Raw genomic sequence first — 141,750 nt, forward strand, 5'->3', positions numbered from 1 at the left:
TTCCCTAACAACGGGAGCCCGTATGTCCACATTACTACCTCAGTGCTTCAATTTATATAAGTCAGCTCACGTCCATTAACAGAGAAGGTGAGTGTGTGTGTGTTCAGCCTAGCGCAACCTCTTGTCCCCTGGGAGCACCAAACATCTAGCCCCCGTCTGGTCTCCAGCTGATGATGCCGCCGCCGACCGCCGCCGCCTCTGAGGCATCCACCTAGTTCAATCTTGATGCGACACTGGCGGTAACTCATCAGGCATGCAAAGGGTAAAATTTCACTTGGTTACCGTGGCAACAACAACACATAGTTTTTGTTGGCATTTCATAAAGACCCTGCTTGGACTGAAAAAGATTTAAGTCACATCGTGTGTGTTCATCATCATCCTCATCATCGTTGGTATTATTTCTATTATTCATGCTATTAAAATTAGTTGAGGAAACTGGATTTGCTATTTGAGTGACATCTTAACTCATTGAACAGGTTTCTCATCACTCTCTGTAACGGTATCTGGTCCAAAGGGAATTACATTATGATAACAGATGTAATGTTGGTCTCCATGCTGATGAAATTGAAAGTTCATAAGCAGCCATGCACAGAATAAACTGCTTATATTACATTATAGGTTGCAAAAATAGGATCACCAAAGTGTTAAAATGCAACATTGTCCAGGGATGCATGATGCCAGGTGGGCTGAGATAACTAATGAAGGCAGCTGAGCGTATCATGGTGTCAAAAATTGTCTTTGCATCCTTAAACCGATTTGCACTTCTATCTTTTTAATTACCATTTTCATCACATGGACTTAAAGTAAATCTACTCTATTTTGTACAGTATGTCTTTATCATGTGCAGTGCAGCATGACTCTTACTGTGTTTTCCATGCTTTTTAAATTGCCTTGCCAAGACAATTTGCCAATTTCCCCCTGTGGAACTGAAGTCAACCGAACTGACATTTTTGGAAGTAACTGCACTTTCTCTGCTGTAGGAAATTCTAAAAATGTTCCATACCACGTGTGTGAATGGGGAATTTGGATACAGCCCTAATATAACCTTGTTTTAAGCAGTCAGAAGTTTATTTTTAATGAGTTGTGGGAAACTGCTGTACCAGGAGACAAATAAAAAAGCTTCACGTTGAATCAACCCATTCAACAAAAAGGCTGAGGTTGCAGCTCAGTGTGTCATTTACCTTCCACAGAGACACACAGAGACTGGAAAATTGGGTAACAGCAGCTGGGACTTTGGTGGTGTGGATAAATATTCATGCTCAAAATCCCAAGAGATTCATTTGATACACCTGATAAAATCAATAATTTAGAAAGGAAAGGACCCAGTGTAACAGATAATAATGGAATAGGTCACCTTTTTAATACATTTCACCCCTGAATGCCTGTAGTCCAGCGTGAAAGCCAACATATCTCCCCATCACTTGGTAGAGGAGCAGGTTTGGCAGTTGCAGAGCTCTACAAGTGTGCTGTGACCTTTGTTAACCTCAACAGCTGCTCAGTTTGTAAGTGCTGGATACCAAAAATGTTGGGGGTACCCGGTTCACCCACGAAAAGGATTTTAAGGATCCTGGCTGTGACAAGCGGGACCAACGCTCACAGAGAGACATGAAGGCTTGAAGTCCAGTTGAGTCAGTGGTTAGTGAAGGCAAACGGGACAAATCCGGACTGACTCCGCATCAAAGTGAAGAGTAATGGACTCTGAATCAACACAGACATGTATTAAGCCTGGGAAGACTGGTGCACAGACAGACAGACTTCCCAGTCTGTCTCGACCGCACAGAGTCAGGGGAAATCTTTGTACCAGTACAAAGTTGGATTTTGCAGAACTAAACAGACAAATTCCATACTTCTCTCTCAGTTTTCTACAGATATGGGAGATTACATTTTTGCATCAGTGATTGGATTCCACAAGGCTACAAAAACAGCATTAGGTACCCGTAAACCACATCAACACAACACTGAGCGAGACAGAAAGCCAAGAAATGAGTTGTTGTATCAAATAATTCATCAATCAGAGCAGATACTGCTAAAGTAACTGTACACGGTGAGTAACGACCCCTTAGCAGCAAAGACAAATTCACTGACACCTTCACCGACTTCACTCAGTGTGCTGGCGAGCAGAGCAGTGATGCGTTCTTTGTCGCATGATGGAGGTGACAGTGCACTGGGGCCCCTTGTACAGTTTGGTAAATCGCCTCTCACCGTAAGGAAATAATAGCATTATATTCCGTAGACAAATTGCTTCAGACCTTTTGTTTCAGAAAATGACCAAGTTTAACATGATCCACAAAGTTTTCTATGTTCGATGCTCTAAAATGTCAATAATTGCAGTGCATTGCAAGTGTGAGTGTCTGTTTTGGTTCTTGGTTTAGGTTCAATCTAAACCGAGCATCATGATAAAAATATGGGTCAAATAAAATGACAGCCTGCACAGGGTTCAAACAAGCACAATGTTTGAATAATGGAGACACAACGTAAATGTTGCATACCTTCAATGACACACAGGTTGTAGTTTGATTAACAGAAATTAATGTTTATGTCAATTTTGATAATAGGGATTGTTTACTGTGCCGTCTTACTTGCATGGCCTGCAGATGACCTGAGACTATGTTACTATGGTAACACTACGACACATTGCCGGTGATTTTTTCCATCAGATTAGGAACAATTGACTTTTCCAGCATTTTTCCAGAATGTCCATCTCGGTATACTGTATCATTAACAATGTCATCCACACCGACTTTGAAGAAATATAATGTAAAAATCCATTATCAATATTTCAGTAACAATCGCACATCGTGTCAGAGACGTTGAGTTTAGATGCTGACATTGACTGATGGCTGCACAGATGTCCCATGCACACACCTGTCCCAACTCTGCTGTCACCTGTATTCATCAGACTCAGCTCTGTGCTCTCTGGGCACAGACAGCACACAGGTGGATGCAATAAATAAAGCCGACATTCACTCACCCGTTTCTGGTCCTCCAGGCAGTGCAGCACAGGTTTCCTCCTCTGCTGCTGTTGTGGACTCAATTCTGCTCCTGCCTCCATCTTCTTCCCATAAGTGAAGATAGTCCTCGCCCTTCAGCAGCCAAAAATCCAACCAAACAGACCTTATAGGGAAGGAAGGGAAATACCTCCTCAAAGTATTTCAGTCCCCTTGCTTTCCACTTGTGCTTGCGTGAATATCTTTCCAAAACATGAAACTGTGTCCATCAGCTTTGCCTCACAGAAAAGGCGACACCCAGGCTGTGGGTGGATCCGACCTCAGCTAATCGCCTTGTTTTGGTCATATCGTAACTGCCTGGGTTTTCCTTGCATTTCCTGGTCCCGAGAGGCTGTCCTGATCTGAGAAAGGCATTGGAGCAGAAGAGGGGAACCTGAGATCACAACAGTGTCTCTCTCTCTCTCTCCCCCAAAGCCATCAGCGCCGTGGTGGAGATTGGATCTTATCCGAGGATAGGACTGTCATGATCATCCTCTCGCTGTCAAACTGTCAGCCACTGGGGGAAAATGTGAGGAGATTCCCAATTTCCAAGCAGCGGGCTATGAACAGCCAACGTCAGCTTTCTGGGTGGAATCCACCAATATGAAAAACTGTAAATATAAGATAAAGTGTCACTCAAAGGTCAAGCAAGGTTTCCTGATAGTGAACAAGTGCTTACTTTAAGAAACTATGTGAAGAATTTGGCAGTTTGTTAGCTTTCTAAAGGGCTGGAGTGAGAGCCAGATTCCATTATTTAAGGAAGTAAAGTGATGTTAGTGAAAGTAGATATTACTAAAATACTTTCTGCAGTAAACCCAGGAATGTAATCGAGACTTCCGTCAGAATGAGATGTAAGCATTTCATCATTTACACTAAAAGGACACTATTAAAGAGCACGACCTAAGTTTGTGTTTTTGACAAACTTGGCAGTGGTCTAAGCGGGGATGTGAACCAAACTGCGTGGCTTTACTTTGGCTCCCGCAGGCTCACTGCAGGAGAAGCTGCGGCGCTGCGCTCAGCCCCGAGACCGCAACTCTGAGTATTTCCCAAAGAATAAAGATGAAACATAAAGCGTGGAAACAGCAATAGAGCTTAGATAGCAGTGTTGGCGTTATGGAATGATGCTCACCCAGGTCTCCTCGTTTCTTCCTCCCGGTAAATCTGTGCCTGCCGCGTGCGGAGTCGCTGTCCGTTCATCTGATGGTGCGGAGTAGCCAGTTTGCTGCTGCCTTCAGGGACTGTGGGAAACATCGCTAACATTGGTTAGAGGCGGTATGTAATGTGATGTAATGTAATCAAATCCAAATACTACCTGAAAAGACTGGAATCGTCCAATTATATTTCAGGAGGGAAATTCAGGTTGAAGATCAAAAACATACCAATTTTATAATGTTGTTTTAGGTGTTAAATCAAAGTTTCGGGTGGTGGAAAAACTAAACCAATTAATTAGGTGAAATGGGCAATGCTCCATTGCAAGAAAAAAAAACAATGATGAATGAATGAACAAAGTTTGGCTTCAAAAGAAAGCTCAGTAAATGCACGCCCTTATCAAGTACTTACTTGTGAGAATGGAATGAAAATCCTACAATCTATTCGGTGGGAAAGTCGTCTCCAATAGCCATCATCTCCATTTAAATGGATTTTAATGCCTCTAAATGCGAAGTTGATAATCTACACAAAAGTCGATAATCTACACACAGAATTTCAAGCAACACGATAATTGTCTGAATTACGAAGATTACTTGAAAGCAACACGCAGGGTCCCGCTCGCTCCCTCTAGCATCCCAAAACATTACGTCAATAGCTGCCGCTGTGTCTTCCACTACATCCTTGCTGGCGCGCGCCGGTTTCCATGGTAACCCACTGACAGCAGGCTTCTACTGCCACCAAGCGGTAGAAGCCAGTTTAAATCCAATCTGTTTAAATGCAAGATGTGGAATTGTTATGTTGTTCTCTTGTACCTCTGTTCATTTGGAATTCCCTTGACCTATTTGTACTTTTGTACACTTCTGCCTTCTACACATCGTGTTAAATTTGCCATCGATAAGTTGTACAGCATCAACGGCACAAATAATACTGGACCAGTATAGTACAGTTGAGACGTAAAAAAAAAGAGAATAACAGAAAAATGTGCGCAATACATCTGACCTAAATGTTAACTAAGTTCAGTCTACTTTTTCTTAATTAAGAAACATTAATATAAGTATAATTATACTATTATTTTATTTTAAATGTATTATTAGATTTATTGAGTGTTCCTATCTGCCCTCTTATGCGACCTGGCGCATAAAACAAAGCAATGTTCTGGCTCGTGCCCTAGGGTGCTAATGAGGTCTCAGTGATGTGTGGGCGTGTACATATTTAAAGGAAGCCCCGCCCCTGCTTTACTGTGGGGGAGGGGCGGGAGTAGCGCTCATGCCAGGCTGGCGGAAGCGCGCACGACCACTCTGGCGGTTCGACAGGATTAAACTTTTACCGACTAAACTAAACTCGATCAACAGGCTGAACGTCAGCAGAGGGATCAGCAGAGAACCAGACGCGCATCTGTAACGATCCATTTTGTTAACACAGTTTCTCTTTTGACTGGATCCTCGTGTTATTGAATTTAAGCGTCCCGTCTACGGAAAGAGCTGATAGCCTCAATAACCACACATTACCGCGAAGATGGGACGTCTCGCCTGATCGAAGTCTGTTTTATCTTTGAATCCGGGTAAGTCTGATCTTACGGGTGTCTATTATTCAGGGCTTAAGGTTCGTTACATCACACACATTACACTTAAGAGCGAGGAAAAACAGAAGTCTGATTGCTGTACCGCCGCGTTAACACACACGTCTACATCCTTGCTGTAATCTTTCTCCCTAACATTTTAATTCAGCGAGTTAACCTCCTGTTATTCTTTTCAAACGGAAATCGCCTTCGCAAATAAGCAGGATTGTCCGGTTTTACTCCTCTGCTAGCTTTGGAACATTCAGAATGGCGCGCTCGCAGCAGAGGACATGAAAACAGACGGCATCGCGATGTCGCAAATGTTAAACTGCCGAAACAAGTCACTTTGGATGTATATAAGTATTGTTCATGTTCTGCTTTATTCGGTTTTGTCATGTTTGCACCTTAGCACTTCTGTTTCTGTACACACGTTCCGCGCCAAGGATTTCAAAAACTGTTTACCTGCGCGGGACTGCATTTCCACTTCCGCTCCCTCATACTGCGCTCTCATTGGCCGTTTCTTACAAAAGAAGGCGGGGTCCCCCCCCCCTAGAGCTCAGCGATTGGATAGAGCGTAAGTCGGCTAACTGCCGCCAAGACCAGCGGTGCTGGAATTAAACTTTACATAGGAATGTTCGCTATTTGATTCAAAGGAGGGAAGACGAGGAGTTGATTACGCCAGCCGTATTAAAATTAGTTGTCACACTTTTTGTAAAAATATATTTCACCCTTTGCAAATAATAACGACACAAGAAAGTTGTTTTTGTTATTAAGCTTAAGTTGGTCTGAAAGTATTTGATTAGTTGCTTGTTTTAGTTTAACATATTAAGTGATTTCTTTTAGTTGCTTATTTTGTCAGACAAACTGCACAGATCCAAATGTATTTAATTTATAGCGATATAAGAAAGGAGCACTAAATCCTCACATTGAGGGAACAAATGTTTGACCTTTTTAATTGTAGAAGTAGATAAACGATTGTTAATTTTTCATCAGTTATTAGGTAGCAGTTAGTTTGTTTCAGCCATGCTTACCAACATCTACTGTATCTCGCCAGTGTGTTTTCAGTCGTTTCATGGTGTCTCCTAGCAACATCTTTCATTGCATTGAGCCTGTTCCATTGCTATAGATTTCTTAGTTCAACCTTATTCTTTCTCCTCTATGTTAACTAGATGATGCTGCTTCATTAAAGCTCAGAGGGAAGTACGTGGCCGGAGCGCAGAGCAGCTAACCATGGGGCCCCTCACCACTCCTAAAAAAGGGAGGGAAGGAGCGTGTGTTGATCCCTGGACGCCAACCTCCAACCTTAAAATACTCATCAGCGCTGCTAGTCCTGATATCAGGAACAGAGAGAAGGAGTTGTGCATGGACACCGGAGAGCGCAAAGGCCCCGACGGGGGAGAAGAGACGGAGAAGCTGGTCAGCAGGAAGAAGAAGAGTCTGGGTTTGCTGTGTCACAAGTTCCTGGCTCGCTACCCAGATTACCCCGACGCCCTCGACTACCACATCTGCCTAGACGACGTGGCCACGGAGCTCAGTAAGTCCTGAATAGAAAGACCCAACAGGTGCCGGAAGAAACAGACAAAGGCTTTAAGCTAATTTTTGTCATATTTTGAGTTTGTTTACTACGATCAAATGGCAGCAATAATAGTTTGGTGATGAAGTTTTCCATCCCCTTTGCGCAGATGTGGAACGCCGGCGCATTTACGACATCATGAACGTGCTGGAGAGTTTGCACATGGTGAGCCGCTCAGCCAAGAACCGCTACGCCTGGCACGGCCGCGCCAACCTGGAGCAGACGCTGGCCATCCTGAAGCAGGTGGGCGAGACGCAGCGGTACAGCCAGCAGATGCAGCAGATGAGGCAGCGGCTTGTGGACAAGGATTTTGATTTCGACGGTGGGGAGGAGAAGGAGAACGAGGACGAGGCGGTGGATTTTGACAGCGGCGAGCAGGGGCAGAAGGAGCTCTTCTTCGTGGAGCTGCCAGGAGTCGAGTTCAAAGCAGGTAGGAGACGAGCAGCGGAGTTTGGTTGTCGGGGGCGATTTGGATGAGGGGATGATGATCAATAAGAGCTCGTTTCACAATGGCGAGTTACTTTTTCCTTTCTTTTGGATTTTGTGGCATCACTGACTTCCTGTTTGTTTCTCTGCAGCCTCTGTGAACAGTCGAAAGGACAAATCTCTGAGGGTGATGAGTCAGAAGTTCGTCATGCTCTTCCTCGTGTCCAGACCTCGTGTGGTGAGTCTGGACATCGCCGCCAAGATCCTGATCGGGGAGGATCAGGTGGCGGATCAAGACAAGAACAAGTTCAAGAGTGAGTTTGCCAGCTGAACCTTACATTTTTACGTTTGTTTATACTGCAGGTTGATAATCTCACTGTTTGCTCACTTTTGCAGCCAAAGTGCGTCGGCTTTACGATATCGCAAACGTGCTGCGAAGCCTGAAGCTGATTGAGAAAGTACACGTGACCGAAGAGCGCGGCAGGAAACCGGCATTTGAATGGGTCGGACCGGAAGACCTCCCCCCTGTTAAAGGTAACAGCCTGGAATTAAGAATTATAGGTTTGATCTGATTTTAGAATTTTTCCCGTTTTCTTTAACCAAACGATGAACTCCATTCCAGACTTGGAGGAACCCCCTTTGTCCGTCTGTCCACCCGAGGCAAAGAAACGAGCTCTGGAATCTCGCACCTCCATAGAGAACTGTGCCAAAAAGCTCTTCACCTCCCCCGGAGCCAAACGTAGCTTCACCAGACACCCGTCGCTCATCAAGCTGGCCAAGAGCATCCAGGACGACCGCCGCAAGATCAACTCCGCCCCCAGCTCCCCCGTCAAGAGCCTCGGTGAGTCACACGGCAGAATCTGGGCGAGATTTCAGATTATTCAGCGGTTCCTGATGAGTCCGAGTTGCTGAATATGTTAACGTTTGTTCATTTCCTGTCTCCTTTCGCTCCTCAGGTGATTCATCGAACGTATATATTCCAAGCAAAATGGCTCAACTAGCTGCAATCTGTAAGATCCAACTGGACCAGGAATCAGCGTAAGTCTCGCTTCAGTCAGGCGTCACCGACTCGTTTGTCCAGTTTGACCTCTGTGATCTAAATCCAGAACAGTGGGTGTGATGATACAAAACACCCCTTATTGTGACAGTTGAAGTCTGAAGCAAAACAAATTTACCAAAACATTTTCAGTCATTCAGGAGAAATTGCTTCTAATTAGATTTTCTGGACTGTGTTGTTTGTGTTCTAGGCCTGGAGGTCCGCGTCCCAAGCCTGCGGTCTCTGATGCTGTGAAGCCAGAGCAGAAAGCCTGCAGATCAGTTGAGCCCCCCGACACACACACACTAACTCCCACCAAGGCACCCAGAGTCAACACTACTGCCTCCCTCACCCCCATCACCAGTGGCTCCCTGCCCTCCCAGGCAGCCACAGGCGCCCCCATGTCCTACATGCCCGCGCAGTGTTCGCCCCTCATCCCGGTGCTGTTGCCCCAGCAACGGGGGCCCGGGTCCTACGCCGTGTACCTGCAGTCGTCCTCGCACAGACCGCACCCTCCGGCCAGGCCGCAGCCCACCAGCCTGGCCGTGCGATCAATGACCTTCGAGGACAAGACAGGGCCGAGTCCTGCCGCCTCGGCGGCCCCCAAGCACCCGCCGGCCCCCAGGGCATCAGACAGCAGCCCCTCTGTGCTCAAACGGCTGCGATCGGATCCCACGCCAGAGAGCAGCCCCTCCAAAGCCAAGAGGGCCGGGCCGAGATGCAAGGTACGTGTGTACACTTAAGCCCATTTAAGTTAAGATAAGTGGACTGTTGGATCTTTTGGTAGAGGCTCATTCATTCATTCTGTCTCGCATTGAGGCACTTTGGACTTCTAATTCCACCACTCGGGTGCTGTAACCCTGCAGGGTGCAGTGTTTGAAGTGAACAGCTGGCATTCCGGCTGCATGAGTGACCCGGTGTGTTTAAGCTGCAGATCAGTCCTCTGCGTTGCTGGGAATCCTGACGATGCATTATTTTGTTGTTGTTCTTTGTCCCGACAATTGGTGATGACCCGGTAAGTTGGCACAGCCTCATCCAGCTCTGACATGAGATGATCTGCTGGACCGGAATCCTCCATTGGTTCGATCGCCAGTTTTCATTAATGTAGCAGCACAGAACCGTATTGCAAATCTCTGCAGTTGTGTCACCGGCTATTAGTTTCTTAGTTCATGAAATGTTACTCATGTCTGTCCCCCTCTTCTCTCTCTGGCCTCCTGTAGGACTCCTCTCCAAAGCTGTACGAGATCCTGCAGGCACGCTTGAAGTCCCACCGCGGGGGTCCCCCCTCCGGCCGGCCCCCCTCCGGCCGACCCTCCCCTCGCGTGCTCCACCTAGACCCGGGGTTCATTAACGGCCCGGCCGGCGGCGCTGCTGGGGCGACCGTTCAGCCACTGGAGCTGAGCGTGGAGACCTACCTGGACAAGGAGGACAAGACGGCGAGCTCCGACAGCGAGGCGGGACTAACGCCGGTCAGAGCCGTCCCTCTCACGCCAGGACAGCTCCACACAGAGGTAAACACGTAAACACGCCTCTTCATTTACCAGCATGCATCTTGTTGAACCAGATTCTGGATCTTTCCGGTCTTAAATGAGCGAGCAGTAAGGTTGACGCTTGTTCCTTTGCCCACCCAGACGTTAGTACCTACAGGATACCTGATCCCCATCTCCCAGGAGGCCCTCATCGGGTACATGGACCTTCAAGCTTCAAACGGAGAAATCAACAAAGCCTCGACTCCCACTTACAACATTTATCACACACCGACTGCAGGTACACACGTGGGACTTGGTTTATCGCAAGGAACTTTCTGTGTGTGTATGAGTTTGAGATTAAGCCGACTGATTGGTCTGTCACAGGCTCCAGACCTCCCACCGCACAGGAGGTCACACCCACCGGCTTTCGTCTCCAGAGACCCGCCGCTGCCTCGCCGCACTCCGCCCAGGTCCAGCGCGTCCACAGCCCCAGCCCGGCCATCCTCAATTTCACCATGCAGAACCTGGGCCTGATCTCGAGCTCTGGCCCGGGCGGCGCCACCTCGCTGACCCCTGAGCGCTCTGACGGCACGCTGGCTCTGCAGCAGAGGGGCGGCATGGTGTTCATCAGGCCTGTGTCGCCGCTGCCGGTCCAGCAGTCACTTCCTGCTCATCCAGTGACTGTCCTCAGTGTGCAACAGGTAAATAAACACAATGTAGCTTTCACATTTTAGTAATCTCTGTTAGTTTGATAGTAATTGCCTGAATATTTTTAATTAAGATTAAATTAAATTCAGAACAAAATGTAAACTTTTTTTCCTTATTTTATTTATTCTTTTTGTGTGCTGATGTCTTTTTTTCACTAATTGTGTGTGTGTGTGTGTGTGTGTGTGTGTGTGTGTGTGTGTGCGTGTGTGTGCAGCCTCTGATGGCCACCCCCAATAGGACAGGATTTCCCCAGCACACCTTCTTCCACACACCCGTCCCACTCTCCCCTCTCGCTACCGTGGTAACCACCAGCAGACACCCAGCCACCAAAACAGTGTACATCCCACAGAGGAAGCTGGATGTGAGCAAAGAGGACTCGTAAAGACCTTCCCGGGGGGGGGGGGGGTCTGGGTCAGTGGGTGGGTCTGGTTCTGGGAGTACTCATTACCTCGTCACATTTCACCTCTTTATCTTGGGTCGGATCCAACAATAGCTGCCATGGAGAAGGACACGGAACGTTTCCCCGCTGTCTCTCCGCCGGCGACTCTCACCGACATTATGAGCTCATCACTGTGCTGCTGTCACCATCTAGAGCTCGACAAGGACAGGATTGTAGGAGTTGAAGCCGATTTTGATACTTGAGTGGAGGAAAAATGACAATATATTAGCCTTTATCGATTTTTTATTTTTTTGTTGTTTCTTCACATAAAAGTCAACCAATTAAAAACGCAATGTAAATGTGCAGTGGGTTTTAAAGCAGCTCACAGCAAACAAGGGATGAAGATGAGTCCAGGTTCAAAATAAAAGCATTAAATAAAATCTGAGTATATTTGCCAACATTCACTCAAACAAACAGCAGACTTGTGATCAGTGTTATTAACTTTATAAACACACACGTCGGTTTGCGTTATAGAGGTCCTCACCAGCTGGAGAGAGTTTATATTTCTTTAGGTTTTGATTCATTTCTCTATTTCTCTGATGTGAAGGCCAAAATAGTTTTTCTGCTAAATTTGCCAAATTGAGCAAATGTCGCATTTGTACTCAAAAAAAAATACTTGAAAGTGTTGTAGATGGGTCGTGTCTGTAAATGGAAAGATTCCAGCTTTTGCACATACTGTATGTACATGTTAACAGTTACCCCCTTTAAAAAAAATAGTTAAGATGAATATTTGTGATGACTAATCAGACATTTTTAAGGATTTAATTTATAAAAAAAATGAGTCTACTTTCTGCTGTCCTAAGTGGGAAAAATGGTAAATAAAATTGTAATAAATTTTTCTATCAACGCCTCTGTAGTTTGTGTGTTTCCACATTCAGTTTTCTTTCATTTTCATCTGGTTTGTAGTAGAAAATATGAATTGAATTCTATGATAGAAATGAATTAAACAACATGGAGATCTTCTAAGTGATGAATGCTGTCAGTTTGTGTCATTTACAGTACATCCATTATCCTGCACACACTCACACTCATCCTCCTCACAGCAGCTGTCTGTGTGTGTGTTTGGGGGGCTTGGCTCAGTCAGGAGTTATTTTCGTGGGATCGTTTCAGCGAAGCGTCAGCGCTGATTGTGGCGATGGAGGCAGAGCAGCTATTTAAGCCTAAGCAGAGCCTTCATCACCATCATCACCATCACCACCCAGTCCTGACTCAAACATACACTCACTCGCAGAGGGGCAGCGTCCAGGTAAAAACTCATCTTTGTCTTTGTTAGAAGTAACTAAATGTATTTACTATTACTGACTATTTCAATAAACTGGACGCATCCTGTTTCTCTCCTGTCTTTCCTTATTTCCTATTTACACCCATTCTTCTTTCCTTAGTTCCCTTCCTCACTTCCATTTCTTCATTTTTGTTTTTCCAGTACTTCTTTCCTTCTCCTATTACTCTAACCCTTCTTTATATCATCATCAACATTTTCATGCCTGAAATAGAACAAAACTTCACTGAGTTCTTTTAATGCTTCAGTTGGGTTTCAGTCTTTTTCTCTTCCTGTGCTGTTTCGGCTTTTACTTTATCTTCTATTATGTGATACAGTATGGCTGCAGGTGATAATAGTTGGTAACTTGTTCCTCTTTATGAGTGCTATTACATCTTTATCCTTAATTGTTACATCCATATTAGCCGTAAAGATTGATTTGAAAATGGAATCAGTATTTTGTGATGAAGGCTATTGTCTGTCTTTCTGTCTATCTGTCTGTCTGTCTGTCTGTCTGTCTTTTTGTCTCTGTCCCTTTGTCTTCCCATCTGATGTGTCCTTTAAGTCTCTATTCCTGGAACATCACATTCCAATCCTGTGAGGTGATGAGCCTTCTTTGATATGAAGCAGGAATGTCAGACTGAAGCCAGGCAGCGCCGCCACACCAGCTTCATCACCAAACTAACAAATAAGCTTTCAGGCAGTGATGCTTCCCCCTCCCCCCCCCCCCCCCTCCCTCTCTCTCTCTCTCTCTCCCTCTCTTTCTCTCTCTGTCCTCAACTCAACACACACACTCCATTCATATTAGTCACAACGTCAATAGAATGAGTTTTAAGCACCGATGCTGCGTTTGAGTGCTTTTTGGAAAACGACCAAAGCATGAAACTATAAACATGGAGGTGCAGAAGATCGTTACACTGCTTTTCTTCTTTTATGTCAGTAAATCGTCTGTTCTGTTCTCTGGGAACAACAGAAACGCTAAAGAGACTGTGAAATGCTAACGAGACAGTAGCTAAAACAGCCCATAGTCGCAGTGTGCACGGCAGTGATGCAGTACATAGGGAGGTTAATTCATCTGTGTGGCTGAAGTTAAGGACCAATCAAACCTGAAGCTTTGCCTGCAGGTTTGCAGCTGCAGGTCGGGACCTGTGGTTTGGTCTTGTTGGAGGCATTTCTACAGGCTTCATCAACACACACTCTCCTGTGCTGAGCACCACACTGTAGACATGAGAGTAAATAGCCACAAACAGAATATTGAGCCTTTTAAATCTCTCTCTTCTCAGAATGCCAAACTGGGGAGGAGGTACAAAGTGTGGAGCCTGTGAGCAGACGGTTTACCATGCGGAGGAGATTCAATGTAACGGGAGGAGCTTCCACAAGACCTGCTTCATCTGCAGTGAGTGTGTGTGTGTGTGTGTGTGTGTGTGTGTGTGTGTGTAGGAGAATTAACTCAACTGAAGTAAGTTTCCTTCCTGCCTTCCTTCCTTCTAATCTTTGCTGTCAAACAAATAAGTCGCCACTCTGCTCCTGACCGTCAGCTGTGATTGGCCAGTTGCTCCACTGGGAGCTCTGTGATTGGTTCCTCCTTCATCAGCTCACAAACACTTTTAACTCCCACAAATAGAACCTCTGAACATCTGACTTGTCTAATTCTTCTGCTGACGGACAGAAAAACGAAGCTGCAGGGTTGTTTGGATTCTGACCCCCTGATGCCCCTGAAACATTTCTGATTGGTTGATGGTCAAACATTAAATGGATGTGGGGGGGGAGGAGGGGGCGTGTAACAGTATACAAACATTCCTTCCTTTCTCAATCACCTTCGTTCTCGTGGTTTTCCACTCCACATGCTTTGTTGGTCTACACTTGTTTGAAGTCTTTGTCTTCCTCCCGTCAGTGACGTGCAGAAAAGGTCTGGACAGCACCACAGTGGCTGCACACGAGTCCGAGATCTACTGCAAGTCATGTTACGGCAAGAAATATGGACCGAAAGGCTACGGGTACGGACAGGGCGCCGGGGCCCTGAGCTCAGACCCCGTGGGACACACGGTGCCTCACGAGTACGTGTCCACACCCCGGCAAGGCTAAGCTGCTTATCACTCATCACATTAGCTCTAATCCCTTTACTGTCTCTTCATCTGTTCAGATCCAAACCTCGAGCAGCTTCTACCAGCTCCAATCCCAGTAAGTTTGGCAGCACGGATCGCTGCCCGCGCTGTTCTAAAGCCGTTTACGCAGCGGAGAAGGTGATGGGAGCCGGGAAGGTAAGAGCACCGTCTGTCACATTCAGCTGTGACCCGCCTGATGGTGGCGCTGTAATAACCATTACGTTTAAACAGAGAGTCATAGAACCTCAACTCCCTTTTCTGATCCACGACTATTTATGCAAAATTTGATTGTGACATTTTTTGATATTTCCTTAACACATTTTTTCCCTTCTCGCCCTTCGGTTTCACTTCATTTTTCCCAGTTGTGACATGTTCAATATCTTTTCTAAGGCGGGAAAAGTTAGCTTTGTTTTTTGGTAATTGTTCCCCGAGTGGCCAACCAAACTTTGGGAATGTAATTTTGTGTAATTTGTGTTCACTGTAATGAACATGGTTTGTTCGAATCACAGCTTTTTTTTTTGTGTGTGTGTGTGTGTAGCCCTGGCATAAAACCTGTTTCCGTTGTGCCTTTTGTGGTAAAAGCCTGGATTCCAAAACAGTGACAGACAAGGATGGAGAACTGTACTGTAAAGGTAACACACACACACACACATATAAGAGATACTGTGTGTGTGTAAGTTTGCAAAAATAAACAATATTTTTTACTTTCTAATATTATATTGAAGACATTTTCTCTCCTTTCCAGTTTGTTACGCCAAAAACTTTGGCCCTAAAGGATTTGGCCTGGGGAACGCTGCCATGTTAGATTGAGAATGAATGGCTGTGAAGGACACACACACTTGTTCAACTGCCCCTGCATGTCTGAATTATGAAGATAAATGGAAACATATGGAAGACAAATTTAAAATGTAAGAAAGTGTACGAAAACAAATGAGAATGATGTAACATATTTCATACAAACATTTTCTATACTAATTTTTACTGTCACTTTTCACCGAATTTGGCTTTTATTTGTTGCCTGTAAAAAAACTAAAATCTCCTGTGACAAATCATTCAAAATCTCTCAATCGCTCAGTTTTTAGTGTTGACTGGGTTTAAACAGTGTATATGTGCCTGAATGTGTTGCTATAAACCAACAATTTTAATTATAGTAATTTTAGTTTACTTTTTCCCGTAGTGGTGGAATTTCTGTTATATGAAAAATTAAAACATGAAGATGTCTGACAAGTATGCGTTTAATGGAGTTTGCCAGCCTGCAGGATGAGGGGAAGTTACAATCCAGGGATGAAGGACAAGCAGCCAAGCAGAATACAATGATTACAAAATGAATGGATTCAAACCTGCTGCAGAGATCAGCACACTGTCCAGGAGAACCGCTGTTTGTTTGTCGAGGAACTCACAGGAAAGCATGTAACGTTTCTTAGTTTTCTTTATAAACCCTAAACAGGATTTTCAGCCACATCCATCTGTCTCTCTTTGTTCCCCTTCTTTGGATCCTGCCCACCACCATGCAGAGGATTTCATTTATCTCATCACCATCCTTAGTTCAAAATGCAAAACTCCTGGTCGAGCTGTCAAGAGAGAAAATGCCCCCAAGTGTGTTTAAAATGCCAGCAGCGTCAAAACTTTCCCGTGGAGAACAAACAGATTTCCTACTCTGCTAATATACAATTTGTAAATTTTGAAATCTAATTTTCATATAATCCCTTTAACACCACAAATTACATCTGGACAATAAACTCAATTTAGCAAATTTATTTAAGTATGGCAAATTTCAAAAAACACATCTTGAATGCCATAAACCTACAATAACCAACCAATCATCTCACAGTCCAGAGTCCGAGCGATCCAAATGTAATGAACAGGAAAAGCAGACCATACAACACTAAGTGTTGTATTCAAAATCTCAGTCATCAATCAATCGTCACATTGATTGGTCGTTACGTTCGTCGATGAGCTTAAAACAAAAGCGTATTTGGTGTGTGTGTGTCGTTTGCCGTTTGGTTCCATCCATGGAGCCGTAGAAAAAGACAGGCACCAACAATTTGCTTATCAAAATATTACTGTATAGTGGTTCATTCATTATCAAAGGCATGCAGTATCCTTAAACAAAACTCCTGAAAGATTAAAAAAAAAAAAAGGCTCGACATGTTAAAAAAAAAAAAAACAGCTGGAAACTTCACTCTAAGTTTGAAGTTCAACCACACTGATTCCCTCCTCACTTCCTGTGGTCCAGGATAAGGCAGCAGCAGTCTGTACAAAGAGATTCTGGTTACAGCGACGCTATGTTTCCCCTTTTCTACACCGGTCTCTCTCTTCTCGAGGAGTCAAAGATTACAAAAATAAATAAATACAATCTGTGCTTTTTGGTCCAGAACCACAGTAAAAAACCTGACCCATGACCCCCCAGAGCGCGACAGGGCGGGGCCACGGGGGGGGTCACACCATGTCAGTGTGTCCGAACACGTGCTGGTCACGGCCGGGCGGGAACTGCTGCGTCCAGTCGATGATGGCCGGTTTGAAGAAGCAGCAGCACCGCAGCTGGAAGAAGGAGAGCAGATTCCTCACCACGCCCAAGCTGAGAGAGGAAGACAAAGAAGAAGTTCCAGGAGAAGCAAAAACGCATAAACCTGAGAAAACTAACTTAGGTAGACAAATGGGACATAAATTGACCTGATGGTGGACCGTAACATACATTTTGTTCAAGTTCATAGAGAGGCAGAACCATGATGTAAGGGATTTTCAACAGGTGTGTAACTCACTTGTATGGATTCTGTCTGAGAGACATGGACTGCCCCAGCTTCATCTGGTGGTTTGTCAGGCTGCTTCTCTCTGCGGTGGTCAGGCCCAGAAATGCAATCTGCTCACACAAAGACAAAGAGAAAACAACGACAACTTAGCAATTTCTGACTGCCTCCTTGCCACAGGAAGGATCAGTGTGTGTGAGGCTGTCGCTGCAGACAGTGTAGCGTCAGATCAGGGACAGAGCATGGAGCACCAGCGGCTCACCTGGTAGAGCTGCAGCACCAGAATTAAGACAGACCAGGATGTGTGATAGAGGGCCAGGAAGAAGATGCAGAGCACCCAGGGAGAGCAGCTGACCAGAGCAGACAGAGCGCCCCATAGGCCCTGCTCCGCATAGTGCAGCGCACAGTGATCCAGCCAGTCTGAAAATTACAACACACACAACAGCTTAAATGTGGCTCCAGTAAAAACAACACACTGTGAGGTTGTGTGTTCTAACGCCGTGATGCTCACATTGGATGCAACCGTAGAACATCCAAGCTCCCATCGTGGAGAGAGAGAGCAGGAAGAGCACGAAGAAGTGATGGTTCCTTGCACCTGAGAGAGGAAAAGAAGGGACAATTGAAAATTTACACCCAAAATAATAAGTACTTTGTTTTCCTCATTGCTTTAGGCCAGGAAACAAGTTAAGAGCGACAAAGTTATGAAGATGGATACTGAAGTGAGTGGTTTTGAGATATTGATTGGTCAAAGCTGCACACGGACGCATGCTTGCTGCTGGAGCTTCATACCGATGCAGCTGTTGGTCCAGATGGAGTGGTGGTCCTGCTTGGCCACGCAGGCGTCGCAGGTGAAGCAGTGGTTGGCTCTCATGGGTTTCTTTATCTGTTCACACCACAAAAACAAACAGGAAAGCGTTTCAGCTGTGAACGCGTCGCCACTGTGTCGGGTGTAAGGCGAAAACGATGCCGTGTGCAGGGCTTCACCATGCAGGAAGTGCAGAAAATCCGGGGGTCCAGACAGCCTGCCTCTGCCAACACCAGCACGTTCTGACAACGCAAACAAAACACACACACAAACAGGTCTGGGTCAGCTCTTTGTAAAACGATCCCAAAGCGAGCTCACATCATTCCGTCTATGAATCATGGCGTTCCTACCATTTTCTTCTCTTCCTCTGTTGCCTTGACGAAGCCTGGGTCAGTCCGGCAGGTGCGGAGGTAGTAGTAGAGCAGCGCGGTGGCGTTGATGGTGAACAGAACCTGAACTGTGGCGCTGGGACCATGTGGCAGGGGTCAACAGTTAAGGAGCTCTTTGTTTGTCAACTTAATCAAAACTAGCAGACGTGTAACTGAGCAGAATTCAGCTGTGAAGTGATTTGGTCACTGAGCAAACTAAGCAGCCGCATCTCTGCTGTTTATGTTGTCCATGGAGGAGATTTAAGATGAAGAAAACACTCAAAACTCAGGAATATGTTTACACATACTTATGTGGCGAATCGATTAAGATTTCATTCTCAAAATGGTAATGGTAAGGTGGAGAGTTCTATTTCCAGGTGGGACAATTACCTCCCAGAAGTCTCTAATATGCAGCTGATTCCATACGTACGGCTACTGTGTGTGTGAATGACCGCTGTGGTTTTGTGCAAAACCGCCGGGAAATAATCAGAGAGAAATCATCATCAGCCACAAAACCGATCCTGAAATGCATCAGGAACACTGTAGAATGTTTGACATCTGGCTGTAGAAGTAAAAGATATCTGGCAGGAACCAGAGGCACCAGGTGACCAGCATCCAGAAGATGGAGGCCATGAGACTTGCAGCGGGCAGGAGAGACTGAAAGGGCACACTTGGGAAACTCCTGTTCAGGCAAAAAACAGAGAGGCGTCAAGTAACTGGAGTCGGTGACTTTAAGTAACTATGGGTGGTTGGTGCAGCCTGTAGGCGCGTTCTCACCTGGAGACCAGATTGAACCCGCCTATCGTGCAGGCCAGCAGGATCCCTTTGAGCAACCACGACTCAGAGTTCATGTCCACGGTGCCGCAGATGCAGCCGAACACAGCTGTGCAGAGCAAAAATTGCAAAAACATCTGGAAGTGAATGTAAACAGAAATCGATCAGAAAAAGGGTTCAGTTCCTGACGCAGTGCTCAGTTTGTTTTATTCTGAATATAGAGTGTGTGTGTGTGTGTGTGTGTGTGTGTACCCTGTATCTGTTGACTATCCTCAGGCAGCGGGAGCTGGAGCGGATCCTCTCCTGCTTGACATGGTTGAGCATGTGGAGCAGCAGCGGGCTGTTGACTTGGTGAGCCAGGTCGATGGGAGTGTGACCCTGCGGACGGAGTGTCAAGACACACTTCAGACCAAATGCACTGTGCTCTATTCCATCTAAACACACACACGCGTATCTGTCTGAGGACGCCGATGCCAGGTTTACACTCATACTGCTCTCATCTGCAGGCCGATCATCACTGGTTTTTCACTCTGACTGTATTTCTGTTATAAAGTGTTACACATCAAAGAAAAGTTTATCACAATGAATCCTGAAGAATGTAAATCTAAAACTCAACATGTCAGAATCAGAGTGACAGACACTTCAGTATAATAAGTGGGACATATCATACAGATCACCATGGTTATCTCATTTACAGTTTGCAGTGTTGTAATTAGCATAAATACACACACTCTGTAATATGATTACATGCACGTTAAAATTTCAATTATACTCCAATTAAAGCAATAAACACATTTTTTCCAAACGTCTACGCCATAATGCAAATCCAATCAACACAAATCAAAGTATGCTCACTCACACCTACATTTTTACAATCCACTTAGTCATGCATGTAATTGATTCATTGCGACTCAGTTGGAGTGAAGCCACCGCTGCCTCCTCCTCCTCCTGCAACTCGCCTTGTACCGTGATTACGCAACGCATCACACACACTCTGAGAGCGCTGAGATCCTATTCATTCCGTCTGTGGATACGTCCCTGCTCTGCTCTGATTGGCCGGCCGTGTGCGACCTGAAGTGACCTCTCACTCAGCCTAGACTTCACAGATGTCTAACCAGGTGTGCAGGCAAATGAAATTCAAATGTGCTACGTGACCACATCCACATATTAGAGAAGTAAAGAACAAAAGAAATGCAAAGGTTTGTTTGGGACTGCTGTGACCTAGTGACTATATATTAGGATGATTAGAAACGCGTAACTTTGTAGCAATGAGTGTTTAAATGACCAGCAGAGACGTTTCCATCTTGTGCTTTCCAGGTTGAGCTGCTGTAAAGGAAATGGAGGGTGTTCTCACGTTGATGTTTTCTGCGTCCACGCTGGCTCCAGCCTCCAGCAGGATGTGGGCGGCGTCTACGTTTCCTGCCAGCACGGCGCAGTGCAGCGGCGTGTTCCTGTTCAGCTTGTCCACGGCACTCACAGAGGCGTTGTTCTTGATTAAGAAGTTTGTGGGCTCGGGTCTGAGAAGGGGGAACACAACAACACAGGTCACTTTCTAACAGCACAAAGTGGATTATTCTTATTATCAGATGTCAGATGAAAAACTTCTCATTTCACAAGACGGTGTTTGGAATGAGCTTTGAGCCCAACATGCTGTAGTAAACATAGTAGAGGCCTTTGGAAACTGACATAGAGGAAACGTTTGATCTAATTCCAATGCCACCAGTATTAAATGGTTTAAGGTTTCCTTTAAATTTGCACTCGCAGAGCTGCAGGGTTAAAGAATCTGAGAAGGAGTCAAAATGTTTACCCGATAATCTTCTGAGCTGCCAACATCAGTGGTGTCTGTCCGTTGCAGTCCGGCCCATCCACCTCCTGGAAGCAAGGAGGCAAATGAGAGGGTTGTCAGTGCGGGAGAGAAAAGCTGTGCGAGTAACCACGGAAACAAAATGGGGAGTGACTGGTGGGAGTGTTTGAGGGGCAGACCTGTCCTTTGGCCATGAGATACGCTGCTATGGCCATGTGCTGGAAGAGGATGGAGAGATGGAGAGCGCGGTAACCTTCTCCGTCTGCTATGGACGGATCGGCTCCGTACCGCAGCAGCTGGATCACCATGGGGAGGTGACCCTGCCTGTGAACGGAGGAAACACTCAGTCATCCATTAAAAAAAAAAACTACTTCTCTGCCTGCCGCTAATGACGTGTTGGAGGTTCACATTCACCTGATGGCCCAGTGAAGAGGAGAGGAGTTCAGGTCTCCTCCCAGCTGGTCCACTAGTGACCCCTTAGAAATGTAATACCTGCCACAGACAGCAGGGGAGACAACGCAGCGATTAAACTGAAGTAGTCAGGTTTCAGCAGCTCAGATCGTCTCACCGTGTACAGTTTGGAGCTTGTTTCAGTTAGAAATGTTCACTCAGTGTTCATGTTTTGCATCCACATGACATCACATTTACATACAAAGAAATACTGCCACACTCCTTTACACCAAGCTCCTATTTTATAAGACAATCTGTAGTGTAGTCAACAACTTATTTTCTATTTCGACAGCCAAAACTAATGCTCAGGTTTTTATCAACAGACAATAACTAACATATCAGCGAAAAACACCTCCTCTGTTTCCCTCTCCAGATGTTCTCCTTCACCTCTCTGACCTCTACTTCTCCCATATCTGTAAACTACAACCCCCTCACTTTCTCACACACTCCGACCTTGTGACACCCCTCCTCCCTCCCTCTCTTTGTATTCTAAGCAGCTTCAAACACTGTATCAGTGTAGAAGAGTTATAAATCTCATGCTGATTGTTCTGCTCCAAAATCAAGTGTTCTTTTATAAACAAACGGAACAATCGCTTGCTCAGATCCCTCCTTTAGATATCCACTTTCCAGCCTGGGTTCTGTTTTGAAACTCAGGAACTGTGGTCTGTTTAATCATTTATTACCATAAAAGTTCATGTTCAAAAGCAACAAATCTCTTTTGTAAGGGCCCTCTAGTTGGTCCAACCAGAGGCCCAGAGGTTGATAGATGTGATAGATGCCTTGTGTCTCTGCTCTCGCTGACATGTTGCTCGTACTTGTGTCAGACTTGATCACATGACATCTGCAGGTCTCTTACTTGACCAGGTCTAAGCGGTTGTTGATGGCCGCCCAGTGCAGCAGCGTGACATTCTCTTTGTCTGGCTGCCGGACGTCGTATCCCGCCTCCACCAGCTCCTTACAGCGATCCAGGATCCCAAACCTGACGGGATCACACAGACAAACACAATACATGAACAACAACACTGAGAGGTAGCAAACACAAACTGTCGCGGTTTCCACAGAACATGAACTTTTTAAAGGTTTTTCAGAGAAGCTTTCCATTGTATTTCCATATGTACCAGCTCCCAATGAGCACTTGAGCGCCGTGTGAACACAAATCTGCCTCCCAACGCAGCAGTGCCACATTGACACAATAGGAAATCCTCTTTAGAAAAACGCAGCGTCATTAAAATCTGTGATATGGGATAAAGACCAAATGAGGCAAAATAAAAACAGTAGGTTCACTTCCTCTCAGTTTCAAATTGTACGAAATGTCCCCCTGACAGATGGCACATCGTGTACAGTACAAGTGGCTCTAGTTGACATTGTGCCTGGAATGCGTGTGGCATGATGGACAGAGAGGAGCGGCTGTGGCGATCAGATTAGAATCTGGCCGACCTGCTTTGTTTCCGTCTTGTGAGAAGCATAACCTTTGCTCCGCTGCACCTAAACTCTCCCATGTCACCTCTGCCGTACTCGTGAAAGATAAGCGATGCTGACTGGCTCAGGTATGGATGTGAGTCTCTACACTCACTTGTTTGTGTGATGCAATACAAACGAGCCATCGACCTCACAAGGGTATGGAACAATAGTGCGGTAACATGTGGAGTTACTGTGTCATTACATTGAGTCAAACCGATTCAGCAACGCAACTTGAAGCAGGCGGGGTTTCTTCCCACACGTACTGTACGAAAGAAGGTATTCCTGAATTACTCTGGAGCAGATAAGCAGTGTAAATATTTATAATGACCTCCAGAGATAAGAACAATTAAGAAAGCCTTGTGTGACTAACGCTCATCACACATGGTAGCTTTATGCCAAGCTCGGTGCAGAGCCGTGACACCTCTGGACACACAGCATCATAATAACAGAGAGTTACTGTTCTGTTGCATCTCTTACTGTGTTGCCTTGACGATGTCCCAGCTGTTGCTGTCGTCCATCAGTGAGCGTTTCTTGGGCTGGCTGTCCATCATCTGATCTGTGCTTTTTCCAAACTGTCCGTGAAAAGGGGGCATGAAACCGTGTTCCATCCCGCCAAATGCCGCTGCTCTCGGCCCGTGACTGTGGGAATGACCTGCATGTCCATGGTGACAGCCGTCATCCATGTGACTGTGACTCTGCAACACATGGAGATAACAGTACAATGATGAGCTAATTATCTTGTCTGAGACTGGATCTAACCATTAAAACATTTGCATTATTGCCATGGAGACAGAGGCCAAACGTGATATATGAGGATGACGAAAAACAGGATTCAAGACTGAAAGATGAAGAGATTTGATCACAGGCTCATAACAGGAAGTGCTGTTAGGAGATAAGAGAGATCAGATCTGATATACACACACAGAAGTACAACAAGGAATTAAAACTACACTGAGTGTGAAAGATACAAATGCATATAAACATGTATGTGGGGTGTAATTATATAGAGAACATTTCCCTCAGAATGCACAATAGTGCTGTAGAGAGGGAGAGTAGACCTGGCTCAATGGATGCAAAGGATCTAAATGCAAACAAGTATGAGCCTGATGAGTGAGCTGGTGAGGAGCAGCATGACGGGATGCTGACAGTGAGGCTCGCTCCTCTTCATCGTGAGGCTCGCTCCTCTCCATCTTGATCGGGCAGATGGCTGACGACATATGGCAACGCGCTTCCTGGCTGCTTTGAGTACAAACACATGTGGATGCACACACACACACAGCTAACGATGACCTGCTATGAGACACAGCCCGGAGCTCAGACGCGGGAGCTGATGAAGTCTCATATTGTCATGCATCTGTTTTACGCAAAGTGCCTGTCAGTTTGAACGCGTAAACGAAAGCTAAGTGTAGCTCAAGGCTACGGAAGGAAACTTAACGACACGCTGTCTGTCAGCGCCATCAAGCAGGAGAAGCAGAGGGTTTCGGTGTAACTAAGCAGCTGGAGGGTTACGGCTGATCGCGCATTAGGCAGATGCGCTTAACTGTGGCGACTAACTAGCTGCTAGTAGGCTAACGACACAGACCTGCGCTAATGGGCGGTTCAGGTGATTCCTGACTCATCAGGACAGGTTAGGCTGCAACTCACCCGCGTGCTAACGCTAACAGCCCGCGAAGGAAACACAGCGGGGCATAGTGCTTCCGCTGAGTGCGTTACCAGGTGACACAGCGACACAAACAGACACAAACATAGACACACAACACGTCTACCCTGACTTACGTGTCCGTCTTCGGGCCAGCTCATACTGGAGTGCAGCGACGGAGCCAAGTTCCGGCTGCTATCCGCCCACAAGCTAGCGGGAAAGAAACTTCCTGTATGGACTTTACAAAATAAAGTACATCGTTCAAGTGAGGCGACAAAGTTTTAAAACTAAGAGTTCTTGTTTGCTTTTCCTGGTATCGGTTTCCTGTTTAGCTTTGCTCTAAAACAGCACAATGTTCCATATTATTGAGTGTCCATGTCATCTGGTGACTTTATCCTCAAGTATCAGTGGCTGACAGCTGCTGGTAACAGGACACTGATGGGCAAATTTGACAGAAATTGTAATACAGTTTGTTTACGTACTTACTAACTTAATCATCTGAATCCTGGCTGGGATATAAGGCTGTATTGAATTATATTGTACGGAATTCTGGCATCGTGAAAATTTGCCCAAGCCCCTTCACTCTGCAGATTTTTTATCTTGGAAATGGTCTTCTTGCATTGCCTCACTGGAGTCATCCTGTCCACTACAGTATTTCTGTGTCAAACGAAAGAGAAACAACTTAATTAATTAAATTAATAAATTAATTAATTTACTTTATTTTCCGGAGTTCTACCACCAAATTCTTGCGAAAAGCAACACATCGGGGAATTTCCAATGTTGACAAAGTCAGCATTTTATTTTGAAGGCAAATCCACAGGACAGGGGACTTTGTTTTTACTTTCCTTCTTCCTGGTTACCCAACACTGACGGGATTAAGCGCAATTACTCCTCTGCTGCATTATTCAATATGGAAACAAGAGCCTCAAAGGGTAAACGGTGAAAATCAAGGTTGAAGGTTTTAAGGAATTTCATTGGGAAATTTTTGACATCAAAGACACAAAAAAACTGCAGCGTCTCTTTACAATATAATTACAATTTTCCTGTAATATCACCCTTAATGTTTAATGAAAACATTGAAGAATAGGATAGGCCCCGTTTGACGTTTTAAATCACATAATCGATCTGACGCGACTCAGATCCTGTACTTCCACATAAGAAGCAGTAGATGGCGCCACTACACAATCCAAGATCAGGAGGCACTGCAGGTCAATTTATACTGTCTTGTGGGAGATAGTGGAGTTTAGTGCACATTCAGGCGCGAATATACGCTGAATGATTTTGTTTACTATTACTCAACATTTTGGAGCAATTTAAAGAACCATACGTCTGTTTTTGCAAGGTTTAGCAAGTAATGATCAATCGTTTATAATAACATGTCAAGATAAACTGCATTACCACTTTTTTTAATTGACAATTTTGACAGTCTTTCCAGTATGTTGTCTCATTTTGTTATGGTACTGTTTGTTAATTACTTCATTTCTCTTGTCCTTGTTTTTCTTTCTTTAAAATCATTGAGATAATGTAACTTTTAATTAAAGTAGTCCCACACTGTTGACTGAATACATCGTCAGTGTCAGTTTGAGAGTTCGGTTTTTGAGGGAGTTTGTGTTTCAAATATATATATTACAGATATAATATTAAAAGCTGGGTACAAAATTGTTTATGATCTGTGAGACTGTTAATTATTTTTAGATATCCCCGTGTATGTGTGTGTGTGTGTGTGTGTGTGTGTGTGTGTAAGCCATCCACTAAGCAGAGGTAATTGAGCTGTCAAAAAGGAAATCATAACAGCAGAGAGGACTAAAGGTAAACAGTGTGATAGTTTGCATGAGAAGAAGCTAAATGAAAAGTTTTCAGTATTTTCAGTTTAGTATCACTGTAAACAATCAGCAACATGTGCTGTGTACAAACCTCTCCTGTGGTCTGCCTCAGAGTTATTCTTAGACTTTCTCTCTTCAAACCACAGACATTCGGGTCGTTAAAAGCAGACAAAGTGTTTGAGGAAGCAGGACTTTCCAATGAAAACATGTAATAGGATGTGTGTTTGGCGGCTGATAGGGGCAGATGGGAGTTGTATGACTGCACTCTGCTCTTTGTGGATATTTAATAATGCTTAGGATGTATGAAAACCTGGTAACTAAAATTTCAAAGCTGCTCTGTTTGAGGACGCTGACATATGAACATTTTGACACCATTTCACCACACTAATGGATTGTGTTTACATTTTTATGTAAACTGGTAAAAAAAAAGTGATTTACATAATGTCAGGATTTTTAGACACACACACACACACACACATATCAGACCACACCACACACACCAGAGCTCACGGACCCAGACAGAGACACTGACCTCCTCTCTTACAGTGCAGCAATGATTTGAAGATGGTGAAGTTACGGCAAAGTGCTGAGTTGATGGACTTGTTGTGTAATTGCTACGACTGTAGATCTGAAAAAGGTCAGTGCCCGGCCGACTGAGCTGATTTGATCACCTCTACTTTTGCAGGAAACACTTTTTTTCTCCTTTGGTGATGATGTCATATCAGCTGCGGAGGTTCTTCTTCTTGGTAAGCCTAGAAAGGAACTATTACAAAACTGAGATCAAATCCCCAAAGCGTGGTTTGCAGAATTCCATTGACTTGGAAGAAGATAATGATGGGGAAAAAACTCTCTATGCTAGGCTCAGAACTTATCAATCATCAATTTGTATGTACATTAACATCTCAGCATATGCCGAGCTTTACACTCGCTGTTAATACAACTCTGACTATAATGAGAATGAATGAGGCACTGAGCAACCTGTCGTTTTCACACACAGCCTAAGCTTTGCACAGGCTCTCCTGAGATGTTTGCAGATATGAAAGTGAGAAGGCCCCAGCTGATGAAAGTTAATTATGGTAATAAATTGTGTTTGGCCTGTGGGACGGAACGTTGCACCTCTGCCTGCTGAGGCTGTTTTACTCTCTGCTGTCTGCTCCATAAACCAAAGAGCAAGAAGAGTCTCAGTATGAGTCAGTTATTGTGTTTCACTATGGGGAGGACAAATGATGATGGGATCTTTATTCATTCAAATTGTGTATTTTTTTTTACTCAAATAACGTGATGACACAATCTGGTTTGGTTTTCTTGTCATTAATTGGCCAAAATTTTCCATTAACCTTCAGAAATGATGGTTTTGCTGAATTGTTTTGTTTAATTTGTTCAGTTCAGTACAACACTAAGAAACAGATCAAGCATATGAGAGAAATCCTTTGTTTGTACCTTGCAATGCCAGTAAGATCAACTAAACAAACAGCACAATGAGACTGATCTGACCTGGAATTCAGAGGAGAGTATCACTTTAAAATGGAAGTTATCTGTTTTCTCAAGTCCCAGCCAAACACTGAAGTCTTGTGCGCTGGGTGCAGAAACAAAGAAGGAGAACGCACACATATAGCAGAAGCTACAGGAGGAGGAGGTGTATTTCTCCCCTTCCTCCCCTTGCTGCCACTCCCTCCGTCGGGAGTTCAACAGCAGGGTCATGGTCTGCATTTGAACCGGATGACCGGCAGTATCCAGGGTCAAAGTTTGGCCCTGAGCACCGCCGGCACCCACAGCAAAGGGTCGCCCCTAAAGCCCCCGCTTGACCTCTTTAACACCCTGCATGTTGATGGAGGCTGAAGGGTTGTAAAGGTTTTGAAATGACTCTGTTTCACACACACGGGAAGTAAATCAGCGTGAATGTGGGCAGTTATGTGGACGGGATGATTGAGTGGATAATTGAGGTTAGGAAGCAAGAAAACTCAGAGATGACGGTCAGAGTGACGGTCAGAGTTCAGGGTAGACAACAAGGTTTATTTTGTTCCTTTGCTAAGCGGAACCTCTGCGGTCGTGGAGTTCAGGGTCTGAGTGAAGCAGCTATGGATTATGTGTGACCGAGCTGAGATTATAATGTGTTTAACAGGAGAGAAGAGCAGAGAGTGACATTAAACATTGCACCTTGTGATCTCAGGAGACTACGCAGAGAAGCTCTCTTACCAATAAACCACACGTGGGTAAAATGAACCAATTGCTTGCTGCCTGGTCCAGATATCAGACGGTGAAGTGGATTCAAGCTCGTCTCGTGGTCTCCATTAACACAATTATATTGCTTAAGTGCTCCACCATTATTGGTTCTGTGGGAGATATTGCAATCAGCTGCACCAGATTTCAAACAATACCAGAGATTTTGGCAGCCAAAGATTGATTGAACTGCTCTCAATAAGCCGAGTCTCCATATCCACCTGGAGTCTTTCCCAGGCCTGAATCAGACTCAGTCCTGGAACATTGTGAGCACAGTTCTCTGAAGGTTCTCTGCTTGAATTTCCCACAAGATTTTCCCAGGACAGCTCTTCTTCCTTATCGGTAAAGACACTGTTCCCAGAATGTTCCGCAGGCTTTAAAGGTTTTGTAAATAGACCCAAACAGGGACGCTGAGTGAAGATCTCTCCTAGGTACTGTGACTACACACATCACTCGGAAACCTCCCGGGAACGTCGGCTCAGCGAATAAAAATGCCGTGTCTCGTCTGCTCCTCTTTACAAACGCCTAAACCATTATCACTTCAGTATGGATTTATGAGGAGAAATCAATGGGTGATAATGGTTTTTATGGATTCTTCCACATCGATGTACTTCATTAAAAGAAAGGCAGCAGCCCTTAATCTCTAGATGTTGTACCTTTTACATTCAGGAGCACTAAATATCTCCATAATTTTATGCATTCTTTCCGTCAAACTTTCTTTCTCAGTTTCTCATCTTTCCGTCCTTCCTTCATTCTCAGATGTGAAAGCGAGGAAATCACCCAAAGGGACCACAAGTGCTTTTCCCCTGAGCTCAAAGACAAACTCAGACTCCACCACTGCCTTTGATACTTACGCACACGATAATGCAAATACTCCAGTGAAACGTTGAACTCCTGACTTTTACTTGTAATACAATACTTCCCCCTGACATGGCACAAAATGATGTGAATGCTACTGAACGCTCCACTGGTGTGCGGCGGGATGTTTTGGGCCCCCTCGTGGATTGTCTGAGTGTATGTAGCTGTGCCAGGACCGGACAGACAGCTGGGGGGACGGGGGTGGACGGGGGGGGACAGGGGGGATGTTGGCAAGAAACAGGAATCAAAACAAAAAAAGGGCAGCGGGGGCCATAATCCCACCCGGTGCCCCCTGTCTGCCCCATGTCGGGAGTCTGTGGTGAGGGGCAGATTGAGTGCACTCATGCAAAAGGTTACTTGGGGGAGGGAGGGGTGGTGGCGGTGTGGGGTGGCGGGTCAGGCTGCCTCTGTGGGCCCTCATTGGCTCAGAGCAGCAGGGGGCAAGGTGTTGACTCAGCAGAGCTCGGCCCGTCCGTCACGTCATTGGTGCTCCAGAATTACGTAACTGCGAACGGGCACTCAGACTTATCAGACATCAACACAGCGGTCAGTGCGGGAGGAAGAGGAGGAAGAGGAGGGGGAGGAAGAGGAGGAGGAGGCTGCAGTCCAAACGATGGAGCCGTTAAAGAGTAACAAACATCTGTTCTCAAGTCACCTTCACTCATCCCTCATTTTGTCATCTGTTGTTGATCTACATGGACGCACTGAAACGTCACGCTTTAGGTTCCAAGGTGGCACATTGCAGTCGAGCTCCCCCCCCCCCCCCCACACACACACCCACACACACACACTTTGAGCAGGGTTTGTTGGCTGTTCGGATTCCCAATCAGAACTTCCGTCTTTGATCCACATCCCCCTATGAGCAACACTCACGTTCCAACCCCTCCAGCTCCGCCTGCTTCCAGAGAGGAAGGTGCAGAATTAACGAGGATGGTAAAAATTACATAAAATTACATTTGACCCCAATTAGGAAGATGTCAGCTCACACGGGACTAATATCACCACTCCACCTCCATGTTTTACAATATGGGGAATCTTACACATGACAGAATCAAGTATCCCAAATCACGCGTGTAACATTAGAGCTTTGGAGTGTTTGGAGCTCGTGTGCCAATCAGACCCAAATTTTGCTTTTATCAACCTTGAGAATGATCATAAATCATGTCCAGTTTTAAGAATTACATTTAGATCACAGATTGTCCTTCTAAATTAACTCTCAAACTAAATATGTCAATAATGGATTGAAACAGAATAAGCAGGCACTTGTAGTCTCTCATGTACTTTATTATTTAGTACATTGAACATATTTGCACACATATATACATACTTTACACTGCCGTGATAAGCATAAACATCAACTTGAAATATCAGCTTCATGCTATCAGTCGGCTCAAAGTAAGCATATGATAACACTGCTGCTGCTGCTGCTGCTGCTGTGTGTGTGTGTGTGTGTGTGTGTGTGTGTGTGTCTAGCTGGATACCTGCCACTGCTACACGAGCCTACACAGCAAAGTGATGATTCCCATCAACACGTGAAGCTTCCAGGGCTGAACTTCACTCAAACCCCCTCTTTCATCACAACAGATTGCACATAGAAGTAAATGATCGGCAGCTAAGACGAGATGAACTCCTGGTTGTTTTTCAGCGATTTAACGACGCATTTAGCACGAATGTTTGGCAGCTGTGCTCTTTGGATGATTTAAAAGTTGTGTTTGATCTGCTCACGTGAACTCTGAACTGGCCATCTGGCTCGCAGTCAGAGTAAGCAGCACGGCGCGTTGAGTTGTTGTGATTTCTCTCATCAACAATGGTTAAGCCATTTAAAAGTAGATGTTTTTGTCTTTGTGGGTTTCTCCCACCTACACACACACTCACGCATGCAATCTCTCCTCTGGCAACTTCAGGAGAAAGAAGAAAGTAATTCTTCTTACCGGAACGCCATCTGTGCATCCATCCACCACCCTTAGACCTGCCTCTTCATCCTCTCCATGCCACATCAAACACCTGCTTAGCCAGGTGTGTTCAGATGGATGTGATTGGTCGGTTGGCATCACGTGACACGGAAACGCTGATCGCTTTCGTTGCTTTCATGTTAATATGGCCGCAGAGTTGCAGGTTTAGACAACATCACTCACAGCACTCAGATGCTGATCTTCTCTTTTCTTACCACCTATGTTTACATCGTTGAGTGAAATAGGAACATAAATATATGTATTATGGAAATGGAGCAAGAGGCGTCTGGTGTCTTCACTTACATGTCTTATGTGTTTGTGGCCCTGTTGAATAAGGGCCAAATATCACCAAAATTGCAGTAACATGACCTTGTTCTGATGTAATTCCCCCCAAAATCTTTACATTTTGTTGTTTCACTTTAAAGTCCAGAGAAGCATTTTATAACTGTGCCTTTACACAGCAGAAACTCTGTGGAATCAGCAAAAAAATGGGCAGATAGAACTCCTGAGCTCGACAAGCTGCCTGCTGGCTTCTTCTCTGTGCTGTGTGAGAGTGTGTGTGTGCGTTACTGTGCGGCGTGTCAGTATCTCACGGGCGCTACGCTGCATCCACATGTCGTTTTTCTCCTGCGCAGACTCTTCCTGTCGGCCTCTCCGCCTCGGGCTCGGGTGACCTTGTGTCGGGAGGTGAGCGGGCGTGGAGTCAGGGGAGCTGTAGATTCTCACTCCGGCCGAGACTCTGTGACTCGGGGTCGTAACTCTGGGAGAACAGACCGGGGGTGGGAGGAGGGGGAGGGGGGAGGGGGGAGAGGGGAGCGGCGGGAGTGGAAGTCGGACATTGAACGCGTCCTTGATTCAAGAGCTCATCTCTGCACGCCGGTCGTCCTGCCCGGCCTGCGTGCGGCGGCGCTTTATGGCGGATCGAACCTGCTCAAGTTTAATGTGTTTGAGGCTGTCGCGGCTCTGATAAAGGGCGCAATACATAACACAGGAGTAATAGAGGAGGACAAGACAATCAATAGCCAGAGAGGACGCTTGACCCAAGCTTTAAAATGACAAATCTGCAGCCTGGCATCACCGGGAGCGTCTCTCTGCTGCAGGACGACGTCGAAACCAGAAAACAACCTGACTGGACGCCACGCGCACGTGTGTGTGTGTGTGTGTGTGTGTGTGTGTGTGTGTGTGAAAGCTCTGTTTCAGTTTCCGTCTCAAAAAGGCCAAAGGGACAGTGAGCGTCTTGTAAGTAAAGGCTGGAGCTTCACCTGTGAAAAGAGGCTTTTATGGGAGCAGCCTCCTGTTTCCTGGCAGATAAAGCACATCTGCTTTACCAAGAGACAACACACACACACACACACAGCGTCACCTTTTCTTTACCTTTCTCTCCCTGCCGCCTCTCTTCTACATTCATATCTATTTCTGTAATTCCCTCTTGCTTCAACATTCCCTTTCATCCCACCTCCAGCATTTCTTTTTCCCCTCTCTTCCTCCCTTCGTTTCCTCTCTCTCTCTCTCTCTCTCTCTCTCCTCAGCCTCATCTCTCGTCTTCTCCTAATCTGCCCGAGCACCAGCTGCTCCGCACTCTGCTCCTGCTTTAATATTGTGTGTGTTTCTGTCCCGAAGTGGCCTGTCATGAAGATTACCCTCTGCTCTGTCAGGATGCAGCCTCTGGGATTACACTGCTTCCCCATGATTTGTGTGTGTGAGAGTGTGTGTGAGTGTGTGTGTGTGTGTGTGTGTGTGTGTGTGTGTGTGTGTGTGTGTGTTTGTGTTTGTTTGCTTGAGGACTTCCAGATAAACGTGTCATCACGGGGAGCTTCCTCCTGTTATTAGGTTGCTTTCAGTTGTGTTTCTGAGTTGTTAAGATGCCTCAGACAGCCTTTAGACGGTGAACCTCAGATGTTCACAACTCTCACGTTCCTACGTTTCCTTTGATTCTGGCAGATTCACATTACAGGCATGACGACGCTCACAGACATAGAAATATTCCCCTCCACCCCAATTCTTCAGCTGGTAAATTTAACTACAATGCTGCATCTCTGACAAAACTGGAATCTAAACTCAGGTAATACTGCCGAATAGGAGAATAGAATTGAAGAATAGGGCGAGCGAGTGATGGTGTATGCAGATGACAGCACGTCAGTCGTAGACATGTCTGCAAAGTGGCACGATTCAAAGATCTGGGAGCGGCGTTGAAAGATTTGGTTGTTTTACGACCAAATAACAACAAAGCTCACAAATGGAGACTGAAGTTACAGAGATGCAGAAAAAGAAAATGACCATGAAATCGTGGAGCACAGTGCGCTGGAGTCGGAGTGCGCAAAAACGTATTGCATCTTTCAATTACTTGCAACTCTGGAGGCCCAGCAGCGTCCGTCCTCACGAGGGGACACAGAAGGACACGCAGGACACATCAGATCAAATAAAAGCACCATCAGAGTCACACATCGATCTGACAAAACAAGGCCGAGGCAGAGTCATTGATTCGTAAATCCAGTATTAACCACTTCGCTCTGCACGGCACACGACAACGCTGCCGCGGAGTCACGAGGAGCCAGTTCACATCAGACGGAGCCGATCACAGGACGGAGGGATGGAGGCGAACGGCGGAGACGCAGCTATTGGTGTGTGACGCTGCCACAAGGGGGATGGAGGGAGGAGGGAGTGAGAGAGGCAGAGGTGTGAGGGTGTGACGGGGGGGAAGTTGGAGAAGCTCATTCATCAAGTCATTACAGGAGGTGGATCCTGTGGTATTTCAGCCTGTCCATCACAGGAGGATGAGGAGAGATTCCCAGAGGAGGCCCAGAGCCTTTGGCCATCCTCCCCCCTCCTCCGATTCTATCTTTCTCTTCCTCCAACCCCCCAACCCCCCGCCGTCCCCCCCTTCCACCTCGCTCCTCTGACAGCTCACCTTCTGACTGCTATTACTCCACCCTCTTTCTCTCCTCCATCACACTGTCCTCCACTTTATCTGCCCCCTCTATTACATCTTCCATCTCCCTCTCCAAATCTGCTGCTCTCTCCTTTTCCGTCTCCCTCACACACACACACACACACACACACACACACACACACACACGCACACACACACACATTTTCAGCGCTTCCCTCACGCTCCTCCTCCTTGACGGCCCTTGACTCTCAGACGTCCCTCGCATGCCAAAAATTACTATTGACATTTCAATTCAGCTGGGTTTTCTCCCCGGCCGCTCGGTGCTGATGCCTTATAGAAGGAGGACATTTACATGTCAATGGGCCATACAAAGAGAGGCAGAGTGCGCTGCTCTGTCCTTAAGACAGAGCAGCAACACTGAGCCAGGAGGCTTTGTGCTCTCCAGGTCGGAATAAGCAAATGGATCATTAATAAAAGAAGGAGTTAAATTAGCTTCCAGTGCTTCACTTGATTTTGTCGTGTGTGTGTGTCTTTATAAAGTTAAATGTCTCTAAGGTCAGATCAGTCACATGTTTTACAACATTAAGCAAAAATTCCAGGATGAAACCGGCGGGACAAACATCCTCAATCTCGAAAAGGGATGAAAACAGCTTAAGTTGTAAGAAGATTGTTCAAATCATTTTCTCTTGTGAACTGAAAAATGCTAAGAAACTCTTTTTTTACACACTGGGGGGATAAAAGGTGGCGCTGAATAGGAAGCACTTTCTTTTCATATTGAACACGTCTTTGTGGATTTGGGATCTGCTTCTACTCAAGGATACTTCCATTTTTTTCCTATATGTTCACATTCGTATGGGAGGAGTTTTCCCGATTTGGACAGTAAACAGAAAGTAAAACCCTCAAAGCTTCGATTTCTTCCATTAAACATTTCTTACCTTGAATTGTTAAATGTACTTTGATTTGTTCTCCCCCTCTTCTTCACTTCCTTTGAGTAGCATTACACCTTAAGTGTTGCAGAACCTTGAAAGTTTTTTATGCACTGGGTGTCATCCAAGTTTTTACAGCAAATCAAATGAATGAATGTTGTCCTCCATAAAATATGTTTAAGGCATTTCAAAGATAATGCAATGTTCTGTTTCAACTACTTAGTATCTGTGTCCACCATACAAAAATAATAATGATAATTTACACCCGAATAATTCATCACAAGAACTGTATAGCACTGAATTTGTAGTTCAATTGTAATTGAAGGTAAAGATTCATCCAAATGAATTCCTCACAAAAATGTAGAGAATAAATTGGATTAATAGAAGTCCTGAGTGTACACGCTTGAATCTAGCTCCAACCCAAAAAAACATTTCAGAGTTTGTGAATGGCGCTCACACGGGCGCTGTGATGGCTCTGCTGCTGTGTTTCGTTACCCGCAGCGGTCCTTTCCAAGGTCGCAAAGGTCAGGCTTAAAAGCTCTCATTGGCAGGGAAAAAAGCTGGAATGATGAAAGAAGGGCAACGGGGAGAAGATACAGATTGATGGCCTCCACTAAGCAGACAGAGAGAGGAGTCGTGTCCTGGGGGAGGAAGAGACAAATGTTGAAAGAGTTGTTTGTTGCTGTGATGGAAACGGATTGTGGACCTGACAGAACATTCGCTCTGCTTTCCACTTTCTCCTTCTGCCCCTGCAAACCGGTAAATAACTTTAATGTCTTCTTCCTCTGCGTATCGATTCAAATTATGCGCAAACACACAAATATGCGCGCACACACAGCATCTCTTCTCCATAAATTTGACATGTGTTTTTATTAAAGTAAGCAGCTGCTCGATAGTGCTAAAGAGTAATGGGGATTGACTCTGGCATAATTACACAAACCCCTGCATGAATTTGGTCCTAATGGAAGCGGAACACTTAACCCAGGCTGAACGCAGAGGGACGGATCAATGCTGAGGGGCGTTGTTATTTATTTATCCCCCCCACCCCCCACTTGAACAGCAGCCAGCTCGCTCCAAAATATCCCATTTACATATGCAATGCCTCTGCTGTTAGATAATCACAGCCAGGCAGGAGCCGCGGCGCCCTGGGAGCGGTCAGGTGGCGATACCTTACGGGCTTTACCAAATGAAGATGCATGTATGAAAAAACCTCTTGTGAGGGAAATGGACTCTGAGAGTCCCCCCCCCCCCCCCCCCCCCCCCCCACACACACACACACACACACATACAAATTCATATTCACCACTCAATTCATGCAATTTCCATGCTAAAAGCACTATGAAACCAATTGATCTTCATCCCCGTGAAGCCACCTTCTCATGTGCAAGCAGCCGGGTGTGATCCAGGCCCTTCACACAGCGTATCACAGGTACTGTTCATTGGTTACGTGTACCAGTGTGCCACCTAATTACATCATAATAAACATGGGTCTCAAGGTACACGAGTGGCACACGGGCAGAGTTCGATTGTCGTCGTTGAAAACCGTACACAAACATAAGAAATGCATAGCAGAGGAGGATTGCTTCACCAGGCTCGATCAATACTCAATATCACACAAACAAGCAAACAAACAAACACACAAGCAAACTTATGAGTTAGGAGTCACACTAAGTCATAGTGTGGGGGGGGGGGGCTCAGCAGGTGGAGCTCAGCGTCTGAGGAGACTTCCTGACGTTTCCTGAGCTTCTCGCACGTCTTCCACAAGAGAGCTCATCCTAGCTAATCGCAGTGAAAGTTAAGGAGCAGAGCCGCCGTCAGCCTGTAATGATACAGCTGCTGCTTCTGCTGACAGTCATAAGAGGTTTGACTGCAAATGAAGCAAAGATGAAGATGGATGGAACACATGGCTCCCGCACTGAAAGTGAACTATGCAGTATTTCATTATGCAGTCGTTTGGAGCAATAAATCAACAATCACCTGACGTCTCTTTTGTTACAATATTGGATAGAATTGAGATAAATAGCAAAAAGATGCAAAAAGCACCATTAGCAAACTCCTACAGAGCTCTAAGTGTCTTTCAGCTCATTGTTTCTGTTTTTCAGTCCATAGTCATGCAGTGTCAAAGTCACCTGTACTACTCTCTGGTTAAATATCAATGAAACGATCAATAGATCACCTTGTACTTGGTTTGGGATTCGATTAGTTCGTGTTCACGAATGTTCCTGAACAGATCACCTCCTCAAAACGCTCTGGATGTATTAAATCAATCATAGCAACACGAGATTCAAAAACAGCCTGAGGTTGTGGAAGAAAATCATTCAGGACACCTAAAGTTTATGTGAAGACCAGGCTCCAGCTCTTCCTCCTCCTCTTCCTCACGAGTAAGAGCAGTAATTACTAACCACCTCCTGTCCATTTTTATTTTTAACATCCTGATCTGCTTTGTTTCTGCAGGTTAGTCCGCTCGGGCTAATTAGAGAGAGTTGCATAGCAACAGGAACAATGATGAACGTTCCATGAACCCTTTGAGCTTTTTGCTCTGCGCGGCTGCAGAAGCTCAAAGAAACTCAGAGCCTGATGTCTATCACAACATCTGTATGTTATCTATCATCACCACATACTGCACATACTTTAATAGTTATGAGGTACATATAGTATTTTTTCTTCCTCACTACATTTCAGAGATACTGCAGATACTGTTTACTTCACAAATTCACATTTTACAACAAGATGCACAGATACATTTCCTCTTTCGTGTTTCTTCCTTCTCTTCCTCCTTTGGTCTTTCCTTCCTTTGATAATTTTACTGGTAATTAGTGTTACACTTTCAATCCTTCAAAAGTAATACTATGTAAAGGGAATATTCTCCATGTGAAGGTTAGCTGTAGTAATCGTACAGCTCTGTGCTGCTCTTCCTCTCACCTCAGTCCTTCTCAAAATCCCCTGAAATTACTTCGGACCCAATCATAGAACAAAGGACATGTGACCTCCTCCTCCTCAGGTGAAACTTCTCACATCACATACACCTCAGTAGATTTTTAAGATTGTCACGCCAGCTTGTATTCATTTGAATTAAAGTCAAAGGTTCTGAAAAAGTTTCGGCCCTCCAGGTCAGTGGACTTCAAGCTGCAGTATTTCAGCTTCACTGGACTTTTTGTTCATTTTTGAAGACAGCAGACAGCTTTGCTTCAGCAGGAAGGGAACAGGTGTGAGTAGGAAGATGCAGTTGAGTCCAAAGAGTCCAGAGTCAAAGTAGTTTTTAAGCTTTAAAAAAAGAACGTCTCTGCTTTAGTTTCATGTTTTCAGACCTGTTAAAGAAGAAAGGAAAGTATTGATGAAAGAAGAAAGGATGAAGGAAGGAAGGAATTGGGGAAACAAATTACAAAAGAAAAGGAGCAAAGAGAATTAAGGATGAAAAGAAGGAAGCATTGAAATGGGTAAGGCAGAAAAGAATGAGGTGGTGAAGGGAGTGAGGAAGGACAGCAAAAAAAAAGAAGCAATGTAAGGAATGAAGGGGTCTTGAAGAACAGAGGGAAGGAAGAAAGGAAGGAATGGAATGGAAAGGGAGAATGGAAATAAGAAGTGAAAAGAGCAGAGATGCAACATTAGAGCTCCTGAATGAGTTTTTCTGAATGATTTCTGAGTGAATGGAAGCGTCGCTCTGGATTGAAGCAGAAGAAATTCTACAATGAGTCTTTATTTATCCTTCCGATGGTTTTCAAGGTTAATTTTTGGAATTTATTTATTTTCAAAGGCCAAAATCAGCTTTTACTGACAGTTTTTAAGTGGCAAATCAAAGACAAATGGGATGAAAAGCAAAACTATAAAGGCTCCAGAGGGTAAAATCATACATTGTGTGTGTGCGTGTGTGTGTGTGTGTGAGGCAGGTTTGCTTGTCTTCCTCCTCTTTCAGCGCTGAGCCGCAGAGAGACGAAGAAGAGGAGGAGGAGGAGGATTCTTCGTCCATGTGTCTGACTCAGTAATTACACTGAAGGTCATTCAATTAAAGGAGGCCGCGCTCCTACACGGCTTGTCACAAAAACACAGAAACGCGGTTAATGGGTTAACCGGTAATGATCTGGACCCTGGACTCTGGCGCTGCAGGTGAGAAGAAACCTCCACGTGAGTATTCTCATCAACGCTGCAGAGATGCAGCGCGCTAAAACAACACAAACAATTAAAAGATTTTTAAGTGCTCCGCAAATCTCAACCAGCTCACCGGTTTACCAGATATTCTACATATTATTGAAGACATCGAAAACAAAGACCTTAATAGATAAATGTTTGAAATGAAATTATAGAATCGTGGAAATTGTCACAAAGTCATTAATCTACTACATTTCAGATTATTTCAGTGAGGCATGCAAGTAGTCTACATTGTTCATCTTAACAGCTGGATATTGCCAAATTGCAGACAATCCTGCAACACACACACACACACACACACATAGAAAGGCTGAAGCATATCGTCGTGTTCAATGAATGATCAAATGTGGAGGGATTTTCATGTTTTGTACAATGAATTGTTCAATTTTCTCTTCTTTTGATATTTTGTCAGATTTTGTTCTCTGTTTTTTTTCTGATGTTTGTGGAGTTCTTTGATCTCACCCGAATCAGGCAAGAGATTCATTATTATATATTTATTTCCAGAAAAAAGTGGTTTGTCAGCAGTTTGTCTTGATTGAATGTGACACGGAGGTTATCATGCTCATCTAAGCAGCGATCTGTTACACAAACACATCCTTTGTCATCTAATGGCAGAGCGGCCTCAGGGCAAAGCATCATGTTTTGTGTGGTAGCTGATGTTAACTCTGAAGGCAAACGCCACTGACACCCTGTGCCAACTATAACAGAGAGTGTGTGTGTGTGTGTGTGTGTGTGTGTGTGTGTGTGAATGTGTGTGTGTAAGAGAGAGAGAGAGAAATAGAGAAAGAACTTGCTTGTGCTTCTTGTTGAGTTGGAATCCAGTCTGTTTCCAAATCTGGATGTGTGGACACGTGCAGTTACTTAATCGCTAAAAGCAGTGATTCGATTAAAAGTATAGCATCAGCATTATAAATATAGTGATAATCATGTGAGGGTCGCATCATTACTGTGGCGGTGGCATGCCTGTGGCTGTGACTAATGCCTGGCTCGCACTATAAGCTTCTTCAATTCTTATCAGAACGAATACTGTTACTCTGTTAGAGTAACGGTGAGACTCAGCATATGTACACGATGATCGAGAACAAACATTTGAAACTTTGGCCACAATCAGGCTGGAAATCTCCCAAATCTCTTGTGATGATCTGTCTCACAACTGCCACCTAATGGTAGTAGAGTGTAACAACAGCAGTTTGGCAAACAAACAAGGCTGATGTATTAGCCAAAGCGAGCAGCAGCAGCCAGATCAGGGTACATCCTGGGAATCTGTCTCCTTGCCAAAGCTCCATCGTCTGCTTGCGCGCCCTCCTGACCTGCCCGGCAATGCGGTTGTGTGTTTGGCAGCCGTATGCCCCCCTGCCCACCCCTAACCCCCCCTCCCCCCATATGGCGGGTAGCTTCTTCTGCTGAGGGGCTCCTTCACTGCTGTTCATACACACAGAGTAATAAAAGCTCAATTGAATTAATCAGCTTGAAGACATTAATCAGACATTAATGAAGTATTGACCTCTGCACTGTGCGGCTGTTCACGCTGTCTGTCTGCCTGTTTATCCACCTGCTGAGCAGCTTCTCACACGGTTCATGCTGACGGTTGAGAATTGGCTTCTTCTACTCAAATCAAATTCCACAAAACAGAAAAATAGAACGTTTTTAGGGAATTATAACATGTATTTCTGCAGAAATGGCAGTAAAATGAGAGCACCTATGCTGGATTTAAATCATTTTCACACATGTACAAGTTGTTTGTTGTCACTGCTTCATATCTTCATATGGAGATTCAGAGGAAATTCTACTGCGGCCATTTGGTTGTCAATGGAGCGACGTTCTTGATTAGTGAACAAAAGGACAATGCCGCCAAATAACTGTAATTATAGTAATTTTCCAAACTGCACAAAACTAATCCATGAGGCGTCCACATGAAGAGACAGAGGAGAGGAGGAATCAGCAAAAAGGTTAAATTATATACCATTAGACAAATGTACCTTTTGTCTCTGGTAATACTGGATATAGAGAATGTTGGTGCTAATCACCTCCTGTCAATCAGCTGATCCGCTCGTGATAATCATGTATTGTAATCAGAGGTCAAGGGTCAATTTGCTTATCAGACATTCTCCTAAAACTCCTCATGCAGAGAGGAACATCAGAATTGCTGCATTTATATAGGAAGTAATTAAGTTGAAAAATAATTAGGTAAGATTCATCGTCAGCCGACGAGCTGATTAAAGGGAATATGATCTGAACCAAAGCCTGGCTGAGCTGCGTCTCCAATGTAACGTCAGCTTTGATTTTGTAGAAGCTTTTCAGAAGTTTAGCGTCTACGTTTCCCAAGGGTGGAAGTACTAACTAACTACTACAAATACTAACTTCAGCATTATCCTTGAAATTTTCCAATTCAGCTGCAATTAGAGATATTAAAGCGTTAAAATCCTCTGCTGGTGAATCCTCAGGTGTCAAGAAAATACGCTTTGGAGACGCAAATTCATGAAAAATTGGCATCCTGGAGTCCACAAATTGAGAGATGTTGGATGAAAAATGTCCAAAAATTACAACTGTCAGATAATTATTATGACAATTCAATTTAATGAAATGAAAGTACAATATATCCCTCCAGTTCTTGGGTAAATGTAGTGAGTTTACTTGTCATGATTGGACAGGCCTCAGCCTTACGTAAATTCAAACTGAGTGACGCACACGGCAGCACACGGTGGATATGAACGTTTGGACACATTGATTAAGAGAATGAGTTCACAGCGACTCCACTGTGTCTGTTTGGGTTAGCCAGCTCCAGATTACAATAATACCAGTGGAGGAGCAATTAAGTCCGTATAAACACTGCATGCAGAGTCCTGGCACCAGGCTAAGCCCCCTCCACCCCCACCCAGCAGACACCCACACACACTCTGCATCAGCCTTCACCGTGTCTTGCCCCGTATCCATCAGCAGCGGGCGAAGGCTAACCTGACAAACATCCAATATGACCAGCAGCTGCCTGAGCAAGGATAATTAATACGGCCATTTGGCAGAGCTATAAACATCCCCGACACGGAGACGAGAGGTGGAGAGACCTTCACTCATACACACACACAGAGAGAGAGAGAGAGAGAGAGAGAGAGAGAGAGAGAGAGAGAGAGAGAGAGAGAGAGAGAGAGTTAGAGTTATCTCAGAGGAAAGCTTTCATAATCTAGGTAACGTAATTTATGTAACCCTGTGGCAGACACAAATTTAGACTGTTTACACTTCATGCGTCTTCAGTAGCAGGATTAGATCTAGAGGCGACATACAAATGCGCTTGTGTTTCTACAAGCCACATATGACGGCCAAAACATGAGGCCTTAACTCCAGACGCCTGTATCCAACATGGAAGAAGAAGAAGAAGAAGAAGAAGAAGAAGAAGGAAGAACTGACCTGAAAGGGAAGGAAACCAACAAATAAAGTTGATACATTTTAGAGTTAGTGATATATACTGTTTACATTAGGGTTATGTCTGGTTTAAGATTATGTAACCTGAACCAACGAATATATAGCCACATGCGCAAAAGAGAGGCAGAAGCACATCATTTCACTGCCTATTATCCAACAGTAAATCCACCATAGAGGCTAATACTAGCGTACTGGCTCTTTGATTGGAATCCACATGAAGGGAAAAAATTGCAAAACGCATTCACAAACAAACTTTATGAATTATTTTGTGTCGTGGTTTAGTGGTTTATAAGGGAATGTTGCTAAGTATCAATTAATGATAAGTTACTTTCTATCTCTGAAAACTAATTTCAAAACATGACAGAGCTCCATAGGTAGTGTAATTTCACCCTTAGATCAGTACCGAGTGTTCCACGTGAGTTGTATCATCACTAAAAGCTTTAATCCGCAGACGATATGCTGAATGATTACAGTATAAATGTGAAACCACAAATATTTGGCTTGTTTGCTCATTTTGAAGCACATCCTCCTCCTCCCTTCAAAAGCAGCAGCTTCAAAAGGCTCAGAAGGTGCCGAGCAGCTTGTTTGCCAGCGTTTCCCTCCACAGATGAGGAACAAAAACAAGCAGAAACAACATGGGCCTTCACACTGAGCAGCATTAAACATCCCATATGCATTCACGCCCACACTGGGAGCCTGAACGTACACAGCGGAGCCTCCTGCTCAGCTGTGGCCTGTGCTAATATGATTAGACTGGATTATGGAAATGTGCAGGGGGATCTGGTGGGTGTGGGACGATGCTTCTCTGCGCTCGTTTCGGGGAAGAGTTAATTGGCTGGGCCACTTTGATGTGGTGATCGGAGATGGGGGGGTTTGTTGGTGGGAAAAGCTGGTGAAGACTCCAAAATAAAGCTCATTCTTGTTTTTGGCCTCTGAGGAATAGGAGAGAGCCACGAAGGATTGCAACCTGATGAAGCCAAAGAGAAATGGTGAAGAGCTGCAGCTGAAACATTCAAATGTAACAGAAAGAAGACAAACACAAGTGACATGTTTTCATTCCAAAGCTACTGGATAAGTGAAGTGTTTTCAATCTGTGCAACGCAGTCCATTTAATGTTTGATTTAAAAATGTGTCTTCATAGTTAAAGAGCAGGATATGTTAATATTGCTTTCCATTGCATTGATTTTGCCATTGGCAGATGACAAACCTCTCTCAGCATTTAAAGGCCATAGAATGCTACAGCCGGGGAGGGCAATTCTTTATGATTTATTATGTTAACTATATAATGTAATATTTTCTTATGATCCTGCACTTTGTCGATAGCATCTGAATAAGAAAAGCAGCAGGATTATTGGCTATTTTTGACAACACGCCCTTAAAATGTCACAACTTGGCAAAACCGGCATCATAGAAATGTTTCCCTCTGGCAAGTCTGATTCCTTTAGACCGTTCATGTGTGAGTCATTTTGACAGCACGCGTGTGTCATGCATAACTATTATTAGTTCCCATCTGTGATAACAAACAACACAGAGCTCCATAAGTAAAAATCTTGCAATTTTATTTGCATATAAAGGCAGCTAAATATATCACAATGAACTGAAAGAGAGAACTAACATTTCCATGAAGGAGGGATACAATCAGAAAAAGCGAGAGAGGAACAGAGCACGGAAAAGAGCATTTACAGCAGGCAAAATCTGAGACAACTATTGGCAACATTTTTTTTGTGCTAGCAAGATTGCATTTACACACAGTGCAAAATTAGAAAAAAAAGCAATAAAACACAAAATACTATAAATTTTCTTACACTTGAAAGGACAACGTAACCATGTTTAGGCAGGCGTGTTGTCGAAACAACCGGCACCTGTTGGATTGTGACTCTGACACGTTTCTTCCTCTCTCATCCATTATAACATCTGCCTCACAGGGAGAGTCCATACCAAAACGTTAAAGAAACGTCTGAAGAACGTTTTGATGGGAACGGCAAAGCAACATGTCAATCATACAGGTGCTGAAAGAAAAAATGCACCAGATTTTTTTTCTTCACACACAACTTTTAGTACAGATGTTTTACAACATGAATATATAATATATATATTTTACATACATTTTTCCAAATTTGACCAGAAATTCTAGTTGGGTTTTTTAACAGAATTAATTTATCAGGCTGAAGTTGGATTTCCTGTCCCTGCGTTGGTTCGGTGTTGTTCTGCTGGGAGTGATGGGTAATAAATAAGGACTTTCCTCTGAGCTCGCAGAGATTGGGGCTCTAGCTGAAAACGTTAAAGCTAGTTTAAGGCAGCGTCCCTGTCAGCCAATAAGAAAAGAGGAACTGACCATAAAAACATAACAAAAAACAATCCTAAACACAAAAATATCAGATGATACAAAATAAAACAATGCGTCCATTGTCCGGCAAACACAAACCAATTAAAGAAATTGTACAAATTCACAAAGCATCATTTTATCTTACAGATCTGACCAATATTTATCAAGAGCAAGATTGTTTAACCACAAAATCCCTCTGAAAGGAGAATACCGACGACTTTAACGTTCTCATTCATTCATTTTGCATCTCATGCTGCAAATAAAGACTATTCTGTCAATTTAAAACAAAATCCTTACACACAATGAAGGCAAGTGCGATCGCCGACCAAATTAGTTTCTATGATCTGGATGCATAAACGTCGACCGAGCCCAACAAGGAAAGGAACAAGAGTTGAGATGAACGTACAGGCTTGTTAACGTCGAATCGTATTTTCTTCATATACTGCATTACAGTAAGTCGGTAAGTGTATGTTGGTTAAAGATGAATCAGGAAGTGACTCAGCTCAGTGTACCTACAAAGCACAGCAATGACGTCGCTGTGTAAAATGTTATTGTTGTAGCTAAGACTTGGATTTTCCCTACACTGCTATGTTGGGTGACAGACAGACAGCAAACAAGAAGACACACAGACACATGAATGTAGGTACGTTTGGTGTTTTGTCTTCCTGCGATCATGAACATGACAGAACAAACTATACTAAGCTTATGTCGACCTCAAAATTTAAGATGAACTGTTAGCTTATTGAAGAAAAAGACCCTTTGGAGATGTTTTCTTGTCATTGGGACTATGATTATGATTTAATTAAACAATCTTTAGAAGGGAGCTTCTTAATCTCATGATTTCACCTCCAACAAAGGATGAAAAAAAAGCTGAACGATCATGTAATCACATTAGAAGCTTCTCAAAAGTCAAACGTTACATTTGTCATAATTACGACATAAAAACCTCGTAATTATTCATTTTAAAGACGCCAAGTGATGTGGTATCACAGGGGTGTCACAATTAAAGGGCAAGATATTAGTAGAATATGTGATCTAGCTAATGGGATGTGACACTGTGCTTCTCTGCAGAGTGAAATGAGGATCAAAACAAGCTGTGCTGTCTATGAGGTAAACAACCAAAACCAAAGAAACTAAATAACAGAGCACCGGTATTCTCCTTTAACCCACCCAGGCCCCCCTCCCAGACAAACTCCACCCCCAGCCCCTCCCCCACCCGCACATCTCCAACATCATCAGCTTGGAGAAGACCGAAAAAGTTTGCAAAGAAACACTTAGAATTTTTTTTCTTGACATATTTATACAAAAAAAAGTAGTTTATCCTGCCCATGACCTCGCCCCACACTCCCCCTGCCCCTGTCCTGGGTTCTCAGGAGGTGGAGGGGTTTGGCAGGTCGAACACGATGGGGGGGTTGGTCGGCTGGAAGCTGACGGTGCAGGTCGACGCGTTGATGAACGTCGTGAAACCGTCCGTCATGATTCCGTAGCCTGAGGAGGGGAAAAGAACAGAAAATTAGATCATGAGACAGCAGGCTGACAGTTTACAGCATGACGACTAGATGTGAAACCCAACAATAAACCAATCAGATGGTCGTGATTCCACTGTGAGGCCCAGACAGTCCTGACCTCTGACCTCTGAGCCAGGATGCTGTACCTTCATGTATGCCTCCAAAAGCATGGAGTTTGGGTCGCACCCTCTTCTGCACCGTGTTGAGCAGCTCCACGCAGCCGACCCGCTGTAGCTCCTTAGGAACCCAGTCTCTGAAGCCTACACACAGACACAGACACACACACTCAGTAGGGCTTCGTAGTAGATTGATCAAAGTTGGCTGGTTGGTTGGGTTTAGGGCCAGGACCTTTGGAATTCAAATCGGTCATGGGTGAAGGTCACACGGGAGGGTTAGAGTTGATGCATGTGGAACACACTGAGGCAGGAATACAGTACATTTGAAGTTGTCTAAAAATGTATTGAAGGTTTATTTCTGCAGGACACCGAGCTGATTAGAGTAAAAAGAAGGAACAGACGCACAGACCCCATACACCTTACGTGCGGCCCTGCTCACCCTTAAACTAATTGTGATTACGGCCCCTTTTACAGCCTTGTAGGTTCCATTGTTTCCGCTTTTGTCTCATCCACTTTTAGAGAACCAGCCATCTTCCAGCGTTGGTCAACTGCCCCCCCCCCCCCCCCAACACCACCACACCACACCCACACCCAAGCCCTCTCTGCCGTCCCCCGGTCTCTCAGCAATCGTTTGCAGCGTCTGTCACCCTGGTGCAAAATTGAGTTTCCATGCAATCAGACGGACCTCAGCAACAGCAGAAGCACCTCCGCAGGCGAGGGGAAAAGGAAATCACTCAATAAAGCCAGATGGAGAACATAAAATATACAGATAAAAGCAGGAGGGAAACAACTGAGGCACAAACAACTATAAGAGAAACTAAATCAGCTTGTATCAAAGAAAGAGAAACACCCACAACATTCTGTGGTTTATGTTTAATAAAGCTGAACCCAACACAAACACTGAATCATGTCCTTAACGCCAGCGTAGATTAGGCTGGCATGCATACACAGATACACACACACACACACGTCTATCCTGGTGTGCTCATACAGATGTTAAATAATGAGACACAACCTTATTAGGTACGCTGATGAGGGAGCTGCGATTGGTTAATTCGACTCACCGAGCGGAGGTCCGTGGGTCATCAGGATGTCGATGCCTTCAGGGACCTGGTTCCATTTATCCAGCAGAGACTGACCCCGAGGGAGGTTAAATCCCCAACCGTTAAACCAGGGAGTCCTACACACACACAGAGAGAGAGAGAGAGGAGGAGAGAGAGAGCTTAGGTATGCATAGGTAGGATCCAGTAGGACAGACAAATGTAGCCTACAGTGTTGGGAGGTGGAAACAGTGTGTTATATTTCTTAATAACAGCTTTTATACCATTCATATTTGTAAGTATTTATGTCATCAGCGTGCATCAATCAAAACTGTAAGTGGTCGTCTGTAATCTTCTTGCATGGTTGTATATTTTTCAACTTTCACTCATGTATTCCTTAAATGTGATCAACTCTAGTTTCACAACCTTAAAGTGCTGTTAATTAGTCAGAACATTCCTTTGACATATCCCTGTTGAAGAGAATGGGATTGCGCCCCCCCCCGCACACACACACACCTCCTGTAGGGCCCATTATTTATTGTCCTCAAATGTCTTTTTGCCGGCAGTGTTGGTGGTACACACAGCACACACACACACACACACAGCACATCCGTATTACAGATTATTCATTCCTTCTCACATGGGCACTTCCATATGATAATGTGATACACAAGTTCCCATTAATGTGAAACAGATGGAGGAAGTATTTGATTTGCATTAATAGAAAACAGCAGAAACGGCAAATTAACATGAAAAAGGGGAGAGGATCTGAAAACAGGGCGGCTTCTTACTAATATATGCTTATGCCCTTGACTTTTCACTTTTGTACAGGCAGAGAAATTAATACAAAACTTGGAAGGTATAAATGTTGAAGTTAAATTTGACCTTCACTGAAATTCATACATGGACCTGATTAATAACGTAGCCGCCATATTGCGCAACCGATCCCTGATTAGACAACGCCCCCCGTCCTGTAGTCAGCTACAGAGTGAGTGACAGCTGCAGGGTTGCCCCCGGCAGCCTGGATAGGAGGCTACACAGCTCCGGGGTGACAGGTAGCATCTCAGCCTTCCCTGGCAGACACAAAGAAAAGCCTCGATCCGGCTGAGTGGGAATGAAGGATGGATGGATGGATGAGAACAGATGCAGAAATAAAGGGACCCGGCACTGAGGTTAGATATCGGAGCGGGGGCAGGGAAGCCGAGGAAAGAAAAATGGAGTATAGGCTGGTTGATAAATTGTGCCTTCATTTATCACAATAGCGGTAATGGCAGAGGGAGGCTGACACCGGGGGAAAGAAGATAGATTGTCATCACGTAACACCTCGGAATATAAGCTGACCTACGACGGCACAAACCCACAACACAAGTTTTCATTTTGATCTTAAGGCGTACAGCTAATTTAAAAAATGACGCTGGCTCAGTTAATCCGGTGAGTCCCAGGTTAGTTTGGGGACAGACAAGTCAAGTTAGCAGCAGCAGCAGCAGCTTGGAGTCACTTAGCTGCCGTGCTGTGTCTGCTATTTGACCAGGGGGAAATCAGTCCCTCCACAAACATCAATAGGCTTTGTTACAGTGAGGGATGGACGGCCTGCCGCTAATCAATACTGCTTCACGGGAGGAGCGAGCAGGGCTAACCAGAGCCGCAGCGGACTCCAAATGTGTGAAGCCAGAGACCAGAGATCCTGCTGGTTCATTTTAAATTGCAACTATCCTCTTTAATCAGGCAGCCTGAGCTCTGGTCTGGTGCAGCATCAGTATGTGTTTGTGTGGCAGCTCGCTCTTTGATTTGCTCGCTGAGTCGTTCCCTCGCTCTATCGCTCTGTGGAGAGCTGAGAAATGGGGTTAAAAATGAAATGTGAGGAGCGAGCAGGCGAGTGAAGGCCACAGACTGAACTGATTAATTAGAACTAATCACATAAATCACAGCTAATGGAGGTCTAATGGATTACTGGGAAGACTCGCCACTTCCCTGGTGGAAATAGTGCGGCTGTGGCGTGGAGAAATGGAGAAAGTGCCGCATCTGAGGCAGAACAGGTCTGGGTGATCTACAACAGGAATGAACTAGCAGGCTTGTATTACTGCCTGATACAAGCTTAAAGTTCAGATCTTTCACATTTGTGTTTCAATTTGATGTTAATACCAAAAGTGTTTGTCTCTGAGGGGACTGCCAGTTCCTTGTGTTCACTTTTACTTAGAAATCTCGCCTCATCGTGCACAGAACACATCAACCTCCTTCCAATCTCCTTTACTGCAGCACAGCTATGCACATGGAGTGAAAATGAGTAATTTTTTGAAGCATCTCCTCAAGAAAACCTCGCTCTGTTTTGATTTGCCAGAGGGGGAAAACCTGGATGCTCGATCAGAAAACATGGATAACTTTTAGTAGTTTTATAATTTTTTAGACAGATCCATCTGTATTGATGTATATGTTGGGAGATATGCAACAAGATCTGCAGTTCACAAATGTCTTCCAGGCTGCTGCAGTGTTACAGGTACATACTGTATTTGACCTGTAATTGCCTAAATACCTAACATACGGACTGTGGTTCAGCCAGACACAGCATCCATCCACAGAGCCAGAAGCATCGGAGAAGCAAATCAATCATATATGAATCAATATAAACGACACCTGCTGGTCGAAGGTTTAAAATCTCCTCTCTGTAAAACAAACTAAGCACGCACATTATTCACCCTCATGAATGAATGCATGTCCTCAACACTACGGCTACTAGGCTGCTGTGTGTGTGTGCCAGTGGCTGAACTACAGCAACACACACATATACCTGGGATAATAAAGTATTCTCCTCTAAACCAAACTGAATATATTGTTGCTGTCATTGTGTTTTTACTTATAAATATTTGAAATTATACTTTGCATTTTGTGCTTCAGCATGTCGGCTAAACATTTATTACTGAAGTCATATTCCAGCAAATTATGCTGCCCAGATCAAGCTGTTATCATGATTATATGTAATAAATACTTTCAAATAACAGAGATTATTGCAAATAAATCACTATTGGCAGCTGAAAACATTTCTTTATTTCAATTTAGTAGGCTGATAAAGTTTGTTTCATCTTAATAAAGTTATCGTCCCAATAATTCCAATATTCCTGGGGTTTTGGTTGTCCATACACACACACACACACACACACACACACACAAAAGAAGCATGCAGGATATTTGTCTGCCTGTGGTTTTGACGAATAGCAACGCAGCCTAAGCTTTGAAAAATGAGCGTGCACGTTCATTTTTATGTGCTCTGAAAATATATCTTGGCGTTCTCGCAGCAAAATAAATAAATAGCCGGCACGCAGATTTCTCTCCGCGTTTCCCATGTTTTTCCCGCATAAACACATTCATCTGGGGAGATGAAACATAATCCCCCTCTCCGACGTGAGCTGTGGATCCGGAGCCAACCCAAAGGTCCTGACTGAATGCAGAGCGTGCCGCTGCACCTCATCGCCACAATGGCCCCATTGTCGGCTGTCTGCGTATGAAATATACCTTCCATGCAAGTGCATTTGTTAACCTCAGCAAAGATTAATGACATCCCGGTCACATAAAGGAGAGATTGTTTCCTGCACGGCTGTGACACAGGTTTTATTATACAGTGCGAGTGTGTGTGTGTGTGTGTCTGTTCACCGGTATGAGTAGGATGCCAGTGTTGGACTGAATGTACGCTGCGCCAATGCCTCAGTCTGTTCTCAGAGTATATGTAGACCTGTGCGTGTGTGTGTGTGTGTGTGTGTGTCATCAGGCTGTGTACATTTGGAGCCCAATCTTAACTTGACACTCGCCATCTGGAGCGTGTCGCCATGGCAACAAAAGAAAAGCATCTGTAGGTGGGCACAGTGGGAAATAAAGAAGACAAAATAAAATAAAGCTGTCACAGAAACAGAAGCAAGAAAAGGGAAAAAAGGTAAGGATCAGAAAAGGGAAGGGAAGAAAAGAAAGAAAGAAAGAAAGGAGAGGTCGGTGCTGAGAAGACAATGCGGGAGGATGATGATGATGATGATGTGGGACTCGTGAAAAGAGCCCGAAAAACCAAGCAAGACAAAACAAAAAGCACCTCAAGAACTGAAGTGGGTAACTATGGTAACAGGTGCACTTAATGATCCGTGAATCAGAAGGTGGGAACAGGATCAAATCTAGGCGCCGCCTGTGGAGGTGAAGCAGACGGAAGCCATTTAGCCTCACGCGGGAACGTCAATATTCAATTAGGCCGGTGGACATCATTAGGACGGCGTGCTGTCTCTGTGGGCGTGACACCGCTCTTAACCCTGCCCCAACCCCCACCCTCCCCTGAGCAGCTCGCTCTGGGTCCCTGGACGAGCTGTAATACTTCCCCCTAAACCCCCTCACCCACACACACCCACACACACACACACACACTCCCACACCATTGCTCTAATAACACCTTTGAATGTAACTCCTCCCACATTTTATTGCTTTTCACCATATACACTTACAACCATGTCACAGAAACTCAAATTATTTAAATGCTTTTAAATTGGTGTTAAATCAATTGGATTCATCACCATTGGGAACATGAAAGTAAATGTGAGTGTGTTTTCAAAAACAAATCTGGACATTTTGTGTTCCAATCCAATGTGACCACTGTTGGGTTGTGAGTGAAACTAGTGTGGGAGGGAACGCAGTGATGCTGTGCAGGAGAGGAAACACTGGAGGAAACTTCTGAGCTCCTTCTGATGGTTTGGGTCAGAACAGGTGTGTGGAGGAGACAAGTTCGGTTTCATGGCTAAGAGGAGAAGGGAGGAAAGGTTCAGCTTCACCCTTGGTCAGCTTGTTTGCCCTGAACCTGATTGAACACACACACACACACACACACACACACACACACACACACACACACACACACACACACACACACACACACACACACCTTCATTTACCCTGTGTGCCGCAGACTATTTACCAAACACTGTGTGCACCGAAGTATCTAAGCCTCCTGTTGTTGCTTCTCGTTCTACAGACAGCTGAGAACCCTCCTGTCCTGTTCCACGGCAACCGCACACACTAATGTTGACCTCATAACAAACAATGTCAAGAAGAGGTCAAACACACACACTAGCACTGTAACGCTTGTGAGGACCCGGCGATAATCCCATTCACCATCCATGTCGTGAAAGTCGACCTTGAACTTCCTGCAAAATTATATTTCATTACAAATACAGCTTAAAATCTCTCTCTCTCTCTCTCACACACTCACACACACACACTCACACACACACACACAGGCAAAAAATGTCCCTGCAGGATGAGACAGTAGTGTGCATGTCGAGATACGATCAAAGGTAAAACATGATGGACCTTAACAGCTGTAGAACAGATACACGCAGGGACATCAGTTCAGAGTTCGACAGACAGGAAGAGAGGAAGAACAAGCTGATGAGTGGAGAGATAAGAGGGGCAACAAAGTGCCTTTATTTATATATTGTACTTGATGTGCGGCTGTGCTCTCTCTGTCTATTTTTTATTCTGTGTGTTGGTGTGCTTCTTCCATTTATCTGATGACTAGTTTCGCGATAGAATCAGAGTCACCTTAAAACATCCCCATCTTTCCTTCCCTCAGGTCCTTCCTCCTTTGCTCCCTTCCCTACAATGCTCATAATTCTTTGAGAATTCTGGACATTTATTTTCCAAATGATCTTATTAGAAGCCACATACCTAGACAGTGACTAAACACTCTTTATACATTTGATATGTGAACATATGTTAGTGCTTATACTTGTTGCAAACAATTTACAGTTGAGGCTTTACTTCTTCATCTTCAATAAAGGATTTGAGCATTTCTTCCAACACTGGAGGAGTGTGGACAGAGAAAGAGAGTCGAGAGTGTGTGTGTGCTGGTCCAGCGATCCATCCTATGTGACCTCTGTGTCAGAGCGGCCCCGGGGTCAGCAGGGGAGGGGCCTAATTGATCAACCTGTCAGAACCAATGAGGAGGGCCATGTTAATGGGACTTTTATAAGCCCCACGGGACACACCACCTGACACACTGCACAGCAGATTGTATGAGTATGTGCAAAGCCGAGTGCATGGCCTGTGTGTGTGAGTGTGCGTGTGCGTGTGCGTGTGTCGAATCCCAGAGCCCAGGTAGCCTTATTAAAAGGAGCCAAGTGGAGACTCTGGCTGGGTTTTGACGAATGGCCTCTCACCACCAAGGCCACCTTCGCAAACTTTGGCGACAAGGTAGAAGGCGAAGTCACAAGGGTGAAGGTGTGTGCACCTGTGTGTGTGTGTGTGTGTGCGTGTGTGCGTGTGTGAGAGAGAGAGAAGGTGTGTTTGCTCTGCTTTGCCCGAGCACTAATAACCTGTGCCTAGTGACTGATGGAGTGTGGAATGGATTAATCTAGAAGGAGTCATGTTGCCAAATGCAGAGGCGCGAAGGGTTAGCCACTAGACTTACGCCGCTTAGGAAAGGCTATAACCATTGGGACACAGGCTGGGTGCACACAAACATAGACACGCGCACACACACACACACACACACTCACTGACACCAACTCTCCCCAGGGTGTCTACACACCGAGATGCAGCCAGCTGCAGTTTGACCCACAGGCTGCAAATTTACAACAACCACTGCATCAGCCAGCAGCAGAGGCTTCACAGCAAACACAGCTGCTATAAACATCCAAGTAGCTTTCCAGAGCTTTACTACAAGTGTGTGTGAAGACACACACACAAAGAGGAGAGAGAGAAAGAGAACATTAAGGCAAATGTCACTTATACACCTGCATGCAACTGAAATTGGCAGAGATCAAAATATTTTTATTACAAAAAACAGACCGAGATTATGCGATGGAGAATTGATTGACGGTGGATTTATGTAGGCGTAATCAGCATGTGGCACCTCTGAGTGCATTCCCTAAAGGGAGGACCTGCCTCAGACCGCCATTACGCAATGCATCCTATTGATTCTGTCCATGTTTACGACTTAATCATAGTAAGGACAAATACTTATGAGTATTGAGTGAACGTAAACTTGTGAGAGAGAGAGAGAGAGAGGGAGAGAGAGGGACAGATCAGATGGCATTAAAATGTAAATGATGCATGTATATCTTAAAAGATATACAAGCCAACATCCAATTTTAAGACCCTGTTTACTTTAAATGATGGCATGTAAACCAATGGGAGGAGGAGGAAGTAGAAGCAAAAACATACCTACTGTTTGTTTGGCTCTTTAAATAACTCAAGATTTTGACTGGACTTCCACAAAACAGGAAGAAATAGTGAACAGTAGAGGAAGATGTTTGCCAAATTTTACAAAAACTCAATAAACTAATGTAATAATAAACATTTTTTTGAACTTGTGTTTTAGTGATGTGTGTGTTCAGTTATCATTGAAGCTGCATTTGTGGAGCTGTGACTGATGTGAGATCAGACGATGGTAACGCAACAAGGTCATTGAAATCATTACGCTGTTCAGAGTGTATCTTTGTCCTCACTACATCATTACCTTCCCCCTAAATGCCTTGTTCTCTGTCTGTGACACACACACATAGTGATGGAGAATGGCAACAAGCGTTCATACACAGAGCCTCAGCAAAAGCACAAACAATATGTTGCACTCTGTCCTCCCACATTAACACCTAACATGTACGACTGCCACACAGCATCACTGTAGATGTACTAAGTACTGTGCACTGTAAAGCTGTGGATTACCGCTGCCAGGTAGAATTCATACATTTCTGGATCTGGATGAAGGGGACCAACTCTTATTTGTAACCATCCTCAATACTCAACAGTGTGTCCAGATGGATGCATGGATTACTTGAGTCATCATTGTGTTTGTCACATGTTCATGAAGATCTGCTGTGTCTCTGGCCTGTCTGCCCGTCTTTGTAGACGGCGGGTGGGGTTTGGGAGGAGACGGGAGGTGTTATGGGAACATGAATGTGAGTACATGTGAACATGGAATCTCAGCACTTTGAAATATGGATCAGTCAGGAAGTCGAGCATGTCTGGAGAAACTGGAGAGCGGCCTAATAAAGAGAGGGGGGATCTGGGCTGTGTAAGGCCTATTCAGAGAGCCTGCATGGGGTTGGGGGCAGGGGCCAAGACCCATTCAACCTGCACAGAGGAGCAGGACGAGGGTCCCATTACCTAGGCCTTCCCTCCCCCCGACCTCTGTGAACTTGATCCTGGAGAACAATGAAGGCCAGGGGCTGGAAGGGGTGGGAGAGAAGTAAAGAGAGGCAGGGGGAGGATAATATCTCTGGGAAATATGTGAGAATAATTGACAGGCGAGGTTTAATTTCTTAACTCCGTTTCAAGGACCAAGACTGCAGCCTTTTCTCTACCCAATGTCCAACAGGACAGGACAGCACCGTGTTACACAGGTGTGGCTCTCAGGGTGTTTCAAAGCACACAAACGGCTCGTATGAAAGCTTTAGTTGTGAGCTCTTCCTGTCTTTCTTCCTTTGAACAAAGATTACTGCCTCAGCTCGGAAAGTTCATTGAAAAAGAAATAATGAAAAAAAATGGTTTAAACTACTCAAACTTTAATTTTCAACGAGAGAAGATAAAGGATGAAAGGAAATCAAAGGACCATTGTGTTGTGGCCTCTGCCTACCACTGTGCCAATTCAGGCCTGGCGATGAAGGTCAGCTGCTCCACACACACAAACAGACTTTCAACAGGAAAAAAGAGAAGTAATTTGATTGATAGAAACTGGCACAGGCAGGTTTGAAAGAACTGATGTCAGATGGTATGGGTATTAGGAGTTAAAGTGCAACGAGGAAAACAAAAGAGTCATTTTTCGTGAGTCTATTAAAATCGCCTGTACCCACTGTTTGAAATCAGTGCTGAAAGTACAAGAATTGGTGAGAAAATGATGATACAAGCTACATTCTGTTGACTCCCACAGACGAGATTCCAATATGCTAAGAATTAGGGGTGTAAATCTTTGACCCCAAGGCAGTTTGACTTGATTTTGATTGATTTCCACCACAATTCAAATTTGACGATTAGACAATTAAGGATTGATCTTCATGGAGCTGTTTTGCTGCAAGTCAAACATGTCTCCCGATACGGTATAAGGTCATGACCTTTCTGATTTCTAACATGACCTCAAATACTTCAGGGGCTGATCAGTAAAGCTTACTGCTGTTGAAGGTCATAACACCTTCATTATAGATCATTGGCTTTTCCGTTGTTGGAAGAAATATTCACATTCCTCTCCAGGATAATGAGAAAGAAGCAGGTGGGTGGTTGTAGTTGCTTGTGAACACTCTCCACCTTACTCAGACATGACAAGCACAGTGGGTCAAAGATCGAAGAGGGGAAGACTTCTGAGGATGTAAGAGGTGACAGGAAGGGACAGAAAGGGTCAAATGGGTGGCGACACATGGCACTCTGTCCACAGCTATTGTCCTTACATTACAACAGGTGGATGTTAGTAAGGGCACAAAGAAACAGCAGCAAGAATAGTCACAGGAAATCACATAAACTGGCATTGTTACTCTAATGGGTTTGTGTACAAAGACCCGGAACAGGAACAAAACAAGGCCTGCTAAGACAAACAAGGACTGTGCACAATGGAGCTCGGCAGTTCTGCAAATGCACCCATAAATATGAACTACTATTCTCAAATCCTCTCCCTGCAAGGACTCAATCAATGAGCCAAAGGAAAGAGTAACCTTGAAACAGAAGAGAAGTCTTTTGTGAATCTATCCAAACTGACCAATAGAACATCTTAGAAAAATTAACATATATATCAATTACAGCTCTTATAACGTAAAACTAGACTTTTAACTGTACTGTGTACGTTTTACTCCTACTGGCTGCTTCTTGTTGATCTGACTTGCGACTGCGATACACCAGTGCTGACAGCCAGGTGTTCCTGTAACGGTGGGAATGGGGAAAGCGCTGCAGCATTTAGGTGTGTTTCTGTTTGTGTAGATAAGCAGAGTCCCTTGTCCTTGCCACCTATGCTGTGCAGGGGTCAGCGGGAAGGAAGCGCCGTGCTGCAGGACAACGTGAATGCTATCAGAGCCCAGCAGAAGCCAGTAGGTCAGCCGGCCTTCTGTTTATGGAACTGTCGTTAGAGCCCTGATTGATGCCTCATCACAGACAATCCGCCACGCCGAGCGGGGAAAGGAACAATTAAGATTAGAACAAACTTCCACACTGACTTAATGTCAACACACGCCGAAGAGAAAATGTGTTTTCTTTTCGAGACAACACAGTTTGCTGTAGTTTACAATAAACGAGGTCATGTGGCAGGTACGGGAGCTCCTGATGTGCTTCTGGTAATTGGAAGTAAAGAGAAAAAAATTGGAAATAAAATGCAAACAAACTGGTAATTATGCACGAGACTTCCTCACTGCGTGCACAAAGAGCTGAATGTATTCATCCACCTTCTACACAAGACCTTCCCCTCCAAATCAAACTAAACACAGTTATGAAACAATATAATAAATGTGTCCTCTAATATATTTGACAGCAAAACTAAAAGCAGCTGTGTTATTGAGCGTCCAGCCCAATTTTTCCTCACATTTCTCCCCTAAACACATTGAATCATTTATGCTTCTCGCCTCTACATATTCACAGAAAATCTCACACACACACACACACACACCTTAAAACTCATTTTTCTCTCTCAAGGTCTGGGCAGCACTTAGCGTCACGTCCAGACTTGATGTCACTGACAGGTCCTTATTCATTTGAGTGTTTGTTTCATCTGCACCAGCACAAGACGCTCCAGAGTGCTCCAGAGAGAACACACACCGAAGGCCACGGCTGTTGGGGACAGAAGCTTTTCCTCAGCTTTTCAAATATTTATCTGTTCATAGCATGAGGCACAGCATGGGATGGAAAACTAGACGGAGCCCTGCTTGGCCCGAGACTCGTCTAATATACTGTACACACACACGAACGCACACGCGCACACACAAACAGCAAACAAAAATCTGGGCAATTAAATATCCTGTTTACTTCCACCAAGGTGTTTCTGTTTTCGGTTTAGGTGCGTTTGACTGTTCCCAGGATATCTAAAAATCGTGTTGATGGATTTCAATGGAGCTTGGTGGACAGTTTGGACATCATCAAGAGAAGAACCAATTAAATTTGAGCAGCAGGCGGCCTGATGGTGGCGCCGTAAATACCACTTTATTGTTTTCGGCCTTAAGTCATTAAATCCAAATTGTTTTCTGTTGAATTCCTTGGATCTGATCATTCCCCGACTCCCTGCCTGGCTGCTGAGCCATCTCGGGATTTCTTCCAGGGGAATTGGGATTGCATTATTTAGCCTTGAGCTCCCTCCTTATGCCATGCATCCCTCCTCATGTCACACACATCTGACTGGCTCAGCTCTCCCCTGTGCTCCCCGCTGTGCTCGATCATTTGATTAAGCCTGCACCTCCTTCTCTCAGACCCAGAGCTCTGCTTCCATCCTCCATACCTGCCTGGTGCACTGCTCAAATTCCCGGGGAAACGGCATTTTAAAGCAATGCTCTGACAAAAAGGTCACCAAGTTCAGGTTGTTTCCTTCTGAATTATGGTGACCGATGTCGTTTGGTTATGTTTGGTACATGCAAATGGAAAGACTTTCCGGAAAAGCACGTAGGTGAAATTACCCGTGTGTGAAGAAAACCTCCCTTCACGTTACACACCTACTGCAGTAATTGATAGCATGTCACTAAATGTAAAGGATGAACTCATTCACGCCATTCATTCACACTCCCTAACCTGCTAAATTGAAAGCAGCATGAAGTCTATCTATTACTGCGAGCTCACCTGCCCCGTCGCTAAGCTTATTCATTACCAAGGTGACCAACCTGCAACGCCATTAGCCGCGCTGCTATTCATATCCTGTTTGTTAGTGCATGTGTGTGTGTGTGTCCCCTTAACAGGCGCTGTGCTATTAATTCTCCAGGTACAAAGGGGGGACGTGACCCCGTTTCTGAAGGCAGCGGTGAGCCGGGGCGCGGCCATCGCACAGGCCCGGTGTGTTTAACGGGGCTCATAGGGGAAACAGACTTACAATGTGTTTACACAGTGGCATCTCTGAGCCGATATTAATAATAGAGCCACTTAACATTCACAGGCACTGGTCTTAGCCGCGCTGTTTGTTTCACAGGTCATTAAATTTATGCTGCAGCCTAATGTTCATTACAGCAGCAAGCTGGCCAGGGGTCTGTAACGCTCGCTCACTGTCTTTAATCCCCCCGCCGTCTTCCTCGCAACCCTTTTCTTTTCATCACACACACACACGCCTGACAACACCCTCGTCCCATTTTAATCAAAAGGAATGCAGCAATGTTACCGAGTCTTGTAGTCTTCTGTTAACAACCTGGAACTGAAACATTTAAGCCGTCTGATATTCAGGAAAGCAATTGGAAAAACGTATTCATCCTGAAACATTTATCAAGATGAACTACCAAACATTTACTGGTGATAGGATCTAAAATATGACAATATGCTGCTTTGGTCCATTTCAACACATTCATAACCTGAAGACGTCACTTTGGACTGACAAGATGTGACATTTCTTCAGATTACCATAGTTGGAATAATAATAAAAATCTAGATTACTGATTTTCCTTCCTTTTGTGTTTGTAATTGAAAGGAAACGGCAGACTTAAGACCAATTTGTATAATCAGTACACAGATTTAACTCCTTTGTGTATCTACAGTATATGGTCCAGAATGTACACTGAGAAGTATGCGGCCCTGCTCAGCACCCATCTTAACCTGAAACAAGAGGCCTAAACATGAAGCCTTGAAAACATGGATGGGGTCAAAGGAAACACAACGTCATACTCTAAACAAACACAATACACTCCAATAAACGTTATTGCTGGCCATGAAGTATAGAAGAAAATGACTTGCAGCAACACACACACACACACACACACACACATACACGGTTTCATTTCCAGACTGGCCAAAGTTTCAGTGTTATTTTAGCCCCCAGCTCCCACATATTACATGTAAAACACCCTTCAGAGTTGCAGGTTTTCGCCTGTAAAAGCTGTAGCTGCTCTACAACACCCAAAACGCTCCATGAGGTCAGTTTTGCCATTTTCACCTACGTAAGCAAAGCCGATCCCTGCTTAGGCTTAACGGCAGCTAATTCCACCGCCACTCCGAACAAGACGGCCTGGGCATCAGGAAGCCTCCCTCGGGAAAAAGGTGGAAAATGGATGGAAGGTATACGGAATATAAATGTATGAAATTGTGCCGTATACATGATCTCGTCGAAGTAAAGTGACACTTGCATTTTTGGCACTATTGTTCAATTCTTCCTTCTTTACGCTCACTCGGTGCTACTGCATAAAACACCGGCCAAATGACACAAACTCACTGCAATCAGGCAAAATCAGCAACCCTGAGAGAGGGGGGCAAACTAAATGGGCATTTTTAACACGTGTGAACACACTAAATCAACACTGTGTGGGCTCACACACGCTAGCAGGCTGGACCCACAGTCGCCACTTGCCAATCCCTTCATTATTCTTTGACACGACGACTGTTTATACTCTCCAGGAAAAACGCATTCACACAGTCCTGCAGGAGAAAAAGCAAACATGTTCAGAAGAAAGCAAACACTCCGTTTGACCTAATTAATCCACTTGGAATTGTAGCACACTTTGGCTACACTGCAGCAGGACACAGTGGAGAAAACACACGCCAATTAGACCACAGAGGAAAACAATGATGATTCCTTTCAGAAAAACGTTTAGCAGCTCAGATTTTGTCCGTTCATGCCAACAGTCTTTTATATCTCCCCAGCTGAATATGGAGTTAACTCCCCAAACTATTTTCTTATCAAAGATGGAAGAGAAATCAAAACCCAAGCTCGCATTAGAAGCAAAACAAAGTAAAAACATTTTATTTATTTAGAGTATTTTTCATATAACCTGTAAATTGGCGATTCCCAATCCTGATTAATCTAATCTGGTATGGGAGGAGCAGGGAGACGTGGGGTATATGAGGACGAAAGAGTGACGCGTTCTCTCTCTGCAGCCGCATTTCACTGCATCAAACAATGGGAAAGTTTCTTTATACAGGAGGCACAGAGAACAATTTCCATACCACAGTGCAGCATCCAAAACACACCAGAGCATAATGCAGCATTTCTCCTGGTTGCAAATATGCTGCGTTCAAGTGCTCATCAGACAGTGGTAAGTACAGTACCAATGGTAAAGTGCACATGACTTAGGTAGATTGTGGCGCCCCTCAGAAGAAACAACCAAAACACAGAACTATAATCCTGGAGTTGCGAAAGATTTGAATACTGCTTTTGTTCTTTTATCCAAAAAAAAAGAAACAGAAATGTTTCAGGTGTCTTTTGGGAAAATAAGAACATAAATGCATTGAGTTGCCTTTTCCCTCTCAGATTTATTCACATTTTATGGGCCTAGATGCCATTTTCTACCAACCCAGAAATGTGAAAAGTCTCAATATGGACCAGAAAATTACTATCCCCATCTTCCTGTCCATCCACCAGGTATATAATAGTTTTCCTTTTTTTAATATCAAGCTTCAGTTCTTAACTTATAATTATAATAAGTCATTTTCTTACAGCCTTCATTCAGATTTGATAGACATATTCAATAATTGAATTTGATGAGATTCCACGAAATCTTTGCAATTCATTTTTATTGGGATTCCCTCAAGTGCCTCCCTGGGTCGCCACTTTGGCAAGTAATTGATCTTTGTGTCTGTCAATATGTGCATCTGTCTTCTTGTCTGGTCCAGTCTGAGCCTTTGTGCCTGCTGTGGAGGATCAGAGTCTCCGCACGCCATCCAGTTGTGTGGCTGTAATTAAAGCCGACGCTGCCGCCATAACCCTCTGGCCCCTGGGGGTCAGAGGTCACCACGCAACCACTGACGCGAGCAGGTAGCCAGCCAGTGTGAAGCGAGCTAAAGGGCAGGCAACCGCTACTATGATCTGCCTCCCCTCCTCCACCTTCTTTAACCTGTCCTTCTCCTCCCCCATAAGTCTCTGCTTGTCTCATTCTCCCCCTCCCTTGCCTTCCCTTTCCATCTCCTCCCACTCCTCTCCTCTCCCAGGCCTGTTTCTTCTCAAGAAAAAGCATCGCCATGTGATTTATCCACTCAATGACATGGGAGAAGAATAATACAGACTGGAGAGAAAAGGAGGAAAGAGCATGGAAGGAAAAGGAAATGTTTTTAAAAAGAGGCAAGGGTACATCTATAGGAAGCTCGCACTTCAGAGCCTTTCAAGCTCATGAAAGAGCAAAGGAGCTAGGACATCAGCCAAGGGTGAAATGTCTCGGAGGGAAAGAAAAAAGGCAGTTTGAGCGAGAACACCTCGTCCCTCATATACTCGTCTAAATCACCTTATCTGATAAGCAGAACAAAAACGAGCTGTTAACCTTTGCATGTCCGTCCTTTTGTAGCAAAGTGGAACCGGACCTTGCCAGGGTTTTTCTCTGAGATGCAGTGCAGAAGGAAAGCTTTTTTGAGGAGGCCGGTGTTGATTGATATTTTGTGAATTCAGCTTTTTACTATCCCAAGTACAAGCCACATGCAGATCCATCACTGCCTGGTTCAAGATGCCTCTAAGATACCGCAAACCTTTGTGAAGTCAATTAGGTGGAGTCGCCAGTGCAACGACGAGAATAACACCCCCACCCCCACTGGATCTTGTGTTTGAAACACAGCCAAGTGTGTTTGCTAGAATTCACAACCAAGCTGCAGGCACGGTGAGGAAACCCAGGATCGTCTCAGAGGACTTCTGACACATGCAAGTGACACCGAATCCCCACACTCCTTTCTCAGTTTTGTATGAATGCAACCAGAGTTATCAATTCAGGCTACATAACCAGAAAAGTCCTTTGAGACTCTCACAATTAAACTCTACGTCTCTGCATTGACCTGCACCACCAAGGACTCTCATCTGTAGTGGATAACTGTCAATTTTATCCAAATGACAAATACTACAGGTAAACCTTATCATCCGCATTGCATCTTTGTGATAGCTGATGTCTCAACCTAACACTAGCCGGGCTACACAATACCATACTGTATATTGTTCCAATTTCCTCTATGAACAAAAAAAAACAACCAAGCATCCATTTCGTTTCTTAGCAACACCGTTAAACAGTTGCGTTTTGAGGAGAGAAATTTGACACAACGTTTGAGTAATGAAAGGTAAACAAAGCAGCAGGGCAGACAAAAGCGACGTTAAGCCTTGGTACAAAGATTTTGCCGTCACGAACACCAGAGGAGAGAAAACAGAGACGCTGCCGAATATGAACACCAGCCGGGGCTTCATTTTGTTTTTGTTCCACTTTCCAAGCACAGGGAACTACTGGCTCTCAGATGTCAACATCCACCTCATCCTACCCACAACTCTTTGCGCTTTGAGGTCGTTTCCTGGAGTTGATTGCAATTTCATCCGAGATCCAAACAAACGCCTCTGCAATTCTTTTTCTTTTTGTAGTTTATTGATAGGGCTAGATGGAAATACATACGAACAAAGTGAATACACAAATATCGGCTGTGATGCAAATTCCTCTATGTTGGATGCGACCCACCGATGTAGAAGAATATGGATAGAACTGCGCAAATGTTGGTATTCAAAAAGTTAGCAGAGAATAAAAGGCTTTTGTTAGAGGCATAATGGAGAGAACCTTGAGAATGTCAAAGACCTAAACAAATCATGGAAGAAGAGACAAGGACTTGAGAGCTGACGGAAAATAAGAATTCATGGCGAGACATGCTTCACGCTGTCACAGGGTTAAGAGCAGAATCTCACTACCACAGATGGATGTCTGCTTCACACACCCCTGAAGAACATCAAGGGCTTCCAGTTAAAGACGGGAAACATATTAGGTGAGGAGAAGCAGAAGATTCATATAGCTGCCACAGTTCTGAGGACAGAGAAACAAATTGCTGACCAGAACAATGGGGGAAATCATCCAAACGTCATTTTCAGATTTTAGGTCGAAGAAAGACAGAAAGAGAGAGATCGACATTCAACGCTATCCGTTTCTCCGTGACTTAATCTTAGGGATACACTTTGCAATACCTAGGACAAGGTTGACTGAGCTCTGACACTTTTTTGCATACACACAGGATCTACCATGCAAACTAAGAACGATTATCTTCTAGCTGGAGGCCAAGTATGTGCTCCAACCACCCCGTGTTGACCATCACGAAAACAAATGCGGATCCGACCTCAGGGAACTGCTAACGCTCTATTCAAAAGAGCTGAAACACACACGCACACAATTTGCCTATTTCCATTATGTTGCTATGAAGATAAGAAGGAATGAAAATAAGAAATGCGATGAAAGTAAGAGAAGTGCTATATAAATAAATCTATCTATCTATATATATATTTATTTCACACACTTATAATTTTTAGACAAACTAAAACCAAAAACTGAACCAAACTAAGCGACAAATGTTGCCCTCTTTGGGTCAAGGCATAGTATTATATTTATACAGCACAACTGAGAAACAAAGGCAATTCAAACTGTTTCACAAAGGCATGAACACTTTTCAAAGTGAGTCCACTTAGAATAGAGAAATAAATAGAGAGACGCCACAAAGATTGGTCTATATTTAATTTAGTTGACACAATGTTGTAGAAGATTAAATGACTCATTGAAACATAAAAGACTGTTTGTCACAATTCCCGCTGTTTGTGAAGCAGTTTGACCCGTTTCACCTGCTGGCACTTTGGACCAAAGCCTGCATCAAGGAAAACCTGGACTGAAGAGAGACCGTGCGGTCATACTGGCGGTATTCACTACCTGCTTTAGGAATACGGAGCTACAGTTTGCTGCTGGAAACAGAAGAAATAACTTGTTAAGTGGGATGGGTATTTTTTTGTGAATTCCGTTTGTGGCCTGGGATCTGGTTGTGGATTTTGGCTGTGTCAGCCCTTTTTTCCAGGCCTTCCTGTGTTTGATGGAGCTTCTGGCTGCAGCGTGCCAGACCTCTGCCTGCCTGGCTGGGTGACTGATGCACATGGGGCCACCGAGGGGAGCTTTATTAAACGGTGGCAAGGACCCATCACTCTCTCTGTGACATATTGGGGGCTCACCTGGGGATGGGAAGTGGGGTGCACCCAAGGGTCAGGGAGACATGAAGCGTCCAGTCCAGCAGGGTAAGCAGGAGTCCCACATGACAAATATAAAATAAATAATAATAATATAATGGATATAATGGGCGCCGATGCAGCTGCAGGCAGTAATGCAATGGAGCCTGGGTTGTATGTGTGTGTTGGGGGATTGTAAGGAGTGCGTATATGTCGGGCATCCAGGGCCAGAGAGAGAGAGAGAGAAAGTGTGTGTGTGTGGAATGTGTTTCAGAGTGTGTCAGTGGATTGAATGAGAGGGTTAAGTGATGGATTTGTCATCATGCCCTCGCACTCTGCAGCATGACAGCTCAGTGTTCTCTGCTAAATCACACTCACACACACACACACACACACACACACACACACACACACACACACACCTATATAAAGATGGAGGTAAAATGTACATGGTCACTTTTAGAAAACTGAAATGTAATTAATAGACCAAAGCAAAATTCTTCTGCAGTTCATGGAAAATCAGAGACAGACTTAAGGGGCTCTGAGCCCATTTTGAATCAAGATGTTTTCAGAATCTGAGCTGAGATTTGTTTACAACCTCAAAGAAAATGTATAATAATGCAGCATGAAAGCAGCTCTAATTTGCTTCACACTGATGGTAACATTTCATTGCACTGGAAACAATGCCTGGAAAATCTATTGATTGCAATATTCATTGAGTATTTTTTGTCTGTTTTGTTAATCTTTTTATCAAAACAATCAAAATATGTCAAATTATGAAGGTTTGATTTTATTTTAGTGAAACACTATTTTAGAAGCAAACCACATTTTCATTTATAATAAACTGTTCTCACTGTTCTGCCTTCAGAGCTTCTTAAATGAGGGCCTGTCTATGTAAATGTTTATGTATGAATGTATACAAGTGTGAGTTTGGCCTCAATTTATGTTCAGGTTTCAACGCACGCAGGTGTGATTTGAGCTCAAGCTGTGCCGAGAGACAAGAGTTAATCCATGTCTCCATGTTTAACATCAACTCTAAAAGTCACTTTTGCATTCAATCTTATCACAGTTTAAGATGGAAGGGAAATCTGTTGGACAGGAATCTTGGCATCTTTATGATCGGCGCTACTTCCAGCTGAGTGAATAAATGAAGATGCTTCTAGAAATTGAAAAGATACTAAAACCAACGACCATGAAATGTTTTAAAGTCTTGGATGTCCTGTGTTCTTTTTAACATTGATATGGTAATATTTCATGCTGTCAGAATAGAAGTATCATCTGAAATACCTCACTCACCACTTAATAGTCCTACAGACGCCACGGTTTACATGGGAGAGTGAGTGAGTATGAACACTTTAGATGTCATGGAGGACACATTAAGCAGGCGCCCTCTGAGTCACTTCTTCATCTGAAACATTTCATTGCTATTCAAATATTAATTTCTTTATAAATTAAAAATGTTCCTGCTCAGAAACTTTTGCTGTTTCCATTAATAATCCAAAACTAATGGAACTTCTGGAATTAGAAAATTAATGGAAATGGTTACAATTTGGACATAAAAACTGGGTGGAACATAGAGTAATAACCTGAAATACAAAACCCAGAAACTCTCTTACTCACAGCCGGGCTTTGACCTTAATGTGACATTTCAAAAGTTCCACCAAATGATCTCAACTCTCTGCAGAATTAAACAAGGGCAGCGCGACCGTGAAGCACTTGACTTTCTGGTGACGGACATTTGTCAGGGCCCATTGCTTCATCATAGGTATCGCCGCCATGTGCTCACACTCTGGCAAAGAGTAAGTATGTGGGTATGTGGGTGTGTGTGTGTGTTGGGCAGGCAGCCAACACAAACTGACAGAGGCTGGCGCCGGCCAAAGAGGTGACTTAGGGGTGATTAAGCTAAAAGCAGAGGACGAAAACGTCAAATCCCAGACACAAACAAATTGAATATTTATGCAAATAAAGATGTATGCATCCACTCTCATGTGTTACACACACATACAAACGAATGCAATTTAAGACCAATTTTAGGACTGATAAGAAGCAAAGGTTTCAATTGACAGGAGATAAGTAGGAGATGGTGACTGCATTTCTTTCAAATTTGAGGCAGGGGGACAAAGAGACCAAAAGAGGCAGAGAGGGAGAAAGATAGAGAGAGCACGACAGGAAGGAGGGAGAGAGAGAGAGAAAGGAGGAAACAAACCTCACACTGCTTATAAATATCACCCAAGCTAAACATCCTGATGTTGAAACAGCACTGTGTAACACACACTCACACACACACACACACGCACACACACACACACACACACGCGCGCACACACTCACACCCACACCCACAGCCAGACTGACCTTTACAGTGAAAAATGAATATATGAATAAAAGTAAAATCTGCAAATGACAAATCTGCATTTAGGCCCTCTGGGTTTCCCCTGAGGTGAGGTACAGAGAGTCAAATGAGGGCAGGAGGATTTAATCTCTTGCCTGTGGGTCGGACACACTGACGGACACACACACACACACACACACACACACACACACACACACATGCACGCAGGCACACACACAACAGTGAAAAAAGGGTGATAACGGAGAAAAAGCTTTGTGTGCCAAACAAATGAAACCTTGTCTGCCAAAAATTGGTGGTCTTGGTTTTCTTCCAAGAAAACTCATTTTATTGCAGGTGAAAAACATATTTTTACTGGGGTCCAACAAGTGTTTATTAGCACTCAGGTGTATTAGTCATTTCCTTAACTGCAGGCCAAGTAGGAGATTTAAGAAAACCTCAGCCTCTAGAGCAGACTTAAGGTGTGAGAAAAGGGGAATAGGGCAAAGGTCAAAAACAGAGGAGATAAGAAAAGGTAAAATACTTGATGAATTGTCACAACAGAAGACAGGAGAAGAAAGGAACAGAAGAGTTGAGGAAAAAGAGGAGACAAGAAGGAAAAGGGGATGACTAACCTAGGATAAAGGAAAGGTGAAGGAATAGATAAGGAATATGAGGATGAGATAAGGGAAAAAAGACAAATAGATACAAGCTGAAAAAAAGAGAAGAAAATCCTGAGATGGGAAAGAAGATGAGTAAAGAAAGCCGGGAGAAAAGGATGAGAGGGGTGATAAAGGTGGCAGGAGTGGAGAGAAAACAGGAAGAGATGAGGAGAGCAAAGACAAAAGTCAGCGATGGAGGAGACTGGGGATGAAGAGGAGTGCAGTGCGGGATCAGGGAGGAGGAAGCAGAGGGAGTAGCAACTGTTTGACCTTCGACCAGGGGAGTTAAGTTGTGGTCAAGTCCTGAATCACAAATCAGGTGTAGATCCTGCAGAGAGAGGAGGAGGTGGACGAGGAGGAAGAGGAGGTGTGTGTGTGTGTGTGGGGTTATCCTCCCTACCTCCCTCCTCTTATCAGAATTGAGAAAACCAGCAGGATTCCACAAATATCTGCTGTGGCTCCATCACAGCTTCAAAAATCTCTCCTTCTAAGTCTCTTCAACGGACATAAGCACGACAGTGCTCAGTTTAAAATCACAGTGAGAAAACAGGAGAAAGGCAGCAGATGTTTAATATGTGGTTATACTATATTACTGTTAACTAAAGATGAAGATGGAATCTTCTGTTTACTTCAAAAAAACTTAAACTACAATATAGATTAACTTGTTCACTCTCATCTGTCAGCTTATTTGATCATTAGATACAATATTTATTTTTGTTGTTGAAGTTGAAGCAAAAGATGTTACAATTGTCCTCTTGTCCTTTCTTTTATATTTTTGAAGGAGATGTTCCCCTCAATACAAAAGTTAGAATTAAGCCTGAAATGTTGACCTGATATGCAAGACCTTCAGTCTCTCTTTAAAAGGTTTGACTGACTGCTGGGGTCTGTGCATCTTCAACATAAGTGTGTGTGTGTGTGTGTGTGTGTGTGTGTGTGTGTGTGTGTGTGTGTGTGTGAGTGTGTGAGTGTGTGAGGGGGTTGAGGTATTCGCTCTGCTAAGCATCTGTCATTAAACCAGCGTATGTGTGTGTGTGTGTTGTGTCTTTTGCGGTTCGCCGCTTTCACTCTGCCGCCTCTTTTCCAAGCAGGAACGACCAGGGTTGAGTTTAACTTTATATTTTTCTCCTTGGCTAAAGCGATCCCGTAATTCACAACGCCACTTCAAAACTAATGACAGAATACGTCTCACACACACATGATGTATTTCATATCACCGCTGCCCTTTGACCTCATCTTTTATAGATCTCATCTCTTTTTCCTCAAGTGTCTGAAATTTTTAATGTGCACACCGATCCACTTCTACCCTCCAAAAACAAAAAGCTTACTTGTATTTCCCACATTTACATCAGGATTTCAGCCCGTCTTCCGGCTTGGTGTGTGAAGTAACTTTTTATGCGGCCGTATCGCCCCAGGTAGAACGCGTGCTTGCGGGTTTCAGCGGCACTCTGTCAGCCGGCAGTTACACGGTACATTTCCGCTCTATCGCAGCCTGCAGCAGCAGCAGACGCCGTGGGTTCGGCCACCCAGGCGGCGAGCGGGCGAGGTGTTGATGAAGTGAAGGGTCACTGCAGGGCTAAGTGAGACCTCACACTGGACAAACAGGCCAGACCTCGGGCCACGCCGGCATATGGGTGTGGATGGGCTGAGTGGGGACCAAGCTGTCCACTGCACCTCTCACGAGACCTCCAGCTGTCACAACAGACACTTAACAGGCCTCACACTAAACACACACCAGGGAGGAGGGGGGCAGCATCCTTCCTTCTGAAGCCTGAGGTCATTTTTATATTTTACATTTACTCTAGATAATGAGAGGAACCTATAACTACGCAGTAACCATTCATGTACAGAGAATGAACTGCAATTACAAGCAAAAAGAGTTCAATTTACTCCTAATAGCAATGCTCTAAATGTTTTGCATTCTCCTAAGGCTGAACTCCGGTTGATTGATAAGTTCTGAGGCTGAGAGAAGTGAGCTTGGGGTATAATATGTTTGTAGATGTAATAACATTCTTGGGGTTTTTGCACATCTGCTGCATTCTAAGTTCTAGAGGTAAGAAAGGATCTTTGTCGACTAGTGAGGGCAATGTGCTGTGTACTTGCTGACTTCTCCTTATGATAGTTGCTTGGAGGTAGTTCACTCTATTCACCTGATTTGGCCCCTTAGACTTGCATGTGAGAGAGATGCTGAATTCACATCAAGTGTGTGCATGTTTATTGGATGATAAAATGTCATCTGTAGCTCATTTTAAGCTTTTTAAGGCATGTTTGCCTGCCTGTGGTTGGGTTTGAAATGTGTTTACTATGCAAATAAGGTGTTTTGATTTCAGCTATAAACTGTTTGTTAACATCTGGAATTTAAGGTCTGCTGCCATGCCCCTTTAAAAATGTATGAGAACTCAATGATCAAATCTAAAATCAAGACAGTATTTATTTTTTGTGATTTTATGAATGTAAGATGTTTTGCAGAAACTGGATTTTCACTAGAATATAAAAATAACACTGAATAATTCAGACATTACTTAATGTTATTAAGAAGCTGTGATTTCAGAGAATCAAACCAAGAATAGATAAGGGAAGGAATTGAGGTAAAACAGTGTCATGTCTTTTGTGTGCTGCTGTGATGTCTGAAGAATGCTGGGGTCTGGCCCCTCTTCCTCCTCACTCCTGTCCTCTGCCACTTCCGAAACACAGCTGCTAACCTGCTAATTATAGCTGCTAAAGGATGAAGGTGTGACCTCAAAGCTATTTTAAGTTAAGACTTGTGAGAGTCACAGCACATAGAGAGCAGAGGGAGTCGCAGCGGGACAGAGGAACTCCCAGCCTCCATTCACACATCTGTGCACAAACCACACACACACAGCTGCAGAACAGGCAACGGGTCAAAGGCAGGACTGTTCAGATACTGCATTACCCGTGGTGCTCGTGTGATTATTGCAGTAAATGGAGGTCGGCTCTGATCCTCATCCCATCTGAATCTGCCATGTCTGTAATGTCTTTATTACAAATTGCAACACTACCGCCCTCCTACAGGTCATCTGATCACCATCTCAATAACACCGTCAAAATTGCTGCAGACTAAAAAGTTCAGCTCTTTTTGGGTGAATCCAAATGTTTGGATTTCATTCCAAAATAGCACAGAAATCCAGCCAAATGATTGCTCTCATGTTCAAAAGGGTAACATGAGGAATTTCATCAGCTTATAATACCAACTTAAACACTATTAAAAACAGCATTAACCTTTTATCATCACGCTTGAAATGCACAGGTTCTGTCTGTTCTGTCAGGAAGCGGGGTTGCCAATCAACACGTCTCACTTTTAGAACACGTAAGTCTGAATGCATTCCTGGCTCACAAACATCTACTTTCCCCTGTGCTTTCCACACCTGAGAGCCTATTGACACAGTGTCCCGATACCGCGCGTATCACTTAACCCCCATGTCAAAACACAGGTGTAACGTAAGCCCAGGGAGCAGGCGAAGGTCCCGGGCCATAAAGGAATGTGCATGCTGGGAATTGCACCCTGCTTGTTAGGGAGAGAGTAGAGAGTTAGGGCAGGGAGCGGAGCTGGAAACACGCCAGACACACACAAAAGGAAAGGAACCACCTCCGCATCAGAGAAGGTGAGGTGAGATTGAAGCCGAACGCTCACGGCAGGCGTTTCAAGCACATGGGTAGAGACATAGGGACAAAATGCTCTTACCATGGCGTTCCATATATCCGGAATCCCTTTATGGTCACGTCTGAGTCCTGCAGGTACACACAGTTTGTGAGGAGGGACTGCACATTGTCAAAGTCCTCCGGTTTGAGTTTGGAGACCGAGGGGAAACGGTAGTAATCCTGCTTCACCAGCTCGGCCATAAAGTCCTTATCGAAGGTCAGCTCGTGGTTTCCAGCGATCACCACTTTGAACTCATATGGAAGGCCACCTGAAGGAGAACAGAGAAGAATCCGGTGAGAGGGGGATCTAGTCCTGGTCTATAAACACCATCGTAATACCATATTATACACAGAATGATATACATGTTTGCCTTTCTTGCAGGGTAGTCGTGATGTCATTGTGTGCGATACCCTACGTTGAATTTAATCAAAACACTGCACTGTTGCTTCCTCTCCTCTCTAAATAATTAACTTGGGACTAGAAATGTACAGGTAACATGGTGCAGTCCACCTATTCAGTCCAGTTTCTTAAGAAAGATCATATTTCTCACATTTTTATCCCGTCGGCAGTTCTCTGTATACTGTATGAATCCCGGTGCAGAGCCAGGCTTGAAAGAGAAAACTAAGTGGTGGGGGGAAAAATAGCTTCCATTCACACAGTGAGAAAGGTTACAAACACGGCTGATGACTCTGCTTGACCTCAGCAGGCCAACGTCCATCTCTGCAGACGCTTTGGCAGCTCAGAAAGCATGAACCTGACCTACATAGAAAAGAACATCTATTACGGGTCTCATGGCCTCATCTTTCTACTTCGGCTTTGCCCTTTTCGCTCTCCTCTGTGGAAGGTGATTTGTCCCGGTTCCCCTTCACCGTCAAATAACTGACTAACTTCTTTATTCCGGCAGATTGAGCACTCGGTGAAGGAGCCTGGACTTCATCATCCTTCCATTCTTGTCCAATTCGCTCGGATTTCTGCGTTTTCTCTCCTGGTGTGTGTTTTTCTTTTTTCTTTCGTTACACTCTTCTCCTCTCTTCCTTCCTTTTTTTGGGCTGTGTAAGATTAACTAAGGCAGGGGTGTCAAAGTAAAATACACAGAGGGCCATAAAACTACATTTGCTACAAGTCGAGGGCCGGACTGGTTCAATGTTTATTAAAACATATTGAAATGATTGCACATAGCCTATTGAACCAAGACCTCACACAGTGTATATTATTGAATCATTTAATGAATCAAGCAATATTTTCTTATGGCTCTGTCAGTAATTTCAACAGAAACATTTTTCAACAGGCAAACAGCAACCAAGTAAATTTCCTTCAAAAACAAAATATGTTCCTTAACAAGATAACAAGATAACAAGATAAATGCAGAAATGAAATTGCATGCATTATGAACCCAAAATGCATTATTGTACTGCTCTATGATCCTCACCAATCACTGCTTTCAAATAGTAAAATGAGAAAATAGTAACAAATGTAAACATTTAACTGAATTAAAAACTGAAAATACGTTAACGCTCTGTGATGCTCACTTGTCTGAGGCTGAGCCTGAAACTTGGTGGTGTTTCATCTTTTGTACAATTTCATCAATGTTTGGGGTCAGGCTCTGAGTTGAGGAAATCCTCAGGATTGAATGAAGGTGTTCATCAGTAAGCTGGCTCCTATGTGATGTTTTGTTAAGCTTCATCAAAGAGAACAGTTGTTCACACAGGTATGTGCTGCCAAACATAGAGAGCGTCTGAGCCGCTTGGATGCGCAGCTGGGGCATTGTGTCGGGGATGAAACATGCAAACTCAGCAGCGCCCACTCTCTCATATTTTTCCTTCAGTGCGTCATCACACTGGAGCTCAATCAACTCCATTTGTAGGTTTGGTGGTGCGCTTTCCATGTCAACTGCAAAAGGATTGCTGAGCAGTTCAAACCTGCTTTTTTGGGCTTCAAAGTCAGCAAATCGGCGTCGATAGTCGGCGGCAAGTACGCTGAGTTTATCAGCAAACTGTGCACTCGGGAAAACAGCGGTTGAGAGCTTCTCTTTCATGGTCTGGCAGCTCGGAAAGTGGCTCAAGTTTTCTCTCCGCATCTGCGTCTCCCACAGACTCTTGAGTTTAAACGCTTGAGTTTAAACGCCCTCACTGTACTGAACATGTCAGAGATGATGCGCCCCCGTCCCTGCAGCTGCAGGTTCATTACATTAAGATGGCTCGTGATGTCGCACAGAAACGCTTTCGCTCGCGGTGCATTGTGGGGAATGTAGTGTTACGCTGGTGCGTGCAAAACACCAGCGGGCAGCCGCGGGCCGGTTCTAATAGTAATTAAATATCATCCCGGGGGCCATAGATAATTCATTTGCGGGCCGGATCTGGCCCGCGGGCCTTGAGTTTGACATTACATTACATTACATTACATTACGGTCATTTAGCAGACGCTTTTATCCAAAGCGACTTACAATAAGTGTGTTCAACAAAGGTAGATAAAAGAACTTCAGGTCACAAGAAATCGTAAGCGCATTTCCTTCCTAAACCAACAGCTAAGAGCATACCTAGAGCTAGAGTAGAAGTGCAATAAGTTAGGTACTATGATGAATGAGAAAAAACAAAAGGACAGATTAGAAGTGAAAGATTAGAAAACAAGAGCATCAGAAGAGCTAGGACAGAGTAGGTGATGTCCTAAGAGGGAGGATCCGGGTAGTGTTTCTATCTAGTTTGACATATGTGAACTAAGGCATTGTACCACAGAGACCGACAGGAAGGAGTTCGAGTCACAGGAGTTTTAAGGGAGTAGATTTGGTTTCTCAAATAGGGGGGGGGGTTCTACTTTCAGAAGAAACAGCCAATTCCTACCCTCCACTTCTGACCGCGTCTATGCTCTCAAACCAACTGACAGGTCTCTTAAGATGAAGACTGGCATTAGCCGACAACTCTGTCTATTTTGGTTTGTTTAAAATGAGTAACATCTGTCCACGCAACACTCCTCAGGAAGCTTGGAGCTGCAAAGGCTCGATGACAAACTGACTTACAAGTGGATCTTTATCCACTCTGGACCGTGATGGCTGACAGCAAGATATGAGTGATTTGCTTAAAATCCAGCTTTGCGACAGGGGAGGAAGACTAGGATTTAGTGGAACGTTCGCTCTTGGGCTTGCTGACCCTTACTTTCCTCCTTCTAGCGCTCCTTTTGTCCCTCAGCTGTATATAACCGTGGCCAGTGATAACAGAAGGTTGCGACGCATGCCAAGCAGCCAAATTTAATACACTGTTCAATAAAGCATACGAAAAAATGTCCAATAAAAACAGATTTGCTGCAATGGAAAGTGAAAGGAGAGATGCGAGTCAATTTAAGTTCTCAAAAGTGAAGAAAAGAAGAAAAAAACTAATAGAAACTGAATACACACGGAAAAAAAGGACCGGCAAATAAATTATAAAAAATGCATTTACCCAGTGTGTGTGTGTGTATGTGTGTGTACGCACTAATGCTGAAAATGAAAGAATCATGGATCCCCTGGTCTATGGGTTTCATTCCGGCTGCTCTAAATTAGCTCTTGTCGCGTTTCAAGATCATAAATTCCACTCTAACCTTATATGAGAGCACCGTCTCTCAGTCCCCCAGCACTCTAACTGGATCACACACACACACACACACACACACACACACACACACACACACACACACACACACACACACACACACACACACACACACACACACACACACACACACACACACACACACACACACACACACACACACACACACACACACACACAGCAAATCATCTTCACCCAATACCACCAGACTGGGGAAAGGTGTGGGAAAACATAATTACCATCAAACAACTCCATCTCCATTACTCTACTGGGAGTTTCTACTGCTTTTTATTGCCACTGTGATACATCTCTTTGTGGAGTGATACACCGAGATATATTTTTTATTCTTCGTCCACAAAGAGTGTAAGGGCGCTAATCAAAGAACTCAATATACACTCAGTACAAAACAACTCAAACAGAATAGTAATAAAAAGCCTAAATTAAAGAATATCTAAGGAGATTAAATCTACTGTTTCCATCAATCATCTCAAACATGACAGACCCACATTAACACGTTTTCCAATTAGTGCTGAAGCTGTGGGCAAACTTTATTCTTACAAAACAAGCCTTCACTTAACAATTCATAGATATTCACACTGATGAATGGTCCATCTGAAAATAACTTTCAGGTCCAACCTGAAATCTTAACGATGATGAACAATGCTCCCTCGTGACAAAAACTACTACAACTACAAACTACACCTAGTGGGTAAAAGTAATCCATCATTTTGGGGCAAGCAGCCAACTTTGGTTTTTGCAAACGTGGAACTAAAATTTCAAAAGCAATAGATAACTGAATAATTACCTCTTAGCTTGGGAAAAGCATGATTCAAGGCGCCTTTTAAGGTCCGTTTATGGTTTCAGAGAAATATGTGCATGGACTACTACAGAGCTGTAATTATTCACATGAAACTTTAAAAAAAAGGGCCTATTAAAAGCCTTAAGATGTTAGCATTACCTCAAAGCATTGTACATTGTTCTAAATCAGGATGGCAATGAAGTTAATGAGCAAAACCCTGGATCTGTTCTTAAAAAGCAATTCTCACTGTAGCACAAATACCATCATTGCCTGTTTCTACAATAAACATCTGTGCACACGGGGATATTCTCATGCACATACAAACACACTGCGGAGGCCAGAGGGAGCAGCTTAAAGCAGAGGGATCAGAGCCAGGGTGGCAGCTTTGGAGAGGCTGGGTCAGGGAATGCTCATTTCTCAACATTGATCTTCTCCAACAGGCCAAATGCCAGTCGATGGTTCAAACCTCTGAAAGGAGCGGGGGGACGAAGGGAGGGAGGGAGGAGCTGCAAACAGACACTGCTCTGTTTATAGAGGTTTTACGTCTTCATGACCGCCACCCCCCAGCCAGACCGCTTGTCATGTAGACAACACACATTCATTTCGGTATTTGATTGACGAAATAACAAACTCCTTCTCAAACAAATGGAAAGATTTTCAAAAGGGAAAACACCTGCAGTTCACAACACTAAGGTTTGACTGTTCCTGGGTGACTTGGGTGTGTAAGGGTAAAGGCTAATGTTTGCTAAATACAGCACTGGGCTACTGATGACACTGAGTCAGACATTAAAAGGCACACATTATGCTCCTTAGACACGCTCACAAAGTAGAAGGCTAGTGAATGACTCTTAGGCCACCATCTGCCATGTTACTTTGCCAGCTCAGTCCTGACCCAGTTGGACAAACTGGACACTACTTAAAGAAGCCTGTGTATCAATGAGGATTTCTGCACATTTAGAGAATTACACAGATTTAAATGCAGCCCCCTGAATAAAAGACTGATAATCACTCTCTGTAGTATTATATTACTAATACTGTCAGCAGGAGATGCCTTCTTATCAGGAATATTGGGCTAATGTTGTTGATGTTCCATTATGTCCTAAAATGAACATTTACATATAAATTTGGTTTACATGTAAAAACACAGATGAAATAAACTCTCTAAACTCTAATTTGTGAAGCTCAACACTAAGTTATAACTTAATATTACGTTTTTTAAATATCACTCAACCGTCACCGCCGACTGTCATCACAACTTACTAGTTCAACCAGATATCCAACACAAATGCATCATATTGAAAATGTCATAAAAAATATGATTTCTGAATGAATTTATTTATCATTTGTTCATTCCGCTTCTCAACCTCCCCCGTGTCTGATTCCTCTTTCTATCTGCGTCTCTCTGCCTACACCTGCCACAACAAAAGCAGACCTTGTAGACACAAAAGCTTTTTTACATTAACTTGCCCTTCCTGTGATGAACCCTCTTCTGCTGCTTAAGCACAGACCTGCACAGCAAAAGTCACAACACAAACTGAACTTCTGCCCTGGAAACACCAAAAGAAGATGCAAAATACAAACTGCAAGCAACAAATATTTTCAGTGATTCTTGACATTTTCATAATTATCATGCCACAGAAATCATGGCCTTATCAAGTGTTTTTGAAACACCTGTATGAGAACACCATTGGGCCATCATACAATACGATATAAAAGTCTACTAAAGCGTAACAGTGTAAACTCTTGTACTCTTGTGCAACAGCATTGTAAAAACACCAGATTTCTTGAAAGATCCTCAGTTGACATTTCAAATCAGATTTTGTCAAATTGACAACTAGATGAAAAAATAAATGAATTCAATGTGACTTTGTTGATATGATCTTTAATAAAAGGCCAAAATTAAATTTCATGAATTAATCAACCCATAAATCAAACAACTCTAACCTCTGTGTACGCCCTCACTCTCTTTTTTTATTATTATTATTATCTCTTTATTTTACAAGTTTTATTTTGATGCAAACGCCTTTGGGACTGTCAGACATCTGAATCAAGTCTGACTGCTTTTATTTTACCCTTTGAATTTGATGTTGAGGACCAGGCGCTGCACCCACCTCCCCTCCCCCAACACACCTTGTGTCACACACACACAGAGCCTTCAAAAGGATAACAGCTACAGAGCTGATAACTGCGGCAAGCCATTTTCCACTTTGCTCAACACTGACTAAACCATTATGGCTGCATATCGCTGTTTTCATAAAGCACAGATGGATCACACACACACACGCGTGTGTCTGTGCGTTTCAGGGGAATTAGGGGCAAATAAAGCACTGCTCTGGTACAAAACTCCTCCCAACCCCCAAAGTTTGTCCACTGTCATTTAGCAGCACAAAGGGCAGTAGTGAGAGAGAGAGAGTAGATGGTGTCAGGGTTGATCCACATGCTTTCGTGAACCCAAGTGTACGATCGGCAGCATGTATAACTGCTACTTTCCACTTTAATATTCACTTTTGATGTGTCAAATTTCTCAAAGAACCCACTACCCCTGAATATTAATTAATATTAAATATAAATATTAAAACTATTGCTGAAAAGAACATGGACAGATAATACTGTAAAACATGTATTTTGAGACACATCAAGACAATACTTAAGTGCCAGTTTGACATGATACTGAAGCAAAAGCACATCCTTTTCCTTCAGATATTACGTATAAGCAATTCAGCTCAATTATTTATGTTTGTTTGACATTAAGGTGATAGCTGTCAGTCTGTGGGCTTAAGGTTCAGACTCTGCGCTTTTGCTTTTGATACGTTGATCATATGTATGTATTGTATACTTCAGAGCCACTTTAAATCTGCCAACTCTTGTGTGGAGGGTCTAGTGACTAAACACTTGCTTGGATTGAAACCTGGCAAGCATGCACGCACCCACAACAGAAGGGGCAGGGGGAGGGGTCAAAGGTTAACTTAGCCAGGCTGTTAGGTCACAGGGGTTAAACTGGACACTTTAGCACAACAGTTGTGGGGTCGAGAGGGGAGTGGGGAATCGCTGTGTGGTCAAGTTACTGGTTTTACGTGCAACATGCCTCATGCCTTCATCCTCCCCCCTCATGTAAGTCTGCGTGTGTCTGAGCTTGGTGTGTGAGAAGGATGCGTGCGTTCCGGGGCTTGTGAATGAGTGTGTGCTTTAAGCAGATTAGTACCTAGCCAGTCGTTGAACTTCTTAACCTCTGAGGGCAGGCCAAGCTCTGTGAAGTCCCCCATGTGCAACAGCACATCACCGTAGGGCATCTGGATCCCGTCTGTACGCGAGTGTGTGTCGGACACACACACAAACCTGGTGTGTCCCGTCGGCTTGGGAGTGTCATAGGGAATTGGGTCCACCCTGAAAAACAAAGAAGGGAAGAATTAAATAAGTAAAAGATGGGCACGGTCCCCAATATTCAAAACATATAAAAATAAAACGATGCACAGTTCACTTCTCAGAGGGGAGGCTGTAACATGTTTGGTCAAATACGGTCTCAGTAAATGGGCTTAAGGTAAAAGAAAAACCAACAACTTTGAACAAAGGTGAACTGTCAAATTAAAGTAAGCTTTAAATGAAACAGAGGCTATTTGGGAATCCAGGAGTTACAAGTGCAGGTCAGTTCTTGAACAATATCCTAATTTATGTAAAACCTTGCAAAGACGGAGCCGAGCGCCTATTCCACTGTCTGGAGAATTTCATCATCCTTTCCCAATCCCCATCATTGGCTTCAGGCTAATTTACCAACTCCATATTATAGAAAAGTGTTTCTAAAAATTTAATTCAGGCTGAAAAACAGACTTCTGACCCTGGCCTAGTTCTTTTGAGTTTCAAGCAAAGCCACTAAATTTAGACGATTTTCTGAGCGGTGACCTTTCTATTTTTTTAGTGCAGAGACGGCGTTGCTTTAAATGTACCAATACTGTTGTTTGGAAGGCCACCCCCTCTAAGAAGTGCAGCAATTGAAATTCAAATCAGTTAGTGTTCTCTTTGTGTCCGTTTTTGATCATTTATATAAATGCACTCGATATTGAAACCTATATTGGGAAGATTTATGCTAATTTCATACCAGATAGCTGAAAACTGCAAACTTAAAAACACCATTTATTGTACAAATTACATGCTCAACATAACAAAGCGAGCAGGAAAACAAAATGCATTTCAAAGGAAAGGAGACATTACAACAGTGCAAAATGAGGAGCTGAGGCTGGAAAACAACAAGCGCTATCTTGATGTGGGCACAGAAGGCGGCCAGGGGCTGTTTTGTGGCATCGGGTTAGCTAAAGAGATGGTGAATTAAGGCATGCCATGTCATTTTTATCCATTATGTACAGGAAAAACACTTAGAGCCAAGTCTGACTGGGAAAGCCATTTATTTGGTCTTTTGTTCGGCATAAGGATGTCTGTTCAAGAGGAAGAAAAAGCTGTATTTTCTCCCCTGACTGAAAGGAAGGAGAAACAAAACCTTGTTTGTAATTGAAGTCCAAGATGTGCAATCTGCCATAAGACCATTATTTCATTAGAAGGGATGTCACTCTGCAGACAACATCAGACACACAATCAACACGCCAATCTGCGACCTGACACACACACACACACACACACACACACACACACACACACACACACACACACACACACACACACACACACACACACACACACACACACACACACACACACACACACACACACACACACACACACACACACACACACACACACACACACACTTAACATGCACGCAAACATGGCATGAAAACATAAACACAGAACCAGATGGAATAAAAAGATTTCACACCAGCGAAGACGTCATTAACCAAGATGGAGAAAATAGGCATCTCAGCACAAAGGAAAACCTCTTTGGGGGAATGGGGGAACAACAATCACACTGAAATGGAAAACAGGAAAATTGCCTCCAAAATGAGCCTTCAAAATGCAACGTTGAGCAGGATGTTACATACGGGTCAGCTCTGACAAAACACACAAATTTGTTTGCTTTTGGAGTGATTTTGTGCGGAGGTGTTATGTTATGGCACGGCTCCGATTGTAACCACAGTCTAGTCACCATCAAGAGTGCATAAACGAAGGCTGAAGCCTGGAGTAACTCAGCGACTGCCATTGAAATTGGCCCAAATCAACACATGCTTACTCTGAGTAACAGATCTGGATTGTGATAGTATATTCTGATTTTATGTGATCAGTTTATTAAGACATGTAAACATCTTATTCAGAGTATCTACGCATGCATAGATACTCTGACTCGCCTCATCCTACGATTACGTCATTTGTATGCAGCTTAATCGTAAACGTACTCACTGTCTATATTATAGTCTGTAGCCTGGAGCTGCTGTCTGTGCTCTGTAGCCACCATCTGTAGCTGGAATTCTGTGGCACATTTATGCACATCTGTCACCAGCCTTGTAGCTTGCACAATGTAGCTACAACTACTGCCTGTGTCTCCAGTCTACCGCCAGTGGCCGACATCTGCGATCGCGTTCTTTAGCAGCCATTTTTAAACTGAACTTAAATACTGGTGTCCGTACGCAGTAGCTATCTGCTTTGGTGTCCCTGGCCAGTATCTGTCCATACAATCTATATCCTGAAACCACTATAGAGTGTGGCCATTGTCCGTCAGCTACAGACATTATCCAACCGCCATCGCTGATCGGTAGCCTATATACACAATGTGTAACCTTCGTTTATAGACACTGTATGCATTCTGTAGCCATCATCTTAAGCCTGAAGTGACCATCTGTAGTTCATAGGCACCATGTGAACGCTATACCTGTAGTTATTAGTGTTTCGTCTTTACAGCTTGTAGCCTGTAATTAGGAGTAGGAGGAATTATGATGCCTTTTGTTGGTAGTCTGCCATTTTCACTCTGTAACTAGAAGACCTATAAAACTCGTCAGCAACCTCTAGTTTGCAGTCTGTGGTTTGGAGCCCGGCAGCCAGTGGTCAGTGGTCAATTTTCAGTAGTCCTGTCCCAGTTTGCAGCTTGTCCACAGCCTCAACTGGGAGAATCCAGAGTCACTGTGACACACGGCAGGTTAACCCAGACGAGAGGAAGCAGTAAGGTTGTGTAGGAACTGGCCTCGCTCCATATTAAATACACAGGACAAAATGAAATACGTATCACAGAGATAATGTTATTGAGTAGTTGCAGTAAATAAGTCTAACACACACACACACACACACAAGCTCATTCTTTGGAGGTTGGTTGCTGATTAGATTTGGTGCTTTGTGGTGCCTGGACGTCATGCAGGTTTAGTTGATTCGACAGCCCTCGTCATGAAAGAAGGACGGAATACAGAACCACATGGGATGAGAAAACACACAAGCTTGTACATATACTGAACACACACACACACAAGCAGCCATATGAAAATAAGGCCAGGAGGAAAACAACCTCCATCTCCTTCTTTTCCCTTTGAGATTCAATCCACCCTGAGAACGTAAGTAAATACCAGCAGCCCCTATCAATTAGAGCAGGTCCAGGCCAAGAAACCTTCATGATAGTGCTGCACTGGACACACACACACACACACACACACACACACACACACACACACACACACACACACACACACACACACACACACACACACACACACACACACACACACACACACACACACACACACACACACACACACACACACACACACACACACACACAGGGCCTCTGTCTTTCCTCTTAACATATGACTGTATAACTATCTAGTGGTTCATTAGTAATGTATAGAGGAGTTCAGAAGTTCAGCAGTACAGTGGAGGCCTCTAATCTATTGTAAACGGAGACTGTGAAAAGGAAAAAGTCAGTCTGTGTGCTCCCGCGGCAGATATATATAAGAAGAAAAAATTCTCCAGTGACAGAGTTGAACTGTGTTAGCATGAAGGTTCGTGTTAACATGTCTGGGCTCCAGCGTGACATCAGAGGGAAGAGAGCAGAGGGAACAGAATGGGGGGAGAAGCAAAAATGCTAATGCACTGGAGGAGGGCAGGAGCACACTCTCAAATCCGCCGTGACATTGAAGCTGACACAAAACCCAGGTCTGAGAAACTACCGCTCTCTGAAAAATGTCTGTGATCCCTCAGCAGAAACCAGAAGACGTCGAGTTTTATCCTCACCTCTATTCCTTCCAAAATTTTGGAATAAATAACACTCCTGGTTTTATGTTAAATATCAGCATCACCACAACTGCTACTTGCATTTTCACATTCATTTTGTAGCGCAGGACCGTGTATGTCTGAAGGAAGGACCAGCTAAAAAGTTCACTCTTGCACTCTCCTGCCTTTTTCTCTTCTTTAATTTGAGGATTCAGTAAATAACACATATTGACCTGCTGTCAGGAACTAGTTTTGCCTGTTTTTCTCCAAAGATGGTTTATGAGGTTTCTCTGCTGTTACTCCATTTGAAATCGATGCAACGCTGCACATTCCAATTTGATTCATTACACAAGGACTGAATTTAAACTATAAATGTGTTTTCTTTGAGTGATGCCTTCCAACCACAGGACTGTTATCTGGAACAGTCTGGTATAAAATCATCATAAATATGGGTGTTAATGGTTCCAGTGCACAAATTACACATTTTAAATTCTAATGCTAAAATTACTTGGAGGCTTTTACACAAATGTATATGTTTAAATAATACAGCACAGAGCAAATTATCTTTGTTGTTACTTACTAAGTGATTTAGTCCTAATATGGCCGAAATCTTAATTTGTAGCAAGAATGTTTGAGAAATAAATGAATATTATTCTTATTCTACAAAATCCACCCATTGATTTGTTAAGTGTTTGAGAAACTCACTGCTTTTTACAATTGAAATATATACAAAAGAACGCAGTGTGGGTAGATGAGGGATGCAAAATGTTAAGATGAAAGAAAAGGAGGTACATTTATACAATGGAAAGCCAGATTGAGCGCTGAGCAGTTCTTGGTCCCATGTGCCACATAGAGACAGAAACACAAGTAAAGCGCTGGGAGAGAAGAAGTGAGAGTGGGAGTGGGGCTCTGTGATGTTGGTGGTAGCATATTTCATCTGACAGGGGAGCACACTCGGCTCCTTGGCCTTTTGGAAAAACACACAAGCAAATGGGGTCAAAGTTCAGCCCGAGCTTGCTCCTTCAAATGTGACACTAAACTCGCGGCAGATAAGAAGGTCGCCGTTTCTGTCACTCCCTAACTCCTCGTGCTCTTTAAGGATGCCACATTATCGCCGTGATGGATTGCATCGCTTCTCCGAGTTTTAGGGAGGGAAAAAAAACAGAGCGCTCTGCCTTCCAGAGCGGAACAAGGCTGCACAGCGAGAAATGACTTAACTCTGTTTATCACACGACGCGATACCTTTCTGACCTCAGCTATGAAACGCAAACTTAAGTTATCTAGTTTGTAAAGGAAAGGAAGAAAGACAAAACCGTCATTAGGTCGTTGAAGCGCTAAATCTTACAGCAACAACGTGAAAGGACACACTAGTGTGTCGGAGTAACAAATACAGGTTTAATGAAAGAGAACATTACCAGCAGGTGTGCTTCTTATTTTGCACTTTTATCAGGGGTGAATAGTAACTGCATAAATGCATGTCCCCAATTGGCACTTTGAGTATTGTGGAAACCTTTCAACCTACTTTTCCATACTTCAGAGAGAAATATATTGCACCTTTTATTCCATTACCTACATTAAGGTTTTTTCACTTTGGTGTTTTAGTTTTGGTTATGGTTCCGCCCCCCTTCCTTATGCCCTTCCAGGGTTAATGGGGTCAACAAACTCAGAGCTGCCCACTTGTCTCACTCAGAAGCACATGTCAATCAGAGTCTGGGCAGGCGCACCCCCATTTTGTACCTGCCGTCACCTGCTGCTGAAGGATTAGCCTGCAGCTCCTTGTCCTCGCCCCTTCATTGTTAATGTAGTCGTACCGCAGAGGTTCAGTGCTAATGATTTCTCGTCAATAATCCCACAGGCAGGGAGGCATCCACTTAAAAACTCCAGGGTCAAAGGGCAAATGCGGAAACGGGCTGCTAATCAACTAAAGCCGACCTATGCATACGTGATAAAGAGGATCGAGACTCAGATGTTGGTTCAAAGGAACGACTATGCAAGAATCAATCTGCCTCCAGAAATAATGATACAGAACGGGAAGGATGAAGTCATGAATTTAGTTCACATTGTTAACATCTGATTTTGCGATATCAATTCTAAATTATTTGTACTCATTATAAATAATAAACAAAAAGGTACAGCATGATGGAAAATCTCATAGGGTAAATATAGACATAAAAAAACTGTAAGCATTTGTTGCAAGACGGCAAGACAAATAAGAGTTGAAAAGCTTTCCACGTGATGATGATGAAGACGATGGCCTTCATTACTGTTGCAACATATTCAAAGATCTGGAAGGCTTCAGTTTGCCCTTTGGAACAGCATGCGGATCGCAAAAATAAACAACAAGGAAATAAACAACGCGCTTTTCATTAAGTACGTGACATACAAGGACATGTCGAATTTGTAAAAAGGTTCAAGTTAATTCAATGTCAACTGGCTGGTTGGAGTTGGCAGTTGTATAAGAAAAAAAGCAACCACCGTTAAATATCAGAGAAGCAGATAAGAATCAGCACACTGACTTTTTGTCCCTCATCACCTCCTGGATGAGCCTCCAAACAGAAATTATCTGTGTGCTGAAGGTGCAGACAAAATGTGATGTTTGTGTGTGCGTGTGTGTGTGTGTCCAAAGAGCTAAAAGGGTGGCAAATTAAAAAGATAATTACTGCTGAACCGGAGACAAACACTTATTGAGCTCACACCATCTTTATCGCTCTTTCAGGAAAAACATCAAAACACCACACTCCCCATTTCCTCTCTATACAACCTCTGCATCAGACACACACACGCACGCACGCGCGCGCACACACACACACACACACACACACACACACACACACACACACACACACACACACACACACACACACACACACACACACACACACACACACACACACACACACACACACACACACACACACACACACACACACACACACACACACCTCACTCATCCAGGGTGTAATACCGTTTCACTGAGAGGAGTGGCCTCTCTTATCTCCCGCTTTTCAGCTGTCTGCGCTAATTCAATAAACTTCAGAAGAACAAAATGAACACAGGAATAACGGCCGGAGAGAGAGCGAGAGAGTGAAGAGAGGTGGGAGGAGAGAGGGGAAAGGTAGAAGATGAGACCGAGCAAACAAGAAGCCCCAGCAGAAAAATGGGCAAAAACAGAGAGAATGTAGAAGCGCAATGATTAAAAATTCGCAAGGGAAGAGTAAAATACAAACACTCTGTAAAAACATCCAAATGAGAATTGATTTTAAAGAAGACCCCCCCCCCCACTTCCCAATCCGCATTTACTCCATTTGTTCAGCCAGGGTGCGTCCTCCTCATGCCTCCCCATTACTCCTGCTATAATGGGTAAGTGCGAGACACAAAGCCTGCATGGAATATCAGCGCAGAAGGAACCTTCCGGCGCTGCATTGAGAAATAAATTGCTTCGGCTAATGCCCCTTTCATTACGGCACAGTCCTTAATTGTGCTGCTGAAAGGCTGCCTGACTGCAGGGCTGATGGGATGGGAGGCGGAGAGAGAGGAGACGCAGTGGCCCTGAGGACAAACACCGACCAGCAAATGGCTACGAGGACAAACTGGTGAAGGAGCCGCTTCCTTTAATGCAACACAGCAACAAAACCACTTCACGTTGGCAGAGCAAAAGTCTTTTAAAGTTTAAGATGCACCGTGATATTACAATAACTATACTCCCAGACTTCTAATCTCACAACACAATATTGCTATTGATAATATATTGATTCCTCGTCGTGTTCTGGGTCCAGTTACAATACATTTTGCTTGCAAGCTGCATCAAATGCCTCTGGAGTAATCTAGCCATCATTTTGATTCATCATTAAGTATAAAGCGCCAAGAAAAGCGAACAGTGATAAGTTCCATTGTTCCAAGTTCAAACTTCTTACTCATCCTAGAACACAAAAGGTAGACAATTTATAATATGAAAGAGAAAATATGAAATAAGAAATCAAATCCTCACAGCTGCTAAAGGGCTTATTATGGGAGTTTCTTATAGGTAAATTACAAAAACAATTGATCCATAATTCAAATTGTTGTGATTAACTTTCCCTCCATAGACTAATTCATTAATCCCTGTGTAAATAAGGTAATATTTTCCTTTCTCTTTATTATCTGACACTCCTGTTCCAAGCATGCTGAGCACATTTGCTGGGATTAGCAAAGAAAAACATGACCGACCTCACTGAATAATGAGCATCAAATGAAAACAGCACAAGTGGCAATTTGTCTTTTTGAGAAGAAGCAGGCTTGGGCCAGTTTGAATGTTTTTCATATTGGAGGGGGAAGTGACATCATCAGGCTATCATCCCCTATGATGCCAGGCTCAGGGGCACAGAGGCCAATGTCTCAAAGACATCAAAAGGGCTTCAATCTCAAAAACAACAGACCTGTCTAATGTCAACTGTCACTTAACCCCCACCACCACCGCCGCCACCATCCCGCAGGGCTTCAGCAGCAACTCAGGGAACTTAATCAAGGGTTCTCCTGTTACAAAAGCCCCTCCACTCCGGATGGCTGGCAGCAGCGGGCTGCCAGCAACAAAAGGCCACAGAATGGGATTGGCTCTTTGTTCCCACGAGGGATGAAGCCTGACTGAGGCTCGTCTACAAACTCTTTGGGAGGGAAATCAGGCAAGGACTAGAGAGGCAAGAGGGCAAGGTAAGCAGAGGGCCGCACAATTAATTGCAATTCTTTGGGTGCCATGGATTAATTTATAATCATGGCTTTACAATTTTGAGATTTTTATATTTTAGTTGAAAGACCTTCAAATCACAGCCATGGAAACATCAAACTGGAAGATGAATTTGTCTCGGATCCCCTTCCCTGTCATGGGTCTCTGGTCCCTCAGTGATTGTCACTATTAACTCTGTCTAGTGTTGTTTACAAAGGTACTGTAGGTCGAGCAAATCTGAAAGGCCTCCACCTCCTGGCAACACATAGGGTCGTCTTGTTTGCCCGTTCTTAGCCACTGGAAATTCACACTTCTGCCGACAAGCGTTTTTGATTTCTTTTGAACTGTACGGTGATAACAGGTAAAGTCAAGGCACATCCCAAGGGATCCTAATTTTCAGACATAATATACTGTATATTAGATTGCCTATCAGACTCATGGTAAGTCAGCGATGACCTTCTGCTTCGGAATGGAATGCTTAGAATAAATGGCTTTTACATTCTGCAGATAAATATACTTCATGGTGGAGTGTAGCGAATACTTTTTTCCTCGATTACAAATGCTCACATTTTGCACAATTGTGACTTGAATGTTCTCAAAATAATTCCCAGCTTCTCCTAAATTATACTAAATGTTGACCACCAGTTTGAGCTCTATTTTATCATTTACATACTGATTCATTAAACAAAAAGAAGAAAGCTGATGCGGTTGGTTATGTTCTTCAGTAGACTACATAAAGTAGTTATAGATGATAAACAATGAAAATAATAATTATTTCTATCTTAATTTCATATATTATTTTCCCATTCCACTGTAAGCCGAACTCACCGGCCAATCAGTATTCGCAGAACATGGACATAAAAGCAGAGAAACTAAGGGAATTGTGGTAAACCCCATCAACTAGCAAACAGAAAGAGATCAGCCTGCGGTTGGAGAGAAAAACCTTACTAGTGTTTGTTTCTAAACACTGGTTTCTAAACACTGTGCAGCTGTACCACAAAGTAATAAAATGCCCCGACAACAGAGTGAAAGCTTTCTGTCTGATATTACCATTAGTCATTGAAAAACAGACTCAGTGCTCAAATGCTTTAAGTAAAAATTTCAACTGATAGTCAAATATACAATATATATATATATATACATATATATATATATATATACACAAGTATGTCAAGTTAAGAGTTCAAGAGTAGTTTCACAGGAACTTCCAAAATCAAAATACTGATGTCAAGTACCAGGACCAAAGTGTACTGGTACAGAGTAAATGTAATGAGTTAGCTCCCCATACATTAGGGAAATATAAAAGAGGATCAAGCACTAGAGGACAAGCATCCAAGCTTTGTTGTCTCGTCCCAAAGGATTGTTTAAGTCGTGACGAGACACATGAAGCAAACACAGATACAGCAATGGGACCGTTTGGTTTTCCCCTATTTATGTTTCCACAGATGACTTCTGTGTGACGATGGAAGAAGTGCACAACGGGCACCGGCCGAAAATGACGCTTCTGAAGTATTTACTGATTAATAAATAAGACAACATAGAGTTTCGAGGTGTCAGGATTTTCTATAGTTAAACTGGCAATTCTCTGACTATTTTAATTTTCCCAGTGACCCCCCTCAGTTTCTTTTGCAGAATTCACAGAAAAAGAGTCCACTTTGTATTGAAAATTATGTCACATGAGCATTCAAACTACTAACACAGGATGGATGTGTCTCATTTCATTCCCATCTCAGCACCTTGGCTGAGAATCCACCACCATGTGACTCTACAGGCTGAGGACTTCATGTTCCCTCATTAAACAGTTTCTCTTATAAAAAGACTGCAAAATACAGATTTCCATTACAAAACCTTTTAAATACAGAGTATAATCATTTCTAGTTATTTGTCAAAGTGTGGGAACGCGCAAAAACACATGCTTTTTAACAAACTGCAACCATTTTACAATATCATTACACAACGGTGAGGAAGGAAATGTTACACATAAAAATCCTTAAGGAGTTCATTTATACAACCAGGGCAGCAGCATTAAAATGAATGTGTGAAGGCTGCCGGTTTCCCACCAGCTTGTGTCAGAGTGTATGTGTAGCGATGCAGGCTGTGTTGGCCCCGCGTCATTAAATGATTCATACTTACGAGCTCCTCAATTATTCAGAGGGCAGGAATAATTAACAAGGCATCTGGAGGAGAAGGAGTTTGTTAAAGGTGGAAAGAAAGAAAAGATGATGCAATCCCTTTTCTTGCATTTTTCTTTTTTGGCGGGGGTCGGAAAAAAGTCCCAATTGCTGGTGTTAAAATTAATGCAGCGTGCCCGCCGTGTGTAGTGTGAATGATGTTTCATCGAGTCAATAACCACACCAAAAGGAAACAAAATGGAGAACATTTTAACGCCATGCGATCTGGAATGCTTTCAGTACGCAGCGTGTCCTCTGTGTTTACAAATGATGCTTCTGTATGAAGACGTACAGAGCTGTTGAAATAATAATAATAATAATAATAATAATAATACACACGTCACTCTGCTGGCATGAGCAGTGTGTTTCATATGATGCTGTTTAGAACGGGCTTCCCTTTCAACTTCAACGGCAGCATTTTCCTTAAATTTAAATAGTGCTGGCAACCTCCAAACCAACTAACCAAAGCATCATGCACGCTGACCTGCACACCCTGAACAATAAACTGGATCATGATCATGTCAAACCGAAGGGAAATACTGAACAGCAACACCTTCCAGCTGGGCAGGCACAGACACACAGAGTGGCATGTCCAGTAGGACTAAAAAGCTCTGGTGGAGTATGTGGTGGTGCAGTGCCGTCCACTGTATCTGCCGAGGAAAGGAAGCAATTACTGTACAGCCATGTATTTACTCCGAGCCAAACCAGCGCCGTAGGTTTGTTTACTTTATGCATCAGCTAGACAAATTAATACCTCCATAAAGATCTCAGCTCCGCCGTTTAGAAGGAGCAGCATGTTCTCCATTCAGCGGGGTAGGAGGATCTATTACACTCGTAAAATGCAGCATATCCAAGTATGTTTCTAAAATTCCAAATTATCACTTTAACAGAAACAATCTACACCAACAATCTACCCTGGGGCACTTGATTAACTTCCTGTCATTTTGCATTTGAGGTATTTACTTCCCTTTTAAAACCTCTTTATTATTACGTTGGTTTAATTTGAATTTAAAGAGGGAGCTCATCAGAAAGAAATTCAATTCAATCAGACTTTTCATCTTTCATCCTTAATCTGAGATCTGTGGATTCGGCTAAATTAAATGTTAAAAGAAACTTAAACCCTACAGGCTAAACCAGGGGTGTCAAACCCAGGCCCGCAGTGTAATTAGATTTGGCCCGCGAGATCATATCAAATGTCTATTAGAGCTGGCCCGCCGGTATATTCGGCAAAAACTCTACATACTCAGCGACGAGTTTACCTGCCGATTTGCCGACTTTGAAGCCCAGAAATGTAGGTTTTTATCCCCCTCCCAATCAGACCGATTAGCTGTCCTGTTTTGTGTTCAATCGCACTCATTTGAGTTTCAACTCCTTGACATGCCCTCTGTTTGCATGTCTGTCTGTCTGTCTGTCTGTCTGCCTGCCTTCCCCAATTCTGGCTCAGATCCCACTCAAATTGGATTTGTTGCGATCCCTTCCCAACTCGAAGCATATGTTCCGAGTTGCTTAGCATTTCATTTCACGAAACGAAGACGAGGAAGGGGGCCGAGACACGAGGAAAAAAAACACAAAGTATAGGAAAAAAAAACAAATACAAACAGGGCTGAACTGAGTCTGTCTCTCACTCACTCACTCACACACACGCACACAGCAGGAGGAGAAGAGAGAGAGGGAGGGAGGGAGGGAGGAAGGCAGAGAATGAGAGACAGAAAGAAGAGGGAGCGTGAAAGAGAGGGGGAGAGATAGAGTCCCGGGCTCCAAAGAAAGCCATCATTGACTTCAGGGTCGCGTTCCAAAGCATTCGCTTGTAATTGCCACCAAGTGTGTGTGTGTGCGTGTGTGCGTGTTTGTGCGCGTGCGTGCCTGTGTGTGTTTTACAGGCTTGTTTTCATATGTGGTTCAGAGAGCGATACCTTGCACACGGCACAAAAGGCGCTGCTGTGCTTCATCACGGAAATCTAAATATTCTGTCTAGCAGGGTCCATCAGCGCGCAGCAGCAGGGGAAAGAAACATTTACAGGGATTGGATTTCAAAAGGCGGGCAACCCCCCCACTTCAGCATTTTTTTTCTCCACAGGTTTTTAGAGAAAGCATCAACCTAATGTGGGTCCAAAAGCTGTGGATGCAGTCGGAGAGGAACCTTGTGCAAGTCGGATCATTATCTCTCAAATCTAAACAAGCTGTACTTTCCCAGAACAGAGCGCGTATTCTATAAGCACTTTAACGTGGTGGGGGGATGGGTAGGCGTGCAAGTGTGTGTGTGTGCGTGTGTGCGTGGGTGTGTGTGATACTGGGGTTCCCTGTCTGAGTTTAAGAATGACAGAGTAAAACACTGCAGGCTCTGTGGAGGCCAGGAAACAGCCTAATGTATTTATCCAAACACATCTCTACCAGAGGCCCCACTGCTTCAACACATCCTCGTCCACAAGGGGCTTTGCCTCCAAACGTGAAGACAGAAAAACAGCAGTGTTGCATGCGCGTACAAATAAGAATACTCTGTAATTAGCGAGAGAACGACATCATTTATCGTGAAAAATGTAAAATCAATTGTCGGCATTTCTTTTCACAGTATTTGTCAATGCAGAAGAAGCCAGAGAGTCATTTTCGCTCCTGTTGTCTGACTTTGTCCTTTAGGATAAACACACAATAATGGCGACAGTCATCCACAATCTGTTCCTGTTTGTGGTCATCTGCCACAGCCTCCAGATGACAGATGATGATTCACTTAAAGGAAGCCGTTTCACATCGGCGGCGTTTGTTCTTTTTCCACTTTCCGCTTTGCTCGACATGAGGCTCCTTTGGCTTCATCATCGTTCCCACATGGGGACACTGCAGGGAACTGAGGCTTGAAGATTCTGTATATTGCAATATTTGAAAACGTCTTCAAACACGACTGTCAAGTTCTAGTACATGTGCAAGTATTCAGTGTGATATTCAACCATTAATGGTGACTGACAACACAACTTCTGGATGACCTCGTCTACTTCTCCGCATTTGAGGGACTGCCGAGCGAGGCGTTCACTGAGCTGGCAGACAGGGAGCCCAAAACAACACAGTGGCACAATAGTGTGAACGCTGCCAACACCTCGAGGAAGGTAAGGGCCTCCATTAGCTGTTTACACAATTCAATTATCTGACCATTCCCTACACTAATCCTGTTTACTTTAAAGTGAATAGGCAAGACAGAGCTGTGGGAATGGACAACAGCATTATCCAAAAATAAATTGTAGGCCAGATAAAGCTTCTCCTAGTTTTCCAGGGGTCAAAGAGGGGCAGCAAGGATCAGAGTGAGGCTGGTTTACTTCTGTCAGACAAAATGTCTCCGTTTTGGTGTTAAACTCTTTGTGTTGTAACATAAACTCCCTTTCTGTCAACTCCCACTGGTCACCATTTTGGTTCAGGTGGGTGCCGGCGCCGCTTTCCTGGGGAAGATGAGCTCATGTGTAACCGGAATGCAGTTTGAGTTAAAGAATTATGCTGTGATTGATGTCTTCTAATGTCAAAGTAAAGAGGGGTCCACAAATGACCTTATGCTACAGTTTACTTTAACTAAGACGATAATGGCATGGAAGCAATCAGTGTAAGCTGGGCCCTCTCACATTAGCCACCTCAATGCAACATTACTTCCAAAAAATGTTATACTCCACGATCTCTGCTCCAATGTATATACCCAACATGCTTCATGTGTTATAACAGATTTTCCAAATGTTTGATTACTGATCGCCACTTGTCTGTATAAGGGCCAGAGGGGTACCCACCGAGTTCCAAGTTTAGAAGATAGACCAGAACAATAATGGAACGGGGCATTTCAGACACTGTAGCTATTGGTGGTTGAAGTTGAAACGCATTTTCCAGCGCCCACCCCCCCCCACTATAATTATACCACAACAACCTACAGAGTGCAATCAACACTCCAGTCACAGCGCCAATGGAAATTCAAAACTATGTATTGAATCATTTTCAGGTTAAGAGCAAAAATCAAATGAATAGAGAATCGCTGCTCAATTGTGGACGACAATTGAGCAGCGATTGTGGACGACTTCTGACACAACAGCAAATTCCTAAACCTCTCTAAACAGCTCAAAACTGCTGTTAATGGCAAAAGGCGCAACATGAGCTGCAGCGCTGTGTTAACGTGGTGTGTGTGTGTGTGTGTGTGTGTGTGTGTGTGTGTGTGTGTGTGTGTGTGTGTGTGACGCTGACGGGTCACAGTGCTCTGACCCTCTAGCGAGAGGCAAAGCGTAACCACATCAGACAAAAGCCCTGCTGAATAACTGGTCTGATAAATAAGCAAAGAGAGCAAACTAACAGAGCAACGTGTTCGTTCACCACAATGGCAACATGACACAACTGATAACAGTCTTGCGGCGCCAACCAGCAGCATTAAGAGGCAGGGCTGCGCACCGTGAGGAAGGAAAGTGTCACGAGTAAGAAAAGACATAGCTGAAGACAGCGTGAAAGCCTGAAGAGCATCTGTAGCATGTGTGTATTATTCTACATTTGTGCAGAATCCGGGTGCTTCACTTGCCACAGTAGATGCAAACTTTTTTTTGGTCTTGTTTTCATCCCCTACCTGTTTGCAGACTTTGTCCTCACTGGACCCTGAACACTCTCTCTGACTGACCGTGAGCCAATTAAATCACAGCAACAACAATGACACCACATCAAACAGGCTCCAGGTTGGTTTCCTGTCACTCCTTGAATTGTGGGAATTTCTCTCGAAACTTCACAAATGGGGTGAAACAACGTGACGCTACAAAACCAAAATAGGCTGATGACTCTAATCATCACTTCCAGTATGATAATGATTCTGTTTTCTGTTTGTTTTTAGCAGGATATCTCAACAAGTTGTTTATAGAATTCAACAAAATTTCGCAAAGGTTCAGCCAAGGAACAACTGATGAGATAAAGGACTTGAAAAAATGATTCATTACGAGTGTGAGGAGGGGCATTTTGGTATATTTTCACACTTAATTTTTTATTTGAATGAAAATTATATTTCCTCATCATTATATATCTTAACACAGACCCAGATGGTGTTGATGTAATGTTTGATTGAAGTCCGTTTGGAGGATGATTCAGCCATGTGGAGATCTTTGTAGTCTCTCTTCCGCTGATTTGTGAAATTACACTGAATAAATGATGGATAGCGCATTTGACGAAAAAGCATCTGAATACACAGACACATAATTATTCTGAGCTGCTGACAGTATTTCCTACGCGTTGAAACTTTATTTGTGGCTGTCCCACACTGGACTCTCAATTATTCTGCACTCCAAATTGAATTTGCAGGTAGGTTTGGGAAAAGAAAGAAATAACTGCAAAGTGACAAAAACATTTCTAGGAGAGTGTCACATCTGTTTGTTGGGGCCGCCCACTTAAATAATTTATATGGGAAACACTACAGGTAGCCTGTGTAGTTCCTCAGCTTTGGCAGGGGATCCAGACAGTAAATCAATCTGAGTGTGTGTGTGTGTGTCGCTGTGTGCACTCACATGTGGACATGAGGAGGTTGGAAGCGGCTCTGGTTGATGTTGTAGTGTGTGAAGGCCTGTGTGGGGTTGGAGCTGTACTCGTCCACCGTGATGGTCACTTTGCCATGGGCCATCCTTCCGCCGTTTGGACATGAGACGCCGTTCGTTCACCGGGATTCAGCAGCGAGCCGTGCAGCGGTCATCCTTCAGAGCCGCTGAAGAAGCCGTGGAGTCTGCCAGCAGTAGCAGCAGGAGCAGCGACCCGGCCGCTCGAGTCGACCACGAGTGACACACTGCAGTCTGCACAGAGAGCAGAGAGACGACACGCTCACACATCTATAGCTTTAACACTGCACATTAGGCTTGAGCCTGCTCCTACACACACACACACACACACACACACACACACACACACACACACACACACACACACACACACACACACACACACACACACACACACACACACACACACACACACACTCACATTATAGCGGTTCACAAAATAAAACACACGTGCAAAAACTCAGATGGCTTGTAATAAGTCTGAACTGAAGCAGAGAAAAACACTGACCGAGCAGAGATCAAACTAAGGAGACAATCTTTCTAAATGTCCATAATCATCATGTTCATATGTTTTAAGCCATTTTGGGTCCAAAAGCACAGCCAGCAATTTCTTAGAAAACAAAAAATGATTATATTTGACAGGATAAAAATGGGGCATGCAGAGTAATCTTTTAACATTACACCAAATTGCATGGTTAACTGATAAAATAGATATATTTGACATATTCTCCTTTTCAAACAATATGCTATTTCATTAAGAAATTACAAATATCTAATTCAAAGTTCACACTTCACCACTCTTTCAATGAACTAAACACAAAGATGTAAAGATTTAAGGTCTGGAGAGCACGTTCACATTTTCAATGCTGCTCGTAATTCTGTTGATGTTTACGAGAACAATATATTCAAATATAAAAATGACCACAGGCATGGTGTTTAATGCATCAGCCTAAACCATGGAAGAAAAATGGCAGGTCAAATTTCTGCAAAGCAATAAGTTACTCCAAACTAATTTACAATATAAATCTATGCTGCTCTTATTCTGAAATGAAGATTTGGCAAGATTTGACAGCTGAAATGCTCTTCTGCCTTTAAATAGGTGTAATAATAAAAATAGAATAGAAATACAATTTAAATACCTGAATTTCACAAGAACAAAATAGCTAAAATACTTAACGAGTGCGGTTTGTCATCCTTGCAGCTCACTCACCGGGCTTGATGGTCTCCTTAGACCCTGAGCCTCCCTCCTGTCTGACCTCCCTGACTGATAGACAGTGGCCACTGTGGGCTTTGACAAGCTTTTTATACCAGAGCCCCTGAAGCGGCCACCAGAAGAAGAAGAAGAAAAAAAGAGAAAAAAAAACCTTTAATTTAACAAGTCTGTCATCTCTTTTCAGAGGGAAACCAAACCCGGCAGCTCCAGAGTTAATTTGATGGATATATCCTGATGCAGCAGTGAGCAAGAAGGCTGCGTCCTCCAGTCTGGGAATATCTTAAAGCACACAACCCCCCTGATCTAAACCAAAACCTGCCCTATTTCTGGAAAAAAAATATTGATTTATGTTTTCTGGGTCAGCTGCATGCTACTTCCTATGATGTCTGCTATGAATTTCAGTCATGAAGATTTATACCAGCTTGAAAAAAAAAAGCTGTGCACATTGGATTCCTGCAAGATAAAAAGCCGATTCAACTAAGTTGAAGTGTGTTGACCCTCCGCTACACCTTCAGCTCTCTGTGCCACAATAACAGAACTACCAAGTCCAGCTTCACAGAGTCAAGTTTGCAGATCCGTGGGGCCTTACACATATTTTCCACTTCCAAATTAAAAGCAGGTTAATCTGACTGAAACTGTGCACAATCTGTTCACACCAGCATCGAGCTACAGCATCAACTAGTAACGCAGCAGCTTCTTGGAAAGCGCTCTTTTGTTTTTTGGGAGGGGGGGGGGACAAATAAAGGCCGAAAACTGAGATCGGGATTGGTGTGGAGAATGCCCCGAGATTCCCTCCACGCCGTGTGCAGTTGGTGTGTGCGGCCGTGTGTGGTGTGCGTGTGTACCGGTGAGTGTGTGTCTGTCTCTACCGTATGGCTACAGTAGCAGCGACTAGCTCTCTAGCTTAGCCTGCTAAACCTGCCCTGGCCGTGCATTTTTATTATGCACGCTTTGGCTTCGCGGCGCTGATCTGAACCGCCTTCGGCTTTTACACGCCGCCAGCCCGGGTCGCTGGATACAAAAAAGAGCGCCTGTACACGCATAAAGACAACTTCACGAATAGAAATGACTCCTGTAAGCAGAGTGAGTACAGGCGAATAAATTGACCCTTTCTAATACCACGCATGTACGCGATGTGTATGCGTGTGTGTCTGTCTGTGTGTGTCTGTCTGTGTGTGCTATGCGCCGCTTGCTGTTAACACTGGCTCCTTGCAGAAATGTACACAATAAGGTCCGTGTAATCCTGAATGAACTCTGCTCCAGTAATAATGGAAAAACAGCCAAAGGTGGCGAGTGTCACCGCACCGCCGCGCTAACCTCTTGCTCTTCCTCGTAAATGACAAGCCACCTCTTAACGTCGGCTTTGTGTCAAGAATTTATTTTTTTCCTCCCTCTTCTCTTCTCCCTCCCTCTCCTTCTCACCCTCTGCTCGGTTTTCAAAAAGCAAAGCGGAAAGGTTGAAGAGCTCTACCTTCGTCGTGTGGGGTTTTTGTGTGTTTTTTATCTGGCCGGAGAAAGAGAGTCGGGTCGGGGTCGCCCTCTACGCGGCGGAGGTGGCGGCAGCGGCGGCGGCAGCGGTGGAGGGACGCGGGTCCATGCGGCAGCACGAGCGCAAGAGCAGGCAGGTCTCTCCGCGGTCGTCCGGGTGGGAGGGGGAGTTGCAGCAGTCTGGGCGGGCAGGGCAAGAACCTTCGACCCGGCGGGACCTCTCGGCTGGCTCCTGTGGAAAGAAACCAGACGGGGAGATAGGGGGAGAGAGAGCCGGAGAGAGGAGGGCGAGAGACACTGACAGAGAGACGGGGGGAGAGAGAGCAGCCGCGGTCTGACAGAGGGGGGAGCCGGAGTGTAGTGAGTCGGAGCTGCCACTGGGGTCAGAGAGCAGCGAGAGCAGGAGCGAGCACAACCCCCCACCACCACCTCCCGTGCGCGCGCCCTCACAGCGGGCACACGCGCGGTGCGGCGAGGGCGCGCGGCGCGGGAGAGATCGAGCGAGGGAGGATCGTACAGTCCCGCGCGACGGTCGTGCTGCGTTCACGTGATGTCGGAAATTGGCCCTTCCCATTTAGTTTTACTATAGTGCCCAGAAGTGACCTATCGAAAACTGGGGGGGGATTTAAACTGCTGGAGACGATAGGATTTCATCTGCCACCTGAAATGCTGAACTGTAGTTGAAAAAAGGTATGACACATGTTGACTTGTGTAATTTAGACTTTTTTGTCAAACAAGATTCATCTAGAATAAATTAGTTTTCCTACCTATTTCCATTGGATCCCTCAGAGGTTTTGATGAAAAATGTCTTTTAAAGCAAAATGTGTTGTTATTCCAGGACACATGAGAAGCAGTTAATTAAAGAAAATAATATTAAACTAATAATTCAGATATCTAACTAATAACACATTCATCTGTGATCCAGTTTGTGTTGAAGGCCACAGCTTGATGAAGCCGATGGAAGTAAGATGTCTGCAGAGAAAGCAGAGATGCAATCTTTGTCACCAAAGTGGACACTTTACAATGCTCAGCTTTGCCTCGAGATTCTGTCCATGAAACATACAGAGTTGGTGAAAAGCCTGACATCCTTGCCGAAGGCCACACAGGAAACATGCTTGAGTTACTGCTGACACCATGGGCGCAGCTTTCACTATGGCCATATAGCCCCACAATATACTGTGAGGAACACTCACAGAAATCGTCTCCAAGTCTACAAAGCACAGGTAACAACTTCTGAATCCATGTGCTATGTTGAAGCACTTTGCAACACTTTGTATTTAACCTCAAATCAAGTGATCCTCACTCCTGATGCAAAGGCTCACATAAAACATAATTAAGCTTTAAAAAGACACTATTCCAAAAGACACTGGGTTCTTTGTATTCAGATGCTTTATTTCCTCCTTCCTCCCGCCCGTGTCCTCAAGCCGTGACCTAGAAATCCAAGGCCATCCACCTTTATCATGCTTGTTCTAGTCACTTAATTGTGAGGAGACACAGAGGGAGCAGGCTTCCAGAGGAGCTTACAGCAGGTGTATCCTACATGGAAGCAGACCACAGCGTCCCTTCCGGAAATTTCTTTTGGTTGCCACCGATTGGACCGTATAATATATTTTAATTCTAAACTCTTCATAATTATATGTGCATACAACTGTATGTGTGTTTCTGTGTGAGTGGGGGGGGGGGGGGGCATGGGACTGTAGAATGACGAAAAAGTTTGGTTTAGAGGTGTGTGTGTGTGTGTGTGTGTGTGTGTGTGTGTGTGTGTGTGTGTGTGTGTGTGTGTGTGTGTGTGTCTGTGTGTGTGTGTGTGTGTGTGTGTGTTGTGGGGAACATATTGTACCAGCAGGCAGTCTTAAGGTGGGGGTTGGGGAGACAGGGTGACATTTTGTCAGGCTGGGGATAGAAGAAGGCGTGGTTTCCAAGGACAATGGGTCAAAGGTCAAGCCCCTTGGGAACATCTATACACATTTGAAGAAATTAAGAAAGTGTAGCTTCTAAAAAAAAAAACTACAAGCTACATGGGTTGATTGAAGTTCTCAGATTTGTTTAGATTGATCCATACAGATGTGTTATGTTAGCTACTCCACAAATTTGCATCTTCACCATTCACAAATTTTCTCATGAATTAAGTGTAATGTCTTGACAAAAACACTACTTCCAAATAAATAAAGTATTCTCCTGTTAAAGTGTTATGTCGGTATGTCAATATTAGTTTCCCCATTTACTTTTATTAGCTGTAAAAGACTTAGTATTTTCCCTCCATTTTCATCTCTAGAGTTCTCTGTAGGGGTACTGGATAATGTGAAGCTTCCTCAAAACAGGACATGATGTGAGGATTCATCCCATGAAATCTAATGCAGAATTCAATTGTTCTTGTACCTTGAACTCAGCGTGCTGTCATTTTTCTAAACTTTTTATTGTCAAAGTTAATTAATATCTAGGGTTTGAATAATTGAGAGACCTTCTGCCACAAACCTTAACGTGCTGATGTGCTGTGAATGAGTTCAGTGAAAATGGATTCAGTGTTTCTTCATAAGATCTAAGATGTGCAGTATAATGGGTTCACAGGTAAACAATACTAATGAGTACCTGTGGGAGTCTTTCACATAACCTGAAGTAGGGCAACAGAGTTTGCAGCCAAATCTGGAAAATGCTGTATGACTGGGTTTAAAATGGGTCACATGCTGGTCTGGCTGACTTGTAGACTTCTAAATCAAGTCTGTGAGAGAGTTGGTCTAGATGTTGCCTCATCTAATATAACATGCTCATAAAGAATGTGTATCACCAATTAACAAACCTATTTGAACACACCCTGTAATGGTTGAGCTTGGAGTTCATCCATAGATTGAATACTGGGACTCTAATCTAATTTTGCGTGACATTTTTGTCATTGATTTTTAATAAAATGAATGAAGGCTACATCACTGGTTCCCAAACTTTTTCTTTTGCGCACCCCTTATATAGCCTATACGTGTTTCACAATAAGCCAATATAATTGGATATTTGTACAGAAAGACATTTAAGTCTGAGCATTTTTGGATGGGGTTGGGATGGGATCCTTACTCAGAGTTTGTGCCTCCACAAAGGAGGGTACTACTGTCCTTGCCCAGAGAATGTACCTCCTTGTGTGCATTGAAGCCCCCACCCCTGGGGTATCAACTACCCCTTATACCAGAGCCCGAATTAACAGAGTGCATGAATTACTGACTGATCGAATGTGCACAGTACATCAACAAATATGCACACAGTAGAAAAGTTGTATTTTTCCTTCCAGACTTAAGTGGTTAAAAGATCAAACTAAAATGTTGCCTAGATTCAACAGTGATACTGATTAATCAGAATAAGATCAAGAATTTATTTGCCTGTGCCAATAGCTCTACCTTTTAATGCACTGATGGGATTTTTGATGAGAAAAGGCTGCATGGGACAGCCTTTAATGGACTCATCTGAGGGGCTCTGACACATTTACATGTCTGCCGTTTGAGGCAGCCGTGGCGTTTTCTAATTTTACTGACATGCTTCAAATTCCCAGACCCATCAGCAAGCTCCCCACTGCCACAACAGCCCTGTGAGTCATTTCCATTTGACTTTTCTCTTATCTGCGCAAAAAAGCATTTCCATCTACTAGCTGGCAGGTGTTAATGTGAAAGCGGGGGTTTGAATTTTATGTGGAGAGGCCACATTTAAACATTTGACCAGCGTTTGTTCTCCTGGCTGCATATAGAAAAGTGATGATAGATAGGGGACCAAATGTCACAGAAGAAATGGCTTTTGCCATGAATGTTTTATTCAGCCCGATCGCATTTATACAATAGAAAATGTAAATGTTATGCAGAGTGCCAAAAAAAAACACTATATATTTTATGACCTTCAATAAAAGAGGGTAAAATTACTTTCCATCCAAATAAGGCAGAAATGAAACACATATTTAATGGGAGTGGGAAATAGGAGTGTGAACTCTTTCCGCAGGGTGATATTCACTTAACCCTGTGCTGAGGCAGTTCAATGGCTCCAACCTGAACACAGATTTATGCCTGTCTGTGGCACTGCCTGTCTCCCCTGCCTGCCTGCCATGTGGATGAATAAAATGGAGGCCTGTCTTTCTGAGAGGCCTATCCACAGACAGGCAGGAGTTGACGTTTTTAAATGTTAATGTCATTCAGATTTATGGGAGGCAGATAGATGGATGCTGAGGGTATGGAACACTGGATACTGTTTATGTCATTGAGATGCACACAGACAAATGTTTGCCCCTGAGCCTCAGCGGCACTGTTCAGGCCGCTGCTGGCACCAGGCGTGTGTTCTGAAGTGAACAGAGAATTGAAACTATCTCAAAATCCAAGCAGTTCAATTAATATATAATTTTCTACTTGGCCTTAGTTGCTGGTTTGTTATATCATTAGATGAAGGAAACAAATCAAAGCTATACAAAGTAATTGTATTAGCACATGAAGTGCTTTTTGTCCAGTGGAGCTTAGAGAACGTGAGAGCAGGGGAAAGGAGTGCAGGAGGGAAGAAAAGAAGACAGAGCACGACGGCACGGAAGCCAACTGCATTAATTCTCTTCCTATTCTCCTGCTGTGTTGTGATAGACTGAGTAATATGCAGGCTCACTTTCTATGCCAAAGGCTAGAGAAAGGCTCACAGGAGAGGGCTCCTCTTTCTCTCCAGCCCTTTAAACTTTAGCAATGATAATCTGTGAAAGTAGAATATCAGTTCATTCCCCCCCGAGATCCAGCTTTCCCCCAAAACATCCAGCATAATCTCTCCCTCTCTCCCTCCCACTCTCCCTCTCTCTCCCTGCATGTGTGTGAAGCGGTCGATACAGTATAAATTAGGAGGACCCTCAGCTTCACTGGCTTCCACGTGGAGTGACTATATTTTAAATCTTGTTAATTGATTAGCTGAAGTTCAGAGGGGGACAGCGCTGGAATGCACTCAGCCCTCAGCAGCTCAGTTCAAAGTGGCTGCTGCTCATTCCAGGTGACGACCTGCACACCTACACAATGTACAACAATTAATCTGACGTTGGCCCTTTTTTTAATCATTGTGGTAACATTCTCCAGCAGTTTTGCTTTTCATTGAATTTGGTTTATATGTTACTTAAAGTAAAACTGCATAATCCTTTTAAATACAAGAAAACAAATTCAAATATCAATAGAATTTAGCATTTCGAGGCCACATTGTTCACAGACAATGAATTCAAAGAGCAGAGATAGAGAGAGAGGAGGAGGTGCTCAGCAGAGAAGAGAAAGCCAAGGATCTGTTGAAACTAAAAAATGTACTTTGAATTTCAGGATTTTTTAATATGTTGAATAGTTTTTGTTGTTTAGCTGAAAACTTTTCACCTGGACAACATCTGTGAGACTCTCAGAGGATCACTGTTCCTCCATCCACGCAAAGGTCTTGAAGATGAGCGATACCAGCTGCTCCAGTGCAAAATTCAAATGAGATTTAAGTTGGTGTGAGCCATTCTGTGTCCCTTTGATAATGGAATCTGCTTCAATCTGCCAAAACCCTTGTGGTACATTTATAAACGATTCTCCTGGATCAACCTGTGTGTTCAACCTCACTTATAAATCATTTTGGATAAAAACCATCTGGAATATGAGTAAATGTGAAATGAAGGTTTTGGTGTCAGTCCTTTGCAATCAAAAAGCGAGTGCTTCTTTTAAGAGCCACCATTTTGCTCTTACATTCAAGTAATCATTAAAGGAGAAACACTTGAAGAAGAGACCAGGTCAGCAAGCAATTCAGTTATGAACCAGCTAAGGAGTTGTGTATTGTCTAAGAAGGTCATACTAAAAAAAGTAATTCCACTCAAAGAGGAAAGAATTACAGCTTTTTTCCCCTCTGAACTTCAACACTGCTGATGGCATGATATGATACTCAGAGAGAAATTATGATTTGTGTGACACCACAGAGTTGACACCTGAAATGTAATCAAATGGAATAGCTTGATAGGAACATATTATTGGGACTTGGAAGAATATGGAGTCATTTTGAGGTTTTGAGTGAATGTTGTTGCACTGTTTGTACATAGCATATAAAATGGAGCAATATTTCCAAGGAAGACTGGGCAGGAAGTTTCAGCATCTCTGCAAGCACATTGTGTGCATTCATCTTAATTTTACAGCTGCACACTGAAGCTGAGTGCTATCAGAGGCAATCTGAGTGAGTGTTACCTGAGGGAGCCATTTGGCATTTTCTTGTTTCAGACCTGCCTGCCTTTCATAAGAGCACAGTACTTAGCCTCCTGTAGCACGTTACAGCTTTGTGTGGCACGCATGAGTGTGTGTGGCCATGTTGGACTCTCATACCCCGCTACCATTCTGGGTAAATGTATCCGCAGAGTGTGTTTGTGTGTGTGTGTGATTGTGTGATTGTGTGGTTGTGTGTGAGAGAGGTAGGATACGGTGGGATGTATCTGTGTTTCATTGCTCTGTTCCCTGCTGTGTAAACTGATGGGGTTTCCCACTGAGGACGTGTGAAATGATCCTGGCAAGTGATTTGTGCGCTTGTGCATTAGAGACAGGCAGAGAGGGAGAGAGAGAGATAGAGATAGAGAGAGAGAGATACTTTTCTGTGTAATCCTGTGGTCTGGGTGTGTTGTGCAAGTGTTCCAATTATGCTTGCACAGGTGAACAGGAGACAGGAAGAGAGTCTGATTGAAAACCCAGGCGATACGGCATCATGCTGTGGCTCTCATTTTACCAAAAAACTGCAGGGAAATCCATTTGATTGTGACTGTGTGACTCATTTCAATGTCCGCCAATTTTCTGAAGTCTCTGGTCAGACATCTTTCATCTCTCTGCTGCGATCTCAGATGATTTGGAAACAACATCTCCTCTCATAGTTCATGTAAAGAACTCTGGACCGCTGTGTTGACGTTCTCTTTTTACAATCCCTGCAGATGTATGTTAACACATGTGATAAATAAGTGAATGAAAGTGTCTGCCTGTGTGTCTCATTGGAGTGGATGGTGTTTTTTAAGTAGACGAAATACAGTTGGAGTCTTTGTTCGGGGTAGAGGGAGAGCCTCAGCGAGGTGTGCAGAGTGGAGAGTCCGCCCGCATGTTTTATCGTCTGTCACCAAGCTTTCAGTGCTGCACTCCGCCTTTCAAAGATTTACTGTCTTATAGCAGCCTCGTCACCGCATCAAGGGAGTGTGCAAGTGTGTGTTGTAACAGAAATTGATGGTTCGCTGATACGTGAGAGATTTGTGTGTCTGTGGAGAATGAATGAGGTAGAAAAAGTTCCAATACAAAAAATCTCTAAAATCTGATAGAATCACAATCCTTGGCGTTGTAACATTGATGGTGGTGGCCTCCATATTCCTCATTTCCATTTCATTAGGTAGAGTTCTGCCTCCTCTTATGTATGCATGTGGAATTACCTTTCATACAGTACACTGAAACATTTCATAACATGTAGAATGGAAACAAATGAATGTTGAATTCATTCTGCACAAAAAATGCCATCATCGAGTCAAATGTAGCTTCAATCAAATGTAACTTTCTGAACTAGACAAATCTTTATAAAATACTAATATTTGTTCTGTTTCATAGCATTGTGAATGTAGCAAGGCACTGATTCTCTGGGTGCTGTGACCCCTGACATGCCCTCAAAAGTGCCAGGCTACCCAGCAAGTGTTTAGCCTGCTTCCATGTTCCACATGTCGTGTTTCCATTGCCAGTTTTAGGCAAAACAAAGGCAAATTTCCTAAAAAGTCAACAGCCCAGCTGTAAAATGGCAGTGTTTCTGTCCTATGATTTTACTGCATAAAGTTTGATTCCTCATCCCGCAAGTTTAAGATTAGAAGTAAACAAGCAGCAGGTTTTCTACAATCTACAAGTTCTCCGGGCACTGATATTGAGCGTATTGGCCCTCAGTGAGGTTTACGGTGACATCATGTTGTACTAGGACCTTTCAGCCAAGAATGAATCATGTCAACCTAACGTATAACAGAGCAGAGTGAAGTAACTCCTGGCTGTCGTCCCAATATTCAGTCCATCAAATTTTGTCTTCTGTTTGCCACCAGCACTGCTTGCTTGAGGGATTTGTAATATGAGACTTGTTTGTCACGCATATGTTCTTGCAGTTCCTTATAATTTTCTGCGTTTACCCTCTCCATCTGGCTGCAGCTCTTTTTTCTCTGATTGAATTCCAGAAAATGTCCTTTTTCACATAAAACACGGCATGCATCCGTAAAACAAAATTTCTCACGCCAAACCTGGAAATAAAAGATTGAACAGAACCACAAAGTCACAAAGTCTGGTTCCATTTAAGGTGTATGAATTACTCTTCCCCCTTAAACCTCCAAATCCCCCTTCTCTTTCAATTCGCAACTTCAAATTGCACAAATGGCAGGTTAATGGACACCCTGCCTCAGCCTGTGGGTGTTGCCAGCACAGGTCTGATGTATCTGGCCAGTGGACAGGTGCTTTCTTGTTAGTATTTGTACAGGCATACTCGTGAAATTTAGCCAGTTGCTCATTAAGCAAAACAGGAGTGACACTGAACGAGGGGATGATGTCATGCAGAGAGAAAAATCCTGCATGGAGCTGCTCCATAGACGGAGAATAATGGAAAAACTGCAAGGACACTGGGACAGCAGCTGTGCTGGTTTTACTGGCATAAGAGTGCATTTTCTGATTCACAGCCAGAAGCCTTCAGTTTCAATAAAATTCCATCATTCCATCATTTGTTTGAAAAAGAGTAGAGATGTGTGCAGGAGTTGCCAGGTTTCATGTTTCCCACCAATATTATGCAGCCTTTGTATATTTTTCTGGTGTTTTTGTCGACACAGTCCTGCAACACAGCTGACAGCTTTCTGTATTTTTAAACTAGACCTTTGCCCCATGTACTGTACTGTGTCAAAGCTACTCCTCACATTCCTCACTAATCCTCAGTATTCAAAGCACCAACATTACACTCTCCACGCCAGGAGCAAGACCAAAAATGAATGAAAAAAAGGTTGGGAGTGCTCAGCAGAGTCGTTCTTCAAGGACTCATACATATGTGTGCTGTTGTGCATCCCCTTTTCTAGATTTGGGTCAGCGCTCATATCTTGTTGTTTGGGGAAATCTATCCACCTCCATTCATTTTGAAGCAGCACTCCTGGAAGGGAAGGAGTTGATGGGTCAAACCTGGAGCATCTATTACACACGCAAGAGTCAGCAAATACAAGTACGTGTGTAAAATTCCAAACTATCACTTTAATGTCACGTACATCCTTTGGAGGGGGAGTGTGTCCTGGATATGCATGTTTGTGTGCAGATGTGCTGGACTCTGTGTATGTGTTTCCTCACTCGTGTACAGTGTACTGAGCGGTAACTAAATGTGTTGAAGTTCGGCTCTCCACATGTATGTTTGGCATCCACGGTCAACATGAACTCTCCCCGCCTGGTTTCTAGTGAATCAGATGGGCTGCCCAGCCCCCATGAAGGAGATTACACAAATTTATGCAAAGCCTGTAAATGATTTATACTGCAGAGCACAACAAAGAGCTTTTTTTTTTACAACACTGCAGACAAGAAGGAGAGAGAGAAAGAAAGAGACACTGAGACCTGCAGTAATCCTTACATTCACCACCATATTCATCTTGCTGTGCCGCTGCCAGAAGATGCACACAAAATAGACAAATTATAGATATTTTTCTTACTTTTTTGGATAATGAAGGCAGAGACTCTGAAAAAACCCCCACAAAACTCCACAGCCTTCTTTTCTGCACACAAAAACATCTATTGTGAGTGCTTCTACAGGCAGCAGTGTGCAATGATGGTGGGGCGCATTCAGGACCACGGGACTCACTGTTGGCCTTGGGTCTATGTTTAGACAGAGCTTTTGAGCACTCTGATGGTTGTTTTCCCAGAAAGAAAAATCAAACAGTGTGCATGTGTGTGCGTACATTTTGTGTGTGTGAGTGTGTTTATTTGTGCATTTTACTGTATGTTTGTGTAAGTGTGAGTGCTTTATCGGGGGGGGGAAGCCAGAAATGTGTTCAAGCTCTTCCCACCTCCCGTGAGCAGTGTTGTCCCCCCCACCCCCACACACACACCTCAAGCATCCAACGCGTGGCGAGGTTTATACACTATTCATAAAGACCGCTGCATGGGAGAAAAATGGATCCATTATTTCCAGGCGGTAATGGGACATATTTGTTTAGTGTGTTTGTATGTGTGTGTGTGTGTGTATGAGTCACAGAACATGTTTGGGCCTAGGTCGTTTAGTACCAACCCGGCCAGCTGAAGGCCACCCTGACTGTATGTTTGGTCTTCTTGCATATGATTACCAGTATCTGCTGCCTTTCCATACACTGGCAGGCACGTGAGAGGGTGCTGACGGAATACCAGAGGGTTTGAGGGGCTCACAAGCTCCAGGAGGCCCAGATAACCCAACCATGCAAGCTTTTTACCCAACAAAAGATATTCCAAATCTTGCATTATATGGCTCTTTGCATTCTTCGTGATATAAGAGTTCATCTGCCTATGTGACCTGTTTTGAGATACAGCGCTTTAAAGTTTTGCCACCTCCTCTAGCTGAACTCTTTTTCTTTAACTTTTGACCTTCTGCAAAATACAAAATATCCCTAAAGAACATTGAACATCTTTCACTGATTAGGTTTTTGTTCCTATAAAAATGAGGTCATGAATGCTGATTGGTCAATCGTGGTCGATTATTATCTTAACAATGAACTGTGAACTTTATAACAGACCAGCAACCAGAGTGTGTGCTGATGTTTCACACAGACAAGCTACTTTGTATGGCCACGACAAGTGTTACCAGCAGCTTACCAGCATCTATCTATCTAGCATCCACATCCTTTAGGGCCCCTTGGGTGGTGTTAGACCACGGTTTGGGAACCCCTGTGGTAGGTCAGTGGTCCTGTCCAACTTCACAGCAGCCTGGACACCTCCAATCCTCAACACCGCCATTCCTAACTGATGGAGTGTGTCTGACCCCCTCCCCAGCAGACATCCCCTCCATCCATACACTGTTACCAGGTGCTGAGCCCCTCGCCCCTCCCACCCTCCTCCTGCTTTCTCCTCCACACCACCCTGCCCCTCTGACCCTGTCCTTCAGACAGCATTGTCTGGACGAACAATGGAGTCATTGTTACCTCAAGGTGGCGTATTGTGAGGGGTGTTCACAAGTGGCCTGCAGAGGTGACCCTGACAGTGTAACTCAGCACCCCCTCACCTCCCCACACATACACGCGGCCTCTTGTTCCCAAACTTTGTCTCTCTGTCCAAGCTTGAGCTGACACGGGACATCCGACATGGGGGACAGCGTGTGTGTCTTACATTTATGTATAGGGAAAACGTTTCCTCACAAATGTAGATAAATCACACTGAAGCCTCCCTTTTACTCAACTTTGGGTCTTCATCCACACTGTGCACATTACTTTCAACTAATAAATCCCCTTGGAACTTAAGCACAACATTGTTGATACTTTTACTTGTACTGTATTTGTATTGCAAACACATTCAACATGAGAAAAGTTGGGAAAATATCCCCATCCCCATACACACTTGTTTGATATAACTTTAAAATTTTGAAAGCTGGACTTGTAATGCAGCTCCAGCTTTTGAAAAATTGCTCTCCGCAGTGTGTATTCAAAGAAATGCAGATGGTCAACAAACGTTCTGTTACCTCCCACTCTGCGGCGGCCTGCAAGTGAAAGTGCTGATGCTGAGCAGAAAAGCTATGATACTCTGATTTGATTTCATTATGAGGTTAATCAGAAGTAGGACGATAAATTGAACGTAATCAGTATGCAGGCAAGAGTGACATGAAGGTCCAGGGTTCATATCTAGATTGGAGCGTTTCTGCGTAGATTTCAAACTTGCATTTCAAAATTGCGAGTGTGGGTGTGTTTGTGTGTGCGTGTGTGTGTGTGTGTGTGTGTGGATGGATGAATGAATGTCCTCTAAACAGCCTGTTGGTTTTGTTGGCACCAATAGGTAAAGAAGGTGCAGATATATACATGTAGCGGTTCTTTATAGCTGCTATACAACTCAAATCAAACATCTTCTTTTGCAACTGATATATGCAATTTTAGTGCTTCCTGTTGTGTTCATTTCATTCCAGTTCATTTGAGTGGACTTTTGTGACTTGTTTGTGAGTCATGGCTGCAATAACAAAGCGTTTCCCACTGCTTTGATTTATTAAAGTATTGCATCTTGCATATATTCATCTATTCGGCTTATGTGACACAGTTGTAAACGAATCTATCCTCCACTCCAGACCCTAAAGGCTTGTCACAGGCAGATGCTGTCTATGACATGGAGTTAGTAGGTCTAATCCAATGTTTCCTCTCTACTGGTATCTGGGTGTGTAATGTCAGGGCGTGGATTGATGACCTGTCTGCCCATCTCCTCTCAATGAATACCAGAGTATCATCTTACATACACACTCGGTTCACTGTCAGTCTGTCTCCATCTTTCTGTCTGATAGAAGACAGACTGGCCTTTGTGAAGTTCTACGTCGCAGACTTGCAGGGGGCTCGAGCCAGCTTCCTGTGCTTGGACTCGGGAACAAATATCCACCACTCGGCAGTGATAGCGCACAGTGTTGGCATTTGGTTTGTAGAAATCTAATTATGCTGTGTTCAGCTGTATGCTTTCATGATTCTTATTGTTTCAGAGTGAAAACAACTGAATTGAAAATGTTGATATATCAGAAATTCAATTAACCTGCAGGAGTCAAGGCCATGACTGAGCTTTTACCGACTGTGAGATGAAGTGATATTTTCTTAAAGTGCTGTAAAGGCAGATGGGGGTTGGGGTGGATGGGTGGGAAGCAAGGATACCCTTTAATGTGAGAGGTAGTGGAACGCTTAGAAAACCAAAGTGAGAGGGTTGTTGGCTGTCTTGATCTTAAAAATCCTGTTTTTGTCTTGCTGATGATCACTGATACCAAGGTTTTCAATCTGATACCAAGCAAAACTGTAGCCAGAATACATTAGCTAGTACTGACAAATACGTCATACAGGACATCAAATCTAGGTTAGACATTGAGGTAAAAAGGCAAAAAAGGTAAAATTGCAAACTGACTTTAGACTCCAGAGGGTCGATCAGTGCAAACAGCACCATTGCTACTTGTATAAGCCGACAACATGCACTTGACTATAGGAGGGATTTCCAAACTGTCAAACTTGAGGTTGATGCTTATATAACTGCATCCAGTATGACAAAACCATAGGTCCTGAAACCTTTACTTCTGATTGATTGTTTACTTCTGCAACATGTTGATGTGAAGCGCTTTGACCAGCATCCATGAAAAGATAAAAATGCAAGAAGAGAGGCATGTGAGCAGGCTTCCCCTTACTGTAAGATGAAATGATTCTGCTGTAAAAGTAAAGCCAGAAGGATTAAAAGCAGCTGATGAATCTGGGATAGATTTTTTTCTGTCGTTGGTTTATATTCTAGCTTTTTAGATTCTTCCGTGACTACGTACGGTGGCAGTCTAAGTGGGATAGATTTGGTTTAGTCTGCGGTTAGAAACATGCAAAACACAGCAAGAGCAGAGTGATGCACGTTGATGTCAGCAGGCATGTGACCTCATCGCTGGGGTCAGGGGGGTCAAACTGGGTGTAAGGGGTCACGTGGGAGGAGACGAGGTCAATGGCTAATTAAGGCTCTAAATACTGGGCAGGTCAAAGGGTCAGCTGACATCACCGGGTCACTTCAGTTTATTGTGCAAGAAACAACTATTGAAATGGACTCGTGACGCTCCGGGTCCACAGGAATCACGTCGACCCTTTGACCCCATGCAAAACAGGTGATTAGTTAGTGTAAACCATTGGATGTCTGATCACCAAATCCACTCCGTTCTGTCTTCATCTGTGGCACTGATGGTCATAACTGTAGTGTTTCTGCACTGTCTCGTCATGGATGTGCTTTTTATATGTAGTGATATCTATCATGTGTAACACTGAATAAAAAAGGATTGTTATGCTTGTTATACACCAAATTCTAGGGCTCATTGATTGTGGTTGTTTTTTGGGGTAAATGTGTAAGAAAAATATGCGCCCATCAAAAATTGAGACTTTTGTTAGATATGCTGTGTTATGTTTTCTGATTCAAGTTTTTCTGCCCCCTAGTGGCCCAAACTGACGGAATGAAGCCTCCCTTGTTTGAATCAGTGATCACTCAGCTGAACGGTAAAGGAGATGAATTTCATTTTCACTTTTAAAATCCACAGTTTTATGAATTTGAAAGATTGTAAATAAAGAAAATGCATTCGCAGGTTACGAGTTTAGAATGGTCACCCAGCCCAGCAATAAAGAGCAGTAGATTCATTGTGAACAAACGTTGCAGCTTTTTCCTTCAGCAAATTTCAAATGTCTCAGCCAGTGATTAATGTATTAAGGACAGATTAAGAATAGATTTTAGTCTGCGTTTTATTTCTTTTGCCATGTGGTCTGATCTGATTCCCTCCATCCCCCACCTCCTCTTTTCTGTCTCCAGATGATGACATCATAACTGTATGACACACACTATTAAACACCCTCTCACCTCTTTTACAAGGCTAGCTAGACCTCAGACTGGTTCATATGTTCCCAATCAGACAAAAAAAATAGATTTAAAGTCCTGCTCACCCTCCCCTCCACTTTCAACTCCGTTTCCTCTGGTCTGAATATGTCAACTTTTCTCTTCCCCCACTTTCCTGTGTGCTTTTGGAAAGAGATTTAGAAGCAAAATTCTAAAGTACTGTGACATTTGTAGTTTGGTCTTGATTTGCACACCACGTTTTGAATTTACGAGAAAAGAGGCAAGACCCCAGCCTGTGATAATGTCAGCACAGAGGACAGAAACATTGAAATAACAGAGACATTGTATGGTGAAAGAAAGATAACATAAAAATTCACAAAAATGATGAGGTTTTAAAGCTCAAGCCAACTCACCTTTTAAAGAATATCACAATACGTCAAAAACATGCTTTGAGTTCCAAGAGCCACTTTCAGGTTAAGAGAGTGAAGGGGACCTTATTTACCTTGCAGCTGCAATGCTTTCTCATACCTACAGGTCTTATTTTTAACCATAAGTGAAAGACTCAGGAAGCAATGTTTGTAGTATTCCTGGGTTTCCTTCACCTCCTGCATGGTTCTCCCATATTGGCTGCAGAACGTCCAGACTGCCCACCTTCTTGTCAAAATATGACCAGGGGAGAGGAGAGAATGTGTGTGGCAAGTGGGCCCAGAGCTCAGGGTAGCGTGCCATGAAAGAACAACATTTTCCAAAAGATTTATTCAACGTTTTCATCCTCTTAGATTTAGCATTCATTTAACATTTCACGATTAGATTAAAAACATAATTTAACCCAGGCTTAAAGTTAATTATGATCTGTGTGATCCACTCAAACGCTTCCTTTTCTTATTTCATTTCATGTCAGACCAGATGCTTACAGTCAATTTATGAGCTGGGATCAATACACAACAGACAAATCAATACTGTATGATTAAGACCAACATTAATATCAGGTAAGAATTACTATGTTATCAATGTATAAGCAGATATACTGTTAGTAAACACAACCACACACAAAACAAAGATATAACAAATACAAAGCTGGAATAAGAATAATGCTGATAATCAATAATCAGGTCAGAAGATAATATGGAGCTGCTGATATCATCACATCATTCAGGCTGTTGATGATGATAGAAAACACATGAATTCTGTTGGGACTCGGTTTTTACCTCTGAAAGCCCATAAAGCACCTCTCCTGTCTCTTCCTTACACACACGCACACACGCACACACATTCACTGACAAACAAAGAGAGCTGGTAATGGTATTGGAGCAGTGGGGCTGTTCGACACAGCAGCTATGTGTAGGCTGTGGCCTTCACACAATAGCACCCCCCTCCACATGCACACACACACACACACGCACAAACACGCACACACACACACACACGCACAAACACGCACACACACACACACACACACACACACACACACACACACACACTCACACACACACACACACACACACACACACACACACACACACACACACACACTTCCACCCACTCGGGAATCAGGATGCCATCTTTATTTCGAAGCTCATTAAGCCGATTATTCACATAATCTCTCTGATGGCCCACAGAATAAAGAAACACAATGATAATGGCTTGTTCACATTTTGGTCTGTTTAGCCCTGTTGACTGCTTGGACAAGACACAGTCAGATACAATATCTGACATTAACGTGTGTGATTGTATTCATGTGTGTGTGTGTGTGTGTGTGTGTGTGTGTGTGTGTGTGTGTGTGTGAATATACACCTATGAATGATAATATCAAAATATTGGGGAAAAGATAAATAGAAACCTGTCTTCTACAGCGTTGTATCCTCTTTGTTTTTGGTTTCTCCTCTTTCTGTCTTTCTTACACACGCACGCACGCACGCACCCACGCACCCACGCACGCACGCACGCACACACCACGGTCTTTTGTCTCCTGTCACGGCCGTCGTGACATGATTGACAGCTCTGACACTGCCAATCAGATGAAGCTCAGCAAGGTCACCCACAGCTGCACGGCTGTGATTGGCTGCTTCGCTTCAACCTGTCATCCTTGTCTGCTTTGATCAGTGCATAGTTATTGTGCATCTGTGTGTGTGTGTGTTTAGAAGTGTGTGCATGCGCGTGCGTGTGCTTTGTTGTGTTTTCAAAAAGGAAATATGATATGTAAACTCAAAGTGAGACTGAGGGTGATTAAATCTCTAAAGTCAATTAAAAGTGTGTGTGTGTGTGTGTGTGTGTGTGTGTGTGTGTGTGTATTGTATTATATGACTCTATGGTAAAATTAATGCTTGCAAAAGGGGATTCTTGCTGAATGAGAGCAGCAGGTATGAGTACTTATTGGTCTTACACATCAAAGTTTCATTTTCAAGAGACCCCTCACCAGCCTTTACCCATCAGTCTTTGCGGTGCCCGCCTGTTCAGCCAGCGATCCACTCCCTGACGGCCAACACTAATCACGTCTGGTTAGTGAGGGCAGGATCTGCTGCCAGATTCTCCCTCTGCCCTGCTACTGCCTTGACCTCTGTGACCTCCCTGGCTGCCCTTTGACCCTTCACCACATGATAAGTGTCTGTGATCTTTGACCTGTTTGGATAATTAAAGAGGCGCGACCTCAGGGAGATTGCATTGAAAATCTGTCGTTGGAGATTAGTGAGTTAGTATGAGGTAAGCGGCACAGATGAAGGCATCGTCTATTTTAAGGAATGTTGATATGGCACACGGAAGGTGAAGATGTGTGTGTGTGTGTGTGTGTGTATGTGTGTAATGGTGTGACTGATGCATTTCACTGACCTTTCTGCATTCAGTTTTAGCCATTGTAACAGAATTCATATTTGTTGTCACAGTGACCCTTGTGTGTCATTGTTACCTTTCTAAGATTTCGTAATGTACTGTATATACATTTTCACATTTCTGATGAATCCTTCCTTTTAAAAGTCTTGTTTGTCTGTTTGTCTTCTGCCCTGTTTGTTTTCTTATTAATAAGCAGGAAGTAGTACAACTATATGTTAGTTGGCTGAAATGTGGAGGGAGAGATGGAGCTCAAATTGAACGATAATGCTGTGTAGTTCCTCATGCCTCACACACAAAATCTCAAAATGATGTGTTTTAAAGCAGTATTGGAAGATTCTCCAGCAATCATAGGTGCTATCTGACAGTCAACATAGCTTTATGTCACAATATGTACTTTGAAGCACATCTGGATATGGATACGACATTTTAAATGATTTGAATAATCAAAATTAGAGGGTTGTGCTGTATGGTTATAATGAAATTTACCAGATTCTAAAAAACTAACAAAACCACTACCAGATGCTAAACTAGCATTACACAGCACTGCACATGTGAACATTGCCAAGGTTATGTGGTTATGTGAACAAAGGAAGCAGCAGTAAACAGTGAACACCGGGCTGAGCAGAACAGAGAAACAGCAGCCAGTCTCTTTTGACTTCCACACTTCTCTGCTCCACTTGGTTACTGTTGCTAAGGCCGGAAAACTTTATCCAGTGCAACCAGCAGCAGGGGGACGAGTGATTTCCTCCTCACATCTTCAGCAGATTTGGAATACGTCACTACAAAAATGAGAAAATATAACTAAGACTTCTGTCACTTGGTGCCATCAGCTGGAACAATAAAAGTTTTCAATCATAATGCTTTTATCCTGCTATTTTCATTTAATCATGAATGTGAATCTTGAATAATGCAGTTCTGCATGATTTTGTATTGGTATATGTATGAAAATACAACATGAGTCAGTCAAAGGAGTGAAAAAAATCATCCTTTTATGAATAATATTGGGATGGGATTGGTTTTTACTCTTGTGATTAGTAAGTAAGTGTGTCACAGTCATGTAAATAGATAATTGCATAGGTTTCCTGTAGTAGTATTCAGGGGCAAATCTGCCATCTGTCTGTAATTTGTAAGGTAAAGTCCAATTTTCTACCACGTTTCAACCTGAGCGAGACGGCAGCTCTGTGATCAGGAGCAATATTTTCTTATTACGTTCCTGAGAATTCTAAACAATCCCTAGCTGCATGGAGGCACATTTGGAGAAGCAGCAGGTGAATGCAGCATAAGACCTCGAAAGCTCAAGAGATGGATGACACCATCTCTTCAACTGAATGTGATGATTATTCTTGGGACAGGATGTGTAAATACAGTATGAATGAATCAGTGGAGGTAAATCACAACACATTCCAGCACTTCAAGTATTTTGTGGTTGTACACTGTGGTAAATAATCACACAGGAATGTCCTTCAATTGAGGTGCTGCAGTGTGTTCTCCGAGATAATCCCCAGACGTTTTCTTCACCAAACATGGACATATTTCTGATTCATTTTGTCTTACAGAAATTCCTATGTATGATTAGGTACTCTGAACTAACAATGTCAAATAATATTCATCGGGTTTCACTCTAACACACTTTATTTGACCGATACTATGTCAAATACATCCCTCAAACTACATACAACTTCTCTTTGTTGAGGCATTAATAGGTGTAAATAGTGTTGTAGAATAGATTATGAGCGTTTTTGTAAACTAAACCCAGACTAGTTTCTGCATAATTTGAAAATACTTCATAATAATTTGAACACCGGCTTACTTTAATACCACAGAATACACTACTACCAGAGTTTTCACAGAAACGTGCTGCATCTTCAATCATTTTGGTGGGTAATAACTTTTTTATGAGGTTCATTTTATTTGATGAATTTGGTCTTAAGCCTGATTGAGTTTGAAGAGGCAGAGATGAGGGGGGAGAAGATGTGCATGGGTGGGTGGGTCGGTGGGTGGGCAGGGATGTTATAGTGGGTGATGCTGACCACATGTCATCTGGTTCACGTTGGCGAGCTGTAATTTCTCTGACATTTTCACATACGCTTAATTATCATTCATTCTATAATACAGTACATTGTGCACATAATGGCAGGAAATGTCAAGTCAGCTTTTAAAGAGGAGGATCCCTGCAAATTGCTTTCCTTTTAGATGAAAATATACACCTCCGTCCAGAGCCACACGCAGCGACGAGACGGCTCTGTTGACGGGTGATTTTCTACCGGATTCTCCGGACCAGAGGTTGAGCTACCGTAGCATTATTGATGGCATTTAAATTGAACCCTGGCCCGCTCAAAACATATAATTTACCACACTCTGATGTACTGAGTTAATTCAACTCAATAAAAAGTTGCATTTCTTCAACCTTTTCTATCACCTTTGCAGTGTTTTCCAAACTTTTTGACACTGTGATTAACATAAGCAATGATGCTGATGAAGGAAAAGGACAAAGACATTTAGTTGATAAACACTTGGAGAATATAAACTTGGGCCCAGAAGCTGCGATTGAATGTTGTTAATCCGTTTGAAGCAACTTCGAGGTCTGACACACTTTAATAAGGTCATTTACCATTGTTTTGGACAGACAGAGCGACGTTCAGTTTCAATGGAGGTGTTTTCCGAGATCTCTTGATGCTGCAGTAGAGGACCTGATATCTTCTGTCTGCATTTCTCACACATTTGAAGAATATAATGAAGATTGTGAGGGAAAAGACGTCTCTTCGTGAGTTTTCGTATGTATCACTATGGATTTGTTTGAAGCTACTAATGAAGGGAACGATTCTTCACCATTTTTCTGAGGACAGAGGGACACTCAGTGGATGTGTTTTTCTAATATCTGGAGCTGCTGTAGGGGATCTGATACTGTGTGTAAAAAGACCTCTTTATGTTCTAAATGGATCCAATTTGTTATATTGATCAAAATCCCTCACAAAACAGCTGGAAAGTCTACAAAGGGATTTCAGAATAACCTTGGTAGTTAAGAAGCCACAAAGAGTGAAACACAACAGAGGTGGGAAGGAGGAGAAATAGGGGGGGGGGAGAAGAAGGAGAAGAAGAAGAGGAGGAGGAGGAGGAGGAGGAGAAGGGGGTAGGTGAGAAGTGAGAATAAATGACATTCGACTCCCAGGTCCACCTTGGCCACCTGATTGTTCCAAAATGAGAGCAAAGGCAGACCTGAGAACGAAAGAAAAGAGAGAGAAAAATCAATACAGTGCAATTAAACACAAAGCATGGCTCTGTGGAGCTGAGGGGAATTTGTTATTTATTAAATTCACTTCTCCACCTCCCACCTCCACCTCCCGCATCCAATCCCCATAACTCACCTGGGTCTTTAATGCATGGGCTTCTCTCTCTCTCTCTCTCTCTCTCTCTCTCTCTCTCTCTCTCTCTCTCTCTCTCTCTCAAGCCCTCTCTTCAGGTAATCTGACCTTTGTGGTTCGGGCAGGACTGAAACGATTGCCAGAGGACCCGGGGAAGTCAGGAGTGTTCCCGCTTATTGATCCGAGCCTCGGCAGGTCCTGTCAGCTCCGAGGCGAAAGACGATGAGCAGCGGCAGTAGCAGCAGCAGCAGCAGCTTTGGTTTGGGGAGCAGAGTCCGTTTGAAATGTCTTTTATATCACTGCTGCGTTCACGCTGGCTTTCTATGAGCTTCCTGTCATGCCTCGGCCCTGTCAGGATCAGGGAAAGGAAGTATATACAGAAATATCAGTCAGAATCAGATTAATCTTGATTAATCCCGGGAGGAAATTGCTAGAAAACAACACAATACAATAAAATAAAACACCAGTGCTATCGTAGCACATACATAGAATGAAATGTTATGTACAAGATGAGGTCAGACCGTCATCAGTCATGAGCATCAGTGAATGTAACCAGCAGTAAACAGACAGAGACGAGTGATAAAGTGTCTTGGTATGAGGTAAAATGGCGTCTCACTGCCTTCCCTCTTGTCTTTGGAGGATGAGCTACAGTTTACAGGTGGACCAGGTTAATCTAACAGAATAAACTGCTGCCTTGCTGCGTGTCACGGGCGTTGACCTGCCGTCTTTCACTCAGTGATAATCAATGTGGAGCGAAACAGCTGCTCCAGGAGTCTCAACCTGAGATTCTGTTCAGTGAGCTGGAGCGTCGCAAACTCAGCAGATTCTGTAACACACGGAACATTGACGAAACCACACTGAGAAATAAAACACAGCGGCCCCGACTGATTTTGGAGTGAAAAATCTCGGATTGCATTTTTAACATTTCAACACAATCCAGTGAAATGTTCAAAGTTACACTGGAACTTTTCCTGACTGGAGGTCGTCTGATGTTTAATTCAATCAATTTCGTTTGAGATTCCACAAGGACTGAAGCAAGATGTTTTGTTCAGGCTTTTTCTCTCTTCTTCTTTTCTCTGATAATTGTGTGTGATTGACCTTGTGGGAGCATCTCTGCACATTTAGACACATATACACACACGCACACGCACACGCACACGCACGCACACACACACACACACACACACACACACACACACACACACACACCTGACCTCCACGAGTACAATCTCCAGAGCTCCCCCCCCAAAGCCCAGAGGAAATTAGAGGCCTTGTGTCGTTGTTTTCAATGGACCTTGTGTCTTTTCTTTACCTCTCTCTCTCTCTCTCTCTCTCTCCCTCTCTCTCTCTCTCTCCCTCTCTTTCTCTCTCTCTTTCTCCCTCTTTCTCCCTCTCCCCCTTCCATCTCCTGCCTCCGTTGGTGAATTTGATCCAGGCCCTGGATGGCGAAGCAGGGTGAGTAAATGAAATATTGATCCGCTGTTCTGTGGCCTTGCCTTCACCTTGTCCTGCGAGCTGAGTTACCGACTCTTCCGTTCTGCTTGTAATAGGAATTATTACAGGAGGCCGGGGCGAGTAATTACTTGGCATGGCGGAGAGGGAGCACAGGAGGGGCTCGCCATATATTTCCTCTAAAGAAGTTATTTACCGCACTTGCTACCTTCAACCCGCCGCTGCCCCCCTCCCTCCCCTCTGACCGCCCCGCCCGCTGCAGCGCGTCTTTCTTAACCTTAATTCAATTCTATAAAACATCATTAATCATATGAGGCGTCAAAGAAAGTTTATCAAACACTGGCAGGACAGAGAGACTCACTAAGAGAACACAAGGTGTGTTTGGAGAAACTGTGTGTGTGTGTGTGTGTGTGTGTGTGTGTGTGTGTGTGTGTGTATGTGTGTGTGTTACATTAGACAGCCAGGGACATATTCATGGAGTTTTTTTTAAGTGGTCTAAGGTTCTTCAGTTCAATGCGCAACTTCAAGCAGCATCTGAAAACCTGGTCCAGGGTGAGAGAGCAGCCAGGATCCTGTTTCCACTCTGCATTACTGCTGGGAGTCTTTCACACACACTTTATTCCATTGTGGCAATGTGGCTATATTTTATCAGTACAGAATGTCACCAGCCCTCTTCCATACCAGCTTGATGCTCTTGGCCTGTTTTAATGTTACATGGTGCACACCAGTGTTCCCTCTTCATGGAGGGAGCATAACATTTCAATGCCACAAACTTGCAGGAGGCCAAACAATTGTTCAAATGTGAGGAAAGAGTCGGTTAGCTGCACACCTGCAGCAGTGACCTGCTGTTGTGCTGGAGTTTGATGTATATCCGCGGCCCACAGAGAAGAAGCGGCCGTTTGTTTGGGTGATAGATCCTTAGCGGTTGCGTCCTTGCCTTAGCTGTGGCCTGTCTGGTGCTGCCAAGCTGGGAGATATCCTACTGTATCAGAGTCCCGCTGAAGGTCACCACTGATGGGACAGAGGAACCAGCAGCGATCCATCCTTGGCTGGGACACGGTAACAAGGCTGCAAGGATGGGAGGGGCTGCAGAGAGGAAGACACAGGACAATAAGTTAGCCAAAGTGTTCTTTGAAAGAGGACCGACAGAAGCTGCTGTGGAGCCTCTGCTGCTGCTCTGCTGTTGTTACAGTCAGAATCAATCTTGAATACTTCAGGTCTTTATTAAAATGCCAGGAAGTCTTTTCTTTACAAAATGTAGTGGCAATCGAAAAACAAATTGGCTACAACACTGACAATAAAGGATCTCTCAAAATCATTCTTTGTCATTCACTAATTTATTCTGCTTTATTCACCTGAATTGTTTTCTTGTTATAGATAACTTTAATTTGATTATCGGAAATCAAAATGAGGACAAGATTGGGATACTTTGTGAACAAATGCACTTGATCCAATGGTATTTTCGATCGATTGATTAGCTACAGTAGTGTAGAAATTGCAGTAGTGCAGAATTATATGAAAATTGGGATGGAGAACAAACCCAGTTGTGAGATATTAGGAATAATGCTGCATGTGTTTGCCAATTTGGAAAATTGTTTGACATTGTTGAATTCTAACAAAATCGTTGTTTCATTCTTGTTAATTTGATAAGATTTTCTGATGTTACTCCTAATAATACAGAAATAAATCCTCTGGAACATTTCAGCTTTACAGCTTGTGATGGCGGCCAGATTTATACACCGACCCTCTAGCAGGCGTATTTGTCTCTGTGACACAGTATAAACGGGGAAAGTCTCTGATATGTTCGATCAGCTTCAACCCTAAACTCTCAAGCCATATTTTCTGGCTGTTGCATCATTCAAGAATTGAATTTACTGCTCCCATATTTTTTTTTGACATATCAAAAGCCAGTAAACATGCAAAAAGCACTATTTGTAATACAGTGATAGCTTCAAACACGTAGAACCTTTCACTTACACAACTTTACCTTTGAGCATAAATACTATTTTAACACTGAGGTTAAAGTTCTTGATCATAGAAGAAAATATCAGTTCCCTTAAATTCTTCCATTTGGAATCCTGGAGTCAAAGTCTCGGGCAAAGGTTCCTGGTCAGGTTTTGACCACCGATGCCCCAGGATCCCACTGGAGCCTTTCCAGCCCAGCCCTTTCTAACAAGATCAGCCCCAGCCCTCATAGATTCCATTACCCCACCACTCTATTACATTACATCTCCATTTACGAACCTTAAGCAGCTCTGAGCACGGCTGGGGCTTCGACCTTGTCAAAGAGAAGAAACTCTGAACAGGGGAACAAAAAAAAAAGAAAAACCTCAGAGAGACACGTTGACCTGCAGGGAGTGTGTTTGAGAAGATGGAGAGAGCGGGAAGACAGGGTAGGTGGGGAGAGAAAAGGGAAAATAGAAAATCGATAAGCCGGGGGAGCGGGAGGATGAAGATTGAAGGATGATGTGGATAGGATTTGGGGGTTGGAGGGGAGGGCTGAGGCTTTTCAGAGGGATTGCCGAGTAGCTTCAGGCGCTGGCGGTGACGGCCATCGCTGAAAACACATCGATGCAGGTGATGTGAGGCGGTGGGACAGGACAGCAGCTCCCAGGGGTGAGCGGCTCATCTCCTCAGACATTTTTGGGGGTCACACTGGTCAGAGTTTAGACTGATGGACCGATAGACTGATAGACGGGCTGGGTCGTCTTCTGTTATTGAGACGCGTTTGTCTTGTCTATGTTTCTCAGAAAACGCTTCTGAGGAAACAACAAGTGTGTGGTTCCATCCCCCCTCATAGCCCACGAGACACGATCCATTTTTTCAAGGATGTTTCACTGGAAGGTGATTTCTGCTACAAAGACAACAAGTTCTCTTCAATCAGAGTCCCGTGTCCTTGGGTATTGTGTTCAAGTCACTGTTCACCTTAACAGAACAGTAAACACCATTTGTTCATGAAAAAAGGGAACAGGATTGATTTTATTTGTTGGTTTGTTCCGCTTCAGGGTCACAGAGATGCTGGAGCCCATTGAGCCTTAATGGGAAACTTTGGTACTTGAATTGGGAGCTTCCATTATGGAACACTTCTTTCTTTCTTATCTATAAAATGCCACTATTTTACTTTATCATACCTTTTTTGCATGTATACCTTTCTTCCCTCTAGTTCCCTTTATTTAATTTCTTTGTCTTCCATTCATCCTTTTCAACTTTCCTCATTTCTGTCCTTTCTTTCTGGACTTAATACCATTTTCCTTACTCCTTCTGACCCAATGTAATAACGGGATCCAGATGAAGAGATACTTTGTCAATAGTCCAGAAAACAGAATCAATAACTATAAAAAGGTCAGGGGTCAGAAGCCAGAGGCCAGATAGCGGAAGCCAGAAGCCAGAGAATCAGTCCACAGGGAAAGAAGAAGACAGCAATCCCACTGAAGCAGGGTAGAGGCAAAATTACATCCAAACTAGTCTTCATACTTTCTGAAAACAATCTTTGTCCACTGTTGTGAGGACGGAAGGACCAAAAGGATAAAAAGAGACACATTTTCAACGTAACCCTTGTTAATGTAACTAGCGTTAAGGCTCAGTAACGGCTCAGCAGCTTTACGGCAATGAACGCCTCATAGAGACTGACGCAGAGCAAAAGCTTTATACAGAGAGTGTCATGATTAGCATCAATGAGCCACAGGTTTCTTCAATAAACAGGTGAATAGAAGCAGCTGGAATCTGAGGTTGGGACTATGTGAAGCTGTGTAATGGATCGCACGACTAGATCTGGAGTCAGGAGAGAGACGGCTTTGTTAGACCTGAAAGCATTAAACTATCATAAACTGGACATTGAGTTTTGACCTGGCAGGGAAATTAAACTAAATGCTTTACAGTGAGAACTTTTACTTTTACTAAATGTTCCATTGTACAGTTTTACTGAAAGGGAATTCAGTCTTTCTTGAACGATAAGCATGAACGATTCAGCACTTCTGGTCTAAACAGCTTCCACATGTCTGGCCTGAGATGAAACAAAGGAAGAGTGATGAGGCCTGGTATCAAGTCTGCATCTAACTAATGGACCAACAAACAGCCTGAAGCTTTTGACGAAAATGTTAGGGCAAATTAAAGACATCCTCTCAAGCCATTCAGAGTCAAAATAACTCCTATGGTCTCCAGGGAAAGTGGAGGGGAGACTGATGAAGTATACAAAATGAGTGAGGCATCCATCGATGGTGCTGATGCATTTTAATCCCCTCTCTTCACAGGGTGATCATAACTCTCATTTGGTTCTCATATTACATCACAGTACAGCTCGCGAGTGCTCAGGGCGTGCATTACTTTCAAACTAATGTACTCACCCAACCAAGATAAGCTATCACCATGACCTAATGCTGCCTGCTGGTCCATAATATGGACAACATTTGCAAGCATACTGATGCTCTCTCATCATTTTGCCAAACAGGCTGCAGTCACACACACATACAAGCAAATGCTCGTGCAAAAGCAAAAGCGAAATCTAATTTCTGTCACCCTGTCTGTTGGTTAGTCTTACCCTCTCTCCCCTCATCTCTCTCTCTGCCCTCATCTCACTCTCTTTCTTTCTCTTTCTCTCTCTCTATTTCCGAAGAATGCCTAATGAATATTTCCCTTTGAGTGGGAGAGTGTAAGACAAACACGAGCCTGGCTCTCTTTCCCCCTCGCCTAGATCCTTGGAGGGAAGATGTGAGAGGCATGAAAAGTCTACGAGAGAGAAGAGCACATACAGTAGTTTGGCATCCATATTGCCTCCTCTCCCCAAATCCTCTGATCGTCAACCCCCGAGATGGCAAACACCGATGGCCGAGAGCAGAGGAAACCAGATCCACCCAATCACCCAACCCGAGCTGTTGCAAACTCTGCAGCCAGGCCCCCCATAATGTGTGAGCATGGCTTGAAATATCATTTGCTGAAGTTGTTTTGTGCAAATAAAAAGCGAGAGAGACTCCACCAACAAATTGGCAGAAACTTTGTCATTCAGTGATATGAGTGCCATGCAAACTGGAGCGAGCCAATGCAACGATTTAAGACTTTAAGACGAGAATGAGCGTCCAAATGTAGCTCGGATCATCAAATGAGTCCACTGTGTGTACAAAAACCGCACAAAATTGTCTCTCAACTTTAATATCATCAAAATAATGAAACCAACTATAAAGTTCTACTCAGAGTGATATTTTTCACACTGTGGCTGCAGATCTTCAAGCCGCCACTCTGACTCCATAGGCGCCCGAGATGCCAGGGTTTGACCCACTTACAGTGTGTGAGCGCCACAGATCCTCAAAGGCTTGCATTGCTCATACTGCAGCGCGTCAAACTTTGGATCAGAGCATGCCGAGCACCACGGTTTCGAAGATGCAGTTCAGACATTATTCCTACGTTCAAAATCAGATGCATGTTTTTTAACCCTTCCGTGGCACATCGAGTTTACAGGCTTTGGCTCGACCACCGTATTTGACAGATCAGAGACGTGGGAAATGGCGCCGCTCCATGTTGGCTCAAAGTTTTCTACTTTATCAGCATTAGTCGAAGGTAAGGTTAAGATTCTGGGTTAGTCAGCTTGGAAACCTGTGGAGTCGGGGGTTCCACAGCCTATTCATCCAAAAATAAAACCACTCCATGGCACGTGAAAGAGGTACCTCGCAGTGCCAAAACCACCGCGAACCAACATCCAACTTTACAGCTCTGTGCAGCTTTTAGCCTCTGCGAGCTCAGTGGCCCCCCCACATACCTTTCCTGTAAACCATAGGCTGCTTGTTACAACCAAAGTAAACAAGTGACTACTGGAGAGAGTTGAACATCTACCAAAAATCGGTCCATGCTACTTTGACATTAAAAAGAATATGAGAAAACTGTATTTAATGAAAAAGATTTTATAGACAAGAGAGAGTGGCTGTGGGATTCCTGAAAGCTGTTCAATGTCACATGGTTGAGTCATGTGCAGACTGAACTCTAAACATGGAAGGCAACTGATTTACACTGCACTACTTCATCTGCTGTACAAGTTATTAAAGGTTTATGTCGCCTCTTTGAGACGTAATTACATATCTTTCAAAGCGGGTCATTTACTTCTGATTGAAGTGATTGCGTGAGGCATTTTTTACGCTGATTAGGTTGTTATTTTGTATCAGTGCAATAAAGGCAAAGCAGCAGCTTGTGTTGATGCTCTTTTACCTCTCACACCAGCGACTGTCCACTGGTGAGCGCAGCAGGCCTCCCCGTGGCCACGCCTGGTGTACTGGCTCTGATCAAAGGGGCTCTGGCAGGGAGATTACCTAGAGAGGGTGCACTGAGCCTGGGATTCCGCCGGGCACAGATGGCACAGAGTGAGGCAGGAGGCCCGGGGCAGGAGCTGGTGAGGCAAATCAGAGAGAGATGTGGGCACAGTGCTTCGGACGTCAGGGGAGAAGAGCCCCCTAGCCACTGACAGCCCATCCAAATGGAGGTAATCTTACCACGCCTCAAGGGAACGGCTTGCAAATGTACCCATTCCCTTCCTCCTGCTAGCCTGCCTTGTTCTCCTCCATCTGATGTATGAATGAAGCGAAGCAGGAGAGGAGGAAGGGAATGGAAGGGGAGGGGAGCGGGGGAGGCGGGAGGATGATGTGGTACAGGAGAGGCAGGCAATCTTTGTGTGTCCTTTGAAGCTTGTCTTATGGCTTTTCTCTGTCAGGTCTCTCTCCAGGGATGCACAGGGAATCTGGTTCTGGAAGGCATCTGTACTCTGACAAGCTGAGGCTGAATTCGAGCATCCAGCATGAAAGGTCTCTATACAGCAAAGAGCTCAGTCACAACATAACCTATGGCATTCCAGCCTACCTTAGTACAGAGAACGTGACATGTGAACCAGGCTGAGCAAGATCAATCAACACAATGCAGTGTACAGCTGAGGGAGAATTTACACAGCACCTTTGGTAAAAATGGAGGGAAGCTATTTGCATTAGGTGACAGCCTGCTATTGTTTGTGGCATGTTTTCTCTACAATGTGACATTGCCACATGCAGCCGGTTACACAATAACATGTCAAATCGAGCTCTTCCTGGGTCAGACTCAAATGATGCACTTACACCTCCAGGTGCCACAAGTTCCACACATTTTAGCTCACAAGTGGCACAATTCAGATATACATTGAAATGCGTCAAACTCCTACTTTGTGGGCGATCTAACCCTAACCCGAAAGAGGTATTAAACCACCGTAAAGTATCATTAAGATCATGCAATTATTTTTGAGTCGTTTCTTACAACAAGCTGATGAAGATAACAGCCAGTCAGTGATCAAGAACCAGCAGCGTTTGGATGCACTTTAATACATACAAACAACAACAGAGCAGGATTTGGTATTTGCAAAGACGTTTTTCCATTAATCTCCTCCCCCAAGGAGGAAAATGACAGCAAAACAGAGAAAGAATGGAGCCATGTGTCCCTGAGCCATTCACAGAGCCGTAATTCCCATCTCAACACTGTCAGTAGGACTTCTCCATTGTGCTGGCCGAGCTTCTATCCCACAGATTCTCCTCCTAGTTGACTTGTAATAAGAGCGTAATGACCTTAGGAACACTTCTGCAGAGTGTTTTACATGTTGCCTCTCAGCCTTTACATCAATCCTTCATCTGTCCTTTTAAATGTAATTTCCACGAGACAGTAAACAAACCTGCATGTGCTCCTGGATATATCTACAAGAAATAGATGAGCGTCATGGCAACTTTGAATATTTTTCTTTGGTTTCGCAGCCAAATGAAAGGTCTGAATCATTTGATTTGTTGTTTTTTTTTGGATGATTTTGTCGCTGCGCCTTCACATCAATTTGACTGGGTACCATTTTGTGTTAGTGTCTGAGCTTCATTCTTTTCTGCACAGCTGTGCAGTCAAAAGCCTATCTTTAGCCTGCTGTGTGAATGTGGCAGAGCTCTGTAGGCCTCGTTCTGTCCCCTAGTGCAGAACTAATGTGCTTCAGATCAATAGTGGCTCAGAGGCAGGACTGAGATGAAGTCTGCAACACAGCAACGTGGCCGCTGTGCTCTCACTGAGCGGCTCCTTCTTTCTCTCACTAAATGAAAGCACGGCATTACTGTATCTTTCACTTACATTGTTGCTGCATTTACACACTAGTTTTCATTGTCATATATTTTCTCTCAAACATCCACATTGATTGTTGTCTCTTCTTTCTTCTTTCAATAACAGGGAGGCACATTGCGTATGGCATTCTTCAAGCTTGGTCCGAGCTAAATAGCCTTATCTGAGTCCGCCTCGTGCCATGTGTGCGGCGTGTCAGAGACGATTGTTTTCGGAGGACATCACAGGCAGATGCAGACTCCTTGTCAATTCTCGAAGAGGCAGCATGTGCGTTCACTCTGTGTTATCAGGCAGGAGATTGATTTCTGTGTCCATCTTGTTTGCCCTTCCCTTTGTGATTCAAAGCTCAATTTAGAGAGGCCTATGATGTATTGACGTGCGTGCCGTGAATTACCCTGCTGAAAGATGCAAGCACACAAAACATCTCGCCCCAAACGGATGGGTTCTGTCCTTCCATATGTGACGCCGGTGGTTGCCGTTCAGGGCACGTCCTCTTTGTGAGGCGGCGTGTGATGTCTCGCAGAGATGGAGCTAATGTTAGGCAGCGACACATCTGACTGCATCACCACTAACTAGATCAAGTCTCACACAAAATAGGATGTCAATGGTGACTAATATGACGAAACTATTTGCCTCGTGGCAAAGCTTTTTTCATCCCTATTTGCCCTGCAAGCACATTCATCACTGAACAATGGTATTAGGGAACAAACACCATCACTCTCTACAGCAATGCACACACACACGCACGCGCACACACACACACACACACACAAACACACACACACACACACACACACACACACACACACACACACACACACACACACAGACACACACACACACACACACACACACACACACACACAGACACAGACACAAACACACACACACACACGCACACGCACACACACGCTTTCTTTATCCAGTCTCCCTCCATAAAACCTGGGCTTTTACTTCATTACCTCGACAGGCTGTTTGTAGGCCTGAATGCTGCACATCTAATTAAGAAACTTGCTTAATTAAAAAGAGGCAATAAGCTTTTAATGGTGACAAAAAAAATAACGAGTTTGTCAGTACAGGAAGCAATAATGACCAAATGAAATATTCATGCAGAGGAGAATAAACATTGTCGATCCTACACATGTTGCATCACACACGTCGGCCGCGAGCATCAACTGCAAAAACCTGAAGTCAGCCTCCATCTCAGTTTGAGGACAAATGAGACAGTTACAGGCTGTATTAGAGGCGGCTTTAAAAGCTACCGTGACCGTATTAGCTCTGCTCCCTCAGCCATCAAGAGGCGCGAGCAGAATATCAGCGCTAAAGGCCTTGAGGAGAGGAAAGCACGTCTCCAGCATACAGAGGAGCATTCAGCTAAATGCCACCGGGGCACGAGTCATTCATCTCCCCGTAATGTTTCACGACTGTTATTATGCTCATTTATTCATTCACTGTAGTGCACAAAGTTGAGAGTTCAGCAGTGTCAGATGCTTCTAATCATGTGAAGAGTTGAGTTTTTGATTTTAATTGTCCAACGTTTGACCCTTTCCCCCTCCAGCTGGGAAGAAACTAGAAGACGTTTAAAAAGCACAAATCACAGGCCACTGCAGGCGCCCGCGAGCTTGGAGGTCATCGCAGTCAGGTCAGGCTCATTCATCGCGGAGCTGTGTGTCTGAATCAGTGTGTGACTGATCCAGAACCTGTCTTGCAGGTGTATTGTTTTCTGGTCTGTTTCCTCTGTGGGTTTAGAAAAAGAGGACGTAATACTCCGACTCCATCCAATTCGCCCAGTGTCTTGCGCTCTCATTGGCTCTAGCTCATCGCCGCTGACTCATCACACCTCACATCTGAAGGTATAAACAGCTGTAATATCTTCTGTAAAAGTTCTTTAAAAAGAAATTAGCAAATCGACCGCATCTGTTCATGCCAAGGACTCACAAGTTCCAGAGGAATCCAAAGTTTTGCAAGTTGTACAAGATGAAATCACAATGTGCCTACACACACACACACATACACGCACACACACATTACATTACATTACATTACATTACGATCATTTGGCAGACGCTTTTATCCAAAGCGACTTACATTACATTACCACCCTTCGCAGAGGGGGGAGCAATTGAGGGTTCGGTGCCTTGCCCAGGGGCACCTCGGCAGGGACTCGAACCGGCAACCCTCCGGTTCCCACACAGAAGCTCTACCCACTGAGCTACTGCCTCCCCCACACACACACACACACACACACACACACACACACACACACACACACACACACACACACACACACACACACACACACACACACACACACACACACACACACACACACACACACACACACACACACACACACACACACACACACACACACACACACACACACACACACAAGCCGTCACCATGACTACGAGTTCAAAGTCTGTGATTGTGGCTTTGAATTTGTGGCACCCTGCTCCTTAGATTTGGCCCTGAGAAACACTTTCTCTAGAACTCTGGCCTGACATCAAACTGGGTCAAGGTTCTTTTGAAAAAAAATTAATATCTATAACACAGGAATATCCGAGCTGGATCTTTATAGTATATAAGTGTATATTTATGTTCAACCCTCATGCAAGGGAAGATGGAAAGATGCATCGAACAAGTGTGCCAGAAATGCAGCACACACACATCACAAAGAGCTTTTTCGCCTTGTGTGAGTGCTTTTTGGTGAATTTTCCCTTTATAAGGAGAGCCATACAAGTTGGGATGATGCCATAACTTTTCCGTCGTGCAATATGTGATATACAGTAAATATGATCAGCCTGGCCTCTGAATGCATGTAAATACCTTCATGAATGCTAATGGAAGGTTTACAATGCAAAGCAGCACAGGTAAGAAGGTGAAGGAGCTGCAACATGGCGCCCCTTTGCCACATAATAGATAGTTACACCAGGCTGTAAATTTCCACGCAAGGCCAGCGAGGAGAACTGGAGTCAAGGATGAGCGAGTTGAATGCACAGCTGAGGGCCGCGCTCTGATTTGTAAGGATGGAGTTCACTGGCTTTGTTTGTTGCTGTAGCAATAATCGATGCCTGTATATCAGCATGAAGGAGAAGAGGAGCGTTTCAAAGGGAGAGAAAGTAGTGGAAGGGGCAGCGGTGGGTCAGGGTGAACGACAGCGATCACACACAAAGGTCGCAAGTCTTCATGCATGACAAGCAGGGCACAGTTCTTCCCTTTTTTTGTTAAAAGTCTCTGGAGTAGAATGGTTTGTTGTTTACAGGGTTGAGCGTGAAGGACTCAATCAAAGGAGAATAAAGGCTGTAGCTCCTTTCTGCTAGATGTGTGCCGTCGCTTCTGCTAAACCTGTAATCAACAGAAGAAGAAGAAGAAGAAGAAGAAGAAGAAGAAGACGAAGAAGAAGAAGAAGAAGAAGAAAAAGAAGAAGAAGAAGAAGACAAGCCTTGAGCATGTTGAAACAAGATTCCTTCTCCACAACCTGAGTGTTTTCAGAGATGATGGCAGTCATTATCACACTCAAAACAATTTTGTGTCAGGTTGTGGCAAAGCAAACAAGCAAGCAAACAAACAATTCTGAAGTTTTTTGGAGATACTCAGACTTTTTCCCATTGTTTTCTTTTGGTAGAACTTCTTATAATTACAGATGGTTGTTTCTTGACTTAGCTCTATGGTGAAATGCTAATTTTCATCATAAACAGCTGCTGAGGAGCTAAAATCAGAAGTTGTCAAGTGAAAGCTTCTGCCTGCAAATCAGGGCAGCAACAAATTGAAACACGGACTATGTTAAGTTCGAGTATGTCTTCCAACGTGCTTTATCTTGCAGCTCATGTTCCTCAGACTGCAGCAGGACGAGGTGACAGACGGACAGAGTGAAGATTATTTTGCTGATACAGTGTTTGTTTCCAAATCCCGATGCTAATCTCTAGAAAAGTCACAAAGAAATTGATTTATAACCTGAACGGCTCTCTGGGCAGCTTCTGCATGCATCAAGGTTGCTTCCCCGGGCTCCTGTGAAGCATCCTCACATTCATTAAACACATCAGATAGTGAGTCTGGAGCTCTGGTAGTGTTTATTGATATTACAGAGTTTCACTTGGTCTCATTGATCATTTGTTTCTGTTCCAACAGCAAAACTCAACAGCGACAACACTGTAACATCCTTTAACAGGCGACTTTCTTTCTTGTATTGGAAAATGTACTCCAGTCCTTTAGTTAGTAGTAAGATTCCAAAGCAAGTGAGTTTAAGTCTAACACAAAACAATATTATTATTATTATAATATAATTGGTTTTACGTCTTTCACACAAAAGGCAGATGATTTTCCTCCCGGAGGTTGTGAAAAACCACATGTTTACATTTTTGACTGAGATGCAAATATGAACTTTTTCTAAAGAATTAAAAAACAAAACAATAAATCATTGTAAATAAAAGGCTGTTGCACCCAGGAGTGTGGAAAAACCTCATATCTCCACTGTTTGGTCATTTGGGATAAAGACAAATATTTGAATGAAATAATGAAATGAAATGAAAATGGGACTCAATAAGGAAAAGCTTTATATTCATATTTATACTCATGCAGGTCGAGTTCAAGCATAAGACCAGATCGAGTAAAATGTACTACGTGTTCCTCTGAAACGTAGGAGTAGAAGATAGAAAGTAGCACAAACTGGAGACACTCAAATGCCACAGCGACTGTGCATCATCATCATCACTTCGCCCCTCTGCTTCTTTCATGATAAACAGCGAACGAAAGCGTGTTTGAGTGTGTGGTGAACGCAGTGATAATGGGTTTGTGAGTGCTGTTTTAATTTCCCATGTGAAGGCCGGGGTAGCCCGTCCTCCTGACCCTGGCGTGTGTCGGACAGCCCCTCCAGAGCTCAGCGGTGAAAAACGGCCTTATTAGCCCAGTTCATTAAAATCATTAATAGTCATGAAATGAGAGGCACCAGAGTCCAAAAGGCTTAATGCTCCATCCATATTAATTAAACGCCCACAAATCTGAAGCGAAGCAAACCGAGGGCCTGCGCAAAAAACATGCACACACACACACACACACACACACACACACACACACACACACACACACACACACACACACACACACACACACACACACATTACAGAAACCTGCCTACTGTGGTGTAACCTCCTCACCCCCCCCCCCTATCTGTCACCACCGCTACCCTCCTGTTACTGCTCCAGATTAAATTCAGTTTTAATTAAAATTGATCACATTAAGAAACTGATGTGGTTAATTAACTGGACTCTGGTGGAAGCGCCTTCCTCTACGTCTGACGGCTCGCTTTGTAAAACACTTCCCATAGAGGGGAGGGGAGGGGAAGAGGGGGAGAGGGGAGGTGGGGGGGTTCTCTGCTTGTAATTCCGTCACCCTACTTCCACTACACCGCCCTTGCCCTCCACCCTGCACTCATTGCTCCACACACCCTTCAATTCTCTACAGAACTCAGCAATCGTGCGTCGTACTGAGGAACGTTGAGGATCGTGGCTCTTTAGTAACATCTATGGACGGCCGCAGGAAACTACAACTCAGCCCCTCCACAAGTGTTTCTCCCCTCCTACTGAGCTTTGACTTACAGCCTTAGCCCACCATCCATTAGGTAATTGACCTCAGGAACCTATGATGTAGCCACTGACCCACTATGTCATAGGTCACGTAACTGTCCTGGGGAGAAAATACACAGAATCCATGGGTGGTTTGGGGATTTCTGCTACCTGGTAGGTATTTCAGGCACCCATTCTCTTTATCTAGATACTTTAATGATGACTTCACCAATGAGAGGCGGAGGAGAGCCCGGAAGAAGAGGAGGAGGTGACGTCTGCGACTGGTGGACAGGTTTTATGAATGAATGGATGAATGACATCTCAGTACTGATCACGCTGTATATGCTCAGCTCGACTGGACGGCGATGCGATCATAATGCGTCACAATGAGTGTTTACACCTTGAAAAACCCTGTAAAAGAACCTGAGAGAGTAAACACACAGAGCTGTTCAGGGGGTCTGTGACGTTCAGGGGGTCTGGGGCGTTCAGGGGCTTGAGGATTGTTTGAAAGCTTTACTGTTAATGACTAACAACACTGAAAGCAAAAAAGTGAAATATTGCTGCTCGCACCTTTAAACGAGACACTTTATTCTGACAGTTTTAACCTAAATAACAGCAGGAAATGTTGAGGACAGCACTTCCTCTTGCTTCACCTTCTCCCTCTTACATTTTTACTATCCTTCCATTTCCCCTTTGGCTTCGTTCTCTCTTCCCCTCTAGTTCTCCTTCCGTCCTTTTTCTTTCCCTCCCTCCCTCCCTCCCTCCCTTCATCCATTCTCTTCTCTCTGCCTCTCGTCTTCCTCCGGCGCTCCTGCTCGCAGTTAGAAGTTATGGTTTGTGGCTGCCGAGCTGACAGCGCTACAGCAGAGGGCGAGATAAGGCTGTGACCTCTCTGGCCGGAGAGGATGAGATGAATACATTTACTCCCTCTTGTGATGGGAGGCCGGTCTGTGTGTGTGTGTGTGTGTGTGTGTGTGTGTGTGCGCGTGTGTGAGTGTGTGTGTATTTCTGTTTGCGTGTGCGGTCCCTTGGCACGAACCCCCCCCCCACAAAATAAATCTGGCGTATCTGTAACAAGGGCTTCAGACAGCAGCGAAGGGGAGGGGGAGGAGCAAAGGAGAGGGGGGGGTGTTGAGGTGTGTGTTTGTGTGTGTGTCTGTGGGTGTTGGAGGTAGACATATGTGTGTGTGTGTGTGTCTGTGTATATCCTCTCTTCTTTTTCCCCAAGGCCTGATATCGGATGATGTCCCAAAATGAAGGCCTCCTGCCACGAGGCCATGATCCATCACCTCAAACACATTGATATTTTCATATACTGTATATGTGTGTGTGTGTTTGTGTGTGAAACAGAGAGTGAGAGTATGCGCTTTGTGTGTGTGTCTATGTGTGTAATATAAGTGTGTGAGAGGAGGATGCCGTCGTCTGTTTACAGTTTTCTTCTATCGTTTTGCTATTTTTAAAACACAAACCTTCAGTGAGAATTAACCAGCGCATCACCAAACTGAGACGCCCACAGATTGACAGACACAGACGTGATAATAAGCTGTGTGAGGTGAGGAGTGGTTCACTGATTATTCACCGCTGTTTCTCCTTGTGGGTGTCAGGTGATGGCAGACAGGAGAGCGTGAGGTAATTCAAAGATGTCAAACTTTAAAACGTGACTTTTTCCTACTTAAACAGAAGAATAAAGTAACAATTCGTGTGAGGAAAAAAAGTACAAAAAATCAGCAAAGTATGATGACTGAGAAGATGGAAGGCAGGCAGGAAGTCAAGCTGCTGTGGTAAAGAGAGGAGAAGAAGAAAAGAAAGAGTAAGAAGAAACAGTAGAAGAAAAGGTCCCTGTACTGAACGTCCAATCAGGTTTCATTTTGGAGAGAGGAAACAAAAAATGAGAAACACGCAATTGTCCGGTGTGTATAAAAATAAATAATAAATGGGAAATTCATTTCATGCTTTCATGGTTTTATTTCTTTGTTTGCCCCACAAGCTTCCTACTCTTCTTCTTTGGTAAAAGACCAATGACCTCCAGAGCAAACAAAGAAAATAAAAGATAGAAGAAGAAAGAAAAGAAAGTCGGGCACAAAGATATTTCAATTAGGATTCCAAAACAGAACTAAAAGGAAAGTGAATACTGGACGTACATTTTCTTTTACACTCAATACTCAATATTTGTCCTCACAGCAAACTCTGATTAACATGCTTCTAATTCCATTTACAATCTGGCTGTGTCAGAGGAAGTATAAACCTGTTTGAAACATTTTATTATGATTAAGGTAAAGGTTTACGTTTAAGGGTGTTGCCTGTGACGTGTGTACATAGTGAGGAAGCTGAGAGGAGCCCAATCGAGATTACATCACATCACATCGCCCCTTCATGTCACCAATATCCACTACTGTTGTTGTTGTTTCTCCCTTTCGCACCCCTGCAGAGACAACACCGGTATCTGATTGCCTGTCAGGTCCTGTGAAGGAACTGGAGGTGTGTCCTCAACACAAACACACACACACACACACACACACACACACACACACACACACACACACACACACACACACGCGCGCGCACACACAAACTGATGAGACAAGAGGAGCCAGTAGATGCATCTGGTCAAAACATCTTGGGCTCAAACGGGCACAGAGAGAATTCTCAGCAGTTACCCATGTTTGACCCTAGAAATACTAGATTATAAACATTGCACGTAGTTCATATGCACACTGTGATAAAAAGCCAAAGAGACAAAATCTTTACTGTAATTCATGACATATATTCACGTGAGTTCAAGTCTCTGTAAGATGTTTTTTTATGTGTTATGTGATATGATCAGCCAGGATATGAAGAACAGCTGATTTGTCATATGAGGACAAAGTGGACAAAACTAATAAGAAACGTGATGGCGTGAACACTTCCGCTCACTTGTCTTTACCTCAAACACACTGTTTTCTCTCTGTCTGTTTGTTGGCACACACACACACACTGTGTAAGTGTGTGTGTGTGTGTGTGTGTGTGTGTGTCTGTGTGTGTGTGTTTGTGTGTGTGTGTGTATGTGTCCACCAAGGGCATCATTTATCCAGCGGCCCGGAGGCAAAAACAACCTGCTGCCAGTATTGATGGTTCCTCCTGCAGTACCGGTGTGGATTGGGTTCAGAGGTCACCAGTCGCAGGCAATCAGGAGTAAATGGAGCCTGTGTAACACCAGACAAACGGCTAAGAGCTTTTGAACAAAGCCAAGGCCGTGGTTCCTTCTGTGGGTGTGTATGTGTGGGTGTGTTAGTGCATTACTCCCTTATTTCACTCAGCCTCAGCCACTGTAACAGGATTAATTCTTGTTTATTTCAGAGCACCTGACCTTGCGGATCCTTTTATCTTTATTGTCTCTCAATATTGCTAACCTAAACAAAAATGTCTTGTTTTTGTTTTCACTTACGAGCAAATTTTCTATTATCCGGCGGAAAACAAGTTACAGTGTGGTAGTTTTTTAAGCTTCATAACAGGAAGTGTAGTGTAGAAATCGAAGTTAGAGGCGCTAAATGTTGCTTCTGTCGTACTTCTGGCCTCATTTGTTGTTTACAGAGAGACATGGTAACAAAATGGATGTTGTGATGATGAAGAGTGTCATCTAAAAGAAGGTCCCATATCCAGACTTCTTTAGCACGGTGACATCTAAAATATAAGCCACAGTTCCTCAATACGATAAGGCACATACACATACACTACACGTAACTATGACGACGCTGCACAGGCAGGTGGGGACAGTTAGAGATTCCAGAGTAGATCCAGAAGAAGGTGTGCACATGTGTAATAATTCTAATCAGTGAATTTATATGATAAATCTCAACTGACGTACTAATAGTAAAAGTCCAGATCAGAAAATATAACGCTCCTGACCTACCAGGGGACAACAATGACTTTTCTTTTGGAACTTTTCATAGGAACTTGTCTTGTTTTAATCTAATGTTACACCGCAGAAGGTGGTTTTCCAGTATCAGAGCAATAATAAGATTGAATCATTTTAAATGTCCTAAGTTTCTGTTTTTGCTGTGTGAGCTCCTCTCCAGTCCTTTCACCCCCTTTAACACTCTCAGCTCCTCCATCCTGCCTCCTTCCCTGCTCATCCACACACTAACCCAACTGTTTTATTGTCTTATTAACTCCCTGCCCGAACGTTTACAAAATTTCTAACGGCTGCCGGGAAGCATCACGACTGCGAGCTGACGAATTTGGCGTCTCGGAGTGGGACACACATCAAAGAGACATTAAAGTCACTGATCCACCGGCGCCTTAACTCTCTCGTACATCATCATAAAACATCATCCAATTTACCAGCGCTGTCAGACAGGAACCATTGAGCATTTGCATAATGCAGCGTCTTCACTATGTTAATTCTCTCTCAAGTCAGCCATGGACAAGGAGCTTTTTTGGTGAGTGTACCTGTGAGACTCTTACTGTCATTCTGTGTGTGTGTGTGTGTGTGGCTGAGTATGCCTGAGCACATAACATCATGCTTGTGTGTCAATGAGTGTGAAAGATTAAGCAGGTGAATGAAGCTCTCGAAAGCTCTTCAGTCTCCCATTAGAAATGTCGACATACTCTGTGAGAGAGTGTGTGTGGCTGCGTTTACACTGCCTGCTACAAGCCACTGTGTGCCACAAATCAAATGTAATGGAAACATGTTAACGTAAATTCATTTATATATTTTTATCCACATTTATATGCAGAAATAAACTGGATTTATATCATATATCTGTCAAGTAGACTGACATCCGAACAAAGTCAAAAAGAACCATAAATTGTAGTTATAAATGTCATTGTTGTTGTCTTAAATGACACATATTTAAAACATGGGTGGAGTTCTGGGCTTGTGCTGACGTCCCCAGAAATTTTTGAGCCAATCCTGACCGCAGGGCATCATGGGAGCAGGAACAGGAACACATTACTGCTGACATCACATCATCAGGAGGAGGGGGAAGTCACCAAGCATACAGGGTGGGTCTGTGTGTGTGTGTGTGGGGGGGGGGGAAATCATCCTCTCATTTTGCAATGAGCACCTGCAATGTGAGTTTAATTTTGGCTGTGTGCAATATGGAGGATGATTAAATTGTGTCCCAGCTGGATTTGCTGGCTGACGGTGAGCACATGCACTGTTGGAGCTTAGCTACGAGTTTAAGTGTGTTAAAGGAGAAATCCACCTTTGGATCCTCTCACACTCTCAACAACCAGTGTGTGCCAGTGTAGTGCATGTGTTTCTTTTGATGATGAAGAGGTGGGTCTTACTTTTAAGTCCACCATAGATGTAGAGAAGAGCCCAGGCTTAAATCAAAGCAAGACTTTGCATTTAAAATGTGCATAATAGTCCTGCCTGTTTACATAAATGAGAATCTTAGAAACATATCTGAATTTAATACAGACTGACTTATTTATGTACAAATGCCCACAGCTTGTGTGTTTAGGATGTGAACACGATGACAACACAACATGGAAATGTCCTCGTATCTAGGTGTTTTGGATTCAATTACAAACTGATTTTAGATAATTAGGTTAAGACAATTAAGGTTAAGACATTAATGTTAAGACATAACAATGTGGATATCAAAATTTTAGTTTTTAATTTATTGGAAGAATATTTTGAGCAGTACCACAAATATTTAGTTTAATTTAAACTGTGACACAGTGAAATATTACTGTGACAAAACCTTATTATTGTCAAAGCTGAACCCATCAGTCAAACATGACGGTTCCATGTGACCTTTCAGAGCACAGTGGGGCCATCAGTGCTTCCTCATAATAGATACGATACTCCCATCTGCTGGGGAAAAGACTACATTACTGAAATGAAATGAAATGAAATTACCCCATCTAATAAGGACAAAGTTGACTTGTTTGTATTTGTTCCTGTATTCCTGTCTGTAAGAAAGCAGAGTATCTAAAAAAACTACTTAACAGATTTTATTATATTATTTTATGACCTATAAATTATGGGCTTTGAGATGTACATTTTCCAAGATGAACATTGATACAGATACAGATTTCATCCAACCTTCACCAAATTTGATACATCTGAATTGAATCACATGTTCTAATGTCGCCAGGTCTATATTTTCAGGCTTCATGCATCTCTACAGTTCCTCTTAGGTCGAATTAAACTCATGAGCAGATCCTTCTGGAGAAGAGCAGAGGCTGTCGGTCACCACATTTCCTGCCTTGAATAAGTAGCAGAGGATACTACAACACCACCCAACTGTAAACTGCTCACATACTTTTTAAACAGAACCTGTGGATGTTAAAATTGTGTATTCTGTTTTGACAATATTCTTTCTTTATCAATACTGAATATATCATCTTACCTGTTTATTTTCATTTGCTTATTTCAATATTTTACCTCCCCTCTGCAGTTCTGTTGTGTCCGCTTTGCTGGACATTTACCGCCCCCTAGCGACTCCAAAACAAACCTGCATATGATGCTGTCAGGAAGAAATGAACAGCCTGACTGATGTGATATTTTCCTTTTCAATTTCCTAAAAACAATTTTGAGCTCCAATCATTTCAGATTCATCTGCAAAGTAATTAGTCTTTATTGTAATCTGACTGTGGTTATGTACTTTTTGTACTTATTGTCTGTCATCTGTCAAGTTTTGTATTTATGGCTGAATGTGTCTTTA

General features: G+C 43.7%; 4 protein-coding genes across 6 annotated transcripts; 2 read left to right on the forward strand and 2 right to left on the reverse strand.

Annotated features, from left to right (window-relative positions):
* The first annotated feature begins 5,416 nt into the window (after window positions 1-5,416).
* Window positions 5,417-12,228, forward strand: e2f8 (E2F transcription factor 8). The gene is made up of 12 exons (XM_076146843.1): window positions 5,417-5,697; window positions 6,864-7,228; window positions 7,377-7,697; window positions 7,846-8,007; window positions 8,090-8,227; window positions 8,316-8,534; window positions 8,650-8,731; window positions 8,941-9,454; window positions 9,950-10,240; window positions 10,361-10,496; window positions 10,583-10,899; window positions 11,121-12,228. Exons 2-12 carry the CDS (start codon window positions 6,925-6,927, stop codon window positions 11,286-11,288), a joined length of 2,652 nt encoding a protein of 883 aa, XP_076002958.1. The 5' UTR covers window positions 5,417-5,697; window positions 6,864-6,924; the 3' UTR covers window positions 11,289-12,228.
* Window positions 12,229-13,824: 1,596 nt separating this feature from the next.
* On the forward strand, window positions 13,825-15,581 carry csrp3 (cysteine and glycine-rich protein 3 (cardiac LIM protein)). The gene is made up of 5 exons (XM_076146979.1): window positions 13,825-13,999; window positions 14,498-14,666; window positions 14,747-14,864; window positions 15,247-15,340; window positions 15,454-15,581. Exons 1-5 carry the CDS (start codon window positions 13,888-13,890, stop codon window positions 15,516-15,518), a joined length of 558 nt encoding a protein of 185 aa, XP_076003094.1. The 5' UTR covers window positions 13,825-13,887; the 3' UTR covers window positions 15,519-15,581.
* A 346-nt stretch (window positions 15,582-15,927) lies between these two features.
* zdhhc13 (zDHHC palmitoyltransferase 13) lies at window positions 15,928-24,975 on the reverse strand. Its single transcript, XM_076146967.1, has 17 exons — window positions 24,894-24,975; window positions 23,595-23,812; window positions 22,513-22,635; window positions 21,621-21,698; window positions 21,386-21,530; window positions 21,210-21,274; window positions 20,757-20,919; window positions 19,655-19,780; window positions 19,406-19,539; window positions 19,208-19,310; window positions 18,611-18,733; window positions 18,440-18,502; window positions 18,245-18,338; window positions 17,967-18,050; window positions 17,718-17,875; window positions 17,471-17,568; window positions 15,928-17,286 (listed from the first exon to the last, which is right to left on the reverse strand). Exons 1-17 carry the CDS (start codon window positions 24,915-24,917, stop codon window positions 17,148-17,150), a joined length of 1,938 nt encoding a protein of 645 aa, XP_076003082.1. The 5' UTR covers window positions 24,918-24,975; the 3' UTR covers window positions 15,928-17,147.
* Window positions 24,976-46,533: 21,558 nt separating this feature from the next.
* mpped2a (metallophosphoesterase domain containing 2a) lies at window positions 46,534-99,738 on the reverse strand. 3 transcript variants are annotated; one of them, XM_076147031.1, is made up of 8 exons: window positions 99,285-99,738; window positions 97,811-97,916; window positions 96,556-96,834; window positions 80,256-80,437; window positions 72,716-72,941; window positions 48,003-48,118; window positions 46,969-47,082; window positions 46,534-46,802 (listed from the first exon to the last, which is right to left on the reverse strand). In XM_076147031.1, exons 3-8 carry the CDS (start codon window positions 96,666-96,668, stop codon window positions 46,684-46,686), a joined length of 870 nt encoding a protein of 289 aa, XP_076003146.1. In that variant the 5' UTR covers window positions 96,669-96,834; window positions 97,811-97,916; window positions 99,285-99,738; the 3' UTR covers window positions 46,534-46,683. The 3 variants fall into 3 exon arrangements, with proteins under 3 accessions (XP_076003146.1, XP_076003147.1, XP_076003148.1); XM_076147032.1 differs by lacking the exon at window positions 97,811-97,916; XM_076147033.1 differs by lacking the exons at window positions 46,534-46,802; window positions 46,969-47,082; window positions 48,003-48,118 and adding an exon at window positions 52,381-52,800.
* Window positions 99,739-141,750: the final 42,012 nt, after the last annotated feature.

The sequence above is a fragment of the Genypterus blacodes genome, unplaced genomic scaffold (genome assembly GCF_046128005.1).
Source record: "Genypterus blacodes isolate CSIRO-AG114 ecotype Tasmania unplaced genomic scaffold, CSIRO-AGI_Gbla_v1 ptg000036l_1, whole genome shotgun sequence".
NCBI classification, from domain to species: domain Eukaryota; kingdom Metazoa; phylum Chordata; class Actinopteri; order Ophidiiformes; family Ophidiidae; genus Genypterus; species Genypterus blacodes.

Bases quoted from the DNA above. Each gene is read 5' to 3' on its own strand.
- e2f8 (XM_076146843.1), top strand. From the start codon at position 6,925: ATGGGGCCCCTCACCACTCCTAAAAAAGGGAGGGAAGGAGCGTGTGTT. The intron at 8,228-8,315 runs GTAACAGCCTGG...ACTCCATTCCAG, and splicing joins AGACCTCCCCCCTGTTAAAG to ACTTGGAGGAACCCCCTTTG. The intron at 10,497-10,582 runs GTACACACGTGG...GGTCTGTCACAG, and splicing joins TTATCACACACCGACTGCAG to GCTCCAGACCTCCCACCGCA.
- csrp3 (XM_076146979.1), top strand. From the start codon at position 13,888: ATGCCAAACTGGGGAGGAGGTACAAAGTGTGGAGCCTGTGAGCAGACG. The intron at 14,000-14,497 runs GTGAGTGTGTGT...TCCTCCCGTCAG, and splicing joins CAAGACCTGCTTCATCTGCA to TGACGTGCAGAAAAGGTCTG. The intron at 15,341-15,453 runs GTAACACACACA...TCTCCTTTCCAG, and splicing joins TGGAGAACTGTACTGTAAAG to TTTGTTACGCCAAAAACTTT.
- zdhhc13 (XM_076146967.1), bottom strand. From the start codon at position 24,917: ATGAGCTGGCCCGAAGACGGACAC. The intron at 23,813-24,893 runs GTAAGTCAGGGT...CATGTGTTGCAG, and splicing joins GCTGGCCCGAAGACGGACAC to AGTCACAGTCACATGGATGA. The intron at 19,781-20,756 runs GTGAGAACACCC...CTCCGTCCGCAG, and splicing joins TGGACGCAGAAAACATCAAC to GGTCACACTCCCATCGACCT.
- mpped2a (XM_076147032.1), bottom strand. From the start codon at position 96,668: ATGGCCCATGGCAAAGTGACCATCACGGTGGACGAGTACAGCTCCAAC. The intron at 72,942-80,255 runs GTACTAATCTGC...GTTCTCCTTCAG, and splicing joins GAAGTTCAACGACTGGCTAG to GTGGCCTTCCATATGAGTTC. The intron at 46,803-46,968 runs GTACAGCATCCT...TCCCCTCCTCAG, and splicing joins TTTTGGAGGCATACATGAAG to GCTACGGAATCATGACGGAC.